General features: G+C 48.7%; 1 protein-coding gene across 1 annotated transcript; it reads left to right on the top strand.

Moving 5' to 3' along the window:
• Nucleotides 1-58,381: 58,381 nt before the first annotated feature.
• LOC144945395 (nitric oxide synthase 1-like) lies at nucleotides 58,382-118,701 on the top strand. The gene is made up of 26 exons (XM_078873912.1): nucleotides 58,382-58,682; nucleotides 60,183-60,225; nucleotides 69,032-69,151; nucleotides 69,466-69,611; nucleotides 69,753-69,915; nucleotides 70,669-70,760; nucleotides 71,414-71,555; nucleotides 71,809-71,945; nucleotides 77,179-77,353; nucleotides 77,998-78,099; nucleotides 79,438-79,632; nucleotides 79,744-79,811; nucleotides 80,245-80,389; nucleotides 83,308-83,412; nucleotides 83,631-83,710; nucleotides 84,524-84,698; nucleotides 85,377-85,515; nucleotides 85,918-85,996; nucleotides 87,168-87,361; nucleotides 92,307-92,476; nucleotides 96,931-97,141; nucleotides 100,191-100,278; nucleotides 101,922-102,043; nucleotides 102,624-102,772; nucleotides 103,124-103,318; nucleotides 118,407-118,701. The coding sequence occupies exons 1-26, from the start codon at nucleotides 58,489-58,491 to the stop codon at nucleotides 118,494-118,496; spliced, it is 3,519 nt and encodes a 1,172-aa protein (XP_078730038.1). The 5' UTR covers nucleotides 58,382-58,488; the 3' UTR covers nucleotides 118,497-118,701.
• The last annotated feature ends 25,478 nt before the right edge of the window (nucleotides 118,702-144,179 follow it).

Raw genomic sequence — 144,179 nt, 5'->3', positions numbered from 1 at the left:
GGCAAAAACGCAATTTTACGGCCTTCCGATAATTGAATGCAGTTCTCATTAATTCTAATTAGAATGGGCATTTTGGCCAGAAAATCGGTCCCTAATAAACAAGGAACCGCAAGAGACCTCGAAATTAACACAATTCCCGAGGCCGACACTCCCCCGATAGCGATTGTAGCGTACACCTGGCCCACAATGCCCATGCTACCCCCGTTCGCGGCGACGCAGGAAGCGTAAGCCGGACTCACGGCCTCTGGTGGGATGTTCAAGAGATGGAATATTACATCCGAAATAATGGTCGCGGACGCTCCGGAATCTACCAAAATCCGTACGTCCACCCCTTGTATCGACCCAGGTACGGTGGATGAACCGGTAGCGGCCGCGACGACCCGCCGAGCCAACTTACGCCACTGCGTTACCGAACGACAAGGCGCAGTCAATGGCCTCCCGTTATTAACAACACCCGGATCGCATGACAACGGTGATGAGTGAGGTGTCAAGCCTTGCCGGGTGTCTGGTGCGCACCGACTTGCCTGTGCTGGCGAATCCTTTCTTGGAGCGGCCGCTGTCGAGGCCTCCTCCTGGGGCGGACCCGGGACGCGGGCCCAGCAGTCCCTGGCATAATGGCCCTTACGCCGCAGCGGAAACAGTCGATGTTGTTGCGCCTTGCTGCGGGCGCCCCGTCCCGACGCGGCCGTGTCGGCGGCGCAGCCCGCGGCCCCGGCCATGGAGCAGCAGCAGCCGACAGCTCCTGCGGGCTCCTGTCGTCCGGCACATAAACTGCCTTCTTGGTGTCCCAACCCACGGCTCCCCCTTCGACGATGGGCCCCCCCGTCCACGCCGTAACTTGCTTCCACCGGCGCAGGTTGAACTGGGCGTCCAGACACCTAGCCGCAGCCCGGGATGTGAGCTTCTCGTGACCGCACACCGGCATGGGAATGCCGAGATCCCGGGACAACTCCAGCATCTTCCCCAGGATGAGAGGTTCCAACAGGTCAGGCTCCATCTCCGGGTATGCGGCCATTGCCAGCTCCAGTACCGCGCCCCTATACGCCACCGGAGACTCCTCGGGTGCGCGTTGTCGTTGCACAAACCGGCGATGAGCATCATCCGGCGGCTCGTAAGCGTCTGCCATTTCGTCGAACACACCACGCAATGTTTTCTTCTTCGCGGCTTTTATAGAGCGAAAGAATCGAACGGACTCGTCATCAAGGAGAGTCGGAAGAACTTCTAATGCCTCGGCGTCAGTCCACCTCGCCGAGCGTACCGCTGCCAAAAATCTGCAGGCGAACGCACTCCAATCGCCCCCGATGGAGAATTCCTTGACAGTCGTTAGGTGACGACTGCGACTCCTTGGCGCGCTCCCTCCAGCCGCTGACTCATCCGGTGGCATGTTCAACATGGCGTCGCAGCGTGGTGTCGACAAGATGGCGGCCTTCCGTCGTGGAGGGCCCAAAATGGCGGCTTCCCGCCTTTCGTCGTGCGCCACGCCCAAGATGGCGTCTTCATGCCGCGTGGCTGATGGCGTCAACATCGAAGACAACCCGGGCTCCTGCGGACCACCAACATCTCCTTCCGACGCCGCCCTCGGCGTAACGAGCTCACACAACTGTGCAAGTACGTTCTTGAGAGTTTTAAGTTGCTCCGCCATCTGACTCCTCTTAAATCCGCGTCCTTTGGTGCAGACTGGTCCGCCGACGCGGCGACATCTTGGACCCCCGGACCCGCACTCGTCCCAGCACGGATCTCCTCCTCTGCCGGAGTCGGGTCCACCGCAGGAGGAAGGTCATCGTCGTCGGAAGATGAAGCCGATGCCGGAGACGGAATATTCTTTTTTCTCAGTTGTTTAGCCATGCCGTTACACTTCTGACACCAGTGTAATAAAAGACTCGGACGCTTCTCTCTGTCCTGTGTCCTTTATTTGGGTTCGATCTCTTTTCCCTCACGGCACTCCCCTATATACTCTCTGCTCTGCAGCCCCAGGCTGCTGTCGCTCACGTAGCCCAACTCCCTCCTAGAAGATCCGCTGCTGTCTCGTCGCGCAGACCCCTGCTGCCCAACTCCTCCTTTGCAGACCCGCTACTCTCTGCAGCCTCCTCGCTGCTCCTGCTGCCCGGGGGTCGGTCACCGTTGGCCGACGGTGCCGATCCTCGTGGCCCGGGTGTGTGGCGATCTCGCCACTCTCTCTCTCTCACCCTTCGCCCTGCGTGGCCTCACACTTTCCCCAGTCTCCGATCACTCCCCACTGCTTCCGGTTACCCCCATTATAGACCTCTACCCTCTCCCCCACGTGACGTAACTCCTCCCCCCATGACGTCACTTCCGGGAGGTCGTTTACGCCCGCATTACAGGTGTATGGCCTTTATTTGAGTGGTGTGAAGTGCAAACAAGGTCATATCCACCTATCCGAAAACACACTGCCCAGTCATCTGAAATATGGATATCCTGTTTGCATAGGACATTGATATGTGTGGTGGCTAATTCACAAATCACATGACGTTTAGCCGAAGATTGTCCTTAGACATTTGAACTGAAAAATAGCAATGCTGGCCTCATGGCACAGGAGCCCAAGGCCTGGTCGAAAGGTGTAACTGTTGTCACTTGTTGGCTGGGATCACACATTCAGCCCCTAACTGCAGGTTTGGTTTCCCTGAACATGCCCGTGTTCGTGCGGGGGACACGACGAGAATGTAGCTGAAATGTCCCCCCTATGATGAACATTGCGTGTGCATTGTACTGTATGTTTAGTACGGAGAACATGCTGCACTTATTTGTGTTTATGTTGTTAAACAGCACACTCCTTAGGAACGTATGTAGCAGGCTAAAAAATGGGCAACTGATCACACATTATTTAGATACGTTGTAGTTTTTGACATTGATTTATGTGACACATTGCCTTGGGACACATTGCCTGATGATGGGATGGAATAGCTGACAGAATTATAACCTGTAAACAAATCAATAATACCATGTGGTAAGTTTCATGCCCCACCCTTTCACCCCACACTGTCTAAGAACATTTGTTTTATCAAACATTTTAGAACACTATATTTGTTATATTTCCATGGATATTTTAATACGTTTACTGGAGTGTAGACATTTTGATGGTAACATGGCATAGTGTTGGCGCATTTGCTGCTTGTTGCATGGGTTAGCGGTTCGAGAACCTCGGCCACCCTGGTCAATACTGTGGGTGTATTAACAAATGGGATGCGTCCTCTGCATAAAATGGACATAAAAAATCCCATAGCTTATACATGTGTAATGAGATAGTGACATCTACTTGATGGAAAAGGGAAGCACGGGTACAGGCACCACTGTAAACATTATCTAATCCCCAAAGGGAGAGATATGTGGGCAAAGGTGAAGGGTGGGGCCAGCCGAGAAAGACCGACTAGATAGTTCCACGAGAGGGCGTGGCCGGAGGTGGGGCCTAGCCACGCCTGTGGCAATATAAGTGGAGGTGGAGGAGGACTCAGGGACGTTGTGGGGAGTCTTGGGTCTGGACTGCGTCGCTGCTCGCTGTCATCTCTCTCCGTCGTTCGGCCACATGGCGGATCTCCTGCGGAGCACCACCGCCCTCCCCGGCACGCCGTCAGCCAGCAACGAGACCCGGAGCGGATGGGCAGAACCCACCGTGTGATTAACCGTGTGTGTAGTCAGTAGAACGTAATAGCTAAGTGTGTACTTGGAGAGTAATCCGATACCGTTGGTCTCTGCTGTGCCTATACGTGGAATAAAGAAGAATATCCTCTACACGACGTGTCACGGAAGTCGCTCATTACATTGGAGTCAGAAGTGGTTTAAAACACGGAATATAGCTGACAGAAAATGTCTAAACATCAGAAGAAGCGTAACCCACCTGTGGCGTCTTCCGACGACGATGATGAAAATGGTACCCAAGACCTGCCGGCCCCAGGAGCCGTGATCCCGGTTATGGAAACCACGGTGGGAGAGGTCGCTGCGCCGGAGACGGTCGGCATGAACGCAACGCCTCCGCACCAGTAGCCCGAAGACGGCTGGAGGAGGGTGACGGAGCAACTGGACTTATTGCGGGCAGTGGTTGTGCAGCTGGTGTCGCTCCTCACCGCTTCTACGGTGGCGGGGCGCTCAACGCACGCATCGCCGGGAGGTAGCGATCGGGAATCTGGCGGGTTCATCTACAGGTGTGACGGCCGCCATTACGCGTGCGGAGGGAAGCACACAGTCAGACGCTGCCATTTTAGGCGGCGCGGGAGAGGCACGGACGGAGTCCGCCATTTTTCAAGAGACGCGTGGTGCGCAAGATACGGTGGTCGCCGCTAAGGATGCGCAGAGCGTAACCTATCGTACTCGAAGACTTCCTCAAGTTAAAGAATTCGTTGCGGCAGGCAGCGACTGGACTGCCTTCACTTGGCGATTCTAGGCGGATTTCCGTTCAGTACATTGGACGGAGGAGGAGGCGCTGGTCGCTCTGCCGACTGTTTTGGATGACGACGCTCTTGCGGTCTTCAGAGTTATTCCTGCTGAGAAAAAGTCCATTCTTCGGGGTGCTTATGCTGATGTAATGCGAGCAAGGAATGAGGGGGCGGAGTCTGGGTCACGTGAGGAGAAGGAGGAGTCAGGGTCACGTGAGAGAGAGGATTTAGGGGGAGAACAGGAAGGGATCTGGGAGTTGAGAAGGAGTGGAAACAGGAGGAGGCCACGCTGGGCAGTGGCGAGAGGGTGGCGCGATTGCCACGTGGTGGAAGGCCACGGCACCGTCGGCCAGCGGTGTACGTGGGGCACAGCAGAGCTAGTGGAGTGTGGGAAGCCAGCCGGGCGTGAAGAGCTGGCAGAGTGTGCGGGGCACACAGAGCAGCAGTGGGGCTGCAGAGCGGAGCAGCGGTGTGGCTGCAGAGCGGAGCAGCAGTGTGGCTGCAGACGGAGCAGCGGTGTAGCTGCGGAGCGGAGCAGCAGTGTGGCTGCAGGGTGTACGGTGGAGGAGGTGCGGGTCTGAGCGAGGACACCGTAGGGGCGAGAGAGAGACGAGAACCCGAATAAAGGACAACGGAGATCTACACTGGTGAAGAGTCCTTATATTACACTGAGATGGCGGACGTCTATGAGCCACCTTCCGACATGCGACGCAAATTTTTACAACGTAGGCGAGGGCAATCCGAGATGCCTCTCGCCTATCACAGCGCGCTGTTGGCGTTAGTGGGTGCTGCTAACCCTGGCGTGAATCCGGAGGCCCTCGACTCATCATGGAAAGAATGTTGGGACTGGCTAGAGACATGGGGGTGGTCCTACCTGTGTGTGACGAAGACATCCAAACGTCCCGGTGGGCCGCCAGGTGTCTTCAGGCCCACGATAATCAACAGCATTGGTCTCAGATGGGTTCGTGGACGGGGGACCCCAGCCGAGACGGAGAACCGAAGGGATGGTCACCGAGCAAGGTGGTGGTGGTGCCGGCCGGTGATGCATCTTCGGTGGGGGTTGTCGCTGCTCCGGTTCCGTCGTGGAATCGGACACAGGGGGACGCTGTGCGCCGTCGATGAAGCTGGAGACCACGTCAACGTGGGGACTGGAGGGCACAGAGGCTGCCTTTGACCTGTTTCCGCTGCGGCCAGCCGGGGCACTTTGCGAGGGAATGCCAGAATCGCCCTCTGACACCGACTGCTGCTCCGGTGACTGCTGCCCCTCCGACGGCTCAACCTCAATCCCAACAGGTGAGTTGATACATATCAGACACCCGGCCTATTTTACAATCTCAGACATCTGATAATTCGGGGTTCACTCACACGTTGGCACCGGGCACCAGGGTTCAGTTGCGCAGGGGTGGCCTAGCTTGAGGACACAGTGGAGAAAATTGGCGCGTCGCGTGGTCGTGGTGGCTGCAGGTTCTTCGGTGGTGTCGGGTTCCGTGCAGGGAGTGGTACGTGTATTGATGGACACGGGAGCCTCGGCTACAATTATTTCGGACATTATATTTCAATTGTTGTCGATTCCGGCTCATCAAATATGACTTGTTGTTAATGCTTGTGTAGTGGCGAATGGTGGGAGCATGGGCATCATTGGTCAGGTGGATTCCCACATTGTAATTGGCGAAGTGGCCGTGCTTGGGCCTGTCCTGATCTCGAGGTCGCTAGCAGTCCCCTGCCTTTTGGGTACCGATTTCCTAGAGAGGATGCCCATCAAAATCCTCGTTGACCAGGGTTGTTTGGAAATGCTGTCGGGTCAAAAATTGCTTTTTTTTGCCATCGTCACAACAACATTCGGCAGCATGTATCAGAAATCAAGCCCTTGTTGATGTTGCGGTGGAGATCCTACCGGGATTCCGGATGCTTGTACCGCTCCGCTATCATAAGGAAATTAAAGGTGTTGATTTGACGGCTGGGGGTCTTTTTGATCCCTTCGAATACGGCGACTTGTGGACTGGCGCTAGTTTGTGCACAGACGGTCCTTTGCTCCGACCAGGCCCCGTTCTTGCAAGTGCTTAACGGGGGCCCGGATGCGGTGGTGGTTCAAGCAGGTACGGTGTTGGCTAATGCCACCACCGCGTTTTGTGAACATGATGCCGTTATGCCGCAGACTGTTGTGGGTGCTATTGATCGCGTTGGGGTCGTGGATGAGATGTGGGCTGAAGCTTTGTGTCCGGAGAATTCGCAGTTGTCTTCTGAGCAACGGAACGACTTGCGGTTGCTCTTGTGCGAATTATCTGACGTTTTCAACAAGAGTGAATTTGATAACGGTCGGACCTCCCTGTTGCATCACCGTATCGACACAGGGGAGGCCGGCCCTATTCGTCAGAACTTGTACCATTTGAGGCCTGTGGAAAAAGAACGTGTACAACGGGCGGTCGATGACATGTTGGCCGCTGATATTATTTCTTGATCTGATAGCCCTTGGGGAGTGCCCATCGTGCTTAATGCAGATGTCTTGTCCCGGTTGCCTCAATTTCCTCGTTGTCCATGTTCGTCAGGGGCAGGCCATTGTGTTGCAGCCAGCTGCCGTTATGTCAGCGGTTGCTGGTTCGGAACCTGCAGGGCCAGCTACGTCGGTTGATAGCATGTTGCAGCTTGCACTCTGCTTGGGTGCACGAGCAGCTGAATGACGATTGCTTAGGGGTCTTGCGGGGTCGCACGGAAAATGCACGGGAAACTATCGTGTCAGCTGATGGGCCCCGATTGATCCTTCATGACGTCCTTTTGCTATGCAGAGAGGATGGCGGCTTGTCGTCCCCACCACTCTCCGGGGTGACTTGGTTTGCACGCTGCACGAGGATAAGCTGTTGCAAGTCCCTCTTGACACTGCAGCGTGACTATTATTGGCCAGAGATGACAGCCGATGTTTCCAGATGGATCCAAGGATGTGTTCAATGCGCACGCAGGAAACCGCCGCAGTGGAAGTCCCATCCGCCACTACAATCCAATTCGGTTTCGCGTATCAACAAATTGAGGATACACCTGCTGCTGCTGAGCTTGCTGCTCCTGTGCCTCCTGTGCTGCAGTCCATGCCCCCGGTCGATCCGGTGGTTGGGGCACCGCCCGAGCGGGAACAGGAGGCCGTCCCCGTGGACAGACCGGCATTGCGGACTCGGTCCAAATATTTGTGGTTCCATTGATCCTTACTCTCGAATTACTCAGGAATGTCGGAGTGTCTAGGGTTGTTACGTTTGGTTCCCTTCCTCTGTCGTGCCCCTTATATATTCCCTTCTCGCCGTGTTCCCTCGTATTACGGGCTATTGTTCCACGCGTTGTCCCGCTCTTTAAGGCACACGTCACGAGTCCTCCTTTACTCCTCTTTATTGTCCATCTTATGCTGCACGTATGTGCTCTTACGTTACTTGAATATTATCCGGGACGGATACCTCTCCCCAAAGGGAGAGGTATCTGGGCCAAAAGTGAAGGGTGGGGCTGGCCGAGAAACTCCGAGGACCAGCTAGAAAGTTCCACGAAAGGGCATGGCCAGAGGCAGGGCCTAGCCGCGCCCGCGGCAATATAAGCGGAGACGGAGGAGGACTCGGGGTCGGTGTGGGGAGTCTTGGGTCCAGACTGTGTCGCTGCTCGCCGTCATCTCTCTCCGTCGTTCGGCCACGTGGCGGATCTCCTGCGGAGCTTCACCGCCCTCCCCAGCACGTCGTCAGCCAGCGGCGAGACCGGGAGCGGACAGGCAGAACCCGCCTTGTGATTAACCGTGTGTGTAGTCTGTAGAGCATAATAGCTAAGTGTGTACTTGTGGAGGAAGCCAATATTGTTGGCCTGTGCTGTGCCCATACGTGGAATAAAGAAGAGTACGCTCTACACGACGTGTCGCGGAAGTCACTCTCTACACATGTGTAGTGTAGTAATTCATGCGCAGCTGATGAGAGGCATGTGTGGTAATTGAGTGACGCACATGCAGCTGAGGATAGGCGTCTGTGTGTGGGCTGCGGGTTGGCTGTCGGGCAGATCCTGGAAGGTGGGCGGAGTCTAGCTGGGGGAATATAAGCTGGTGTGTGGGAACGCACAAGGGTCTTCTTCTTTGTCCTGAGCAGGTGTGGGCGGTATAGGAGAGAGTAGGGGTAGCTGGATTAAGGTGTACCACGCGTGGTGTTTTGCGTGAAGTGTAGTGTGCGCTCACAACTGGCGTGTATGGAGATTAATAAAGATTGCGCAGGTGTTATGTTACCTTGCCTTCGAGTGAGTTCCACACTACACATGTGTAGTGTCGTAGGTCTCTTCTTCCTTTTCGAGGCTTGTGTGTGTGCGGGTGGCGTGTGGCACACACACTCATTCGAAGACAAGGTAGTTGCAGGGGGCACCATCCTTCTTTATTATCTCTTGTTCACGCCACCAACTCCGGCCCCTTCTCTCTCTCACGACCACGCTGCCATACAACCCGGCCCAGACACGACCCTGTCCGCATTGCCCCGACGTCGTCGACCGAGACAGCCAACTATTGTCCAGGAGTGCAATGATCGGGCGAAGGCAGCAGCGACGAAGGGGGCAGCGACGACGACACGAGTCCGCTGCCAGAACCAGCAGCCCAGAGCTCTCGCTCTCCACTGCTCATATTCCCCTCAGTGCGGCTTGGCTCCGGCTGACCCGCGCCTCCATTCTCCAACCCACCAGAGGGTTACAGGGGCCTACCCACGAGGTCTGCTGTGACCCTTGCCCCAGTTCCTCTGCCCTGCCGGTACACCCGTGTATATGCTCAACGGCGTGTGTGCTAAGTGTCTACCTGTAGTTGCAGCTGCTTAGCAGCAATCAGCACTGTGTCACTACACATTAGATTTGAATGACGCGAAAAAGAAATATACTACATTATTCATCACTATTATTGATGTTTTTATGGGGCTATATAAACCTGTCAACTATTCCATCAATGTAACATTTAATAAAACAGTACTGTAGTGAAACCAGCATGAGGTCAGACAAGGATGTGGGGTCAAATAGATCAAATGTCAAGATGTGCACTCCAAAGTAACCACCTGTGTGGTCACTGCAAAAAAGTTCACACAACACCCTCCCCCTCACTTGCCTTATTTTCATCTGTCTTGGACTATATGAAAAAATGCTGTTAGTGGTTATCATTCACTGTGGTGAGATGTTAAGCTCATTGGATTCCTTCAGTATGAATGAATATTCTGATGTTGAACACCCTCGTCTGGTATGGTGGAGTACGTGGGTTTAATCCCGACTCTGATGCCTGTATATTTGGAGTTTGCATGTTCTCCCCGTGGTCGCGTGGACTCTTCTCCGGGTCCTCCGGTTTTGCCCTCCACATTTATAAGCATGCATTTAGAGTATTTGGCTTCTATACATGTAAACGTGATAAGCCACTTCATTGAGCTTTCATTTGTGGCCAGGTCTCTTCAGAAAATAGCTACTGTATATAGCTCAGTGGGTCTTTCCTGGTAAAATAAAAAAGTGTTTAAAGTTTTAGTTTATTTCTGTGGTGGCAACATTGACGATAAATGTTTGAACTTTGGACCCAACCCTAGGTAGACTTATCATTTACTGTTACAGTAAAGCCAGTACCAGGGCAGCAGAATTGAGACAACGTGGCTGTTGTGCTTATCTGTGGAGCGGTGTGTTTACACGTGTGTATTTTTCTGTGCTTACGCAATTACTGTTGTGTAAGCTTACATGTGTTATAAAAGACTCCATCAGGCACTGCTGGTCTCTGCTTGTCTTTTATTCAGGTTCTTCTCCGCACCCCGCTGGTCTCCACCACGGACCAGCGTCGTCTCGCGCGCGCCACTCGCACGCTCCCTCTCGCGTGCCACGCACGCTCCTCCGTTAGCTCCTCTACTCCCGCACTCCGCACACCGCTGGCTGACGGCATGCTGAGGTCCTTCGGCCACGTGGCCGATGGCGCGGATCTCTCTCTCACCACCCAACGTGGCTCAGACTCTTCCCCGACTGCCCCGATCTCTTCCGGGCTCCCACTTATATCCATTCCCCCCACGTGACCCTGACTCCTCCCCTTCCGGATCGTCAGATCCGGCCTTCCCATACTACCCCGCTGGCTCCGCCCCCATTCACCTCGCCTCCCATTGGAGCCGAGGTGAATGGTGGCCCCTCCCACACGCCCCGCAGACCAGGCTCCGCCCCCCAATACCCCGGGCCATGTGATTGGACCAGAACCCAGCAACAACCCTATTTACGCTCGCATTACATGACCCCCCCCCTGATGAAAAAGCCAGCCGTCCTGGCTGCAATAGGACAAAATAATGCGAGCGACAGCATCACAATCAAAAATCACCAGACACAACGAAGAGTATAACAACAACACAATTAACGAAAGGGAAGGGATTTGGAACGAGTGCGGGTCGCCGGCCCGTCCTTCACGAGAGGCGGCGCCCTCAAAGGTCACAGTCCCGACAGGGTTTTAGGAGCGGCGGAACCGGAACCATCCGCCGCTGGTGGAGGCCAGTCCGTCCCAGCACCCCGTTTCCCCAGAGAGGTCCGTAGTCGGGGCCCCCTGCAACTGCATCCATGGCGGGGTTGGAGGGGCAGCGGGGCCAAGTGTCCCCGTTGCCGTGGTAGGCCCACCCGGTGCAGGAATCCCTGTGTCCGGCAGGATCACAGCCGGCCCGTCTGACACGGTTGACTCTCCGGCGTTGACGTCGCGTCCCTGGCCGGGGACTCCGGCTGAAGAGGCGGGCGAGGGCGACTCCGACAGTCCCACGCGAAGTGTCCAAGACGCCCGCAGCGGTAACACGACGAGTCGGCCCGTCGCCCAGCTCCCCCTCCGTCTCGGCGATCCCTCAGCGGTGGCCTGGAGCGCGACTCCGCTCCCCCTCGAGGAACCCACTGGCCCACCGCCGCAGTGAGATCGCCAGGCCCCCTCTCGTCCGGCACGAAGACGGCCTTCAACGGAGTCCACCCGACGGCGTCTCCCTCCACGGTCGGGCTCCCTGTCCAGGCGGTCATCTGCTCCCAACGGCGCAAGTTGAACTGCGCGTCGAGGCACTTGGCTGCCATCCGGGAGGTCAGCTGCTCATGGCCGCACACCGGCAGCGGAAAGCCCAAGTCTTTGGACAGCTCCAACATCTTACCCAGTTTCGATTTAAAGCTTTCGTGACTGCAGGGATTCATCTTCTTGGTTATTTCGGTAAAGTCACGTAGAAGGGAAGTAATAAAATAATAAAAATAAAACATAATAAAATAAAAAAAATTATTACGTTTTATTTTTATTATTTTATTACTTCCCTTCTACGTGACTTTACCGAAAGAACCAAGAAGATCTTACCCAGTATCAAGGGCTCCAACAAGTCTGGCTCCGTCTCTGGATACGCGGCCATGGCCAGCTCAAGCACAACGCCCCAGAAAGCCACAGGCGATTCCTCCATTGCCCGTTGCCTCTGGACGAATCTGTGGTGTGCGTCGTCCGGAGGCTCGTACACTTCCGCCATTTCGTCGAACGCCCCTTTCAGCGTCGCCTTCTTCGCGGCTGCGATGGAGCGGAAGAATTTCAAAGATTTGTCATCCAGGAGCGTCGGCAGAACTTCCAAGGCCTCCGCATCCGTCCACTTGGCAGATCGGACGGCCGACTCAAAACGCCACGCAAATGCGCTCCAATCTCCTCCAACTGAGAATTATTTAATCGTCGTCAGGCGATGGCTGCGAGTCCCCGAGCTGCTGTCTTCCGATGCAGGCATCCCATGTGGCGGCGACAAGATGGCGGCTTCCCGCCGTTCGGCCGCGACCACACTCAAGATGGCAGCATCCTGCCCCGTGTCGGAGAGGGCGGGAAGCCTCGCAGAGGCCCCAATGGTGGACGGCTCGGCCCCACCCGAAGGCTCCCCACTTGAAGGCCCGCCGCGTGGCTGTCGCGGCATCGTCGCTGGCACGACCAAGGAAACTAAATCCAGCAGAACGGCCCGCAGCGAATCACGCTGGTCTGCCACATGTCGCCAGCCGTCCTCGGCACCCGTCGACGCAGACGGCCCAGCCGCCGCGATGACATCTCGTACTCCTGTCGTGTCGCTCGCCGCCACTTCACCCACGTCCTCCATGGTCAGGACTGCTACCGCCGAAGGAAGGTCCTCTTCGTCTTCTGAAGATGGTGCAGGTATATTATTTTTCTTGAGATGTTTTTACATCTTGTTCCACTTCTGACACCAGTGTAATAAAAGACTCCATCAGGCACTGCTGGTCTCCGCTTGTCTTTAATTCAGGTTCTTCTCCGCACCCCGCTGGTCTCCTCCACGGACCAGCATCGGCTTGCACGCGCCCCGCGCACCGCTGGCCGACGGCGTGCTGAGGTCCTTCGGCCACGTGGCCGATGGCGCGGATCTCTCTCTCACCACCCAACGTGGCTCAGACTCTTAACTTCCCCAACTGCCCCGATCTCTTCCGGGCTCCCACTTATATCCATTCGCCCCACGTGACCCTGACTCCTGCCCTTCCGGATCGTCAGATCCGGCCTTCCCATAATACCCCGCTGGCTCCGCCCCCATTCACCTCGCTTCCCATTGGAGCCGAGGTGAACGGTGGCCCCTCACACACGCCCGGCAGACCAGGCTCCGCCCCCCAATACCCCGGGCCGTGTGATTGGACCAGAGCCCAGCAACAACCCCATTTACGCTCGCATTACACATGTAATCTCGTCCATGATACTGCAACACTTTCTCAAATGCTCATATCTGTTTTGTTGTCCTTAATAGGTGCTCACTAATCGCACTTGTCCATGTAGTTTATAAGAACTTTGTCTTAAAGTGTGTATTCAGTAAGGAATGGTAGAGTCCTGGCTACTTAAGTACAATTCTCACTCACAGCCATCATCAGTGACATATTTGATCTGGTCCTGGCCCTCCCCTATGTCGACTCACCCTTCAATAAGTATCTGGTGCAGCACTGCAACCAGACATGGTCCTGACTATATCATCCCATCTTTCCCAATGTCACCCTTCAAAGGTTCGCGAATAACACTTGTCCCAAGCCTATACAGAGATGATTTCGTGACTGCAGAAATTCATATTCTTTGGGTCTTTCTGTGAAGTCACGTCGATAGGTTCAAAGAAAATAACAAAAAAAAGACACAAAGAATATGGCTCGAATGTATTATTGACTTGCTCACAAATACGCTTGAACACGTAAAGAAATATATCCTACGCAACCAGAGTGTGTCTCTACATGCGTGTAACTTATTTCACAAATCAATGGGAATCCAATTTTTGGAAGACTCTACCAATAAAATGACAAGTCATTCTTCTGGAAGATGTTGCCTCTCATTGGTTTGTATTGGACATAATAAAAAAAAATTCTGGGAAGAAAATGTTGTGAATTAAAAAAGCATGTTTTAGCTTGATGATTGTTTTGGTTTGATCCATGTGTAGTGGGCTACGCAGAGGCGCACACTCGAACTTGGAGGCAACACGTTAATTTCCTAACACAATGGGGTAACTATATTATCACTCGACAGATAACGATCTAGGATGGTAACCACCATGGGTAACTACATAACCACTCGACGGGATAACTATACAATCGGACTAGGTCAGCGAACACACTGCGTGGTCCACGATGCCGTGCGCGGAGCCCGAAGACCGAAGACTGAGGACCAAAGACCGAGGACCGAAGACTGAAGAGACGTAGCAACGCGGGTTGATTCCAGAAGACAGCCGCAATTGCTCTCGGGCCGAACGTGGCCTTGCTTGAAGTATCTGGAGCCAACATCACGTGTCCCTCAAGTCCCCTTTTGGGCCACCTTGCTACCCCGTGCCGGTCACGTGTCCTATCGGGTTCACCCAGACGTCAAGTCCTCACCCGACCTCTCTCCCACTGTCACCCAAACTATGCTCGCTAGGGGTCCTTCTGTTCCATACTCATTTTGGTGCTAAAGAAAGGCTCCACACATACAGTACTGCTCTTCTGTTGGTACTGGCGCTACACCACATTACCCCCCCTTTGTAAAACACAGCTGTCCCGGCTGATAGCCCCCGTAAAAAAAAAAACACGAGTGTGCCTCTAAAGAATGAAAGCATTTCAACAGTTAGAACAGACGACGACGGTGCAATAAATACGTTATACACACTATGTACAATTCCCGAGAAGGGAGAGGGCGAGGGAAGAGAGGTAAAGAAGAAAAGATAAAAAAATGTGAGCAATGTACAATGGCCGGTTTACCCTCCCACGAATAGCACAAACATACTCCCATGTGTGTGTCAGCACACGCGAGCACAAGAAGAGCCAGGATCAGCCAATGACCCATCTGACTCGCGTGTGTAACCACCAGCAGATGGCGTAGAAAGGAATGGCACGCTGTCATTTAAACTGGGCAGTCTTTGAACGAGTCCTTGTTGCCAGGCCCCCAGCTGAAGTGGGCCTGAGCTCCCTGGAGGTCCCGGGGGAAAATTGAAGATGGCCTAATGGGCGCAGCCCCTCTCGAAGATTCACAATGATGGGCGGAGAATGGGCAGGCGATGGACGCCTTGCACCCTGCAATCCGTCCGGGGTTGGCGTAACCGGCGACGTCGAGGATGTCAGGCACTTCGATCCTGTGGGCGGAATGACAGAACTCCCCTGAGGCACGACATCAGCAGACGCACGCTCCAGCTCAGCAGACACACCTGACACCCGGCCCTTGGGTAATGGAGATGAAGGGATCTCGCAAGGCGACTGGTGCACAAACCAACGCCGGCGACTGCACTGTATCTGCACACACTGTGGCCTGTTAACCTGTACCACGTTGACCGGACCCGCCAAGGTTTGTAGAGTTTGGGCGACATACCCACAGGTACCTGTGGACAGTGCAGCTAAGCCTTGTCACCTGGTGCCCATTTATTTCCTAACACCCGGAGCCCCTTAACCTTTCATTTGCCGACTGCCGCGAGATCGAATTCTGCCTGTAAGCCTCCCGTGCTTCCGACACCCGCTAGAGGGTAAGGCGCATGGGGCCAGGCATGTCAACATTTTTCCTTGTAGGCTCTGGGTTTAGTTGGACATCAATCGGAGGATCGTGTTCCCTCCAGTACATTAAAAAGAACGGCGAGCACCCGGTGGAAGCACGAGGAGTCATCCTGTAGGTTGCAAGAACCCCCAGAATGTGCAAGTCCCAGTCGGACTGGGCTTCGTTGACCTGCTGACTCAACATAGAAGTCAGGGTCCTGTGCAGCCATTCCACCATTCCATCTGTCTGGGGGCAATAGGGCGATGTACGCACTTTTTTTTTACCCAACAGGTCACACACCTCCTTCAACAATTTAGATGATTTTCTTTTGCCTTGGTCAGTAAGGAGGCGTTCCGGAACCCCCTGATCCAACACATAGCCGTGGAGGAATGCCTCAGTAATAGCTGCAGCCGACTGGTTTGGAAGCGGCCAGGCCATTGGCCAGCGAGAAAAATATTCGACACCCACCAATAAATATTTATTACCTCGCAGTGTGGTTGGAAATGGCCCGAGGATACCGAGCCCGATGAGTTCGTTTATCCGGGATATACCAATAGATTGCAAAGGCGGACAGCACATTATCGAAGGGGGTTTTCGGCGAGCGCATTGCACACACCCCTTCAGTACGTTGTACACGTCACCCGACATTCCAGGCCAGAAGAAATCGAGTCTGAGGGTTGCAAGTGTTTTCTGCACTGCCAGATGCATTAGCCGTTCGTGCACAGCCCAAATGACCCTCCTCCGTAGGACAGTGGGCACCACGACACTGTAGCATCCCATTGCATCAACAACCCCCCTATAAGGATCACTGGGACAAACCCACGTCGATCCTCCCCTCCTTTCACGTCCCCGACCCGGCGCCTTAGTTTTAACAAGGAGGCATCCTCGCCGATGGTGGTATCACATGTGTAATGCGTGTCTGACGAGGCACACACTGGGATAGGAGGCACCACACTTTATTCACTTTAACAGTAACAGCTACAACAAGGCTACTCTATACCCCAACGAGAGAGAGGGAGGATTCTTCATACCCGGAGCCTTAACACTCTCTGCTCCCGCTTCCACCAGCGTGACCATACCCCATCAGTTCCCCACACTGACTGTCCCACACTGTCCGAAGGCCCCGCATCTTCCCTTTCCCTTCCCCGAGCGTGGTCCCACCCCGCCTCTTAACACGTCACTTCCCCTGACTCTCCCGATGGCACCCGAGCCAGCGTGACAGGCCCCTCGAGCCCCCTCGGCAGGTAAGTGCAGGTAAGAGAGCGTGTCTCCTCACAACAGTCACACCTCAGGGATGCCATTTTCGTCCCTACATCACCCCCCCCTCCCCTTTGTGAAACTCAGCCGTCTCGACTGACCAACCTACATATACAGCGCTACACATAGGCCTCCAACATCAAAGCAACAACAATAACAATAATAACAATTAACCCGATCTAAGCGAAATACTTATTTACACAATATACAGAACACGGCGAACGAGAGAGCATACCGGGATCAATTGGCACCCTCCCACGGGTTATAACTATTTACAAGGCAAACCCATCTCTAAGACAACACCCCCCCCCCGCACATGTGGTGCCCCGCCCAAACACACGATGAGCCCGGATCAGCCATTGACTCATGTGGCCGCGGTTGGCACCCACGACTGCCGAGTGCAGGTGCTCCTGGACTCTAAAGGATGGTCATTTAAACCGCGCATTCTTTGTCCTCGACGCTGTTCCTTCAAGCGAGGGGCCCACAGGTCTCCTGGAAGATCCGGGAACAGCCGGAGGATGAGCTGAAGCCCCTGGCATCTCCTGAGGCGGGACCGTGTCAAGCGGCGGGTCAGGTTATGGTGTCCTCGGACTTCCCCGTTCTTCATGGACCGGAACCCCCTGCGACGTCGAGGGCGCTAGACGCATGGACCCTGTGGGCGGAATCACACAACTGTCCTGAGGCGAGACATCAGCCGACGTGCGCTCCAGCTCGTCAGGCCGATCCGACACCCAGCCCTTGGGAAGTGGAGATGACGAGTCCACATCAGGTGGGAAAAAACGTTTCAGCCGCGACGGGTACACAAACCAACGGCGACGACCCAATTGAACCTGCATGCATTGAGGACTCCTGACTTCCACCACTTCCACAGGCCCCTGCCATGGCCTGTGCAATTTGGGGGAGGTGCCCGTTGGGACCTGGGGGCAGTGGAGCCACGCTTTGTCTCCCGGTGCCCATATTGTCGAGGACAGGCTTGGTTTGAAAAGCCGTTCATTGGCCGCCGGCCTCAGGGCCGAGTTGCCCTTAGCCGCCTCCCGAGCCTCTGCCAACCGTTGCAGGGTAAGCCGCATGGGGTCAGCCATTTTAGCACATTGTTGTGTCGGTCTGAGCTGCGCGTCAATTGGTGGGTCGCGCTCCCGCCCATACATAAAAAAACGGGGAAAACCCGGTAGAGGCATCCGGAGCGGACCCGTACGCGGCGAGCACCCCTGGAACGTGCAAGTCCCAGTCGGACTGGGATTCGTTGACACATTGACATAACATTGAAGTCAAAGTTCTATGTAACCTCTCCACCATACCATCTGTCTGGGGATGATAGGGAGACGTGCGGACCTTCCGGGTACCCAATTGGCCACAGACATCTTTCAGCAGTTTGGAGGAGAAACTTTTGCCCTGGTCCGTTAAAAGACGTTCAGGAGCGCCCTTATCCAGCACGTAACCCTGAAGGAACGCATCCGTAATGACCTGCGCCAATTGGTTCTGTAGTGGCCAGGCCATTGGCCAACGGGTCAAATATTCTACACCAACCAATAAATATCTGTTCCCCTGTGGTATGGTGGGAAACGGGCCGAGGATATCCAGTGCGACGAGTTCATTCACCCGTGACACAACAATGGACTTCAGAGGCGGGCGATCTGCCCTCGAGGGAGATTTCTGGCGAGCACATTCGGTGCACCCCTGCAAAACGTTATGCACATCATCGGCCATGCCCGTCCAAAAATTTGAAACTTCAGGGTAGCCAATGTCTTACGAACCCCAAGGTGCATCAACCGTTCGTGCTGCAGCCGTATAACCTTCCCCCGTAGGACGCGTGGCACTACCAGTGCATAGCGTTGAAGGTCAGCGTCCCATTTCGTGAGAAGTCCCTCGTCCAGAACAACTGGTGAACCTCCTCGTCTGGCACCCCGATCCTCTACCTCTGAGTAGGGAGGCGTCCTCCATCTGGAGTTTCCCTCATTCATCATGAGTAAGACCGAGCGTTCAATCCCGCATTTGGACTGTACAGCCGGCAAAACGTCCGCCAACGCCACCACGGCCTGAGCCAAATCGTCTGACAGAATCCTACACCGCCCGGAACCCATGAGGCATGCACATGAGACGCGAGGCGGTAACCTTGAAAGAGCGTCCGCGTTATTATGGCAAACCCCTTTCCTGTACAAGACCGTAAAGGTATAGTTGTGCAGGACTTCCAACCACCTCGATAGTTGCCCGGACGGTTGTTCCACCCGTAGTGCATACTGAAGGGCCGCGTGATCCAACCACACCTGAAACTCCCTCCCATAGAGGTACGGACAGTATACCTGCACAAAATGTACGATGGCCAGCAATTTACGGCGCGTCACGCAATATTGTTGTTCAGCCGGTGATAACACACGACTCCCATATGCCACCACTCTTTCGATACCCTCAACGACCTGGGATAGCACAGCGCCAATCCCGGTGTCGTTGGCATCCGTGTCGAGAAGAAAGGGTCGTGAGAAATCGGGATAGTTGAGAGGGGGTGCTTTGATCAATCCCTCCCGCAAAGCTACAAATGCCGCCTCTTCTTCGGGCTGCTGCAATGAAGCTGCCGGACGCCATCTTGGGAGGGGATGCTACCACGCAGCCGCCGGACGCCATCTTTGGCGGGGCTGCTGCGATGAAGCCGCCGGACGCCATCTTGGGCGGGGTTGCTGCCACGCGGCCGCCGGACGCCATCTTGATGGAGCCGCGAAATACGCGGGAAGCGGGAATGGAGACGCTCGAGGCGTCGAACATTCACCGCGGACGTCGCCTTCCTGAAATCAAGGAATTTGTTGCAGGGGGCGATTGGAGTGCGTTCACGTGGCGGTTCGAGTCAGCCTTTCGATCCGTACGATGGACGGAGGCGGAGGCACTGGAGGTGCTGCCCACGCTGCTAGATGATGTCTCCCTGGCAGTCTTTCGATCCATCCCGGCGACCAAGAAGAAGACGCTTCGTGACGCTTTCACGGAAATGACGGAGTTTTACGAACCGCTGACGGCGGCTACCAGGAAATTTATGTCACGTCGTCGAGGAGCAGAGGAATCGCCCTTGGCCTACCGAGGGGCGCTGTTGGCGCTGGCCATGGCCACCTACCCCGACTCGTCGGCTGATCTCCTGGATCCTCTCATCCTTTCCAGAATGATTGAGCTGGCCCAGGAACTAAACATCTCGTTGCCGGTATGCGGCCACGAACCGCTTACGTCGCGATGAGTGGCGCGCTGCTTGGAGGCCAAATTCAACCTGAAACGCTGGGATCAGATGGCGGCATGGATGAGGAATCCCGAAATAGACGGTCCACCGTTGGGGTGGTCTCCACGTCGGGTCGTCCACGGCTCCGATGACTCCGGCGACGACGAGGTGATGGCTGCTGTTCCTCGCTGGGTCACGAAACGCCGGCTGCGTGACCAGCGTGATGGAGCTGGTCGACCACGTGCAGGGCCCGGGACGAGCGACCGCCGGGCGACGACGGCCACGTGTTTTGGGTGTGGCCGACGAGGCCATTTCGCCCGGGATTGCCACTGCTGACCTCAGCCTTCTCAGCTCCCATCGGGCCGGCTTCCATCTCCTCCACCGGACGCGGATCGACGGCACCCTCGGGCAAGTTGGCACAAATCGGACACCCGGCAGGTCTTGTCACATCACCCATCCACTCGCACACATGTTGACGCTTAGGACGGAAATTGTTGTACACCTGTGTCGATGCCACACTCTACGACACAATGGAAAAAATTGGCCCGTAGAGTGGTAGCTGCCGCGTCGGGCTCATCGACGGTACGAGGTACCATCGATGGGATCGATGTCCGTATTTTGGTGGACACAGGCGCGTCTGCCACCATCATTTCCGATGTCATTTTTCATCTCCTGTCCATTCCCACGTCACGGATCCGACTGGTTAATGACGCATGTGTTACTGCCAATGGGGGTAGCATGGGTATTTTCGGGGAGGTTGATGTGCGCATTGCTATCGGGAATATTACCGCGGAGCGACCAGTGTTGATTTCTCGCTCACTGGCCGTCCCATGCCTATTAGGCACCGATTTTGTTGACCAAGGTTGCTTAGAAATGCCAGGGGGCCGTAGGATGTCGTTCCTGCCTTCCCTGCTGGGCCGTTCGCCCCCGGGTAACGCAGTTAACGCGATTGTTGCTGCCACGGTAGAGGTGCCGTCGGGCTCGCAAATGCTTATTCCGCTGCGTTACCGAAAGCCTTTGGATGCTGCGGATGGTGCAACGGGTGTGCTGTTATCCCCGTCGAATTCGGTGGCTAAATCTTTTTCCCTGGTAGCGGCTCAAACTATCGTTCGGCCGGGTCAGGCCCCGTTCATACAAGTGTTGAATGGGGGCCCGAACCGGGTCGTCGTTTCGGCTGGATCGGTATTGGCTCACGCCACTACCGATTTCACCAGCTTTGAGGGTAAACCACCCACTAAAATAGCCGCTGATGGACCTTGATACGATCGTTCACAGGATCGATGGATCGCGAATTTGTGCAGGGAAAATACATCTTTGTCGACCACGCACAGGAGCGCTTTGCATTCATTATTGTTAGAGTATGCTGACGTTTTCAGTAAAAACGATTTGGATCTCGGCCATACCTCGCTCTTGTCGCACCATATTGAGACCGGTGCGGCGGGACCGATTTGTATGCACCCGCATCGCATGAGCCCTGCTGAAAGGGAACACGTGCGCGGCGCGGTGGACGATATGTTGGCGGCTGATATTATTTCGCCGTCCAACAGTCCTTGGGGCGCGCCGGTGGTGCTGGTTAAGAAAAAAGATGGTGGGACGAGGTTTTGTGTAGATTTCCGCCGATTGAATAAGATATCCGTGGCAGACGCATACCCCTTGCCACGGATGGACGACTCATTGGACGCTTTGTCAGGGGCTTTTCTCAGCCATTCATCTTTGACACGGATGCTAGCGATATCGGCATAGGAGCCGTTTTGTCGCAACGGAAAGACGGGTTCGATGGAGTGGTGGCATACGGCAGCAGGGTTCTATCCCCTGCTGAAACGCGATATTGCGTGACGCGACGGGAACTGTTAGCAATAGTACATTTTTTTCGCCAGTACCGGCCGTACCTGTATGGAAGGAAATTCCTCGTGTGCACTGACCACGCGGCCTTGCAATATTTGTTGAAATTGGACCAACCATCGGGGCAATTGGCTCGGTGGTTGGAATTGTTACAGGAATTTTCCTTCGATATCACGTACCGCAAGGGTACTCGCCATGCCAACGCGGACGCTCTCTCCAGGTTGCCACTCACTCCTCCCTGCGCTTGTCTGATGGGTATGCACCGCTGTGCAGCGCTGCCTACCTCGCCTTGTCCGGTTATGGGGGCAATGTCGTACGATGAAGGCCAGGATGTACCCGTTGGCGCCGACGATACACTGCGGTTGCCGCACTCGGTGTGGCTACGCGAACAGGAGGCCGATGCCTCTCTGGCTCCGCTGCGGAAACTGATCGGGAAACCGAGAGCTCATTTGGCGGGATCGAAATGGCAGATGTTCCGGGGCCATTGATGTGTACTGATGGATTGTCTCACCGTTCACGCCTGGTTGTGCCGATATCCCTTCGCCACGACCTGCTCCGCGCTCAAATTGATGCACCTCGGCGTGCAGAAAACGTTGGCCGCGATGCAGCAGGATTTCTTTTGGCCCGGCATGACGGCAGATGTCACTGACTTTGTCCGGTCATGCCATGATTGTGCGAAGAGGAAGCCGCCTCGGCAACATTATGTTCCGCCACTATGTTCGATTGAGGTATCTCGTATCAATGAACTAGTTGCTCTGGACATCCTGGGCCCGTTCCCTCCATCGGCCAGGGGAAACAAATACCTTTTGGTCGGGGTCGAATATTTTTCTCGATGGCCTATGGCCTGGCCTCTGCCTGACCAAACGGCAGCGTCCATCACCGAGGCTTTCTTGAATGGTTATGTCATGGATAAAGGAGCACCCGAAGGGCTGCTCACGGATCAGGGACGTAACTTCTCCAAATTGCTCAAGGATGTATGCACTGCGCTGGGCACAAAGAAAATCCGCCCTTCCCCTTACCATCCGCAAACGGATGGCATGGTGGAACGGTTTAACCGTACCCTTTCGGCCATGCTTTGTCACACGGTAAGTGAAAAACAAACCGATTGGGACTTGCACATACCGGGCGTCCTGGCGGCATACCGCATGGTTCCGCACGCGTCCACAGGATATTCGCCATTTTTCCTGATGTATGGCCGTGAGAATGTACCCCCGATTGATGTGCAACTGGGTACGGTGGGTAAACAATCGTCCCCTTCCTTGCCTGATCACGTACGGGACTCGCTTAAATGGGTTACAGAGGCGTGAGAGGCTGCCAGATGTGCGACGGCCCGTACGCAGGCAAGGAACGAGAGGTATGCGCGTAGATCACGAACTGACATGCCTTGGTCAGTGGGCGATCTGGCATGGCTCCATTGCCCTCAGGTGCCAGTGGGGAAGTCCCCTAAACTGCACAGGCCTTGGCGGGGGCCTGTGAGGCTGGTGGACATTCGGAACCCCCAGTGTTCGCATCCAGTACGGCCAACGTCGTTGGTATGTCCATTCGTCGCGACTCAAACTCTACGTTGACCCGCGTGCTGGCCCCTCATCTCCACTTGTTGACCTGCCGGGGTCTGGCGTGCCGAATGTGCCACTTGCCTTGCCCGTTGATCCCCAGCGGGGCTGTGTTGTACCCCCCGCAGATGAACAGGTTTTGAGGGACGAGACCCCGGACGTCCCTCCTCCAACGGGACCTATCCCAGATACGACCGAAACCGAACATTCTTCTTCTTCTTCTCCACGGCAAACACCTCCTGCAGATCGGGCGGCGAGGCGACCATGCCTGAAAAACAAAGAGGGTCCTGCGTCGCGTACGCGGTCGAAATCTCTTCCGTTTCGTTAGTAATGATTGCCTTGCGGTCTGTTACCCTGTTGTTACTGCGCTACAGGGGCGCCCTAATGTATGTCTGTTGTTAATGGTTGAATTCCGCGGCGCGTAGACGCCTACTCCCCCCCTTACCTTGTTAATGCGTCTCAGACGCCCTAATAATTATCTAAATTGGATTCGGCTTGTCACCCTTTTCCCAGCCGAGACGGCTGACTTTTTACACCGGGGGGGGGGGGGTGATGTAATATGAGAATATATCCGGCTCACTGACGTATCACAACTTATCATGGTGATTGGCTCTGCCGGTCCTGGTTTACAGCCAATGGAGGGAAGTCTGGGGGCATGGCCCTGACGTGATGGAAGGGTGACAGCTATGGAGATTGGTTCTGCTGGATTTGGCCTCAGCCAATGGGGAGATGAGTCAGGGGCGTGGTCCCGGGAGCTGACGAGGGAGCCTGGAAGATTCGATGCAGGCTAACGAGGATTGGCGGAAGCGTACTACGTGACCCGGGTATTAAATAGGGGTAAAGAGGAACGACACGGGGTCAGAACGGGAACAAACGGAGGAAGGGGCCACACGGGAGCGGGGCTCCAAGTTGCCACGTGGCAGTGCGTCTCTCTCGGTCTATCTGTCCCTTCACGCTGCCTATCAGCAGCGTGAAGTAGTTTTAACCTAAAGTGAATAAAAGACGGATTCCAGAAGTCGTCTGAACGAGCTTTATTACACATGTTTAGGCTTGATGCATATTTTAGCTTGATGCATGTTTTAGCTTGATGCATGTTTGGGCTTGATGCATGTTTTAGCTTGATTCTTGTTTTGGTTTGATGAGTGTTTTAGCTTGATGCATGTGTAGTGACTGACTCAGAGCCACTACGAGTAGGAGGCACTCTTTTTATTAACACGGCCTGACAGTAACACTTAGTAACTACAGTTCCCAGTCAGGACAGCTGGTAGACTGCCTGATTGGTGACGCCTAGTTGGTGAAGATGGAGACGACAATGAAGACTCCAGCAGCACGACGGAATCCCACTTCAAATGACAGCCACGAGGTCCCCTCCTGGGGCTCCTCTTATACTGTGCGTGTGGCCCAGCTCCGCCGCCCGGTCACACCCCCTTATGGAACCTCCTAGCGGGTTCTCGGTGTGCCCCTTACGTGACCCTTCCCCTGCAGATCCCCTTCCCTGCCAGCAACCAGCACAATGCTGCTACGTGACTGATTATATGTCTATCACCCCCCCCCCCTCCTCATAGCGAGGAGCTTCAAGAACAATAGAAAACCGACAGGGAGAATGAACAATTTCCGGCGACAACCCACGGTAATGAACGCATACCCCAAAGATTAAAAAGGGGCGGGTTATCGAAACATAACACTTTTGGAGCGGGTCCTCGTCACTGGGCCCCCAGGTGGGAAGAGAATTGACATCCTGGGGTCCCCTGGGACGATGCGTAAATGGCCTCACGTGCGCTGCCTTTTCCGAGAAGAAGACGACAAGATGACGGCCGTTCTGTCACCCCTGGTCCGTCTACAGGAGGCGCTGTCGGTGGGTCTGTGGATGTCAGGTGCTGGGATCCTGAGGCACAACCTCCGTGCCTGCTCGCCATGGCTCGCCGGACACATCAGACACCTGGCACTCAGATGGTGGAGATGAACTGGCATCACAATGTGGAAAATAGTGTTTCAACCTACCAACTTTGATACGCACGAACTGCGGGCTCCTGACCTCGATCACCTCAAACGGGCACCTGGGCACGTTCCCTAGCCCCACAAGCTTCTCATTTGCGGCCTGCCATTTGGCCGAATTTCCCCGAGACACCTCCCGCGTTTCTGTTGCCGCCTAATCGTAAGCTGCATGGGCATGGCCACAAATAACGTTTTTTTCGCCCTGGTCCATGCCTAACTGAGCCTTCATGGGGGGGTCACATTCTGTCCCATACATGAGGAAAAAGGGGGGTAACCCTGTTGAGGTGTGAGGGGCCATCCTATACGTGGCCAGAACACCCGGAACGTGAAAACTTGGACGTAAGAGTCCTGTGCAAGCGCTCTATCATACCATTAGTCTGGGGATGGTAAGGTGACGTCCAGATCTTTTTAGTGCCAAGGAAGTCGCACACCTCCTTAAACAATTTTTACGAAAAATTTCGACCCTGGTCTGTAAGGAGATGTTCCGGGGTCCCTTTGTCCAATACGAATCAAATCAGAAATGCGTCCGTGATGGACACGGCCGACTGATCTGGCAGAGCCCATGCCACCGGCCACTGGGACACATCCTCCACCCTGACAAGAAGGAATTTGTTTCCCCTCTGAGTGGCGGGAAACGGGCTGAGGATGTCGAGGGCAACGAGCTCATCAGACACCACGATGGATTGCAACGGTGGCTGGGCCTGCCGCGGTGGGGGCTTGTGGAAAGCGCACTCAACACAACTGTTGATCATGTGGTACACATCCTCTGACATCCCGGGCCAAAAGAAGTCATGTTTCAAGGTCAACAAAGTTTTTTGCACCCCAAGGTGCATTAACTTTACATGGACAGCCTGCAGAGCAGTTGGCACGACGATGCAATAACGTTGGAATTCTTCATCCCACCTCATCAGCAGCCCGTCATGAAGAGCTATGAGAGACATCTCGTGAGTACCTTTTTGCTACCCCTCGTTGCAACGCGATGCCGTAATTTTAACAAGGATTCATCCTCTACTTTGAGGCGGCCCCATTCAGCGTGTGTGAGACCAATCGTATTGTCACAGGGAGTGGTTGTTGCGGGTGGTGGAACATCGACCGATGTTACAACAGCGCATGGCAATCCTGCAACCGCAGGTTTACATCGGCCGGCACCCATCAAACACATGCAGCGGTCCCTTGCCGGTAACCACGACAACTTGTCCGCTTTCCAGTGATGTACACCCTTCCTGTGAGTGACCATGAAGGAGTAGACCTGCAAAATTTCTAACCAGCGGGAAAGTTGGCCGGAAGGCTGGTCAACCCGCAATGCATATTGCCTTCCGTAAAGGTACTGCTGTACAAAATACACTATGGCCAACAACTTTCGGCGCATCACACAATAATGCTGCTCTGCGGGGGAAAGTACACGGCTCCCGTAAGCCACGGCCCTCTCCACATCGTTCACGACCTGGGACAAGACAGCACCGATTCCAGTGTCGCTAGCGTCTGTATCCAATACAAAGGGCAGAAAGAAATTGGGGTACCCAAGGAGAGGTGCATTGGCGAGGCCATCACGCAGCGCGACAAACGTGGCCTCCTCCTTCTTTGCCCATCGAAATCTCTAGTCCTTAGCGGTGAGTGCGTGGAGCTGCTTAGCGGAGATTCCGGCCGAGCAGCAAGAGAGGGACATCGACCCCTTGTTGTCACTGGTCGGAGAGGGGTGGTGCGACCTCACCGGATGTCTTGCGAGCCTGCTCTCCATCGCAGCGGAGCTGGTCGTCCAGCTCGGATCTGTGACGCCTACCGGAGATGCTGCAGCACGGGGGCAGTGGGTGGGCAGCTCGACCATCGCCGCCGTGCCAGCGCAGGAAACAATGGAACTCCTGCCCACACAGGCGGCCGCCATATTGCCCGCCGTGAGCGGGGCTCAGCAAGTGACCACCTGTAGAGATTGTCGCTGCGGGGGACGGCATCTTGCGACCTGGTCGGGTGGTTGGACGAAGAGGCGCTGCGAGCTTTGCACTGGACGACAACTGGCAGCATTCGAGGCCATCCCCGCAGCGGACCGAGCAATGATGACTCAGGCATGCGCCCAGATGGCCGCTATTTTTGACCCGCCGTCCAACGCGCGTCAAAGATTCATGCTGCCAAGGCGGGGGGAGACCGAGACGCCTCTCGCCATCTGCAATGCCTTGGGCCAAGCAGCATACCTGTGGATGGAGCAGACAGTGCTGGATTCCCTGGCGCTGGAGAGACTGCTGTCGCTGGCCCAGGAGCTGGGCGTCTCTCTCCTTGTCACGGAAGAGGACGACCTGTCATCCCTGAAGGTGGCCCGCTGCATCCAGGCCCAGTTCAGCTTGCAGCGGTGGCCCGGGATGGCTGCCTGCGTGGGATTGCCGGAGGACACGGAGGAGCTGGTGCTGCAGGAGATGGAATGAGCCTGCGCATCGTTCGTCCGAAGTCCACACGGGAGGAAAAGCGAGAGGCGATGACTGGAGTCGGAACGGCGAGGTGGGACCCCCCTTCCAGTGTGGAGGTCCCCAATCACCTGTTTTAAATGCGGCCAGCTGGACCACATTGACAAGGGGTGCCGCACCGGCTGTGGATCACTCTCCTCGCCTTCGATGTCCTCCGCCCCGCCGATCTCAGCTTTCTCGGGCCTGCAGGCGAATCGCGATGCATCAGACACTCGGCTGCTAATGTCACTTCATGCATCTCCATTGTCGAGCGCGTCGGGTTCACACATCGTCATCCATCATCGGGTCATGGAGTGTGAGCGGCGGACTTCGGCGTGGAACAGGTGGCTGTGGGGCGTGGGGCAATGGACCACATTGGTGCACCGTGTCGTGGCGGTGGCGGGATCATCCGCGGTGGTCGGGTTCGTGCAGGGGGTAGATCTGAGGGTGCTGATTGATACGGGAGCATTGGCCAGTATGATTTCCAAGCTTATTTATAACTCCCTGGCGCCGAGGTCATGTTGTTTTAACCCGGTGAATAGTGCGTGTGTTGCCGCGAATGGTGGGAGTTTGGGTATTATAGGCCAAATATTGGTGAAAGTCCGCATTGGGGACATTGAGTTGACATGGCCATTGTTAGTTTCTGAGTCATTGGTTGTGCCCTGTCTTTTGGGCACCGATTTTCTTGGAAGGATGCCCCTTAAGATCCTCGTGGATCAAGGATGTATTGAATTGCTGTCGGGATGGCGGTTGGCCTTTTTGAATTCCCCGACTCGATTGAAAAGGCCCCACACCACGGTTCAGGCCCTAGTGCTCATGTTGGTGCCCTTGCGGTTGCGGAAGCAGTTTGATCGTGCAGACACCATTGAAGGGGTCCTTTTAACCCCTTCGGACAGGGCGATTCGAGGTTTCGCGTTGGTGGGGGCACAAAAGATAGCAAGGGGGGGCCAGGTGCCCTTTTTGCAAATGTTGAACGTCGGGCTGGGAGCCGTGGTGGTCCAAGCAGGTACAGTTTTGGCCCACATGATGGCCGTGTGTTGTGAGAAGGCCGGCGAGAGGGCCACAGAGGTCATTGCCGCAGTGGAGCGTCACTATTGCAGCATCTTATCGACATGGGTAACGCCGCTCCAATACGTCAAAATTCGTATAGGCTGAGTCCCAAGGAAATGGACCATATTCGCCAGGCAGTCACCGAAATTTTGGCCGCCGACATTATCTCCCCTTCCACTAGTCTGTGGGGGGCTCCCATTGTCCTGGTTAAAAAGCGGAATGGGAGTTTGCGTTTTTGTGTGGATTTTTGTAAATTAAATAAAGTCTCCGTGGCGGACGGGTACCCACTCCCACGGATAGACGACTCCTTGGATGCCTTGTTGGGTGCACGTTTTTTCTCCACCCTAAACTTGCTGTCAGGGTTTTGGCAATTGCCCTTGTGTAATAAAAGACTCGGACGCTTCTCTCTCTGTCCTGTGTCCTTTATTTGGGTTCGATCTCTTTTCCCTCACGGCACTCCCCTATATACTCTTCGCTCTGCAGCCCCAGGCTGCTGTCGCTCACGTAGCCCAACTCCCTCCTAGCAGACCCGCTGCTGTCTCGTCGCGCAGACCCCCGCTGCCCAACTCCTCCCTTGCAGACCCGCTGCTCTCTGCAGCCTCCTCGCTGCTCCTGCTGCCCCGGGGTCGGTCACCGTTGGCCGACGGTGCCGATCCTCGTGGCCCGAGTGTGTGGCGATCTCGCCACCCTCTCTCTCACCCTTCACCCTGCGTGGCCTCACACTTTCCCAGTCTCCGATCACTCCCCTACTGCTTCCGGTTTCCCCCCTTATAGACCTGAACCCTCTCCCCCACGTGACGTAACTCCTCCTCCCATGACGTCACTTCCGGGAGGTCGTTTACGCCCGCATTACACCACCCTCCCCCGTAGAGAAAATCCAGCCGACCTCGGCTGAACACAACTCCAACAAGCAATGCGAGCGAACACGACCGAATACGAAAAAGGACACAGAACACACAATAATTTACCGAAGAACAAGAACACAACACAATAATTAACGAAATGTGAGGGATTTCGAGCGGGTGCGGGTCGCCGGGCCGTCCCGGACGGTCGGTGGCCCTCCCGCCGAGCGGGAACGTGGCAGGGTTTTAAGAGCGACAGGCTGAAGTTCGTCGTCGCTATTGGATGCCTGGCAACATCCCGGTCCCCTATTCTCGAAGGCGCAGCATCAGAGGCGTCCCGCAATCGTGTCCGCGGCGGGGTTGGAAGGGCTGCGGGCCTCAAAGGTTCCGCAGCCGTGGTAGGCGCACCCCGAGCTGAGTCTTCTTTCCCCTGCCGCGTCACGGCCGGCTCGTCTGTGAAAGGCACAACAGGCGCTCTTGCAAGGTCAGCAGGCAGAGGCAAGGGCGAGTCGGCAGCAGACCCCGGCAAGGCAACCTCAGGAGATGACGCATCCGTTCGAGGGGCCACGTATGGTTTCAACCGAGATGTGTGGACGAACCAACGCCGAGAACCAAACCGAACACGCGCCGACTGTGGGTTGGGAACCTCGATGAGGCGAACCGGCCCTTGCCATGGTTTATGTAACTTAGGAGAGGTACCTGGCCGCACCTGTGGACAATGGAGCCAGGCCAGGTCCCCCGTTTCCCAGGGGCATTCCCCGATTGAAGGTCGCGCACACCGCTCGTTCCGAGCCTGGGCTTTGGCCGTAGCCATGCGGGCCCCTTCCCGCGCCTCAGTGACCCGGCGAACGGTGTCCTGAATATAATCAGGAAGAGGCTTAGCAGGTCCCCTCGCTCCGGTTCCCAACTGTTCATTAATCGGCGGTACGTTTTCACGACCGTACATTAGAAAAAACGGCGAATATCCTGTAGCCGCATGCGGCGTCATCCGGTACGCTGAAAGCACCCCAGGGATATGCAAATCCCAATCCGATTGTTTTTCACTAACCGTGTGGCACAACATGGCGGACAGGGTCCGATTAAGCCGTTCCACCATACCATCCGTTTGTGGGTGGTAGGGAGATGTCCGTATTTTTTTTGTTCCCAGAGCCGCACACACCTCCCCCAACAATTTAGACGAAAAATTCCGGCCTTGGTCTGTAAGGAGCCTCTCCGGCGCCCCTTTGTCCATAACATACCCAAATAGAAAGGCGTCTGTGATAGACGCCGCTGACTGGTCAGGCAAAGGCCAGGCCATCGGCCAGCGGGAGAGGTACTCCACCCCTACCAGCAAATATTTATTTCCCCTAGCGGATGGCGGAAAGGGTCCCAAAATATCTAACGCCACGAACTCATTAACTCGAGACACCTGAATAGATTGTATCGGCGGCACATATGGATGTTTAGGTGGCTTACGGCGGGCACAATCGGGACACGCGCGAACGTGCCCGACGACGTCCGTCGTCATGCCGTGCCAATAGTAGTCTCGCTGCAGCGTCAATAGCGTCTTCTGCACCCACAGATGTAAAAGCGTGTCACAATGCAGAGTCCTAATCAATTCGTACCGCAATGATGCCGGTACAACAAGACGCCAGCGTTCCTGCATCCCTTCCCTCCACATCAGCAAGCCATCACGGAGAGCGGTTTCTGGCACGCCTCCCGCCCAGAGTCCCCCACTCCCCTTCACAGGCCGCTTACGTAACGTTACCAAAGAATCATCCAACATTTGTTCCCGAATCCACACAGACCTCGGGAGATGTAGAATGCCATCAGCCGGTCCCCCATCAGCCGGCCCCGGCTCAAGCGGAGCTTCAGGCACTTCGACTGCCAGCGCGACAGGCTGAGGGGGGTGCTGAATCGGGCCACACCTATGCGTCCCCGACGCACACGCGCAAGAGGATCGCTGCGGCAGCCTGGAAAGTGCGTCCGCATTAGCGTGACACACTCCCTTCCGATGGTGAATTTGGAAGGAAAATTCTTGCAGCGTGTCCAACCACCGCGCCAGCTGGCCGGATGGGTGGTCCATTTTAAGAGCATACTGCAAGGCCGCATGATCCGTGCAAACAATAAACGAACGACCGTACAGATACGGTCGAAATTGGCAGAGAAAAAAAACAATAGCCAAAAGTTCGCTGCGAGTGACGCAGTAGCGGGTTTCAGTGGGAGACAAAAGCCGGCTACCATACGCCACCACGCGTTCCACACCACCTTTGGACTGAGACAACACCGCCCCAATGCCCGTGTCACTCGCGTCTGTATCCAGAATGAAGGGATGTGCAAAATCCGGATAATCCAACGTCGGTGCCGTAGCCAATAGATCGCGTAGGCCTCGAAACGCCGCATCCTCTGGCGGTCCCCAAGCAAATTTGTGTCCTTTACCCGTAAGGAGATGCAAGGGCCTCGCGATCGTAGCAAAATTTGGAACAAACCTCCGATAATATGAGGCGAACCCCAAAAACCAATGCACATCCCCCACCGTGGCAGGGGTTGGCCAGTCACGGACGCACGCAGTTTTGTCCGGATCTGTGGCCACCCCATCCGCACTGACGATGTGCCCCAAATAACGCACGGAGTGTTGCAGTAGGTGACATTTCTTAGGCTTAAATTTAAAATTATCAGAACGCATCCTGGTGAACACAGCCTCCAACCGCGATAAATGGTCGTCAAATGTGCGGCTGAAGACGATAATATCGTCTAAATATATAAGACATGTCTCCCACTGCAACCCCGTTAATACCAACTCCATCAACCTCTGAAAAGTGGCAGGGGCTGCATTCAGCCCCATCGGAAGACAGTTAAAATGGAATAACCCCTGCGGCGTACGGAAAGCAGTCTTTTCTCGCGAGGACTCGTCAAGGGGAAGCTGCCAGAAGCCCGAAGAGAGATCTAGCGTTGAAAAGAACTTCGCCCCCGACAAGGCATCGAGAGAGTCGTCCATACGCGGCAGGGGATACGCATCTGCCACCGACACTTTATTCAATTTACGAAAGTCTACACAAAATCGCAATTTGCCATCTTTCTTCTTGACCAAAACAACAGGTGCACCCCACGGGCTGTTAGACGGAGATATTATGTCCGCAGCCAACATGTCATCCACTGCCCCTCGAACATGCTCTCGCTCAGCCGGACTCATCCGATGCGAGTTCAACCGAATAGGGGCAGCGTCCCCTGTGTCAATATGATGGTCAAGCAACGAGGTGCGTCCTAAGTCCAAATCGTCGGAGCTAAACACATCAGAATAGCTCAATAATAATTTACGAATCGCACAACGTTGTTCCCCGGAAAGAGCTGAATTCTCCAAACACAATTCAGCAATCCAGCGATCATCTGCAGCTCCGGGCTCCGAAACACCTCCAAAAAACCCCGGCTGGACAGATCATCATGAGCTGTAAACGCAGTAGTGGCATGTGCCACAACGGTACCCGCCGGCACACACACGCTTTCAGCACTCGCGTTAAGCACCTGCAAAAACGGCTGCTGGTCTGGCCGGACAATAGTTTGTGCCCCAACCAGCGCGGATCCACCCGTGATGGTGGCGGACGGCGACAACAAAACCCCAATCGCTCCTTGACGACCAGGTACAGGCTTCCGATAACGCAAAGGAATGAGCATCTGTGAGCCAGGTGGAATATCAACAGACACTTCGGACAACGCCTGCACCTGGGCGACAGGAGCAGGTCGCCCCCAGGGCGACGGCAAAAACGCAATTTTACGGCCTTCGGGTAATTCAATGCAGTTCTCATTAATTCTAATTAGAATGGGCATTTTGGCCAGAAAATCGGTCCCTAATAAACAAGGAACCGCAAGAGACCTCGAAATTAACACAATTCCCGAGGCCGACACTCCCCCGATAGCGATGTTAGCGTCCACCTGGCCCACAATGCCCATGCTACCCCCGTTCGCGGCGACGCAGGAAGCGTAAGCCGGACTCATGGCCTCTGGTGGGATGTTCAAGAGATGGAATATTACATCCGAAATAATGGTCGCGGACGCTCCGGAATCTACCAAAATCCGTACGTCCACCCCTTGTATCGACCCAGGTACGGTGGACGAACCGGTAGCGGCCGCGACGACCCGCCGAGCCAACTTACGCCACTGCGTTACCGAGCGACAAGGCGCAGTCAATGGCCTCCCGTTATTAACAACACCCGGATCGCATGACAACGGTGATGAGTGAGGTGTCAAGCCTTGCCGGGTGTCTGGTGCGCACCGACTTGCCTGTGCTAGCGAATCCTTTCTTGGAGCGGCCGCTGTCGAGGCCTCCTGCTGGGGCGGACCCGGGACGCGGGCCCAGCAATCCCTGGCGTAATGGCCCTTACGCCCGCAGCGGAAACAGTCGATGTCGTTACGCCTTGCTGCGGGCGCCCCGTCCCGACGCGGCCGTGTCGGCGGCGCAGCCCGCGGCCCCGGCACACCGCGGCCCGGCCACGGAGCAGCAGCAGCCGGCAGCTCGTGCGGGCTCCTGTCGTCCGGCACATAAACTGCCTTCTTGGGGTCCCAACCCAAGGCTCCCCCTTCGATGATGGGCCCCCCCGTCCACGCCGTAACTTGCTTCCACCGGCGCAGGTTGAACTGGGCATCCAGACATTTAGCCGCAGCCCGGGATGTGAGCTTCTCATGACCGCACACCGGCATAGGAATGCCGAGATCCCGGGACAACTCCAGCATCTTCCCCAGGATGAGAGGTTCCAGCAGGTCAGGCTCCGTCTCCGGGTATGCGGCCATAGCCAGCTCCAGTACCGCGCCCCTATACGCCACCGGGGACTCCTCGGGTGCGCGTTGTCGTTGCACAAACCGGCGATGAGCATCATCCGGCGGCTCGTAAGCGTCTGCCATTTCGTCGAACACACCTCGCAATGTTTTCTTCTTCGCAGCTTTTATAGAGCGAAAGAATCTAACGGACTCGTCGTCGAGAAGAGTCGGAAGAACTTCTAATGCCTCGGCGTCAGTCCACCTCGCCGAGCGTACCGCTGCCAAAAATCTGCAGGCGAACGCACTCCAATCGCCCCCGATGGAGAATTCCTTGACAGTCGTTAGGTGACGACTGCGACTCCTTGGCACGCTCCCTCCAGCCGCTGACTCATCCGGTGGCATGTTCAACATGGCGTCGCAACGTGGTGTCGACAAGATGGCGGCCTTCCGTCGCGGAGGGCCCAAAATGGCGGCTTCCCGCCTTTCGTCGTGCGCCACGCCCAAGATGGCGTCTTCGTGCCGCGTGGCCGATGGCGTCGACAGCGAAGACAATCCGGGCTCCTGCGGACCACCAACATCTCCTTCCGACGCCGCCCTCGGCGTGACGAGCTCACACAACTGTGCAAGTACGTTCTTGAGAGTTTCAAGTTGCTCCGTCATCTGACTCCATCTTAAATCCGCGTCCTTTGGTGCAGACGGGTCCGCCGACGCGGCGACATCTTGGACCCCCGGACCCGCACTCGTCCCAGCACGGATCTCCTCCTCTGCCGGAGTCAGGTCGACCGCAGGAGGAAGGTCATCGTCGTCGGAAGATGAAGCCGATGCCGGAGACGGAATATAATTTTTTCTCACTTGTTTAGCCATGCCGTTACACTTCTGACACCAGTGTAATAAAAGACTCGGACGCTTCTCTCTCTGTCCTGTGTCCTTTTTTTGGGTTCGATCTCTTTTCCCTCACGGCACTCCCCTATATACTCTTCGCTCTGCAGCCCCAGGCTGCTGTCGCTCACGTAGCCCAACTCCCTCCTAGCAGACCCGCTGCTGTCTCGTCGCACAGACCCCCGCTGCCCAACTCCTCCCTTGCAGACCCGCTGCTCTCTGCAGCCTCCTCGCTGCTCCTGCTGCCCCGGGGTCGGTCACCGTTGGCCGACGGTGCCGATCCTCGTGGCCCGTGTGTGTGGCGATCTCGCCACCCTCTCTCTCACCCTTCGCCCTGCGTGGCCTCACACTTTCCCAGTCTCCGATCACTCCCCTACTGCTTCTGGTTTCCCCCCTTATAGACCTGAACCCTCTCCCCCACGTGACGTAACTCCTCCCCCCATGACGTCACTTCCAGGAGGTCGTTTATGCCCGCATTACACTTGGATGAAGGATACAAACCTATGTTAGGTTCATTATTGACCAAATTAGTTACGACGCTGTCTGGCAGTTGGCCGCATACGCGAGCCGGGCTGTGGCTACCGGTTGATCTGGAGTCCTTCCTGACACTCGCAGACTGTGGCACGCTGGCAGTCGTCGGACATTGTTCAATCCCTGGGGTACGGGTTCATTATTTTTGGTTCTCGCCGAAAGTTGTTAATTCTCCCTGACAGTTTTATATTTTTCATTGAAGCCCCCCGTTACGAGGGTGAATTATGTCAACCAGGATGGCTGATTTTTATTTTTATGGGGGGGGGGTGATGTAGTGACATAGAATCAGTCATGTAGTAGCATCGCGCTGGCTGCTGGCAGGGAAGGGGATCTGCGGCTTACAGCGGCCCTGACCGACAGCAGGCCAGGTGATAGACCAGGTAGGGATCTAGGGGAAAGGTCACGGAAGGGGCACACCAAAAACCCGCGAGTAGGTTCCAGAAAGAGGGCGTGGCCGGGGGCGGAGCCAGGCCATGCTGACAGTATAAAAGGGGCCCCTGTAGGGGACCTCGGGGCTGTTGCATGGAGTGGGATCCCGCCGTGCTGCTGGAGTCTTCGCCATCGTCTCCGTCTTCACCATCTCGGCGTCGCCAGTCAGGCAGTCTACCAACCAACCTGACTGGGAACCGTAATTAATTTCTAGATGAATTATGAAAGTGTTTACCTCCTCCTTTGCCAGTACCAAAATATAATAATAGGGGTTGTCCCATTTTTTCTGGCAATAAAACTGACACCTTTTTACAAGGATTCATGTCTGCATTAACCACAATACTTGCAGTCAAAATGCCAAAAAAAAACATGCTATGATAATATATGCATTGTCCTTGAAACTGATTGGTCCACACCAAAGGACGGCTTTCCCTGATTTCGAAAGTTTTTTGGTTTGGCCATGTTTGTTGTTGTAGTACGGAGTTAAACTGATGGCTTTAATCTAAGTTGTCTTGTGGTTGTTGTTGTTTGACTTGCATCCCACTGGGATTTTTGCACACAGCGTTGGTGTACGGTGCTTTTTCTGGAAGATTTTGCTGTTTTTTCCTGGATTTTTCTGTATGCGCATAGTCACTTTAACATGTTTTCTCGTTTTTTGTTGTTAAGGTTGCACCCGATTCAAGAGCCGAATGGCTCACAGGGCTATACCTAATACATGAAACTGAAACCTCTGGTGTTCTACTCATACTTTGCAAAACGTTCACCATAACCCCATGGCTCATTAATTAGCACACTCTGACTTGCTTCCTATTTCCACCTATGCCCCCAACACATCGGTTGCTACATTTGTATCCTGCCTTCTCCATTGGTTGACTCACCCCAAATTTATCAGTCGCTACATTTGCATTTGTCATGCAATGCAGAGTTAACCCTAGTGAGAAAAGGGGGCATTTGCTCCCGACCTCATCCAGCACCAACCACAAGAGCCTCCACGATACTCGTGCTCAACTCGGGGGGAGGCTGATGTGCAGTAAACACGAGTGACCACTGGCATAGACTACTTTATATGGCCCTCGCGATCAATCAACTCAAAGTTGCTCTTCTTGGCCCACCGCAGTGCGTTGTGCATGCCTCCAAAACCAGCATCACAACCGTAGTCCGTGTCTCTCTGCACCACTTTATGAGTCCACCTGAATGTACAGGTACCTCAAGGGCAATGTGTATGTTGTGATACAACACCACTTGCCTTACTCTCGAAGAAATGCATACTTCTCGCTACACAACATGAGTCTACCCGTGAGATAATGCACGTGCAGGGACCAGAACACCGAGGGATTTGATCAAAATCCACTTGAATATTCCCATAATGCAATGCGCCTATCAAAATAACAACACTACAGGCATGTATTGCTTAATGAGCGAGATACGTTCTGCGAAAGTTGCTCAGTAAGCGAAAACTCATTAAACGATCATTGTTTTGCTATTGATTCAGCCCCAAAATGTCCACTCTTGAACGACTTTTTAATGTAATAAATACAAAATATAACTTTAAAATAATGTAATAAAAAGAACCACAGTGCAAGATCCCCTGTATAGTCTTTACAGATGTTTGGGCCAAGTGCTGTTAGCAAGCACCTATGAAAGCTGGTATGGCACACGAGGGGTGGGTGGCTAAGCACCACGCCCAGCCGCCTTAGTCTCCAGTGGCGATGTTTAGACATTGCACCAGGTACTCATTTGAGGCTGAGTCGACCATTTGTGGAAGGTACATGCACATCTGCCATGTTGCGTTCGAGTACAGTTTAGCAAGGTCCACAGTTTTCATGAGAGAGAGAAGCCCGGTGCTTCCACAGCCGGGTCCTCAATCAGGTGTTTATTTGCCACATGTGTAGTGGCATAACGCGTGGGGTTTCCAAACAGTGGGTGCATTTAAGGGCGAGCAGGTGCAAGCGTCAAGACAGGGAGTAGCCTCCAGAGAGGCCAGAAATTAGGAAGATAAGCAGTAATTAATCGGGTGCATTTGGGGACAGGCAGGTGCGAGCGTGGAAACACGGGCCAGATGTCGGAGAAGTGGGAGATGGAGATGATAAGAGAGAGCACGTGCAGTAGGCGCCACTGAGACACCAGCTAAATGGGGGGTAACTGAGGACCCTTAATGAGGAGGGGGATATAAGGGTGTGTGCGGAGCAACACGGGGTTGTTGGTTGGAGCTGAAAGGAAGAAGAGGACAAGAGTCGAGAAGAAGCCTGGGACCACGCCCTCCACACCTCATCCTCCCCAGCGGTGTTGGCTGATCCCCTGCCGGGGGCAAGGTCGAGGGTGGAGGTGTGAGGGAAGAGTGACAGGCTAGCGGAGTATAGGGTGACAGGCTAGTGGAGTATAGAGTGACAGGCTATTGGAGTATAGAGTGACAGGCTAACAGAGTATAGAGAGAGGGAATTCAGAGCAAGGGTGCTTTGTGTTAGTTGTGAGGAGCATCCATATGGGATGCGAGGTAATCAAGTGACACAGGAGAAAAGCTAAAAGTGTCCGTGTGAATACACCACTACACATGTGTAATGCGAGCGTAAATGGGGTTCGCTGCTAGGCCCAATCATACGGCCCGGGGTATTGGAGGGCGGAGCCCAGTATGGGGGCATATGTGAGGGCCCGCCGTTCACCTCGGGTCCAATCGGAAGCGAGGTGAATGGGGGTGGAGCCAGCAGGGCGTTATGGGAAGGCCGGATCTGATGGGCCAGAAAGGTAGGAGACAGGATCATGTAGTAAAGGGGATATAGGTGGGAGCCCAGAAGGGCTCCGGGTCAGTTGTTGGAATGAAGAAGCTGGACCACGTTGGGTGGCCGGAGGGGATCCGCGCCATCAGCCACGTGGCTGGAGGAGCTTCGGCACACCGTCGGCCAGCGGTGTGCGGAGTGGGGGAGTGGAAGGACTGACGAGGGAGCGCGTGCGGGGATGCGCGCGAGGAGACGCTGGTCCGCTGTCGGGACCAGCGGGGTGCGAGCAAGAAGCTAAATAAAGAGCAACGGAGACCAGCAGTGTGTGACGAAGTCCTTTATCACACATGTATAGCCTCCCATGATCCTATCCAGTGAGTGCCGATGTATTTATTTTCGGCTACTAGAGCGCTGTAACATGATATAATGAATCCGCGACAGAATAAAAGGAAGACGATGGTCGTCAATGGGTGGGCTAATGGACAAAAATTGCACCAGAGGGCTTTTATAATCCACAAATAGTGACAGGAATCACCGTACCGATAAAAAAACGCTACTGATAAAAAATCACCTCTGCTTGATCACTTTTCATGCCATAGCTCGATCGCTGTGAGATTAATCACAATACTTATGGTCAGAATGCAAACAAAAATAAAGGCGATCGGTATTACCTTGGTGTCGCGGCATCTCTTCTGAGAAAAGTATTATTTTGTATTATTTTTCTATCTACGTGACTCTACCGAAAGACCAAAAGAAGATGAATTCCTGCAGTCACGAAAGCTTTAAGTCAAGATGTAACCGCCTCTATAGGGAGGTTTCCACACAACCATTAGATCTTTTAACAGACTCCGAGACAAAAAGGCTCATCTGATCGAGTCTCTCACTTCTCTGAAGAGATGCTGTGATACCAAGGTAATACCGATCGCCTTTATTTTTATTTTCATTCTGACCACAAGTATTGTGATTAATGCAGACATAATTAGCCGAGGTATTCTTAGCTCTGCGATCTTACATTTACTTGCAAATTCCATCTCTAGCTCCACCCACTTCAAACATGTGTAATGCGGGCGTAAACGGCTTCGCGGATATGACGTCATGGGGGGAGGAGTTAGGTCACGTGGGTGAGAGGGGTGAGGTCTTAAGGGAGAGATACCGGAAGAGACGGGAGAGTGTGGGAGACTGAGTTAGAGTGAGGCCACGCAGGGCGGAGGTCGAGGAGTGGCGAGATCGCCACACACACGGGGGAGTAAGACTTGGCACCGTCGGCCAGCGGTGACCAAGCGCGGAGGAACGACGGGCAGCAGTGGAGCTGCAGTAGGAGCAGCGATGGAGCTGCAGTGAGCGCAGCCGGAGGACTGCACAAGGGGTCTGCAGCGGAGCTGCAGAGGTGTGGAGGCTATGGGAGCAAGGGCAGCTACGGAGCCGCCAAGGGGAGAGCTCTGAGCGAGGGCCGTGCGGGAAAAGTGTAAGAACCCGAATAAAGGACGACGGAGACAGAACCAGGATCGAGTCCCTTATTACACTGGTGTCAGAAGTGAAACGGCATGTCAAAACAGCTCAGAAGAAAGAATATTCCTGCGCCATCGTCTGCTACAACATCCGACGACGACGACCTTCCTCGGGCGGTCGACCTACCTGCGATGGAGGAGGAGATCCGTGCGGGAACAAGTGCGGGTCCGGGAGTCGAAGACGTCGCCGCGTCGGTGGAACCGTCTGCACCTGTGGACGCGGATTGGCGATGGAGGCAGATGGCGGCGCAGCTGGAGACGCTGAAAATCGTGCTCGCGCAATTGTGCGAGCTCGTCACGCTGAGGACGGCGTTGGGGGGAGCCGATGGAGGTCCGCAGGTCGCTGCCTTGCCTCCGCTGTCGGCGCCATTGACCACGCGGCAAGAAGACGCCATCTTGGGCGTGGCAGGAGAAGAACGGCGGGAAGCCGCCATCTTGCGCTCTCCGCGGCGAGAGGCCGCCATCTTGAACACGCGGCGATGCGACGCCATTTTGAATATGCCGCCTGGTGAGTCATCGGAGGAGGATGGTGCAACAAGGAGTCGCAGTCGTCATCTCACGACCGTCAAAGAATTCTCCATCGGGGGCGATTGGAGTGCTTTCGCCTGCCGATTTCTGGCGGCGGTACGCTCTGCGAGGTGGACGGACGCTGAGGCGTTGGAGGTTTTACCGACTCTTCTCGATGACGAGTCGGTGAGATTCTTCCACTCCATCAAGGCGGAGAAGAAGAAAACATTGAGAGGAGTTTTCGACGAGATGGCAGATGCATATGAGCCACCAGATGATGCTCATCGCCGGTTTGTTCAACGTCAGCGAGCACCCGAGGAGTCGCCGGTGGCATACAGGGGTGCGGTATTGGAGTTGGCCATGGCTGCATACCCGGAGACGGAGCCTGACCTGCTCGAACCTCTCATCTTGGGTAAGATGCTCGAGCTGTCCCGGGATTTGGGGATTCCTATGCCCATGTGTGGCCACGAAAAGCTTACGTCCCGGGCGGCCGCTAAATGTCTTGATGCCCAGTTCAACCTGCGCCGTTGGAAGCAAGTCACGGCGTGGACGGGGGTACCCATCGTCGAGGGAGGTGCCGCGGGTTGGGATCCTAAGAAGGCGGTGTACGTTCCTGACGGGGGGGGCCCGCAGGAGCTGACAGCCGCCTCTGCTCAGTGGTCGGCCCGCAGTAAGCCGGGGCCGCGATCTGCGCCACCGCCACGGGAGCGTCGGGACGGGGTGCCTGCGGCGCGGCGTAATAACATCGACTGCTTCCGCTGCGGCCGTAAAGGCCATTACGCCAGGGACTGCTGGGCCCGCGTCCCGGGTCCGCCCCAGCAGGAGGCCTCGTCAGCGGACGTGCCACGTAAGGATCCTCCAGGACAGGCAAGTCGGTGCGCACCAGACACCCGGCAAGGCTTGACACCTCACTCATCACCGTTGTCGTGCGATCCGGGTGTTGTTAATAACGGGGGGAGGCCGTCGACTGGGCCACGTCGCTCGGTAACGCAGTGGCGTAAATTGGCACGTCGGGTCGTCGCGGCCGCTACTGGCTCGTCCACCATACCTGGTTCTATACAAGGGGTGGACGTACGTGTGTTAGTGGATTCCGGGGCGTCCGCGACCATTATATCGGATGTCATTTTCCATCTGTTGAACATCCCACCGGAGGCCGTGCGTCCGGTATACGATTCTTGCGTCGCTGCCAACGGGGTAGCTTGGGCATTGTGGGCCAGGTGGACGCTACAATATCTATCGGGGGAGTGTCGGCCTCGGGAATGGTGTTAATTTCGAGGTCCCCGCGGTTCCTTGCTTATTGGTAACTGACTTCCTGGCCAAGATGCCCATTCTAATTCGAATTAATCAAAACTGCATTGAATTACCGGGTGGCCGTAAAATTACGTTTCTACCGTCGCCCTGGGGGCGACCTGCTCCGGTCGCTCAGGTGCAGGCGTTGTCCGAGGTATCTGTTGATATTCCACCTGGCTCACAGATGCTTATCCCCTTGCGATATCGGAAGCCTGTACCTGGTCGTCAGGGTGCAATTGGGATTTTGTTGTCGCCGTCCGCCACTATAACGGGCGGAGCGGCGCTCGTGGGGGCGCAAACTATTGTCCGGCATGACCAGCAGCCGTTTCTGCAGGTTCTTAATGCGAGTTCTGAGAATGTGTGTGTGCCGGCTGGTACGGTTGTGGCGCATGCCACTACGGCGTTTACGGCACAAAATCATCTGGGCAGCCAGATCGTGGTTGGTGGTGTTTCAGGTCCTGGTGCCGCTGATAATCGCTGGATCGCCGAGTTGTGTGGGGAAAATTCTTCCCTTTCCGGGGAACAACCTTGTGCGCTTCGTAAATTATTATTGAGTTATTCTGATGTGTTTAGCTCCGACGATTTGGACTTGGGACGCACCTCGTTGCTTTACCATCACATTGACACAGGGGACACTGCCCCTATTCGGTTGAACTCGCATCGGATGAGTCCGGCGGAGCGAGATCAGGTTCGAGGGGCAGTGGATGACATGTTGGCTGCGGACATAATATCTCCATCTAACAGCCCGTGGGGTGCACCTGTTGTTTTGGTTAAAAAGAAGGATGGCAAATTGCGCTTTTGTGTCGACTTTCGTAAATTGAATAAAGTGTCTGTGGCAGATGCGTACCCCCTGCCGCGTATGGATGACTCCCTCGATGCCTTGTCGGGGGCGAAGTTCTTTTCAACGCTAGATCTCTCTTCGGGATTCTGGCAGCTTCCCCTTGACGAACCCTCGCGGGAGAAGACTGCTTTCCGTACGCCGCAGGGGTTATTCCAATTTAACTGCCTCCCGATGGGGCTGAATGCTGCCCCTGCCACATTTCAAAGGTTGATGGAGTTGGTATTAACGGGGTTGCAGTGGGAGACGTGTCTGATATATTTGGATGATATTATCGTCTTCAGCCGCACATTTGATGAGCATTTACTGCGGTTGGAGGCGGTGTTCGCCAGGATGCGATCCGCAAATTTGAAATTTAAGCCTAAGAAATGTCACCTACTGCAACGGTCCGTGCGCTATTTGGGGAATATCGTAAGTGCGGACGGGGTGGCCACGGATCCGGACAAGACAGCATGCGTCCGTGACTGGCCGACCCCGGCCACGGTGGGGGATGTACGTCGCTTTTTGGGCTTTGCCTCATACTATCGGAGGTTTGTTCCTGATTTCGCGACGATCACGAGGCCCTTGCACCTCCTTATGGGTAAAGGAAGGAAATTTGCTTGGGGACCGCCGGAAGAGGCGGCGTTTCAGAGCCTACGCGATCGACTGGCTACGGCACCGACGTTAGATTATCCTGATTTCGATCACCCCTTCATTCTGGATACGGATGCGAGTGACACGGGCATTGGGGCTGTGTTGTCTCAATCAAAAGGTGGTGTGGAACGCGTGGTGGTGTATGGTAGCCGGGTTTTGTCTCCCGCAGAAACTCGCTACTGCGTCACACGCAGGGAACTTTTGGCTATTGGTTTTTTTTCCGCCAATTTCGACCGTATCTCTACGGTCGTTCGTTTATTGTTCGCACGGATCATGCGGCCTTGCAGTATGCTCTTAAGATGGACCAACCATCCGGCCAGTTGGCACGGTGGCTGGACACGCTGCAAGAATTTTCCTTCCAAATTCACCATCGGAAGGGGGTGCGTCACGCGAATGCGGACGCGCTTTCTAGGTTGCCGCAGCCATCCCCTTGCGCGTGCGCGTCGGGGACGCATAGATGTGCGCCGATTCAGCAACCCCCTCAGCCTGTTGCGTTGGCGGTCGATGTGCCTGAAGCTCCGAAGGAGCCGGGACTGGCTGATGGGATTTTGAATCTTCCAAGGGCTGTGTGGATTCGGGAACAAATGTTGGATGGTTCATTGGTCTCGTTACGGAATCGGACTGCGACGAAGAGTGGGGGACTGGGTACGGGTAGTATGCCGGAAACCGCTCTCCGCGATGGTCCCCTAATGTGGAGGGAAGGGTTACAGGAACGCTGGCGTCTGGTTTTACCGGCATCCTTGCGGTACGAGTTGGTTAGGACTCTGCATGGGGACACGCTTTTACATCTGGGGGGCAGAAGACCCTATTGACGCTGCAGCGAGACTATTTTTGGCACGGCATGACAACGGATGTCGTCGGTCACGTTCGCGCGTGTCCCGATTGTGCCCGGCGGAAACCACCTAAACAACCATATGTGCCGCCCATACAGTCTATTCAGGTGTCTAGAGTTAACGAATTGGTGGCGTTGGACATTTTGGGACCCTTCCCGCCATCCGCTAAGGGAAATAAATACTTGTTAGTTGGGGTAGAGTACCTCTCCCACTGGCCGATGGCCTGGCCTTTGCCTGACCAGTCAGCGGCGTCTATCACAGACGCCTTTCTATTCGGGTACGTTATGGACAAGGGGGCGCCGGAGAGGCTCCTCACAGACCAAGGCCGTAATTTTTCTTCTAAATTGTTGGGGGAGGTGTGCGCGGCTCTTGGGACTAAAAAGATACGGACATCTCCCTACCATCCGCAAACGGATGGTATGGTCGAACGGCTAAATCGGACATTGTCCGCCATGTTGTGTCACACCGTGAGTGAAAAACAATCGGATTGGGATTTGCATATCCCTGGGGTACTGTCGGCATACCGAATGACGCCGCATGCGGCTACAGGATATTCGCCGTTTTTCCTTATGTATGGTCGCGAGAACGTGCCGCCAATGGATGTGCAGTTGGGAACTTGGAGTGAGGGGACCTGCTAAGCCTCTTCCTGATTACATTCGGGATACTGTTCGCCGGGTTACTGAGGCACGGGAGGGGGCCCGCATGGCTACTGCCAAAGCCCAGGCCCAGAACGAGCGGTGTGCTCGACGCTCGAGGGGGGAGTGCCCCTGGAAGGTGGGGGACATAGCCTGGCTCCATTGCCCGCAGGTGCGGCCAGGTACCTCGCCTAAATTACACAAACCATGGCAAGGGCCGGTCCGCTTCATCGAGGTTCCCAACCCACAGTCTGCGCGTGTTCGGTTTGGATCTCGGCGTTGGTTCGTTCACATGTCACGCTTGAAACCATACGTGGCCCCTCGAGACGATGCGTCATCTCCCGATGTTGCCTTGCCGGGGTCTGTGGCTGCCGACTCATCCTTGCCTGTGCCTGTTGACCTTGCAAGAGCGCCTGTCGTGCCTTTTACAGACAAGCCGGCCGTGACATTGCCGGAGACAGGAGACTCTGCTCGGGGTGTGCCTGCCACGGCTGCGGGGACTCTGAGCCCCGCCGCCCCTCCGACCCCGGCGCAGACACGATCGCGACGCACCCCCGACGCTGGGCCTTCAGGGACACGGGACCGGGACGTTGACGGGCCTCCAATAGCGACAGGAGGACTTCATCCTGTCGCTCCTAAAACCCCGTCACGTTCCCGGTCTGCAGGAGGGCCGCCGCCCGTCCGGGACGGACCGGTGACCCGAACGCTCTCAAAGTCCCTTACATTTCGTTAAATTTTACTGTTGTGTTGTTGTTGTTATATTTATTGTATGCTTCGTTGTCCTTGAATGTGTGATGGTTGTGTTCGCTCGCATTACTGTTCTCGTTATTGTTTAGCCGAGGTCGGCTGGATTTTCTCTACGGGGGAGGGTGGTGTAATGCGGGCGTAAACGGCTTCGCGGATATGACGTCATGGGGGGAGGAGTTAGGTCACGTGGGTGAGAGGGGTGAGGTCTTAAGGGAGAGATACCGGAAGAGACGGGAGAGTGTGGGAGACTGAGTTAGAGTGAGGCCACGCAGGGCGGAGGTCGAGGAGTGGCGAGATCGCCACACACACGGGGGAGTAAGATTTGGCACCGTCGGCCAGCGGTGACCAAGCGCGGAGGAACGACGGGCAGCAGTGGAGCTGCAGTAGGAGCAGCGATGGAGCTGCAGTGAGCGCAGCCGGAGGACTGCACAAGGGGTCTGCAGCGGAGCTGCAGAGGTGTGGAGGCTACGGGAGCGAGGGCAGCTACGGAGCCGCCAAGGGGAGAGCTCTGAGCGAGGGCTGTGCGGGAAAAGTGTAAGAACCCGAATAAAGGACGACGGAGACAGAACCAGGATCGAGTCCCTTATTACACATATATAACCTTTGGCTGCATTAACTCTGTCGCTATATTTCTTCCTGCCTCAGCAGTCCGCCTGCTGTATTTTTTCACCTGAGTTTTTTTATCATTTTATTATTTTTCTATCTACGTGGCTTTACCGAAAGACACAAAGAATATGAATTCCTGCAGTCACGATAGCTTGAAGTCAAGATTTGAATAATGAAGAAAAAACGTAATTCTTTTTTTTAGGAAATGTTATTTCACGCATACACAAATGTTGCACACAGATACACACATTAAACTAAACTGCCATTTTTTCAGTCAATCGCTGAAGCTACATTTGACTAAATCATACCTGCCCTATAGGAAATTGCCAAAAATTGGAGAATTTCCCTTCAAAACGTAAGAAAAATGTGAAGGTTTTCATCCGAGGGTAAAGTGGAAGATAAGTGGAAGAAAATCTGAAGGTCCACACAAGGCATACAAACACATGTAAAATGCACAAAAGTGCACCTCCAATTAGCATGGTCGGTTATGTATGGTGAAAAAGATGTTCAACATACATATGTAATGACAGAGTGACACCTGTTGGCCTGGAATGGTAATAACGGGTATGGGCAAGGTTATGTAACAACCAATCAGAAGGGGAGCGTATCTGGGGTAAAGGTAAGATGTGGGGTTAGTCGGGACGCTCCGCGAACCTGCTCGAAGGTTCTGGAAAGGGGCGTGGCCAGAGGCGGGGCCTGACCACGCCAAGAGGTATATAAGGGAGATGGAACCGAGGGTTCAGGGTTGTTGCGGGGTCCCGGGTCCTGGCTGTGTCGCTGCTCGCCGTCATCTCTCTCTGTCGTCTGGACGCATTGAAGATCCTCTGCTTGGCTCCCATCGCCGTCATCGTCACACTAGTCAGCCGTGTGATTGTATGTAGGCGATGGGACGATGTAGAGAGGTCGGCTGTGCGTAGCTAAAGTAGAGACGTATATATATCACCCAGTGTTGTGCCCAGTGGGAGGTGACCTATATATGTATTGGCCTGTGTTGTGCCCAGTGTGAGAATAAATAAGAAAAAGCCCTCAACACGAAGTGTCTCGGAAGCCGCTCATTACACATCTATGAATTGGCGTTTTTCTCAGACCAGTTTGTCAATTCCCCCTCACCTTAGGAAACCCATTGCAAGGTGACATGCTAGGCTACCAGGCCAAAAACCTCGGTGATGGGATATATGATGTAAGTGTTGATACACTGGGTTAGTCCTGGATGTGCACATCTGCTGTCCCACCATCCACGTGCCACTATTACTCTGTTGTGGCTACAGGAATGTCGCTCCGCTGCAGGGACGCAGGTCAGAGGTCGCAAACGGGTTTTGATTCCTTACCCGTTCCCGTACCTGGCCGCACCAGAGTCGCAAACGGGTACCCGTACCCGGCCGGGTACGGGTACCCGTACGCTACCCGAACCCTACCAGAAATGAGTGACAAACGGTGACTCACCGGTGACTCACGGCCTACCCGTACCCGTACCCGGCCGCACCAGGGTATCGGGTAGGGTACGGGTATCGGGTACCCGGTTGCGACCTCTGACGCAGGTGCTACGCGTCAGGGGCACAAACAGGGGGGCAGCTTTCAAGGCTGCGGCGTTGCACATTTATGTTGTCAACAAATGTGCAAGTGTGCAAAGACAAACAGCATTGGGCTTGTACTGATCACTTTCCCACTACTGCACACAGTCAATAGTGCCGTCTGCAAGGCAGTGCATCACTTGTCTTGAAGGTCACCAATAATGTCTAGGTTTCTATCTCCATGTCTGTGTATGTCAGTCTCTATCTTTGTCTCCGTCTCTCTGTACGGCTGCCTTTCCCGGTGTAAATATGCGTGTATCCGTCTCACCTTTTTGTCTTTTTCGTCTATGTCTGTATATCTCTATCCATGACTCCGTGTCTTTCTCTGTCTTTCTCAAACCATGTCCCTATTCGTGCCTGTTTCTGTCTCTCTTCAAGTATCCCGAGGGTCCCTCTCACCTCCTCAGCACTGATCCTCACCCACCCCCACCCACCACCGTCGTCTACAATGAACGTTGCAACATCTGTCAGTCATTAATGTGCTTGAGGAAGGTCACAGAAAGGAAGTTAGTAGTGCTGCTATAAATAACATGATGTAAAAGCTGTTTGGCCTGACATGCAAAATCACTGACGTCCTGTTTAATGTCTTCTCTGGGTTTAATGCTTTGAAAAGTTGTGTGTGTGTGGCGGGGGGGGGTTTCGTCCGACTGAAACAACATCATCTTCTTCCGCTTTTCATGCAAATACCTATTCATACATTGCATAGTCCAGCCATGCAGGTTATGACTTGCATGATGCCGGTACGATGTATTTTTCACCCCAAATGTATCCCAATTGTGTTTGTGGCATCATGTTATGAGACTAAGAATCCATTCGGTAGTCTCTCCAAGCAGGACAACCTTCCATGGTAAAGAATGGCCTGCAAAAGCGGGCATCATCAAGCTAACTGAGAATCATTCAAGTGACATCACTTTCCACGCCCAGAATAAAGTTTATTGCATGACAGCCAACCTAATATTTCTAGATTTGAATCTTTCGTGACTGCAATGATTCATACTCTTTGGTTTTTTCGGTAAATTCACGTAGGTAAAAAACAAACTAAATTAAATCACGACGTTTCGGAGGCAACACAAGCTTCCGTCTTCAGGTGAAAACCATCACAGCAAAATTGCTGTATCAAGCAAAATGCTGTGACGGTTTCCACCTGAAGACGGAAGCTTGTGTTGCCTCCGAAACGTCGTGATTTAATAAAGTTTATATTTTTTTTTACCTACGTGACTTTACCGAAAAAACTAAAGAGTATGAACCTAATATTTATTTAATTCTCAGCTGGAATATGACGAAATTAAGTGCAAACCCAACATTCACGTGTTGTATGTTATGCAGTTATTGGTGACTGGGATGAGACTATTAACTCGCTACACTGAGCTGGTGCCAGCTCAGCGATCTGGCCCTCTGACCTATGAGTCACCCTCGCTAAGAAAAGACTTATGCAAATTGATCCCCCGAGTTATTGGTGGAAATTCCCCATTGTTATGGACGCAATATTCTTTCGATATGATGACCATGTTCACTTCCCAAAACATCTAATGTATTTTTACAAGTCTTTCACATAATACGATATCAACTTTCATGAAATGACCATTATCGCGATAACAGTTTATCTTAACTTTGAATTGTACGTATTCTGCAATCTTATTGTATTTGTGTTGTGCTGTAATTATAATACGAATGCAGTTTTTCAAATAAAACTGTATAACGGACAGTCATTTAATGATTTAATTGAATGATGGCTTCGTAATATCTATCCCATCAATTATCATTTTGCTGACATGGTTATTTGGCTTGACCACCTTAATGTGAAATTGTAGTTGTTGCTCTGCATCTACATCAGCCAAACCAAAGAAAAAGAAGATTATTCTGCTCGTTTACCCCGGAAAGCCTCACTGAGTTTCAACTTTTTTTAGGAGGGTCCTGCCAAGTTTTTTTTGCAGTAGGTGGCAATGTTTCCGTTGTGTAATCCCAACGGAGTAATTTTCAGGTAATTATTCAGGATTGGGAGGTTTGGTCAATGCCAGTTACATTATTGTGGGTTTTTACCTTTGTTCGAAAACTATTTTTGAAGCAATTATTAATGTAGAATTCTTTATTTCAAAACTTCATTGAATTTGTCATATCATACCTATTTTGTCAGGAAATAAAATATGAAAAATAGTACCAATAAAAATAATGATATTTTGCAAAACTGACGATGCCATTACCGTGGACCTTTATTCATACGATATAGTATCACAATGTGGTGGCTACCCTCGCACAGCCAATATGGGGGTTTCCATTTGCACCCATAGATAGTGTGTGTAAAATAGGTTTGTTTGTGTGGCCTTTCCTCGTGAGGTCTGTGTGTAGTAAAGCTTGGGTCACTCACGTGAATGGAGAGTGGAATTTGGGAAATGACATGCCAACACCACCATTGAGTAAACTCGCTCTCATCATTTCAGTTTGCTTTGTTGGGTTTTAAGTAAATTCTGGGAAATTGTGGAATTTATGCATTACTATGGTGGGGCCACTATTTTTCTTTATATGTATGTAGGTGTTTGTGTATGTCAATCTTGATTTGAAGCTTTCGTGACTGCAGGAATCCATACTCTTTGGTTCTTTCGGTAAAGTCCTTCATAGGTGCTTGCTAACGGCTCTTTGCACCACATTCTGTTTAAGGCTTTATAGGAGATATTTGTTCTCATTTTTGCTTAATTTGCATTTACGGACATCACGATGGTCTGTAAGCGTCACCCCATATCTCGTTTGCTTCCGTGTCGAGCATTCCCAGGCCAAGTACAATAACTGATATACTTTACCTAAACTCGACACTCTGATGTAACTAGCCATTGTAGACTGAAAAAAACATTCCACTCAGGAGAAATCCAAGCTCTAAAAAACCGAGACCGACACAACACATTGAGAAATATTTGCTTACATGAACGGAACATAACACTGAGATTATACGAACATGGACCAACAATACATATACAGTCGGGGGTCCCACAAGGTGACACGTTTTCACTAAAGTTATACACATTAGAACATTTTTCTTCAATTGAATTGAGAAACAACCGCGTAAATAGTTAATTTGCTGACAACATAGTCATCGCATCTTCCAATGCGAATGGATTGCGGGAAATGTTTTTAAAATTTTTTTAATAAAGCTGCAAAGTAGAGGTGAGGATAAGTATAAAAACAAAACGACAACAAATATCCACAAACTCGCCAGTACAACCTGCGGAACACCCTCCCACAACTTTATGACAGTGATCTTTTCATGGGACCTCCTTTGCCAGTACCAAAATATGATAATAGGTTTTCCCCTTTTTTCTGGCAACAAAACAGGTGTTAAGATGTTAAAACACCAAACATCTTAACACTTGTTTTGTTGCCAGAAAAAAGGGTAAACCCTATTCTTTTGATCTTTTCCCTTCTATACTACGCAGCCAGATCTTGCGCACGAGTGTGAAGCCACTCTAACCTTCCATAAGGTGAGATTTAATTTTCGTAACTGATGCGTGGTGATATTTTTAGAGTGGTGTCAAAAAAAAGGGAAGTGCCTCTGCATATCATTGATTTTACTGCAGATTTTGACTACTACTCCCACACTTTCGGAATTAGGTCACATAATTTGCTTAAAAGAAAAACATACTAAAAATAATATTAAATTGGACGAGCATTGCGTGCCTTACAACAATAGTGTGTGGGTATTAGAGTGCGCTTAGCGGGTGCGTCTATGTTTTCATGGGTCTCTGCACGTCTGGGTCTCTATATTGGCCTGTGAATATCTGTGTAGGTATGTTAGTTTACTGCTCAATGAAGTCCTGCCCATGTTGTATCGATCATAACTTATGTTGTTTGATCATAACTTATGTTGGTGAGTGCGGTTGATGAATGGGATAAAGCAGGTATAGTTCCCATATCACTTGCCACCGATGCGAGCCGTGGCTGGCTATTACACTCAGGTGATGACAGGGTTCATCATGCAATGCACTAAGCACGACGTACTGATCTTATCTAACTTGCGTATAGCGTTTAACTTCCAGATCTTAAGCGTCATTCCAAGCGTTCTCTTAAATCATGGAAATGTAATCTAAGGTTTCTTTAAGGGAAGGAAGCAGCAATGATTTCACAACACAGATAAAAAGAGATAAGCAACGGCTACATTTCACACCTCAGTCATATAATATAATGGTTTTGGTCAGCTTTTTTAAGGTGAATACGTCATCACTCGTCATTGACAGGGTAAATCGCCGAGGTAATGTACTGATGTGTTTGAGCCATTAACTCAAGATGCGACAATTTGTCTTCTTCAAAAAACTAAATCTATTCACATGTGGACTAAACTGTTAGCGGAGGAATTCCACTTGTGTTTTGTGTTATAGCCATGAATATAAGATCTGTTTTAAATATAGCGTGAAGTATGGTTTAAAAACTCCCACGACTAACACGGTGTCGGTAGGCCTTCATTCAGCAGTAGATTCATAAAGAGCTGTAAAATATAATTTCTATATTTGTATTTATTTAAAACGAGGGAGCGGTGTTGTTGGTTTGGGCACCGTGCTATGAACCCAGCTCCAGAGATCCATTCTCAGCTAAGACTAACATCAGTGGTGATATTTAAAAAGACGCTTGCCTACATTTACCAGCATGAAGCATGTTGAAATAAACACACGTCAGAGATGTGGCGTAAAGAAACCTTTATCCAGCTGTGAATTTAAAAAGCGCGGTACATTCTTCATATTATCAATTAAAATGTGTTCTCCATAACGACGCTGATTATTTGGAGAAATTGTATTTTCCGTCGAACAAGGACCCATGTCTTAAAAATATGGACCTTGCCTTTAACATATGGCAATTCACCAGCATTGCACAAGTAAACTTTACTACTGATTAGACACTGGTCCAGTTTTGATTGTACTGAATCAATGTTGCTGAAATTCTTACTTTCCAGAACGCTGTGGGGTCGATGGACTGTGTGCGATTTTTATATTTTACGTGGAGATATGGATACAGGAGGGAAACATAGTCAACTGACTTATTCTGATATTCATATTTTATATCACGATGTGCGTGATTATTTGTAATTCAAATGCAGGAACGTGGACAGTTTTCACTCAATGTAAGCCGGCCACGTGGTTGGTTGGATTGCAGGTTGGATGGCTCCCCTCACAATCAAGGCCCAATTAAACAATACCACTTCATGGAAAACCAACAGTTTTCATCCTCTGCATGGGCAGACTAACCTCCCCGGCAGTGTGGAATGATCACCACTGGCCCAGGGCTTCCAATGGAACTGTGAACGCTCGTAAATGGGAATGAGAGCAGAATGTACGCCAAACAATCATGGATCGTATCTCTACTCGGAATACTAACCGTGGTGTAACGAGAATTACAATGGACCTGTAATCCAGAGGTCGCCGGTTCGACTCAATCTCCCGGGGCGGTATTTGAATACAGATACCCAATGTCTTAATCCCCTTGGCTCTGTTCACCACATCACAGTGAGTCAATTTGGCAGGTCGCGGTGTGGTGGGGTACAGTGTGGGTAACTCCCACATCTTCCAATACAATAGGTCATCATGGAAGAGTAATTGCTCTCTAGAGCTGCCTGCAGTGGAGGCTCTTCAGCCAACACCAGCGTGAGCGAGCATGACTTGGCTTGTATATTTATTTTATTATGTTTTATTTTTATTATTTTATTACTTCTCTTCTACGTGACTTTACCGAAAGAACCAAGAAGATGAATCCCTGCAGTCACGAAAGCTTTAAATCGAAATTGTATATTTACAATTTACTCAGATATTTTGTGTACGGTATAACATTGGTTTGAAGTTCAACATTATCATGTGCCCCCCCCCCCACTCTTTGTTCAATAAACTGCGAGATTCGGGCCTCTCCACTACATGCGGCGTTGTGTGTAAGAGTTGCGTAAACATGAAGGCTGCTGCTGCACAAGAGTTGCTGTGAATATTTACCTTTTGGCTTTGGGGTTATTGTAACGTTGCGCAGAGTATTTTTGATGAAAGAGCCGGGATTTGCCCACAACCATGCGCAATCACCTTAAATGCGCCCTGACCTCATGATACCCAAAGCGAAGCGGTGTTTATTTAGCCTGGTTATTAACTTTGGCGTGGAGGCCGCGAGGTGTTTACCAAGGATTGGGTGTGTTAAACACGATTACGCGGGTTTCCCCCGGGTTTATTTGTTTCCTCCGATACGCAGCCAAACGCTTCTCCATTGAATTGGCCAAACATTCCAGTGCAGCAACACCCTCCACAGAGAGTGTTCAGACTCGGCGAGGCTTTCCACGATAAATATTTGTTTTACTACTATTACAGTATATTAACTTTAGGTATCTTCGAGAGCCATTTTAATGAATAGGCTCATACATTTGTATGTACTGTATGTCGAACTTCTTTGGCACCATACGTAGCCAACCGTGCGAATCGGATAAACGTTGATCGACGTTCACAAGATGAACATATTTCTAGATTTGAAGTTTTCGTGACTGCAAGGATTCATACTCGTAGGTTTTTTGGGTAAAGTCACGTTGGTAAGAAATTAAAATAAATTCAATCACGACGTTTCGGAGGCAACACAAGCTTCCGTCTTCAGGTGGAACCGTCACAGCAAAATTAATGTATCAAGTGATACAGTAATCACTTGATACAGCAATCACTTGATACATTAATCTCTTGATACAGTAATTTTGCTGTGACGGTTCCACCTGAAGACGGAAGATGTGTGTTGCTTCCGAAACGTCGTGATTTAATTTATTTAAAAAAATTACCTACGTGACTTTACCGAAAAAACCAAAGAGTAAGATGAACATACCTCGATTCCGTTTCGATAGTTTTTAATTGGTTAAACAGTCAACGCAAAAGGAGATTTCAAACAAGACAGGGAACTGTCGTCGGTTCCATGGCTCTGTGCGCAATGGACCGTGCGGACAAAACTCTTCTAGACGGCGCCACGTGGCTCGCGAGCGCCCACTGTCGCTCAACCTCTGCTTTGCGTAACACATCAGCTGTGGTCTATCCACTGCTGAATGAAGGCCGCCCCTAATCCACTCACCTGCTTAGACACACTCTTAATACATAATACGCAGCGGTGGCGCAGTCGTGCGCGCAGTGCGCTATGAACCTAGACAGGCAGACAGAAAATCTTGCGGGAAGTCAAGAAGGTACGTGGTAGGCATGTAGATTTTTAAAACAGGCAATGAAGTATGCTGTTAAAGGAGCGCAAGACACTTAATGTAAAACAACAACAATTACGACTTCACGTTGGTACTGTATTGCTCTCTGTTTTCTGGTTGCATTGAGTTTTGTTCGGAATGATGTTCGACGTTTTGTTCCACGTTATTTGTCAGGAAAAAAATCGGCTTCAGGAATATTTAGTCCCTGAGAAGGCTCTCAGCACGTGGAGCGAAACGATGGACACACCGGATATCACGCCGTACAACCAGTGCTGGATGAAGCTAGTGCGGGGCCTATAGCATACGTTATAAAGGGGCCCTAAATTAAAAAAAACATACATTTTCTACTTGCATAGTAAAGTAATTGTTTTTTTCATTTGCTATACAGCGAGATAATACGACAAATCGCTAACCTTAAACACCCAGTCGTTCATAAAAGTTGAAGGCAGTATAGTACTCGAGTCATCGAGCAAGTGCATAATCACTGAACCAGAATTGATAGCTTGAAAGCATTCAGCGCGAGGCCCTTGAAAGTGTGGGCCCGTAGCATATGCTACTTTTGCTCCTAGGATAATCCGGCACTGGGTACAACTCGAAAACACTTTAAAACTTTTCTACAAAACTATGAACTAAAGGGCTCCAAACTATACCTCCAAAAGAATAGCCCTGCACGAACAAGAATGAGAAAACAATGTACATGCCACGCATACATGAAGGAATGGTCCACTCCCTAATCGATGTCTCTACGCATGCAATTGAGCGGGCACAACATGCCCCCGCGGTAGTGACGAACACGAGCGCTATTTTGAAAGTAGTGTTGGTTACAGATAAATACTGGCATCACTGACCGCTGCTCTCAGGTGATGGACTTCAACACAACATTTGCGCAGGCATTTGTAAATACAGCAGGACCAAATTCCCGTGCAATCTCATTTGTAAATTTGGGCTGGGTCCAAAAAACAAATGTGTACGCTTAATTGCTTAGGGGCCGTCCATAATGACGTAACGCACCTGGGGGGGGGGGGGGTCAGACATTTGTGACGATGTGTGACGAGGGGGGGGGGTGAGAAATGTGACGTCACATTAAAATGCGCAACTTTAAATAAATATAAACACGTTCTACTTAATTAAATACACTTTTTAATAAATGTTTTTTCCTACAACATCAAAGTGCAGCGTCACATTAAATAAGCACTACAATGACAATAGTTTAAAGCGATTTGAAGCATGTTTTATTTTAATTTTACTCTTATCACATTTGTAATTTCTCCACACAGACCGGCCCACTGGCCTTCGGAACGGACTTGCCTACCGGGCGCTTGCTCGGATTGCTGCCCCGATGGCCAGTCCGGGCCTGTGCTGGTGCATTTTTTGTGGGGTAGATGGCGGGTGTTATTAAGTGGATGGGGTGTCGGGTACGGTAAGGATGTGATGTGTGGGGTGGGTCCGATAAAATACGGTAAATGCGGGGGGTAGTGGATGGTGTGATATATAAGATGGCGCGTGGTGTGATTTAGATGGTACTGTATGTGCTGAAGTGTGCGAGGTCGGTGGATGATGTGCGATATGTGGTAGGTAGGTGGTGTGATGTGAGTCGGGTAAAGTGAGGTGAGTACTATGCGTGTGGTAGTTGGTATGTTGGGTATGCCATGTGGTAATTGCTAGATGGTATAGGCCTACCGGTTCTTGGCAGGGGAAACTGATGGGAGCAATAATAACCCTGAACTGGACACTTGGGTTTAACTACTTGGAGTCAGTGTCCTCGGGGCGAAAGAAAGAGGCTGCTCCACAGGGTCTGCGTCCCACGGATGAAGCGCACACACACAGACTCGCCACTTCGACCACTTTACGAGGACTGTACAGCGAGCGAGAAGGATCGAGTATGCGTTGTGTGCAGTAGAGGGTAATACGGTACAAAACGGCCACCTTCATACTTCACCAAAGACCAGCAAGGCGTGGGGGGCGGGGGGCTTCCGACCAGCATTGGATTGACAACCATTGGCCGTTGCAGCTAATGGAAATAATATAATCAAATGTCGGCCCTTTTACATCTTCGTTTGTGGTATAAATGATACATTCCGTTGGCGGGGAACAGTTAAGAAGAATACATTTATGAGCCATTGGGCTGAGCTGAGCCCCGACGGGGATTTGAACTTGGAAAGTTTGATATTTAGCGGCGATCTCTCAGACTGATAATTTTCATAGACTACCATCGTAAGCCATGATCCATCCACCGTTGGATGAAGGTTTCCCCAAGCTCTCGCCATATATCTTGGTTTTGCGATGCTTGACTAATCTTTATTGCATTTTTTAAGTCGACTAATTATTGGAACAAAAGTACTGGATCTACTCACTCAAATTTTTGACAGAAATGAAATGCATCAGATGTGAAAACATTCATCGATCGTTTTTATACAGAATTCCAAGCTGGAGATATAACTGATTCAAATTACTCATGAGCCTCATATCGCAAGTAAGTATTCAGGGTTTAGGAAAAGATGAATATCAAAACCATTGTGCCTTGCCTTTGTAGGCAATGAATACGCATTTGACTCACTAGAAATTTATGTAGTAATCCCAGCTTTCAGAAACCGAAGCATAAATATGTTTTTATAAATTACTCGTAAAAAAGAGTTATGTAAGTGGGCTTTGGCAATAAACGCCGCTAAGAAGAGATGACGGCCGATGGTCAAGAATAACGACGGAGTGGCAGGCAATGAATGGAACATGTTCACGATTGACTGAGGAGATGAAGCGATGAAATCAATGTATGTGTAGGAGCTCGATAGATTCTTACATCATATGGTCATGAGAGGTGGCGGCGGCAGCTGAGAGAGGTCTTTATTCAGCAGTGAATTGACCATGGCTGATGAAAGATTACTTGCAAGAACGGGACAACTGCATTGATATTACATGAAGGAACAAAAACAACTCTGCAAGGCTTCGCTTATCTCGGACCTAAATTAATTTATTGTGCTCATTACAAGCATCAGCAATGGGAAACAAAGGCGGCTGGGTGTGGTGTTATCCACCCCACCGACACTGTTCCACAACCACAGCCGGCACATGTCGTACATTATCCACCACCCACCTTTGAGCGCCCCACCCTTCCTCCACCAGTCTCATCAATACGCACCCCTCCCATCCCCTCCCCACACCGGCACGTGGCGGGGTAGAAAGCGCACAGGTATCGCTGCAAGATCTCCTATAAATAGGGTCCACATGCAGGTGTCTTTGCAGACAAGGAGACACGAAGCTGTCTACGCGCGGTGGTGTAACGCGAGTGACGAGGCAGCAGCAATAGGAGTAAGGAGGTAGTGGATAACGAGCTATAGAGCAAAGATAATCACTGCCTAAAAGTGATGGGTCAAACATCAAGCAAACAAGGAGGCTTCTACCATTCCAAATCTTCATCCCTCCACAAGTCATCCGATGAAGTGAAGAAGATCAGGGCCCTGGTGTACTTGGGCCCAGAGGGAAAGAATCACGAAGCCTGGAAAGTGCACTCCGAGATAGCAATCGACCGGCCATATGACGGCGACCTTCACACAAGCGCGTGAGTCCACGTGTGTGAATGAATGGGTGTTTGTGTGCGGAATTAACCGTTCCTCGCTGAGTGTATCGGTCCCTGCTTTGGTTCGCGCCCCGGGCTATAAACAGAGGACCCGGCGATTCTACTGCTGAAAATTATTTACAACGTTCATGAGAAGTGCTATGAACCTGGCCCGAGCCTCCGATAGGTCGACTCAACTATAACGAGTACCTGGCTCGGTAAATAAACATCAGTATCATAGAGAAAAAGGCGACCATGAGAGGTGGATCAGATCATTAAGTCTCCTATTACGCTGTTTCGGCCATATTATAGGTTCTTGCTAACAGTAATTGACTATACGAGGGATATATGTGTGTGTGTGCATCACACATTAAACAATTGATGCACGGGGAAAATATTAAACGGCTGCTAGAACTAATTTGTGACAAAAACTGGGTTTGTCGTACATTTGGATACATTCTAATTTCTCGATGGTCGAAGCAAAAAAAAAGTCAGTTTTTGGCCCTATAACTCTCCGACTTATTATGGCTGCGATGAAAACATGTGTTAATCGTCAATATTGTAGGGATGAAAACTGGCTAACAGATGACCCGCATTTTTATTCTAGTGAAGTTGATTGCCAAGAACCTACGAGTCCGGAGTCGCATGCGGCTCTTTAAGGACTGCTTTGTGACGTTATTTATTAAGGACCGTCCCGTTTTCACATACATTGCGCCTCTTAAAATATATATATATATTTACTGAATTCGAAAAATACGTCTCTTTTTGTTATTGTTGCCGACCCCTGGCCAAGACCACCATGACGTGTGAAGGCGTTCAGCAGCGTTAACGGAGACGTGACCACACATTTAGGTGAATGTTTTGAAGCTGGAAGTGAGAGAAAAAATATATATATGCAAACAATTCGGGTAATTTTTCAGCATTGAGACGTTAGGCCAATACCAGTTACATTGTTATTAGTTATAGGAGGTTGCTGGAGAACGGAGGAAGCTAATGAAAATTCCACACCGAGAGGCGTCTGAGTCGGGAATCGAACCCAGGATATTTGCTGTGAGGCGCAAGCGTTACCACGGCCGCCCTGTGGCTTTAAAAGTCGACGATCTCTGCGTTTTTGTTTCCGTATGTTTAGATTCACACAACTGCATGCGTTGATGTACCCGGTATTTATTAGCGTGTGCTTGTGTGTGTTTACGCATCGGGCACCTTGGGGAATGGTGGCGCAGTGGTTGGCACACTGCACTACGAACCGGGAAAACTGAGTTTGATTCCTGGCCACGTCTGATATCTGTGGCAAGTGATATCTGTACCGGTTTTAGGTCTCCCCCCAACGTCAACTCATCCTTAATGAGTACCTGGTGCGGCGTTTTAACATCAGCACTTGGGATACAATGGCGGCCGGACGTGGATCTAGCTACACCACCCCCAAGTGTGTTGTGTGCTAGGGGATTCTTTGTTTACATGTGTGTGTTGACACGTATGTTTGTGTCACATGTGTGTTCATAGGCATTGCACGCTGACAAAGTCCGTACTCCAAGAGCCCTCAAAGGTAATGCAATACACCCTGGCTGGGATGTGAACTTATGTGCTCACAATCATGAGCCGATAATTTTAAACCAATGCATTACACTATGACATCTCCCATTTTCCAGTAAAAATGTAAAAAGAACGATTACTCGCAGTTTCTCTATGTGCGGCAAACCTTCCTCGTTCGCCGCTCGAAGCCCTGCCTCTTTCTGCTTAGGCCCCACCCATTACTGTTTAGGCTCCACCCATTACTGCTTAGGCTCCACCCATTACTGTTTAGGCTCCACCCCTTTCTACTTCGGCTCCACTCCTTGACGGACATGGGCTTGGTTTTTAATGGAGACTGCATCTGGGCGAAATTCAAAAGTCGATATGAGGGGGTGGGTGACCAGCACCCCGCCCGGCCGCCTTTGTCTTCCAAGTGGTGACATTTACAAATCGCACCGGGTACTAATTTAAAGCTGAGTCGACCTAGGGGAGGCCCATCACCGGTTCAGATAATTGTCACTGGTGTTGGTCGTGGGGCAGGGATCAAACTCGGGTGGCCGTGTTCGTAGCGAAGTGCGCGAACCATCGCACTACCACTCACCACTTGCAGACAAACGCACACACATCATCACTATTCAGTATATACTAATTTATTTAGGTATGTTTTCTATGTGAAGCTTTTACATATTTATTTCAATCATTTAGTTTTTAGCTTATTTGGCATACAGTACAGTGCTTATTTAAGTTGTGACGTGTCTATTTGTAGTATTGCATATCGCGGTTTTGGCTTTCGCTGAACTTTCCAAGAACGTAACCTCCGTGTTAGTCAAAGGTATCCTGTATTCTAAGAAGATGAATTGGAATAGGTGACAAAGCCGTTGCCGTACCAACGTTTTGGAACAACCTTGTTTCCTCCCTTCACATCGTACATCTTCCAAAAATATTCAGAATCTCAAGATTAGTATTGGACACAACCACATTTGCAAATTTGATGTGTAACTTTGATGTTTAACGAACTAACTTAGATTGTGAATTAATGATAGTTCAATTGTAATGTGCCATTTTATTAAGGGATTGTGTTGTCTTGGTGTGTCTGGGACTTTTTGCTGTTGTTTTGCTGCCTTTCGCAAGCTTGGGAATTGATGTACTTATACAATATGAACTTTATTAGTATTTTTTTACGTGGGTTCGATCTCGACCCTGACGCCTGTATATTTAGAGTTTGCATGTTCTCCTTGTGGTCATGTGGATTTTTTTCCTCCAGGACCTCCGGTTTTCCCCTCCATGTTGAGATTGTTTAGATTATTTGGCTTCTATAAATTTCCACATGATAAGCCACTTCGTTGAGCTATCATTTGTGGCCAGGCGTGTTTCGATTAACGTGCGTTCTTTGTACGAGAATTCGCTATCACAAGAAATTTGAATTTAGACAAATTTGTTCGCAAAACGAGCAAATGTTTGCGTAACCAGTGACGACCAATCGATCAAATGCCTCCCGTGGCCGCAGGGGGCGCACCACGGCCCTCAGCTGCTTGGGGGCCATCCATTTAGGCCGCTGTCGGTAGCCTAAAAGAGGCCTAGAAATAGGGTTTCCTTCCACCAAGTGGGGCACTACCTACTTTTTTTAATATTTAACATCAGAAATATATAGAGATTCCGTAGGAAAAAGTTCTCCGCACACAACCTTGCAGTTATTGAGAAAAATGATGCTAAAGGTGCCCATTTTGAAAAAAGGGAAACCATAGGGAAGTTTGCACTTTTAAACCTGTTTATCATATAAACCCAAAAATGCAGAATTACCACTTGAAGTACAAAATAAACCAGTTTGAAATGTGTGATATACCTGAAGTTGCTATCTATGCACAGTAAACATGATAAGATTATCAAGAAAACTTCTGCTGTAGCATTAACATCCCAATTACTTCTCATTATGTTGTTCCAATTGAAAGGTAATATTTGAGGTAAAATCTGAATAACAAATAGAATTAAGCCAAAATATTATATATAAAAAAAGCACTTTTCAAAATAACACATTTAATGGTGAATTGTCAATTCTCATACATGAGCAGCAACTGCACTACATGTACATATTCACAGCAATGATTATTGTAAACAAGATTTAATTTTGATTGATTTATATTAAATATATATGTCCTATATTAATTTTATTATCATATACATATCACTAAATATCAAGATCACTGTCTTCACTATCAGATTCACATGAAACAATATCCTCAGTTAATCTCATATTGTCACAATGAACACATTTACATAGGTCAATGCAGGCCAGGTCAGCCTTGTGGCATGAGCACCTTCCACCTGTACAAGTACCAGACTTACACCCACAGTGGAGTGACCCCAAAATCTGTTGAGAAGCATTAGTCATCCATGATATGATGAGATCACCATCCTTGACAATCCATCCAAAGCCGTCTGGACTGGGAGCATTTGTAAAAGGATCCAATGCTCTCCTGTGGATTGCAGCTTGGTAGTTAGCACGCTTGAAGTGCTCTGTAAGTGCATATTTAGTTGGAGGTAATGCCTGTTCGGAAGAGGCCTGGACACAGAACCTATTGTATCTGGCCAAATTAACATCTGATACCTTTTCTCCATACAGCTCACACACAAAACGTTCTATGGTCACAAATGTGGTGCTGTCCACTTCAAATTGCCTCCCAAGAGCAACAAATGCACTGATGTACTCTGCATTTCCAGACACTATATTTAGTGGTTTCTCTTTTCCTTTCCCATAAAAGGAACTAGTTGAGTCACAGTCAGTGAATGTGTGTAGTCCTATCAGTGCCTCTGTTAGTGAAGGACCCAAAGCAGAACCAATAGCCTGGAGATCTAACATTCTTTGCCTGTCTTTAGTTCCTGTCAGAAAGTACATGTTTGCTGAGGGAAGCTTAGCCATTATTGAAAGTGAAATGATAGCAACATCAATGTCACGACTCTGGATGATTATCTTATTATAAAGTTCACTCCAGGCATGTTTTGCATGAAGTAGGAGCCTCATGTCAGCTTCTTCATGGTCATAAGTCAAAGATTCTACCTCTTTGACAGACATAATGCCATCTTTAAGAGTGAGTTGATGACATACATTTCTGTGTGCCACAAACATAGCTATGTCTTTTCCAGCTGCTTGTAAAGGCACAGTTCTCCATGTCTCAAAGAGAAAGTCTGTCAAGGCTTCTTTATTTTCACCACTGGCTAGAAACTTGGTCCACTGACTTGGAGTCTTCTGCTTGATGCTGTATATTTGCAGTAATTGTTGTCCAGCAACAGCATGTCTTGATCGTTCAGCATTTTTGATGCTCACTGCCGGGTAGCGATCAATGACAAAATCGACCCTTGGACAACTGAATTTTCTACCCATCTTAATCATAAGTTCAAGAAGATCATCAGCAAGCTCACTGAATGTGTCTGGTATATTCTTGAGACTCCTGATCAATGCCATGCCATCTATCAGTAGGGCACCATTATCACCAACAGTCTTGTTCACATGACAGTCCTTGTTCTTTGATTCTAAACAAGCTAGAAAAGCAGCCTTATTTGTTTTGGCTAATGAACCATCAGTGCTTGCTAGCGGGGATGAGATATTGCCAAGTGAATATGTCAGAATCTCTTTCAAGTTTTACAGACAGGGATTGACTTATCACTAACAGTCGTGCAAAGAGTCTCCTGTCATTTTTTAGAATGACTTGATTTCCATCTTTTGTCTTGGATGATTTCTTCATTTGATCCCCAAACGTAGTGAGCTTCGAGGACTTTATTGGAGAGAAGAAGTCTGTTTTTGATGACTGGACTCGATCTTGGATGAAAATTTTCAGAGCTGTTTCACCTTTATCACAAGCACTTTGTATGCCATCTCTGACAGTCTTTGTAGCAACAACATCAGAGCTAATACATACAAGATCTTCACGAGGCAGCAAGGGGTTGATCATAGACTCAACCGCTGAAACCAAAGATATAACAGCAGCATTGTCTTTTGCAATTCTTGTTGCATCCAACTCTGTATGACCCCTCTCTTCATGTTGCATTCCAGCCATCATTTCACACTGCCTTGTGATTGCAGAACGTTCAGGATGAGACAGTATCCATTTCTGGACGGCACCTCTGTTCAATGTTATCACAGTTATGCCGCCTTTGGTCTTTGAATCACGGTTGCAGGTTTGTTCTATTGCTTGGTCACAAGCTATGGATGAGAACCTGTTAGCATCCTTACGCTGTACTGTCCAGTTTCCTTTGCAGTAACTTCTTCATAGCAGTGTGGATGAGTCTTTGGAAGATTGATCATCTCGACCCAATATGCTGATAGGTACCTTGCATAATTTTGGCGGTCATATGCAAAATACCATGCCAGCACACGTCTCACTGTTGCTAAGTGAAGGCTCCAGTCAGAGCATTAGATAGGACATGTATATTTAAAGCCCTACCTTCTATAGAGAAATAATTTGATTATGGAATTACAATGCATTCACAGGCAATATGTAAATGTAATTGGAGTGACCCCACAGATTTGTGAACAAACATTTTTTTGTACCTACCTATATGTTTTTTCAGTTTTGCCAAGAAATCTTGTGTAATCTCGATAGCAGGATTTGTGGTATCGGACCTCGATTGCAATGCAGTCTTTCCCACGAATGTGTGTCAGAATGCTCTCATCTGATTTCATTTGAGCTGCCTCACGAAGAAGTCCTATATTAAAGATATGAAGAATAAATTATAAACCCATTTGGCAATATATTAGCTTGCATAACATTCAATTCAAGTGAGTAAACATACCTGTGTTAATCGAGCTTGATCGCCGCTATCAGATGAAGCTGCGCTGCTTAAGTCCTCCATGTTTACATGTGCGTAGTGATATTGGCTTGATTTTGGCTCTGACATACTTACATTTTCGATGCTGATTGGTTGAAAATCGAGCTCAACAGTTTTATATGTCTCAATACGCAGTCAATATAGTGCGCCAATAAATTACACTTTTCTCATTAACTGCAGGATAATGCGTGGAGAACTTTTTGCTTGGATACCTTTTATTAACGTTGAACATATTGAGAAAAAGTAGTGCCCCGTTTGTCGGAACGAAACTGAACGATACAGCTCACGTACAGCGGCCTAATTTAGTACGTCGCAAAAATCTGGCAAAACTTGAATCCTCCCCCCCCTCCCTGTACTCACGCGGACTTTTTACCCCCCCCCCCCACCTGCGTACGTACGTTGCGTAGGTACGCTTGACGCACCCCCCCGCCCCCCGAATCCTATAGAACGGCTGATATTTAATCCACGCAGAAACGATCAAGGATTAATAATGTTAACGTGTTTAAGCAAACAGGCAGTCCACCGCCGGACTGTCTAAATAATTTTGAAGGCCAATGTAGACAAATTATTATCGAGGCTTCACCCTTTCCTATGCGTACGTACATTGTCAGTAGACCCCCATACGCAAGCGTACGCATTTGGGTTAACCCCCCTTCCCCCCTCCATGCGTACGTATTCAATGGATGGCCCCTTAATTGGCAGCTGGGCTGTGTTGCGTGAACCGCGGGGAGGGGTGAGTGGTGGGTGGGGGCCTGGAGGTGGCACTGTAATGGGTGGGTGTGGGAGAGCAACAGTTAGCACGCGGCCCTACGAACCCGGCGACCAGTGACGAGTATCTGGACCGGTCCTTGTCCTCGCCGAGGAAGATTCAGACTCAAATGAGTACCTGGTGCGGTGTGTAAACATCGCCACCGGGAAGACAAAGTCGGCTGGGCGTGGTACTAGCCACCCCCCTCGTGTGCCGTACCGGCCTTCATAGGTGTTCGCTAATAATAACACCTTGCCCAACAGTCTGGTAAGGCTATACGAGGGATCTTTGTCTATGGCGGGAGGCTGGAGGATAGGAAGAGAGCGAGAGAGCACGTGTGACTGAGTCGAGAGTATCTGTGAGACTTTCAAATATTTGGCTGTAAGTAGGTGATATCATAGGCTTGCACTGTGGCTCATGTGTGGTGTTACCTTTGATGTTTTATTACTTTATTTTAAAAAAACAGTAATTTGTATTGTCATGTTAAGAAAGTTTTTCAAGAGTGGAATATTTTGGGGCTTAAACATATCTCAGATTTTAACATGGGAGTCTGGAAAAATGATGATGGTTTCATGAGTGTTAGCTGAACGAGCGATTTTCATGGAACCTATCAATCGTTAAGCGAGAGATGCCTACGGTTTAGTTTCAGAATATTTATTTTTTTGTGATTTGCTTACCTTTTCTATACTTTGCACTAATTGTGTTTTTGTATTGTTGTAACTTTTTGACCCACCCCTAATCGACATCTGTGAAAAAGAACTTCATAGCTCGTCAGATTTATCCAGGATAAATAAAGATTCTGATTCTGAAATTAAATAACAATACTAACCTCAGGGTTATTAGTTTTTCCACAGTTTCTCATAAAACGGCTGTGAGTAAACACAACTATTGGTGCTGACCCTTGCATAAGACCTGGACCATCTTCACCATCATCAGCTGCCAGTGAGACACTGCAATAAATAGGGCCGGGTTAATTATCTTCAAGTATACAAAACACGTCAGAATCTATTGCATGACCGTGAGACACTCAATTGTGAAAACCCGAGTCTAAAGGGTACATTTTTAGACTTGACATGTAGAGGTGGGTGTTGTGGAGCTGTGTGTGTGCGTGCAGCGCGAGGTAGTAGTGGGTGGGCCCAGTGTGGGTGGTTGTGCTTCACAACGGCCACAATCCGCTTCGAACAGCAATATGATTACGGTATATAACATGCTAGCAATCGCCAGATAACCCTGCCTGCTTTATATTGGCTTCAGCGTCGCATTCACTGGAAGGCACATGACTTGGTTCACAGATGATGGGATGGTATGTCTGTTTGCATGTGCTTTGCATGATACTTGAAGCAATGTACAACTTTACTCTGGCTCTGCGCTATGAGTTAAATATATCGGCCCTTCTAGAACATCATTAGGATTTACATTTCTTCCATCAGTAGCGACCTGACTTTAAATAAGTGCATGGTACCAGGGGCGGTTTCTTCATTAGGGCGAATGGGCGACGCACCACCAATGTCATTCAACCACAGAGTCACGCTAGCCGTCACTGTGCATCTGGATATAGTCCAATCAGCGTCATGCTACGTTCTGTGGAGTACCGCCTCTTTTTGGGCGATTTCCCTCCGACTGAGAATCGCCCCGAGTGGTCCCATAGACTTACATTCAAAGATGTTTTTTTTCGAACGGGGGGCGCTGCAATGCATTCTCTATGGCTTCCGGGAGGGCTCGCACTAACGTGCTTACGTCATCATACGTAAGCACGTTTCATCCAACAAAATTATTTGTCGCCACCTAGTGGAATCTTTAATAAAAGAAACATGAGTGGATTGTATTAATAGTGAGTATAGAAACAAACAAGATGTATTGTAAGAGTCACTTTATTTTTCATTAATATTAAAGAAGTGAAGTTGCCTTTACATGCTTAAGCTGTTAATTTATCCTTTGCATGGGTGGACCTTATCCTTATCAATCATCCAGACATTTGCCCCCCCTGAGAGATTTTGCAGGAGCCGCCACTGCATGGTACAGAGACAATGTCGGCTTTGTACGGTCGTGGCCACACCGGCTTAACAGCTGCTCACTATCTGAATCAGAATCTTTAGTGAGACTGGAGAAATCCAATGAGATATGAAGCCTTTTCACAGATGTCCAGTATGAGCGGGTCAGCAAGTTACAGCAACAAACAATACTAAAACATGATAGGAGTGCAAAATAGAGAGAGTCGTAAGCAATTCACTAAATAAAAATTACAAATTAATTCATTATATAAGTCAAGATTTATCAAGATTGGGCAAGGCAGCAAACACAACAAAACAATCCCAGACTACAAGATAATACCACATAGCAGTAGTTCCTCAATACAGTGGCACATTAACATTTAACTATCGATACACAGGTAAGGATAAAAGTTACAATTACATTTGTAAATGTGACTGTTTTCAGCACGAATCTTCTGCTTCAGGATATTTTGCCACAACAGTATATACGGGCTCATCTTCTTGGTTCTTTCGGTAAAGTCACGTAGAAGGGAAGTAATTAAATAATAAAAATAAAACATAATAAAATAATTCTCACGACGTTTCGGCCACAACGCAAGCAGCCGTCCTCAGGTGAAGAACATGTCTGTCGATAAGACAGAGTCTAAATGACACGTCTTAGGCTTGGAGTGTCTATTTAAGCTGTGAGGGAGGAGGAAGAGAGCCTTGACAAAAGAATTTGCATTTGAAGAGGAATTTAGCATATTTATGGGAAATGCAGGAATGCGAATAGTGCTAATTGTGAAATGCGTGGGAGTTGGGCGGGGGGTTTTTCAAAGTCATATTATGCCCATGCATTATGCAGGATTAGCAGCATCAAAGGGAGGGGGCAGGGGCAGGGGCAGCACCAACAAAGGGAAGGAATGTGAATAGTATGCAGCTGCAGCAACCAAACAACCACGTAAAAAACTAAAGTATAAACTTCATAGTATCATCAGTATACTAAATATACTCTCCAATAAGCTGAGCTCCCTCACAGCTTAAATAGACACTCCAAGCCTAAGAAGTGTCATTTAGACTCTGTCTTATCGACAGACATGTTCTTCACCTCAGGACGGCTGCTTGCGTTGTGGCCGAAACGTCGTGAGAATTATTTTATTATGTTTTATTTTTATTATTTTATTACTTCCCTTCTACGTGACTTTACCGAAAGAACCAAGAAGATGAATCCCTGCAGTCACGAAAGCTTTAAATCGAAATATATACGGGCTATGATGGGATATTTTTGTCTTGTGCAGGGAGTAGTGCCCAGGTCGTGCCCTTTAAGAACCACATCCTGCAGGGCGCGCTTCACGAAGATCCGAAACATAGAGACAGGACACGAGTTCCGAGACACCCTGCACCTGCAGAGCAACAAGGTACCTTGCACCCCCGTACACCCCAGATACCCCGCACACCCTGCATCCCCCACAAACCCCACATATCCCGTACATAGCAGACGCCCTGCCTCCCCAGCAAACCCTGTACATCCCATACATCCTTCATACCATGCAACCGCAAACTAACAAGGTGTAGCACCATAGGAACATGGAATTTGCACCACTGCTTCACGGTTTTGAACAGAGATGAGCAGAGGGACACGATGAATGATGACACATTGTTCATCACCATCTCTATCCGTTCCCTCCCCAATCATCTCTATATTTCTCCCTTGTCACCTGGACTGGTTCAGTCCGGGATGTGTCCTGGAATCTGCAAGGGCTCCATCATGTCCCCTGAGGAGCTCATGTGCCCCAGCAGAGACTCCCCCAAACCACGTGCGGAGCTTCTGAATGCGGCGCAGAAATTCATCACTCAGTACTACGCCTCCAGAAAGGGGTATGGCTCGGATTGGTGGAAGGCACAGAGGGATGCACTATCACTTTGCACGATATGCCCAGCCTGACTCTAACCCTTTCTTTGACTATAACCTTGTCTCTGACATCCCTGACTCTAATCCATAACTCTGAACTCGCACAGGCTGGAGTCGGCCGAGTATGTGGAGCGGCTGATGGAGGTGGCACAGGAGGTGGAGAAGAGAGGCACGTACGACCTCACACGGGATGAGCTCATTTACGGGGCCAAGACTGCGTGGCGCAACGCGGCCCGCTGCATTGGCCGCATCCAGTGGTCAAAGCTGCAGGTGAGCAATCGGTGCTGTCAATTCACGGGTTAACACCTGAGTCAATCATTCATTAAGTGAGTGATTTGACCAGTGAGTCAGTAAATGGATTAATCAGCAACACAGCTGGTAGTTTGTGTGCTTATCCATCAACCTAAAATCAGTCATTGAGTTAGAAATTCTGTGAAAGGGTCAAGGTCAATTCTTCTTGCAATTAGCCAACTAGTCCGTGAATCATGCAATGTTTTCAAGAATCATTGAGCTAATGAGCTGTTCAATAACTCACTTATTCAAGGGTTAGCTACAAAGAAGGTTATTGCCCGACATGTCCCCTTTTTATACATATTCTTTTAAGGCCAGAGTGTTATTGACGAATGGGAGTTTATTTTAATTGGTTGTACTCAAATTAAGTGGTCAGTGATTCTGTCATTAAGTCAACAAATTGGTTATTATGGCAGTTAGGTTGCCAGCTAGTAATTTAGAAACTCTGTGATGCATTCAACGTGTTAATTTATTAAATCAGTCAATGAGCCAATCACTCATTTAGTAATTTGTGAAGGCCTTCTCACAGTGTCAGGGGTTGTTTGTCCATATTTAACTTGCTGGTCAATCTGGGTTGGTAATGGGCAGAAGTCAAGATTGGTTCAGATATTGATGTCAACAATTTAATACAAATCCCTTCACCCTTCCCTCTCCCGTTGTCTATTCGCTTTCTGTCGACTACTCCTGCCTACCCCTCACTTCCCATCACACCACCATTATCGGATTAATCAGCTGTTTGACGCCAGAAACTGCACCACGCCGAGCGAGATGTTCACCTGCATCTGCGACCACGTGAAATTTGCGAGCAATGGCGGCAACATACGGTAAACAGTTTTCCGCAGCTCATATGCTCAATTCCTCACCCGTTTTCTGTAGCGTAGCTATAGAGTACGCAGGCGGTGCAATTTCACCAGGGTGCACTGAACGGAGGGGTCTAGGTGCTTTGAAGGGGGGTGGAGGAAATTGGATGGTTGAGCCTATGTTTTTCTTTGCCCCAGAGCCTATGTTAACTAGGGTTGTCACATCCCATGGTACAAAAACACTAAGACACATAACTACGCAACTGAAAATATATTGGACTCTCAGTACCGCTTCCTCAACAAGAGGATATCCTGGGGAAAAAAATTAAAGGAGGGGTGGCATCCCTATCTATAATGCAAGTAAAATTAATGAGCACAGATGTAAAAGTCAGGCACCTCATGATTTCAAATAAGCGTTGGCTTGTCCAGTTATCTTCTCAGGTCGCACTCTTGCAACATTAGTTTGGGTAGTTTTAAAAATGATGCAACCACAGTCAACATTTGAAAACTAGTATAATTATCCATAAAGGTGGCACGAAACAAACATTCGCTGCTCTGTGTGAGCATCAACACTGTTCATGTGTGGTACTGGCCCCACCCACTGCGTAAAAAGTATGCCATGCTAGCCTAACACCTTAACAGGTGCTCGCTAACAGCACATTTGTTTTCACCACCAGCTCTACCATCACGGTGTTTCGGCAGCGCATGGACGGGCAGCACGATTTACGTGTGTGGAACTCGCAGCTAATCAGCTACGCGGGTTACAGGCAGCCCGACGGTTCCATCCTGGGGGACCCAGCTTACGTGGAGTTCACAGAGGTGGGGGAACGGGAGGGTGCAGGGGGGGCTGTGTCCCCGTGTCGTATGTATGTTACTGTGTCACAGTGCCCCTGTGTTCCCATGTCCTCGTGTCTCCGTGTTTCTCTGCCCACATGTTCCCATTCCCGTGCACCCCCGCATCCCATCGTTCCTTTATCTTCGTGCCTCGTGTCCCCATTTCCTCGGTCCACGTGTCCCTGTGTGACTGTGCCTCCGTGCCATCCTGTGTGCACGCATTTGTGCTATCCTTCAGCTGTGTGTGGAGCTGGGCTGGCAGCCCCCTCGTACGCGCTTCGACGTGCTGCCTATCGTGCTGCAGGGGAACGGGGAGCCTGAGCTCTTTGTGCTGCCACCTGAGCTCGTGCTGGAGGTGCCCATCCGACACCCCAAGTGAGGATAACACAGATATAGATACACACACACACAAATATTCTCCATATAGCATTACCAGATTGTTGGGGAAAAAGTTGTTAGCAAGCATCTATGAAGGCCGGCACAGCACATGAGGGGGTACTCATTTGAGGCTGAGTCGACCTAGAGGAGGCCGAGGACAATTTCAGATAATCGTCAGTGGTGCTGGCCATGAGCGGGAATTGAACCCAGTTCGTCAGAATTGTAGCGCGATGCGCTAACCACTACACTACTGCTCCCCTATAAAGATACAAACAAAGTCAAAGAGAGAGATACATACACAGATTCACACGCAAATACACATGCAGATACACATATACACATGCAGATACACATATACACACAGATACATACAGAGATACACAGTTACATATACACGTGGCTAGATGCAGATGTGGATACATATTGAGTGACACCCGACACGGTAGTCTTCAATAATTATATCATAGGAGTCTTTATTTATTCCAGCATGAGACACGTTATTTAAAGATTCCCTTCACTCCAAGCGTCCCGAGCTCTTGTGTTTCTCCATTTATATTCCACAAGCCCCTTTCTCGAAGGTGCCTTGACCCACTTTCTCTCCAGCCAATCACCTTCCACTTTCTCTAACAGAACCAAACCATCCACTCTGTCAGTTATCCTCCGTTACCGACCCTTTCTGTTTGTATATTTTTTCCAATCCCTTTGCCCTGCCTCTCAACAATCCTCTTTCAGTCCTGTTAAGTACCAATCAGGTAAGTATCGTTGGTAGTGATACATTCTCTCTACACATATGTAACGGGTTCCGGAGACACTTGTAGAGGTAAATCCTTTATTACAATACAACACTCCAACAGTCCTGATACTCTGTTACAGCCGAGGTACACAGCCTAGGTACACAGCCTAGATACTCTACTCTGGCTACGCTCTGGAACTCGCCCTCACAAGGTCGCCGAGTCTGGAGTTCCAGAGTCCCACCACTGGCTCTCACAGCGTCCCAGGATCCTCCGATGGCTGGTCTTGGGTCTTGGGTCTTGAGCTACAACTGGCCCCGATCGTCCAGGGAGCTCCGCTTTTATGCCCAGTCCCCAACGAGGGGTGGGGCCGTGTGCGCCCCCAGATATCCCACAGAGCACACACAGCCCCCCCTTTGGCGGCGCCAAGGGGATTAAGCGCCTGGGAACTCAACGCCTGACGCCAAGAGGCTTAAGCGTCTGACCCGCCTGAGAACCCACGCCTGGCGCCAAGGGGATTAAGCGCCTGGCCCTCCCAGGGACCCAGAGCCCCCAGCAGCCCCTCCCTTCTTATGTCACTACACATACGCGTAGATTTATACACACAGATACATACACTTATATTTGTACATACAGATGCATACAGACCTACAGACATGAGAAGAGATTTCATAATGAAGTGTTTTGGGTTGGATTGCATAAATATAAATGTACTAGGGGTTCGGGGGCGCCTGCGGCGCCCCTCACAACCATTTACGCCTTTAGCCAGGAAAGTCACAAAAAAATTGCACACGAATGACACATTCACGCAAGCACCCGATGCTCCGTTTTTAAGTGTTAAAGTGAAACATCTTTGAATTGTATTATGTTTTGAATTAGATCATTGTATTTCTTCATTAAAAGCTTATATCATTTTACATCTGGAAGACTTCATTGAAAACGACATTTTGTGTGAATTTTCTCTCGTAGTTAAGTAGGTGGCCTTGCTGGGGGTTCGGTTTGATGCGGACTTTCACCTGTTTGGGATTGCGGGATCGAGATAAGGCGACATAGAGCTGGCCATGCGAGAAGACCGCCGTCTACAGATCGATTCCAATGTAATCGAACATCTGTCCCTGCGCCTCCGTCGTTCATGCAGGGGGCGTATAGGTTTGCAGCGTCCCCTGCATGAAAACGACGGAAAGTGCAGCGTTCATCACAGATAAAGTTGTGCGCTTATATAAGAGTATTGTAAACTCACCTCCACCCAACAGCCAATTAATGAGGTTTGTCAAGTGAGCAAAACCAGCCAATTACTATTTCAGCACACTGGGTCCAGGTGTCGTGGCTGTAGGTTAGGATCGGGATGAATATTAACTGATAGACCGAGAGCTTTGCTTGAAGGCTTTGATCGCGTCTTGAGACCACAGACCGGTTCATCGCCCGCATCACTTTGGGAGTTGCTCCGATCTGGGCTTCGATCTCCTATTCCCTTCTTCCATCCATCGAGAAATATACCCCGAGATCCTGGAAGTCTTTGACTTCTTCCTCTACTTCACCATTGATGAAGAGGGACTCTGCCACTCTGGTCCACGCCACAGCCATGGTCTTGGTTTTGGAGGTGCTGATGTTCATGTTGACACTCTCACGTTTCGCCACAAAGCTGTTCAGCGCATTCTGGAGGTTGGTGTGCATTGAGGCTCGGAGGACGATGTCATCTGCATACAGCTTGGCTGACACTGCCCTTCCACCAATGTTGATGCCCTTTCCCACCTTGCACTGTCTCATCAGTCGATCCATGAACAGGATAAACAATGATGGTGATAGCACACAGCCTTGACGAAGTCTGACCTGGACTGGGAAGGGGTCTGTTAGATGTTCTGCGTGCTGGACCCAACTCTCGCTTTGCTTGTACAGCAACCGACCTGATCGTGCGTAGCAATGAGTCAGGAATGCTATGTTCACGCATCACCTGCCACATCAACTCATGAGGTACTCGGTTGTAAGCCTTCTCCAGGTTTAGAAAGCACATGTGGACAGGTTGGGCATACTCACATGACTTGTCGAGGAGTTGCTGCAGGGTAAAGAGTTGATCCACAGTCCCCTGCCCCGGGCGGATACCTCCTTGTTCTTCTGTCACTCTTGCCTCGACCACTTTCTGGAGCTTTTTGTTCAGCACTGCAGCATAGACCTTCCCAGGTAGGCTGAGGAGGCTGATGCTCCAGTAGTTGGAACACTTCCACCTGTCAACTTTCTTGATTATGGGTATGATGACCCCATTTTGCCAGTCCCTCGGTGCTGTTCCGGTCCGCCATGCCTTGTTGCATAGCTTAGTTAGCCATGCAACACCCACAGGGTCCAGTGCCTTGATCATCTCGGGGCGAATCTCATCGATCCCAGCCACCTTGCCATTCCGCAGTTGTTTGACCGCGTCTGTGACTTTGGCAGCCGAGATGTCACCACCAAATTCTGTGAGCGACTCAACTGGTACCACAATCACCACTGTAGATGCGCCGGGCGGTCCAGAAGCTCCTGGAAGTGTTCCTTCCATCTTTTGGTTACCATCATTGCTGATGTGGGCGTTGAAATCTCCCAACAGGATTAAGGAGCCGCTGCACAGTATTTTAACAAGCACTACGCCAAGGGTCTCTAAGAAACCTGGGTCGTCAGTGGGCAGATTCGGGGTGTAAGCCCAAATCAGTGAGAGTACACGTCCTTCCATCAGTCGTAGTTGTATCTAGGCTATCCTTTCGTCCACCGGGTTGAACTCCAGCAGAAAGGCCACGAGCCTGGGTTCAAGCATGAATGCAACCCCAGTATTTAGTCGTTGTCCCAGTGCCACTCCAGAATAAGCAATGCTCCATCTATTGTCAAGGGTCCTTGTGCCAGGTGGAGGTCAGCCTGGTTACATCCAGTCTATAGCGCTCTGCTTCCCGCACCAGCTCTGGCTCCTTTCCAGCCAGCTTGGTCACCGCCATTAACTTCCAAAAGGGCGACAAGTTTGCATTGGTTTCCTCATGTCCGAAAGGCACTGCACCGGTCGCTTGACCTTCATCTCATATTCATATAAATTATAATGAATTATTATATTTGAAATTATGCAGAACATGTTAACGGTTGGTTGAATTGCAGTTAATCAACACATCGCCAACACCACTCGCATATGCCGCTTCCATCTTTTCAATATCAGGAAAATTCGTCTCCTCATCACCATTACCGCTGCCAAATGTCTTGTGCACTCCCTAGTCTTCACTCGTCTAGGTTATTGCAACTCATTCCTGGTCGGTCTCCCTGCCTACGCCCAATTCAAAAGTCGTTTGCACGCACCACTGTCTTTCGCCTCCAATTCACCACCTATTGCTCCCCTCTCCTTCAACAACTTCACTGGCTTCCTATTACCGTTGCCTCTTTAAATTGCTCACCTTAGTTTTCACAAGCTGCCTATCTTATTGCTGTCCCACCTCGACCCTTGCGCCCAGCCTCGCTTTCGCTCATTCTCACTGCTTGCCCCCTTACACTGGAATAAGCTTCCTCTCCGCATCCCACTCTCCTCCTCACTTTCCTCTTTTCGCACTACCCTCAGGCTCTATCCTTTTTCTCTTGCCTTTTCACTTCCTCTTCCGCTACCCCTACCAGCACCATCTAACACCCTTAATTCCTCCACAGCCGCAGGCACCACCTCACTCCCTCCACCCTAGTCACTACCCGATCCCCATCCCTTATTTAGCCATTTTGTACTGTAGTCAGCAAGCATTTTTAAGTACCTTAGTGAAAGGCGTGTTATAAATGCAAAATAGAATAGAATAGGCATGTTGTGTACAGACTACAAGCATGCATTATACAGAGATACATACTATACATACACACATACAGAGGCACAAAGATACATACACATAAACATATATGAATATACATGACAGTTACACATTCAGTAGACTTGAGAGGGGGAGGGGGTGCCAGATTTTCAAAAATTACGGATAATCACATCATAATTTAAAATAGCTTATTTTGCACATCCTTATATTACATGTTTTAGGTGTTGTTATATTTTTTTTAGTGTTTCAAATTTGTTTACGTTGTGAAATTGGCATAAATAAACATACAAATAGAAAATCATATTCTGTAAAAAGTTATTGTATTTACTGTATCGTACTTACTAATCCAATCTCGAAGACTCGGCATGGGGTGATGTATATGCTGCAGTATTTTCATTGTTACGTTGTATGTAGTGTACAGTATAAAGCACTGTATATAATATTTAACTTTGAAATCAAGCATACCTACTTTATTTTGTCACGTACATGGTGCCGATCCCCAGACTAGTACAGCATTTGGAGCAGTTTTGCTGGTTTTGACGGATTGGCTGCCGGATAATGTTGGATCCCAGATAATTGTATGCCGGATAATCGATGATCAACTGTACATGCATTTAAAAGAAAGACGAAAATACCCCTGTGATATCCCATGACTTCCTCGTGACCTCCTCAACCCCCTCTTGACCTCTCCATGCCTCCCTACAGGTACGACTGGTTTGTGGATATGGGTCTGCGCTGGTATGCGGTGCCAGCCGTGGCCAACATGGCCCTGGAGGTCGGCGGACTGGAGTTCACCGCGTGTCCCTTTAACGGCTGGTACATGGGCACCGAGATCGGGCTAAGGGACTTCTGCGATGCCGCCCGATTCAACATCATTGAGGTGATTGGACTTCCCTACCCACGTAGAATGACTCTCCTTTAATAAATGGTGCGCTAAATTGGTTTTATTTTCAGCAGTGGCTTATGGTGACTAAAGGAGATGAGCAAAAGCTAGTCAGGGGTTTGACTTTGTGACCTGGTGCGATGTTGGTGGTACTGGAGAGACAAAGCGGGCCGGTGTGCGTGGTCCTAGTTACAGTATCCATGCCACACCATTCTTAATAGCTGCTTGCTAATGGATGTTTTCAAAAGCAATTTTAAAACAAGTCATCTTTGTCATCTGTCATGGATAATTTAATATTTACCTTATGATGATTATTGTATTGTGTCCCACTTGCTGGTCCTAATCCCAGTATGGAGTTGGCCAAAATTATTAAGCAGTTAAAGTTGTCAGCTGTAACCTCCCACTGCTGGCAAAGGCCTCCCCCATTTTATTTTATTTCTTCCTTTTCCGAGTTCCTGTCTAGCAATGGCCTCCAAACTATTTGATATTGTTTCTTTATTTCTTCTGCTGAAAATGTTATCGTGAGCCACTTAAGTTTTCACGGATCAATTAAGTATGTATTTATTATCATCGTGGGTTTTCTTGCCATTTTTCTATTGGTCCTCCCATGACTCCTGACTCTCTACTCTGCCTCCCTCCAGGATGTGGGCAAGAGGCTTGGTTTGGACACGGGGAACGTGACGTCGCTGTGGAAGGACCAGGCGGCCGTGGAGATCAACATCGCCGTGCTGCACAGTTACCAGGTGTCACACTCCCACCTGGTGTTACTTCTCAGGAGGTGTCACTTTTAACTGGTGTCACAGCACACTAGGTGTCATACTCTTACCTGGTGTCAGAATTGGGCAGCAGATTAAACTGTTTTTGGAGACTGAAATAAAAATAGTAAGACATTCGAAAATTGGTGATTAACCTGCTTAATGATTTTTTTATTTGCTAAATCAACAAAGGGCAAAGTTGTTATGAGCAGTGCCTGTGGTGATTTGACGCATTCAAGTGTATGGGTTTACCGACTGCAACAGTTCACCACGTGCTCTGCTTGTGGTGACCATGCATTCTCTCACTGAGTCTAACTTTTATAGGTTTTACCATATTGGCTGCATTTGAATGCAAGCTGGTAAATAGGTTTGAGGGGTTTTAGCTTTGTTAGCCGTAGCCACCCACCACCTATGGTCAGAACTTACCAGATAACACGACTCCCTAGCTGTCACCCTCTAGGTGTCTCATATCTTGTTTGGTGTCGAATTTCACCTCGAACCAGCTATGGCACTTACCTGGAGCCAAGTGTCACATTTCCCCAGGTGTGACCTCTTGTCAGGTGTCAATTATACAGGTCCCATGTGTCGCAGCTTTCCAAAGTGACAGGCATCATCTCCCTCTGAAATACAATAAAATCAATAACTCCCGTTAGAACCTGGTGAGGTCCCATGAAGACAAGTAATTTTTTGACAAGAACATCTACAGGAATACCTTGCACTTTCGTCTGGTTAGGGACCAGAGCATGGACGAATGTCAAAAATGGACGAATGTCAAAGCAGAGCCTTTATTTAGCTTGCAATGTTTATTTTAGCCGGCAAAAAGCGTATATGCAAATAACTACAGTAACTGTATAACACATGCGTGCGAAAACTAAATAAACAGAAATAAAAGAAAAATAAACATAAGAATAAATAAACAAAACGAAATAAATAAATAAACAATTTGCTACCTTCAAATATTTTTATTCTTGCGTAAGTAAACATTGTAGTATTATACTGTTATCACAAAAATAACAATGAATTGTTTACAGTATAATCACAGAAATAAGTACAGTATTAATAATACATGAATGAACACAAATATAAGAGATTCTCACTGAACAACTTATATTCAAAGACTGAACGAAAAAGATGGTGCGTGGCACGAACGTTGTGGAAGGTTGGATGAAATTGGACGAAAGAAGAAAGCACGTGGACGAAATTTTAAATGTGGTTATAATTGAAAACGGCCAAAAGAGCGAAGAGACGAAAGTCCAGTGGATGAAAGTCAAGGCATCGCTGTATTCCGGTATCATGTGTGTGTGCACGTGTGTGTGCTCCATCCAGAGCGACAAGGTGACCATTGTGGACCATCACACGGCCGCGGAGTCGTTCCTCAAGCACATGGAGAATGAGTACCAGGCGCGCGGGGGTTGCCCGGCCGACTGGGTGTGGATCGTGCCGCCCATGTCCAGCTCGCTCACGCCGGCCTTCCACCAGGAGATGCTCAACTACACGCTCTCCCCATCCTTCCTCTACCAGGTGAGACACCTCCACCCTTTACCTGAGATTCCTCTACCAGATGAGAAACCTCCACTGTGCACCTAGCCTTCTTCTATGTAATAATGATACATTTACATTTTTTTCTCACAGCAACCCGCATGGAGAAGATGGAAATCTGCGAACAAACAGCAGGCGATCGGACTCAAGCCACTGTCGATGTATGCGTCGCGTGACAAACAAGGAAACACGTGGCTCCACCATTTAATTATCACCACATTTACAATATCAGCATGTGGCAAGCACGATACTACTTTTACCACATGCAGCCACATGACACACAAGACCATGTGGAAAACACACCAGCACATGTCTAGTATGGTATCATGTGTCAAACCGGACATCATGTAGAAACACTGGCAACCAATGTGCAGTGTGCATTCTGCACAACAGAAAATTCAGCACCGTGGACAGTGCCACATGCTTTAACAAAAAAAATACAAACACAACCACGTACTTAATTAATAATGTCGTTATCATGCTTTGCCTTGGGTATGGTGGTGTTGAAGATGGAGTGTAGGTAATTGCTGTTGATGTGGGAATGCATTGTTGTTTATGCGTTGATATTTCTGTTGTTGATGTTTGATCATTCAGAGCTGTGCATTTCGTCGCCACGTTGATGAGCCGTGTGATGTCTCGACGCATCAAGGCCACGGTTCTCTTTGCCAGCGAGACTGGGAAATCTCGTGCATTCGCCAAGACGCTGTGCGACATCATGATGCATGCCTTCAATGCCCGGGTGAGATATTGGCCACTGCTGTATGTGTAATAAAGGACTCGATCCTGGGTCTGTCTCCGTTGTCCTTTATCGGGTTCTTACACTTGTCCCACACGGCCCTCGCTCAGAGTCTCCCCCGCTTGGCAGCTCCACAGCTGCCTTCGCTCCCGTAGCCTTCCGCGCTCCTGCAGCTCCGCTGCAGGTCCCTGCTGCAGCTCTCTGGCTGGTCTCACAGCAGCTCCACCGCTGCTCCCCGTTCCTCCGTGCTCGGTCACCGCTGGCTGGCGGTGCCGAGTCTTACCGTGTGTGGCGATCTCGCCACTCTCCAACCTCAGCCCTGCGTGGCCTCTGTGGCGATCTCGCCACTCTCTAACGTCCGCCCTGCGTGGCCTCTGTGGCGATCTCGCCACTCTCCAACCTCAGCCCTGCGTGGCCTCTGTGGCGATCTCGCCACTCTCTGTCTCTATCCCCAACTCTCTCTTCCACCCCGCTGGCTGGCGCCGTCATGAGCCCCTCAGCCACCAGGCTGAGGCACGGCGACCACCCAACGTGGTCTCCACTCTTCACTCCCCCGACTGACCCAGATGTCTTCCTGTCTCCCCGCTATAACATCTCCCCCCACGTGACCCTGACTCCTCCCTCTCGGATCGTCACATCCGACCCGCCCATTTATGCCCGCATTACATATGTAAAGAATACTCGATCTGAAGATTGATTTTTTATTATTGCATTCAACGCCCAATTAAAATCCCACCCACTGCTGCAGTGAGGTCCCCAGGGCCAGTTTAACAGCAATTCAGTTGGTACAACTAGAAGCGCATTTGTATGAATGCATATAGAAGCGAAATGCTGAGGAATGGTGGCGTTTGTGCACAGACTATCCTATATTTCATCATAATAACAGTCTGAACCACTGGACAGGTTCCGCAGGGTTGGAAGGATGCCCTGGTGGCCCCCCTCTTTAAGAAGGGGGGACCGCACAGACTGTAACAACTACAGAGGCATCTCCCTCCTCAGTGTGCCTGGAAAGCTCCTGGCAAGGATTATTCAACATCGCCTTGCCAGGCACGCTGAGGAGAGGCAGAGCCCCAGTGTGGTTTCAGGCCAGGGCGGTGCTGCACAGATGCCATATTTTCTGTCATGTCTGCTACAGCAAAGGTGTAGGGAATTCCAACAGGTCCTACATCTTTGCTTTATTGACCTGGTCAGGGCCTATGATACCATCAATAGGCCTGGGCTCTGGGTTGATTTTATGCTTTCGGAGTCCCTGACTGCCCACAATCATTAAGGACCTTCATGATGATGGGCAGGCCCAGGTAAAACTATGTGGCTGGGAGTCAGAGCCATTCCCTGTTCACCTTGGGGTGCGACAGGGATGTCCTCTCGCTCGCACATTATTTAACATCTTTTTCAACCACGTAGTTTGTGAAACCTTCAATGGCTGTACAGGAGGAATCTCCATCTGGTACAGATACAATGGGAGGCTGATCGATGTCCGGGTGTGGTGAGGAGATGGCTCCCTATTGGTCAACCATGTTATATATCCTGATGATCTGGTGATTGCTGCTCACTCAGAGGAGGAGTTGGAGGCTGCTGAACCTTTAGCGTGCCACTTAGAGGTGGGGCCTTACTATCAGCCTCACCAAAACTAAGCATCTGCCTGGGTATTTTGTGTCATCAAACACTTCACCCCCTCAACTCCCTATTGGTGATAGGGCAGTTGTGGAGGCAGTGGAGAGTTTCCATACCTGAGCAGTGTGCTCATAACCGGCTCCAGTTTAATAGCAGAAATCTCACTCCGAATCATTCGAGCGGCATCATTTTTTCATCTGCTCCTTATCGCTGTGTGGAAGCTGCCTGGTCTGTCGCTCCGCATGAAGCTTCGGGTCTTCTCGACCACGGTCGTTCCCTCCATTCTCTATGCTTGTGAAACGTGGACTCCCCTAATGGAACATCTTCGCCGGTTAGAAACATTTAGGCTGGCCTGCATACGATCCATCCTGGGTTTAACCAGACTGGATTGTGTGAAAATCTCACAAATCCTTGATAGATCTGGACAAAGTCCCATCGGTGAGCTCCTCCGGCAGGAAAGGCTGCATTGGTTGAGTCATGTAGCCCGCATGGCTGAGTCATGTAGCCCACATGCCCAGCCACCACATACCTAAACAGCTTTTGTTTGGCCGGATATAGGGGTATAAACGGGCACAGCATGGGCTAGAGAAGAGATGGAGTGATGTGGTACAATAGGATGTGGAGCTGAGTGGACTTGCCAATGACGGCCTCTGTGCAAGAGGCTCGTAAAGGACGCTACTAGGCAGTTGGAGGCAGTCACCCTCCAGCAACAATGGAGGGGAGAGGAACGATGCTCACAACAACTAGCGGAGCACCGGGTGGATAAAACTCAGCAAGGTGGCACAGTAGGGGGCACAGGTGGTGCATCGGCCAGTTATCTCAGTCAGCCAACCCATGGCACCTGGGTCTGTCTCGTGACTTGCTGCCAGTAGGTGTTCGACACTTCAAGTGGCCTTAACATGCACATCGCCTGGCACAAGCACCGTGGTGATGTCACCGCCACTTCGTGGCGAACAGCGGTTGTTGTTGTTGTTGTGTACAGGTTATGTGGAAGCGGTAATGTAGCAGTTAGCACGCTGTGCTACGACCCAAGTTCGTTTCCGGCTCACAGCCAACACCAGTGCCGCTTATCTGAACTGGTCTTGGGCCTCCCCGAGGTCGACTCTGCCTCAAATGAGTACTTGGTGTGATGTGTTAAGGCTATAAGGGGGGCCTTGTCTTTGTACACGTTGTGAACATATATATAGTAAGTCTGGAAAAATATGGACAGGTTGTGTGCGTGTATATATGTATGTAAATGTGTACATGAACACATGTTTTGCATATATATCTACAGTATGTGTGTATAAATGTGTGTGTGTGTACAGGTGGTGTGCATGCAAGACTACAACATGGTAGACCTGGAGCACGAGGCGCTCGTTCTGGTCGTCACCAGCACCTTCGGCAACGGAGACCCCCCCGAGAATGGGGAGGTGAGGTCGAGTAATAGTGAGGAGATTGGGTTCGAGTTAAGATTCAGGGTCAGGGTTATATGATGAAGGTGGATTTGATGGAGGATCAGATTTTACTAGGATTGAGGCCAATAAAGGACCTACAGACCTCCCAGAGGTATTGTATTGTTGATGTTCATGATGTTATTCATGTTGTTATTTACTTGTTGTTGTGGTTTGTTGTTGTGTTCATGGCGCAGACATTCTTCAAAAACCTCACAACCTTGCTTCACCAGTGCTCATCAGCAGAGCAGAAAGTCGGATCCCTCAAGAATGTCAGGTGACAGAATGCTCAAATCCTATTTATTCATACTTGCTCGTCCACTCTACTGTTCACACTCACTATATCACATGTTTAGCCTTGTAGGGTCTAGGGTTAAATTGTGTTAGTAAGCATCTATCAAGGCCAGTGTGGCACACAGTATGGGTACTCTGGCCCCTTTTGTCTTCGCAGTACCAGCAGACACTAATTTAGGCTGAGTTGACCTGACCCTGAAGCCTGTATATTTCTAGTTTGCATGTTTTCCCTGTGGTCACGTAGATTTTTTCTGGGTTCTCCAATTTTTCCTTCCACATTTAGAAACATGCGTTTATAGTATTTGGCTGTTATAAATTTCCACGTGATAAGCCACTTCGTTGAGCTATCATTTATTTTAGCCAGGTCACTTCTAAAAAAGAGCTACATAGCTCAGTGGGCTTTACCTGGCAAAATAAAAATAGTTTAGGTTAGAGGGGAGTTCAAGGAGAGATACAAATTCTCACAATATGCATCATAATTAGGTTTCGAAGCCGGATCGCAAGTATCGCAATGCACTGCTCGATGACACTGCACCACCAGTGCAAACACACCCAAAAACAAGGGATGGTGTACTCATGGTCTTTCTATAGTAACACCATAGAGATACATTTTGTCCAGGAAATATTGTGCATATTATTAATTGAATTGTTAGTATGACGATATGTCCTGTACAATATAAATTGGTTTGTATCCTCATGCTTATAACTATGGTATTTGATGCATGGTAGCATCACAGTATGTCTTTGGTATGTTCACGAGATTTTTATGGCGTCTCTATGGGCCGGTGTCCTTCAGGTTCTCGGTGTTCGGGCTGGGCTCCCGTGCCTACCCTCACTTTGCGGCGTTTGGCCACGCAGTGGACGCGCTGCTGGGAGACGTGGGCGCGGAGAGGATCCTGCGAATCGGGGAGGGGGACGAGCTGGGGGGCCAGGAGGAAGCGTTCCGCACCTGGGCGCACTGCGCCTTCCAGGTGACGACGGGCATAACTCATAAGTCTACTCGAAGCTCAGCCTAAATCCAACTATAGTTATGAATTGAAATAAAACCATAAACCTTACTCTTATGCACCTGAGTGGACAACGTCTTTAAGGTGACAATAACTCTAACCCTAAGCATAACATCTAAGCCAAACACTAACCAAGTAATAACTCACAATTCTGAACCCAAGCCCTAAACTCTGAATTTATTTCGAAAATCCAAATTTAACTGTAAATAAACCCCGACCATAAACATTATCATAAACCGCGCTCGAAGCATAAACCTAACACTATCCATAAACTGTACTCAAACTGTGTATGAGTGTGTATTAAATGTGTATATATGTATAAAGACACAGACTTACCACTCACAACCCGAGTGGTTTGTCTGTGTGCGTTAGTGGTAAGCGGCTTGGGCTCGCTAACAGCACTTACCTCTAAGCTCTGGAATGCTGAACTCGTTATCTTTGTCTTGGTGATGTCGTTTGGAGGAAGAGACACACATGCAGGATGATGTTAAGATTTGACATACAGTTAAGAGCTTCTTCGAGATGAGATACTTCCACGGAATGAGTATAGGTGTAAAGTTGTTCAATAGATGTTCTATTGTCTGAGGTCATTCAGCACATTCGCACCGTGAAGTGTCCTTAATTCTGTGTTTGTACACACAGGCTGCGTGCGAGGTGTTTCACGTGGGCGGGGGAGTGAGCATGGACAAGGTGGCGACCTCCCTGGCGCGGAGTGAGCGGACGTGGCGGCCTGACCGCTGCCTCTTAGTGCCGGCCAGTGAATCCCCTGACCTCCTGTCAGGTGCTGAACACATCTTCCAGCCACCACCTCAACTATATGTACCTACTAAATTGGTTAACTACACACCAAATAAACTGCTTAACCACTCATCTGATCACTTGTACAATCATTGGAATTGCCGTCCAACTTACTTGTGTAACACCCACCTAGCCTCTCACCAAATCCACCCATCTGCTTAATCATCCATTCAAACATCTATCTACGTAACACATCAACTCAACCTTGAGCGGTGCGAAAGTTGTTCAACATACAATTAAGCATACAATTAAGCATAAACGCAATAACTTACCCACCGACCTATGTGCCTGCCTACATGTGTATTATGCTAATCATTGTTCCTGTGTTTGACTCTATGACTAAGACCTCATATCCCTGATCCCTCGCCCTCTCCCCATCACACAGCTCTCTCCACGATCCACAAGCGAAAGATTTCCTCAGCCTCCCTTCTCTCCTGCGAAAATCTGCAGAGCAGCAAGTCCAGGTTAGCAACTGTGTGCTCTGGCTCAGATTAATACCACAGCTCCATAACTTGCTGTTAGTGTTTATGCTGCTGTTATTTTAGCATAGTTGCTGTTGATTATCAATGTGCTATTGTTATATTTAGCCATTCTGTCTTAGTGCTTCTTTAACATGTTTAAGACAGAATGGCTACAATAATGCTCAAATTAACAGAGCACTAAATGCCAAATCACGATCGCAAAGCAACACTGCTGAAAGCGATCAGATTATCAAAACAATAAAAATACCATTTATCTCAGGAGTAACTGACAAATTAGCCCGTGTTTTGCAAAAGGAAAACATTACAGTAAGATTTGGTACAGTACACAAAATTCAACAACTAGTAACGTGCACTAAAGACGAATTACCTAAATTATCAACAGACGGTGTATATCGGATTAATTGTGTATGTGGCAGATGCTATATTGGACAGACAGGGCGTAACGTTAGTGTAAGACTAAAAGAACACCAGAGAAATATTAAACTATCGCAAACACAACTGTCGGCAGTGGCAGAACATGCATGCCAACAGGGACACTCAATTGATTTTGACAACGTTGAAGTATTGTGTAAAACTAGTTACTACTGGCAAAGACTAATTAGAGAATCCATTGAAATTGAGAGAAACAGAAATAAATTTAATCGCTCAGACAGCTACAGGCTTAGTGCGGCCTGGAAGCGTATTATTAAATAAGATACATTACAATTCCTTATAAGGGAAACAAACACTAACTGATTACTAATGTAACATAATCACAATAAAACACATGCCAAATGATTACTAATCTACAACTCGCATCGTAACAATAGCCTGATTACTAATCTAGTATATAATTATAATAACCCCCCCTCAAATCTTTGCACCTGACGAGTTAATGAGTTAATGATGACGTCACCCTGCTGCTACTCTATATAAGAACGGGAGACAACACACCGGTGGGCTAAAGCAGTGAACTATTTGTCTTTTGTCAACATGACACTTTTTTACTGATTGGCCGTGTCGGGTGGTGGAGGGTTACGACACATTTATAAATAACGCGATCTAAACCCAAAAACGTTGATTATGAATAATATTGGTCGCGAATGCCTACGTGTTATGTTGATGTTGACGTTGATGTTGACGTTGATGTCTGTGCCCTTGGATGCCGGTGAAGCCGCTCCACGGTGCTGGTTCGCCTGGATGTGCACGGTCGCCCGGAGCTGAGCTACGAACCGGGCGACCACCTGGGTGTGTTCCCGTCCAACCGGGACGAGCTGGTGCACGAGCTGCTGGCGCGACTCCAGGACACATCACCTGCCACACAGATCATGCTCCTGCAGGTCTCCCGGGAGCTCGACACTCCCTTCGGTGAGTGCAGCTCTCCTGAGTTCTCAAGCTCAAGGAAGCAGCTGCTGTCTGGGGTTCTGAATCTGATGCAAGTGTTGTGCTGTCTCGGGTTCTGAATTTAATGTTGCCACCAAGCGGATATCCCTGGGCATTGTAAAGAGCTATGATGGAACTTGATCAGTTATATCCTATGTCCATCCGATATTGCTGCTGTGTCTTCTAACTTACTTCCCATACTTTTTGCTGATGATATTAGCTCTATTTTATCACGCAAGAATTTAAATTCACTAATCAATGAATTCAATACAGGCATAGTAAACTTTTCCGAATGGTTCCAGAAAAACAAATTATCTTAAAATGTTAAAAAATCCAACTTTATGATATTCACTGGTAAGAATAATAAATATTGTAAAAAAAAAGAACCAGAATCTTTATATTTTTGGTTCTTTCGGTAAAGTCACATAGAAGGGAAATAATAAAATAATATTAATATTGTTTTTTATTGTTTTATATTTATATTATTTTATTACTTCCCTCTACGTGACTTTACCAAAACAACCAAGAATATGAATCCCTGTAGTCACGAAAGCTTTAAATCAAAACCAGAATCTCTATTACTGGGAATTAAATGGGTCAGGTTTCATCCACTAGATTGCTTGGAATATTAGTTGATGGAAAATTGTGTTGAAAAGATCAAATTCACTTTGTCTGCAGTAAAGTGATGACGTCCATTGGTATCATCAGAAAGATGGGTGGTCTGGGTCATCAGGCCTGCTTCATAAATCTATACTACAGCTTAATTTACCTATATCTCATCTATTGCAATATTGTCTGTGTCAATGCATATGCTTCCTACCTACATAAGTTACATATCTCGATTTAAAGCTTTCGTGACTGCAGGGATTCATCTTCTTGGTTCTTTCGGTAAAGTCATTTAGAAGGGAAGTAATAAAATAATAAAAATAAAATAATTCTCACGACGTTTCGGCCACAACGCAAGCAGCCGTCCTCAGGTGAAAACCAGGTCTGTCGAGACGACAGAGTCTGAATGAAACAGCACACGAGCTTGGAGCATATATATAAGCTGGGCGCCTTGACAAAGGAATTTGCATATCAAGAGGAATTTAGCATATTTATGGGAAATGCAGGAATGTGATTAGTACTACATATGCATGTGCATTATGCAGGCCACAGTTGCTGCTGCTGTCGCAGTTGCTGCTGCTGCCGCAGTTGCTGCTGCTGCCGCAGTTGCTGCTGCTGCCGCAGTTGCTGCTGCTGCTGCCGCAGTTGCTGCTGCTGCCGCAGTTGCTGCTGCTGCTGCCGCAGTTGCTGCTGCTGCTGCCGCAGTTGCTGCTGCTGCTGCCGCAGTTGCTGCTGCTGCTGCCGCAGTTGCTGCTGCTGCTGCCGCAGTTGCTGCTGCTGCTGCCGCAGTTGCTGCTGCTGCTGCCGCAGTTGCTGCTGCTGCTGCCGCAGTTGCTGCTGCTGCTGCCGCAGTTGCTGCTGCTGCTGCCGCAGTTGCTGCTGCTGCTGCCGCAGTTGCTGCTGCTGCTGCCGCAGTTGCTGCTGCTGCTGCCGCAGTTGCTGCTGCTGCTGCCGCAGTTGCTGCTGCTGCTGCCGCAGTTGCTGCTGCTGCTGCCGCAGTTGCTGCTGCTGCTGCCGCAGTTGCTGCTGCTGCTGCCGCAGTTGCTGCTGCTGCTGCCGCAGTTGCTGCTGCTGCTGCCGCAGTTGCTGCTGCTGCCGCAGTTGCTGCTGCTGCTGCCGCAGTTGCTGCTGCTGCTGCCGCAGTTGCTGCTGCTGCTGCCGCAGTTGCTGCTGCTGCTGCCGCAGTTGCTGCTGCTGCTGCCGCAGTTGCTGCTGCTGCTGCCGCAGTTGCTGCTGCTGCTGCCGCAGTTGCTGCTGCTGCTGCCGCAGTTGCTGCTGCTGCTGCCGCAGTTGCTGCTGCTGCTGCCGCAGTTGCTGCCTTATACATTTTAATATAACACTATGTATTATTCTACCCACCCTAATGTGTATCACCAAGCATACAAATGCCACAACATCTGCCACTATACCCTGTACCATTGACCGTCGTGTCAATGGGTGAGTGGTGAGGGGAAAATTGCAGCGGAGCAAAGAATCCATTCCCTGCGGAGAATACAATGCCAGTGAGTGGAACGCGGTCTGAAAGTCACCGTAAACGTGAACACAATCAGTTAAGATCCGAAATGGTTTATTACGTCCTTCGAATGATTGCTAAGCCAGAATCCATCTTCTCGGTTGAAATTGTCTCTGTGTTTGTATATGTGGATCGCCTCATGAACGAATCTCTCATGATAGCCAGATGGCTTGCAGAGAACCTCTGTCTTGGAGAAGTCAATGTCATGTGAGCCCACTGAATTGTACCATCAGAGTATGAGAGCTCGGGGCAAGCATCTACACTATGGGAACCTCATTTGCCAGTAAAAATATGATAATTGGTTTTTTACCCTTCTATCTGGCAACAAAACTGTCTTTGAGTTGTGCGCCTTTTGGTGTCATCTGGTCCAACCCATTAGAGACTAGGCTCTAAGGAAAGCTGTCTCGGGTGTGGACCAATCAACTTCATGGACAGTGCACATTATCAGAGTTATGTTCTTTTGTTTGTATTATGACTGCAGGTATTGCGGTCTATGCAAACATGACTCCTTGTAAAAAGGTGTCAGTTTTGTTGCCAGATAGAAGGGTAAAAAACAATTATCAACCAAGAAGAAGTTACACATCATCCAAAATAAATTTGCAAGACTGGCCACCTCCTCAAAGTACTTGGCTCCATCTGCCCCGATATTTAAGAAACTCAATTTAATGTCCATCTACAACATTAATATACTCCAAATATGCATCTTTATCTATAAATGCACGTACCTCCGTGACATCTTACCGAAACCCTTCAAAGTATTCTTCCAGGTTAATTCCCAAATCCATGCATACAACATGAGACACTCCGATCACCTTCACCCTCCCCACTGCCGTACCACCCATAGTCAATTCTCTATCAGATATAGAGGTTCTGTACTCTGGAATTCCTATCTTCACATTGACAAACTATCATAAACATGCTCACCAGCTTAAAAACCAGGCTACAGTCTACATTATAGACTGCCAGTACACTCACCAAGGTTAAGAACCAGGCGACAGACTACATTATAGAATACCAGTATGCTCACAGATGTTAAGAACCAGGCTACAGTCCACATTTGTATTTTTTTGTTTTTATTCTTTTATTTTTTATTATTTTTATTCTAATTTCCTATCTACGTGACATTACCGAAAGAAGCAAAGAATATAAAAATATCATCATCCCTCAATAACTTCAAGCATAGACTACAGGTCAGCCTAAAGATCCAAACTACCCAGTAGTCCCTCCATGTAGTCTAACTCTTACATACACATATGCACACATGCACGCACAAAGACACGTTTTTTTGAACACTGAGTTTAACATGTTTATTTGTAATTAGTATGCTTTGTTTAATTGATTGGTGAATACGTTTTGTATATACATTGTTCTTTTTTTTGGTGTGGTTTTCATATAAGCCCTCTTGGGTTTCCAACTTCAACTGCACATGTTTTTTTTACCTTCTTTATTTGCACTGTTTGTTTTTGCCTTATTTTTTTTTGTGCGAATAAGCAATAAAATACAATTTATGTTAGGAATATGTTGATGGGTAGAGGCCTGCGTCTCTGTTCTCTAAAGACAAGATTTACCAAAAAGGAACAACTTTCAATTCCTGACCATGCATAACATCGGTGACAAGTGCTATGTGAACTTGGCCTGGACCTCATTTAAGTTGTCTCAACCTTACAGTGGCATGAGGTTTCGTGATTAATACTGCAGGTTTGTTAATCATAAAAATACACATTGTCTGCATCATCGTGAAAGTTAAAGATCTAGTGATGTCATTTGTAAGAGTAGGTCATTGCATGCTGCATCATGGTCCAATATTGCCAAATTAGAAAAATGCCCCACAATTTACTAAATTAAAATATACATCGAAATCCTCGCTCCTTACTGTAAGGACCCTCCTAAAAATAGTTATGAGACTCAGTGAGGCTTTCCTGGGTAAACAAGATAAATAATCAAGTATTTGTGATCATCAGCAAATTGCAAACAAAGGCAGCCACTCTTCATAACTTCACGGTGGTGAGATGTTAACTATCTCGCCTGATATGCAGGAGGTCGTGGGTTCGATCCCGACCCTGACGCCTGCTATATATTTGGTTTGTATGTCTCTCTCTCCATGGTCGCATGGATTTTTCTCTAGGTCCTCTGGTTTTTATCTCCAGATTTAGAAACATATTTTTAACGTATTTGGCTTTTATAAATTTCCACATGATAAACCAATTCGTTGAGATATTCTTATTTGTGGCCAGATCGCTTCTGAAAAAGAGCTATTAGCTCAGTGGGCTTTACCTAGTAAAATAAAAGGAATTTTTGGTAAAAAAAAGCATTGTTTATTTTAATAGGTGCTCACTAACAATCAGAATCTTCATACTGGAGGGATTTGAGAAGCTATGAAGCTCTTTTTCACAGATGTTCAGTAGTTTTCACAGATGTCCAATAGATTGTTGGGACAATATTTGCGACTAGATTCAATACTTGCCCCAACAATCTGGTAATCCCTTTTCCACTGTAAAATCCGAGTTGAGATTGCATGGTGTTCATGGACTATTTGCCATATTGAGCTGGAACCAAACAATGATGCGCAGACCTCCCAATACGTCTGAATCTGGTAGGTCAGTCAGTAAACTCTGAGGAAGCATCACTACCATGTCGTCTACATATGACTAGATTCAAGCATTGTTTATGACGTCAGCAGGACAGCTGGTCCTACAGTGGAAAATCAGTCCAGTGCCTCCTGAACCATTCCAAGCTCATGCGCGGCACGTCCCTAGCATGGCTTGGCTGTACAGTGGAAAAATTGGTATTATTCTTGCTTGTGTGGTGCAGGCACGGTGAGCGAGTGGCAGGCTGAGGGGCGGCTGCCCCCTTGCTCGCTGGCGCAGGCTTTCTCACACTTCCTGGACATCACGACGCCCCCGTCTCCACAGCTGCTGCTCCACTTTGCGGGGCTAACCGACGACGAGGATGAGCGAAAGCGCCTGCACCTCCTTGCCAAGGTGAGACGGTGGGGGACACATGGAGAGCATTGTACTGCGAGTCAGGACCAGTGTTGTATTAAGGGTAAGAGACATGGGGTAGGATTCAAGAGGTAGGATTCAATGTTGTGATTAGGTCAGGGCTAGTATTTCATTCTTCAGATCATAAGACACACTTTTTGCCCTTTGTTGTTCTAGCACATATCTGTCATTTATTTAAATATTTGATTAGTCTAGGGTATTATTGATTTTCTTGGTTCTTTCGGTAAAAGGCACGTAGAAGGGAAATAATAAAATAATAAACAGAAAACATAATAAAATACAATTGTCAACTTTTATTTTTATTATTTTATTATTTCCCTTCTACGTGACTTTACCGAAAGAACCAAGAAGATGAATCCCTGCAGTCACGAAAGCTTTAAATCGAAAAATATTATTGATTTGTTATACACAATGATAGAAGACAACCTTATTGTTCAGATTCTTAGGTATCTCCCATGTAAGGGATGCATTTGATACATTTGTAGTGAGTCCAACTGAGTCGCAGACGTTATCTTAGGAGCAACACTATTTATTTACACAACAGTACGTAACATAACACAATCTACACTTGGGTCTCGAATGCCCATCTAACCACGCTACGGCAGAACTAGACACGATTCGCTATCCCAGTCCGGACCACAAGCTGGGTCCCAGACCGCGTGACTCGAGACTTCTTCTCCCCGACGTGGATCTTCATAACACCTCGAGCACACGAAGAACCCCGAGCTCCTCACGGGGTCCTTGTTATATGCCCCCGGGCTGGGGCTGGCTCCTCCCTTCGCCACGCCCACCTTTCAGGTCTCTCGAGCTCCTTCTCGAAGGTTCCCGAGAGCTCTTTTGGACCACGTGACCACCCCGTGGCCCCCGTCCACTGGTAGCCCCCCTACAATATCATCCAGTCACATGTCAGCAGGTCAACCAGCGTATCATGCCCCACGGTAAACCTGGCTGGCTGACGCTCCCTCTCGCTCCCTCACTGGGAGCTCGCACCGCATTCAGCTCGCGGTGCCTCCGCGCTGACCAGCGCTCACCCAGGCTGGTACTACATCCTGTAACCCAGACTGCACATAATGACAACACATTACCCGCCGTGGCTTCTTAAGCCCAGGCACCATACAATGACAAGCACAGTCACTACACATTGTTCAACCACACACATGAGAGTCATTAAATAGGCAACTGACACTCAGTCCAAAAAATACTTGATACTGTTATACAAATAAAAGTAAAAATAAATTAATCAATGGCTTCATTCAGAATGCAGGTTAATAAGGCATCACCTAGTACACAATATGAGGTTTATTATAAGGCAAACAACGCAACAAAGGTAATCTTTCAGTTTGTAGCAGATCGTCTCTCGCACTAGTATTGAGGTGACAACGACAAGCGTGGAGGAATTTTCTGTGCTAGCGAACGTTAACGCGTTGTACACCATCTCGCAAACAGTGCAGACAGCAGGTTGATGAGTGATGACACAGCAGCAGCCTAGTGGTTGATGCAGCAGCTGGCGACTTGCCAGGTTTGGTCGGGTCTTGACGACGTGTAGAACGATGATGTTCGTCTTTATTTAACATCCACTGTATAGATGTATTCACCATGATAAATATGCCAGGGCTTGGTGGTTTACAATACCTTTTTCTTTAGCTCGTGTCACCCATGATATGTGACCTTGTGGCACAGTTCGATGCATAGCCTTTCCTTCTCCAGTAGGAAAATGTGGATTATCTTTTTCCTCCAACATTTCTTCTGTAACACTCACCTAAAGTATCCCTAATTTCGCTTGCCGTATATATTGACTTTATATTATTTGACAACTGCAAATACTACAATTACAGTGAGGGAAAAAGTATTTGATCCCCTGCTGATTTTGTACGTTTGCCCACTGACAAAGAAATGATCAGTCTATAATTTTAATGGTAGGTTTATTTGAACAGTGAGACAGAATAACAACAACAAAATCCAGAAAAACGCATGTCAAAAATGTTATAAATTGATTTGCATTTTAATGAGGGAAATACGTATTTGACCCCCTCTCAATCAGAAAGATTTCTGGCTCCCAGGTGTCTTTTATACAGGTAGCGAGCTGAGATTAGGAGCACACTCTTAAATGGAGTGCTCCTAATCTCAGCTTGTTACCTGTATAAAAGACACCTGTTCACAGAAGCAATCAATCAGATTCCAAACTCTCCACCATGGCCAAGACCAAAGAGCTCTCCAAGGATGTCAGGGACAAGATTGCAGACCTACACACAAGGCTGGAATGGGCTACAAGACCATCGCCAAGCACTTTGGTGAGAAGGTGACAACAGTTGGTGCGATTATTCGCAAATGGAAGAAACACAAAAGAACGTCAATCTCCCTCGGCCTGGGGCTCCATGCAAGATCTCACCTCGTGGAGTTGCAATGATCATGAGAACGGTGAGGAATCAGCCCAGAACTACACGGGAGGATCTTGTCAACGATCTCAAGGCAGCTGGGACCATAGTCACCAAGAAAACAGTTGGTAACACACTACGCCGTGAAGGATTGAAATCCTGCAGCGCCCGCGAGGTCCCCCTGCCCATCTGAAGTTTGCCAATGAACATCTGAATGATTCAGAGGACAACTGGGTGAAAGTGTTGTGGTCAGATGAGACCAAAATGGATCTCTTTGGCATCAACTCAACTCGCCGTGATTGGAGGAGGAGGAATGCTGCCTATGACCCCAAGAACACCATCCCTACCGTCAAACATGGAGGTGGAAACATTATGCTTTGGGTTGTTTTTCTGCTAAGGGGACAGGACAACTTCATCGCATCAAAGGGACGATGGACAGAGCCATGTACCGTCAAATATTGGGTGAGAACCTCCTTCCCTCAGCCAGCGCATTGAAAATGGGTCGTGGATGGGTATTCCAGCATGACAATGACCCAAAACACACGGCCAAGGCAACAAAGGAGTGGCTCAAGAAGAAGCACATTAAGGTCCTGGAGTGGCCTAGCCAGTCTCCAGACCTTAATCCTATAGGAAATCTATGGAGGGAGCTGAAGGTTCGAGTTGCCAAACGTCAGCCTCGAAACCTTAATGACTTGGATAAGATGTGCAAAGAGAAGTGGAACAAAATCCCTCCTGAGATGTGTGCAAACCTGGTGGCCAACTACAAGAAACGTCTGACCTCTGATTGCCAACAAGGGTTTTGCCACCAAGTACTAAGTCATGTTTTGCAGAGGGGTCAAATACTTATTTCCCTCATTAAAATGCAAATCAATTTATAACATTTTTGACATTCGTTTTTCTGAATTTTTCTTGTTGTTATTCTGTCTCTCACTGTTCAAATAAACCTACCATTAAAATTATAGACTGATCATTTCTTTGTCAGTGGGCAAACGTACAAAATCAGCAGGGGATCAAATGCTTTTTTCCCTCACTGTAGATTTAGCATCTCCACTGGTTTAACACAATACCTCCTGCACTGCTTTACCACTATACCTCTCAGTTATTATTCGGCATTTAGGCCATTCTCCTGCAATGCACGACTTCTATCGAGAGCAGCTCCACATGCAAAGGAGTGTACGCTACCTGGCCGACATGAAAATCAGGGGGCTGGCCCCTCTGTGTGCTCTCTGCACTCCGGCGCCTCAGACCTTCTCATATCTTCTCTTCCCTCTTCTGTTGCTTCTCCTCTCACATAGCCCACTGACATACTCGCTGTATGAATGGGCCAGTGTGTAAGATTTAATCATTTGTTTCTTATTTATGTTTCTCTCTTGTGAGACAATGGAGACCTTAAACATTTACCAGACTTCCACAGCTTGGCCCTCACTCCATCCTCCTTTTTCAGAGATAAGGGTAGTATTTGCTTATTTTTTGGCATTGAGTCCCGTGCCTGGTATGGTAACAGCTGGATCATCAATCTACTTTCCTTTCTCCGAGGTACCGGGAGTTTTATGTTTGTTTGGCCTCAACTTATGTGTCTCGTGTGGCCACAGCTTGTCAGTAGAAAGTAGTGCTCTGGAGTAGGGGAGCCTCCGGCGTGCTTTGAGCCAAACTTCATACCTTGTTAGATAGCTCTCAAGTCAACTTAGATTATATATACTCAAACAACCATGAACTAATCAATTACAATTTTCCTCTTCATCGTTGTGATTATCATTATTATTATGACAAGACATTATATGATCGAGACTTATGTAATCCTTCTTAACACTCTTTTTTTATAAGGGTATATTCACAACACCACGGTTTTTTAAGCTAAAGCTAGGGATGCATCTTTTATAGTCTGGTAGGTGGGTGTTGGTGACCAGATCGGTGTAACTTTACTGACACCTGCCATGAGTTTGGGGTGCATCTCCTTATTTTCTGGAGCATCGTATAATGCAGAGAATGTGGAACATCACAAAGAGCTGAGTGCCAGGTTGGCGCTTCACTGAGCCGCCACCACTGCACTGCCCCCAGGGTCAGCAGGCCTACGAGGAGTGGAAGTGGAGGGGCAACCCCTCGGTGCTGGAGGCGCTGTGCGAGTTCCCCGGCGTGCGCGTCCCCGCCTCGCTGCTCGTATCTCAGCTGCCGCTGCTGCAGCCACGCTACTACTCCATCAGCTCGTCCCCGCGGGCGCAGCCCGGACAGATCCATGCCACCGTCGCTGTGGTCTCCTATCGCAAGCACGGTGAGACGTGTGCCCAGCGCAGAACTTGGGGTGCCTTGCACAGGGCACCGATGGATGGAAGGTGACAGCAGGGGTGTCGTGTGGTTGATACAGGCCCTGGTTCAAGGAATGAAATGGGCTCTCCTCTGCCCATTTTCCCCTCTCTTCATCGCTTGGTAACTGGGCCCCTTCGTCCAGTGGACTCTGATGCAGTTGCATAACCTGCATACTTAATAGATACACCACTCTTATTATAATTATATACACAGGAAAGCCTCACTGAGTCTCATGACTTTTTTCAGGAGGGTCCTGCCAAGTTTTTGCAGTTAGGGGAATGATAGCTATGCAGATACATGTATTTATTTTAAATTGCCAAATTGAGACCATGATACTGGCACACAATGACCTAATCTTGCAAATGATGTCACAGGATCATGAACATCCACTATGAAGCAGCCGGCACGTAATTTTTTTTAACTAATACACACCACAGTATTAACTAGGGCAGCAACTGGATTTGAACTCTGAACTTCTGCAACAAGCGACGAACGCGCTATCGCTAGGCCATGTCGCCACTATCTTCATGTGTGTGTGCTTGTAAATATGTGTGTGTGCTTTTTTGCTGTATACATAACTATGTTATTTATGCTGATGATCTATGTATGCTGATGATCTGGTAACTTCTGCTCACTCTGAGGAGTTGGAGACTCTGCTACTGAGCCTGGTACATGCCACAAAGAGGTGGGGCCTTACCATCATCCTCACAAAAACACAACATCTGCCTTGGTATTTTGTGCCATCAAACACACCGCAATTTAAACTCCTCATAATTAATGGGGCAGTTGTGAAGAGAGCGGAGGAGTTTCCAAACCTGGGCAGTGTGCTTATGATCAGTTCCAGTTTGGCAGCAGAGGTCTCACTTCACTGTGTGGAAGCTACCTGGTCTGTAGCTCCACACAAAGCTCCAGGTCTTCTCAGCCACACTTATTCCCTTCTTTCTTTATGCTTGCAAAACCTGGACCCCTCTGAAGGAACATTTGGACCAATATGAAACATTAAGGCTGGCCTACCTAATATTCATCCTTTGTTTAACTAGGTTGGATTATGTGAGGAAATCACAGATTTTTCAAAGATCTGGACACTGTCCCATCGGTGAGTACCTCCAGCAAGCGAGGCTGCTTTGGCTGGGGTACGTGGCCCGCATGTCTAGCCATGGAATTGCCAAGCAGCTACTGTTTGGCCAGATAGAGGGGCTAAACGAGCATGGCATGGACTACAGAATATATTAACTGATATAGAATTGGAGGATATGGAGCTGAGTGGATATGCCGATGGCTGGTACCAGCAGTATTAAGATCAGCTCCTATGGAGGAGGCTAGTGAAATATGTGACTGGCCAGTTGGAGGCAGTCGCCCTCTAATAACAGCGATGGGCAGAACGAAGTGCCGAGCGGCTAAAACGCAGCAAGTTGGCACAGTAGGGAGCACAGGTGTAGCCCGCATGCCCAGCCACCGCATACCTAAACAGCTTTTGTTCGGCCGGATCGAGGAGGCTAAACGGGTGCGGCATGGGCTAGAAAAGAGATGGAGTGATGTGGTACAAGAGGATGTGGAGCTGAGTGGACTTGCCGATGACTGGTACCAGCGGTGTCAAGATCGGCCTCTATGGATGAGGCTCGTGAAGGACGCTAGTGGGCATTTTGAGGCAGTCGCCCTCCAACAACAACGGAGGGGGGAGGAGCGACGCTCACAACAACGAGCGGAGCGCCGGGTGGCTAAAGCACAGCAAGTTGGCACAGTAGGGGGCACAGGTGGTGCATCAGCCAGTCATCTCAGTCAGTCGACCCGTGGCACCTTGGTCTGCCCCGTGACCTGCCAGCGGGCATTCGACACATCACGTGGCCTCAACGTGCACATAGCCTGGCTGGCACAAGCGTTGTGGTGACGTCACAGCCACTTAGTGGCGAATGGCGGTTGTTGTCAGTAAACAGTGGTGTAGCAGTGGTTGGCATTGGCCTTGTTTTATTTTTAGTCATTATTGACCAGGCACAGACCACCAGCTTGCTACACTTGAGAACCCTGTTTAATTACAGGCGGCTGCAACCCCGATTTGAACCCAAATTCTTAAAGGTTGGGAGCTGAGTGTGTTCTTGCACGGTAATAGCCCTCTACCCACTTTAAGTGCAGAATTTTAATAAGTTATAATTTGCACTGTAAGATGCACTCAGTGGAAAACTGTAAATGTCACTGATAATGATGATGGATGTTGCTACTCTTGAAGGTGATTGTCTTGGTGATAATAATGAATGCTATTATTGCTGCTGCTGATGATAATGAATGTTCATGGCGTAATAACTCAAGTCACTCAATGCTCATGTCAGTAAGGCACAATAGATGTGTGAGTAATTATGAAATGATAACGATCAGCGTGCATATAAGCAGCACAATGAACCCAGATTGCTAACTTTCAGCGCACCTCACCTATGTGTGCCAAGCCATCTGCTGTTTACATCGTTGGAATTCTGCCTGCGTCTTTGAACACTTGGCAAATTCCTGAGTTCATATCTTAAAGGGGGTGGGGGCAGCGGTGGTCACAGTGGTTATTCGCTCACCACACTATGAAACCGGTAACGCAAGTTATTCATAGCCATGGCTAATATTAATGGCGAGTAGTCTCTGAACTGGTTTTGGGCTGTCCCCATCTTCACCAACCCGCACTGACCAGCGTGGTGAATAATGGTTAAAAACGACCCCCATGAAACTGATACGGTGTAGGAAGGCCTTCATCAAGCAGTGGATTGACAAAGGGCTGTGCATAATTTTTATCACGTGTTAAGTACACATGCTATTGTCTTACAGTTGCATTGCCGCGTCTCACACCTGCGCATAATGTGTGACTCCACGCCAAGTAATTACAATGGATTCATACAGAAGCTGTTGCTGTTATTGCTGTTGTTTCTGCTGATGCAGGTGTGCGAGTGTGCGATACTATCGGTCTGATTGTGATGCGTTGACAATGATGGCTGCCCCCTCCCTCTCCCCGTTCCGTGACCCCTATGTTCTCTGAGCAGGGGGACATGGGCCCCTGCACCATGGCGTCTGCTCGTCCTGGCTCAGCCACATCGAGCCCGGGCACAGTGTGCCCTGCTTCGTGCGCCCGTGAGCTGCCACACAAACACTTGGTGACACGGACACAGACACACATTTGGTGACATGGACACACACACATTGAGATCGATGTTCGGTTGCCATGTTGAAGGCATGCATAGTGATTTAGCACTTAACAGAGTGGGCCTTGTGAAGGCATCTTCCACTCCACATGAACCCTATACCATAATTTAAAGACCCCCCGTATATCCGTAACAGACTGATGGTGAAAGTGTTGTGAGCAAGCAACTAATAAAGGCTGTGGTCAGCTACACACATGGCTCCCCTTTTCTAGCCAATATTGATGTATACACATTGCACCAAGTACTAAGTTTGAAGGCTGAGTCGACCTTGGGAATGCACCTGAGAAGTTCTAATTCCACTTGCCACTTATTTTGAGTGGGAATAGTAACCAGGTTGTCGGTCATAGTGTAATGTAGTAACGTACAAACGAATAGCACAATGACGCACACCCTGAAACACCGGGACATCTTAAATACACACATACCTCTATCTCGACACATGCACACACACAGACAACTGAATTGTACACCAGAACAGATTCACATGCCAGAGAGCATCTCAAATGCATCGAGGAGCACAGCAAGTTTCCTCTGTATATGCAGTAACAGTGCCACTCACCCACCAGGTCAATGCCTCTTTTGAAATTCTGCAACCTTTGATATATTTCTCACATGCATAGTTTTGCCAAAATGGATACATTGGTCCTTTTTAATATTTATATATATGTCCATTATTTTTAAGTCTTTGAGGTTGTGCAATGGTTTGGGTTTAATATGAAGAGGTCTTGGAGTTAATTAACTCTGTCACAGTGCCCGGCGATGCACACAGGCGGGACTGTCGCACACGTGAGCTGGCCAGACATCAACGCAATTAATTAAACACAATGTGTTGAATAACGCGAGTCCTTCATCTCTCCAGGACAACTAGCCTTCGTCTCAAGACTCCTCTTCAGGGCAAACCTACTTAAGATATTTGCTCATTTTCATAAGTTTTTTGACAGCCGTCTTGTCAATAAACTGTTGGGTAAAGGCCTCCCCATGCCATATCGATCATGGGGATGTGTTTGACATGACTTTATCACACTACTCAGGATGGGCTAGCGAAGTCAGGGAGCATAGATGTGGGAGCATAGATGTAGAGAACAACAGTGGATATTGCTGCACTATCCTTTGCTGCCCACCTCAAACCCCTGCAACCTATAACACATAAGGCATTATTGTTATAAATCCAAGCACTATTCATGCTCGCTACTGATTAGTTTTTGAGATTAGAATAAATGTAGAGCATATTGGTATTATTTGATCATCAGTAAGTATCTTTAATTTAGCCAAGCTGTTAAATAAACCCATGGATTAAGGGTTGTGTTTTAGCTTGAATGAATTGGAAACTGATGGCTCTAACTGACTCATCAGTAGCCCTCATTATTCGTGACAATTGCCTGGAATGTTGGCTGATTGCACGTTGTTGTGCCAGTTATGATTTAGAAAGCTGCCCAAGGCTATGAAACTGCACTGTGAGACGTGTGTTACTTTCTGGGCGCAATATAAATGCGCGTTGTTGTGATAGAGTGTTGTCAATCATTGCAGTTATTTAGTATATGATGATTGTGGTGGCGGTTTTTGTCATGGCAGGGCCCCGGGGTTCCGTCTGCCCTCTAACCCCAGCCTGCCCTGCATCCTGATTGGTCCCGGCACGGGCATCGCTCCGTTCCGCGGGTTCTGGCAGGAACGGCTCCATGACATCGAGCACCGAGGTGCTGTCACACGCAACCACAACTACGGTCCAACCACAACCACAATGCAACCACAATGCAACCACAACCACAATGCAACCACAACTACAGTTCAACCACAACCACACCACAACTACGGTTCAAGCACAACTCAACTACTACTCAACCATGACTACGGTTCAACCACTAGTCAGCCACAACTACGGTTCAACCACAACCACTACTCAACCACGACTCAACCATTACTCAAGCACAGCGAAAGTTCAACCACAACTCAACCACAACTATAGTTCAACCGCAACCACAAGGTTCGACCACAAAAAACTTTACCACTACTCAACTACAACTACTGCTCAACCACAACCCCACCACTACTCAACTATAACCTTAACCATTATTCAACCACAACTAAAGTTCAACCGCAATCACTACTCAAGCACAACTACAGTTTCACTACTACTCAGCCACAATTATTATCAAACAAGCACTGTTCGACCACAACAAAAGTTCAACTAAAACCACTACTCAACCACAACCACCACTTAGCCATGACTTAACCCTAGCCACCGCTAATCCACGTATGTGTGTTTGTGTGGTACAGGTGTGCATCCGTGCGGGATGATGCTGCTCTTTGGTTGCCGGGAGAGATATGTGGATGACATCTACCGTGATGAGATGGAGCTCGCACGCAGCAAGGGCATCTTCTCTGAGGTGCACACGGCATACTCACGGGAGCCCAGCACCCCCAAGGTGAGCACCATCACCATTACCACCATCACCACCATCACCAGCATCACTACCATCACTCACGCGAGCCCAGCACCCCCAAGGTGAGCACCATCACCATTACCACCATCATCACCATCACCAGCATCACCACGATCACTCACGCGAGTCCATCACGCCAACGTGAGCACCACCATCATCACCACCACCATCATCACTCATGCGAGCCTAGCACCTGCTAGGTGAGCACCATTATCCTCACCACCATCACCATCATCACTCATCTGCCTTAGATGAGGTTAGGCGTGTCTGATGTCTCATGTTTGGGCTGCATCTGTGCCCCCCACACTGCCCCCGCCCCCCCCCTCCCCCCAGATGTACGTGCAGGACCTCCTGCGCGAGTGCTTGGACGCGCAGGTGTTCTCGGTGCTGCAGGAGAGGGGCGGGCACCTGTACGTGTGCGGCGATGTCACCATGGCGGGCGACGTCCTCAAGACGTTGCAGCAGGTGCTGAGCCGGCATGGAGACATCTCGCTCGAGAAGGCCGGGCAGATCGTGAGCCGCCTGCGGGTACGTGAGCGCCAGCGGCTTGAGCGGCAAGGACACGGGGAACGCACGGTGGGGGGGGGGGATGTGTGAATGTTTGAGGCGTGTGCGTTGTTTGAAGTGGTTTCAGAAAGATGCCAGTATTCCCAATGAAAAGCAGAATACATAATAGTTATTTTATCACATTTAATGTGTAACTTATATTTTTGAAAAAAAAATTGTGATGAAAGTGTTAAGAAACTCTTGGTTTATGTTAACATGGGAAAAGGGGCTCAAAACACTGCACCCGATTGAATCTGGTGAAGAATGGGTTCCAGCCCAATTGGTAGGGGAAGGGGGATTGGCAGGCAATGGTGCGACCTTGGCACAATAATGCCGGCGATATGGCATGGGTTGAGGGGTTTTGGTGACCATGTAGTGGAATGGCTACTTTGCAGGTGGCCGCTGGCATGAGCACATACCTGCTATGAGTGTCAGAAAGTCGGCATGTGAGGGGCTGCCGTGTGTCTGGGTTGAGAGGCCACTTGTGGGTGAGTTTTAATGGCTCTGGGGCCAGGTTGATTGAGTGGAGTGTGGGTAATAATGAGTTTGCCCTACTTGCCACTAATATTGTGTTAACCTTTTGCTCACACCACAGGATTGGTGTGGTAACCGAACCACCACTTGTGCTTCCACATGTTCCCTCGATCCGTGAGCGTTCCGCACACCATAGCACTTGAGCCTACAACATGGCAGTGCGTTACAAACACCACATAGCTGGTGTTGTAACTGCCCCTTACGTTTCTCCTGTGCTTTCCAGAATGTTCCCTTGCTTTCTGAGCATTCCTCACATGATAGCGTCTGAGCCCACAGGATGTGCTGAAGAAAACTGAGTGGCTTGCATGAAGAAAATTTAACATATCGAAAGGAAACCACCCACTTTTATTCAGCACATCAAATGTGATTAATTTTGGGGTCAAAATGATTTATTTTCAACTTTTGCGTGCAAATAAAATTGTGTGCATTGAAAAACTAAAACAAATGTTTTGCCATGAAAACTACTAAACTAGTATTTTATTTTATCAGGTAACACCCACTTGAGCTATCTAGCTCTTTTTCAGAAGCTACCTGTCTACAAATGATAGCCCAATGTCCGGTCTCAGGATTCAGATATTGCCGCATGATACAGTTCTTACAATTAAGATACGTATGCATGAACTTAGGAAGAAACCACTCAGACTATTTCTGTGTTAAGCGAATTTAATATTTTTCGATTTAAAGCTTTCGTGACTACAGGGATTCATCTTCTTGGTTCTTTCGGTAAAGTCACGTAGAAGGGAAGTAATAAAATAATAAAAATAAAACATAATAAAACAATTCTCACGACGTTTCGGCCACAACGCAAGCAGCCGTCCTCAGGCGAAGAATGAGAACATTATCAAGCTAGGAGCTTATATAGGTGTAGCGAGGAGGAGCGCCTTAACAAAAGAATGTGCATATGAAGAGGAATTTAGCATACCAATGGGCAATGCATAGGAGGTGGGCGGAGGGGTTTCAAAGTCGCATTATGCCCATGCATTATGCAGGATCAACAGCACCACGGGGGGGCGCAAGGAACAGCGTTAATAAAGGAAAGGAATGTTAGTGATATGTAGCTGCATTTGCCAAACAACCACGTAGAAAACCAAAGTGAAAACTACATAAAAAAAAAAACTAAAATATAAACTGATACTTACTATACTCTACAATAAGCTGAGTTACTAACAACAAATAATAAATTACAATTCTACGTCGTAAGAAGTATATAATATACTTCCATCTAAACTTTATTCTCTTAGCATATACAGTACTATATACTGCCATAGATAAACCCAACATTAAATTATATACTGTATTGCTGTAAACCACCCTATACTTTATACATTTTAATATAACACTATGTATTATTTAACTCACCCTAATGTGTATCGAAATGGTTTATTACGTCCTTCCAATGATTGCTAAGCCTGAATCCATCTTCTCGGTTAAAATTGTCTCTGTGTTTGTATATGTGGATCGCCTCATGAACGAATCTCTCATGATAGCCAGATGGCTTGCAGAGAACCTCCGTCTTGGAGAAGTCAATGTCATGTGAGCCCACTGAGTTGTAACAGTGGTCTGCCACGGCTGAGGTGTTTGTCCTACCGTGTTTTAGATCAGCTTTATGTTCACGAATGCGGTCTGAGACGTGTCGTTTGGTTTCCCCAATGTAACTGCTACCACAGAGGCAACTTAGTTTGTAGACGCCAGGGTACTGTATGTCTGGAATCACATCTTTTACAGACGGTACCAGATCACGGATTTTATGTACTGTGTTGAATCGGACCTGGATCTTGTGTTTAATCAGGATTTTGGAGATCTTTTTTGTGACCCCAGCAATGTAGGGTAAGGTGATGGTCTTGAAAGGCTCCTCAACAGGATCTTTCTTGATGGTTGGAGTGATGGCTTTGCGGATTGTGTAGTCGGAGTAACCATTAGCTTTAAGAGCTTGGCGTACGTGTTTGAGTTCACTGGAAATGTGTTCATGGTCGGAGATGCATTGGGCTCTATGATATAGAGTCTTGATGAGGGAATTCTTCTGGGATGGATGGTGGTGGGAATCCGGTTTTAGATAAGCATCCGTGTGGGTGGCTTTCCTGTAGACAGAGTGGCTCATTGAACCATTAGGTCTCCTTTTGATTAGGACATCCAAAAAGGGTAGCTTGCCATCATTTTCGACTTCCATGGTGAATCTGATGGCTGGGTGTATGGAATTGATGTGGTCGAGAAATTGGTCTAGAGCAGGCCGGCCATGTGGCCAGATGACAAAAGTGTCGTCTACGTATCTCTTCCATAAGGTCGGGCGTAGAGTGGCAGTCTGGATGGCGTCCGTCTCAAATTTCTCCATGAAGATGTTGGCTACAACCGGAGATAGGGGGGAGCCCATTGGGGTGCCCTCAATTTGCTTGTAGAAGGTTCCATTCCAGGTGAAGTATGTATTGGTTAAGCAGTGTCTCACCAGGGGGGGTACCCCAGCATTTAGTCCTTGATGAACCAAGTCTTCAATGATTGCGATGGTGTCAGGCACAGGCACCTTGGTGAACAAGGAAACCACATCAAAACTGACAAGCAGGTCGTCTGGGGACAGGGCAATCCCCTTGATTGTCGATACCAGGTCAGTAGAGTTTAGTACTGCAGAGGTGGTTTTTCCAGTGAAAGGCCGTAGGATTTCGGACAAAAAACGAGCCAGTTTGTAAGTGGGGGAGTTGATAGTAGAGACAATGGGACGAAGAGGTGTATCTTCTTTATGTATCTTTGGCAAGCCGTACAATCTTGGTGGCCTGGCTGCAGAAGGTTTCAACGAGAACTGTTTGGTCTGATCAATTAATGCGGTTGAAGCAGAGATGATGTTGTTGGTTTTGGAGACGAGGCTGTTGGTGGGGTCTCTTTTTATTTTTGTATAGCTGCCATCGTTGAGTAGTTCTTGAATTTTGTTGTTGTATTCTATTTTGTCCATGATGACAGTGGCATTGCCTTTGTCGGCTGAGAGGATGACAATGTCATCCCTCTTTTTTAATTGAGCTAATTCAAAACGCTCATCTTTGCTGATGTTGCTACATCATTGGAAGGACGTAATAAACCATTTCGATACACATTAGGGTGAGTTAAATAATACATAGTGTTATATTAAAATGTATAAAGTATAGGGTGGTTTACAGCAATACAGTATATAATTTAATGTTGGGTTTATCTATGGCAGTATATAGTACTGTATATGCTAAGAGAATAAAGTTTAGATGGAAGTATATTATATACTTCTTACGACGTAGAATTGTAATTTATTATTTGTTGTTAGTAACTCAGCTTATTGTAGAGTATAGTAAGTATCAGTTTATATTTTAGTTTTTTTTTTTATGTAGTTTTCACTTTGGTTTTCTACGTGGTTGTTTGGCAAATGCAGCTACATATCACTAACATTCCTTTCCTTTATTAACGCTGTTCCTTGCGCCCCCCCGTGGTGCTGTTGATCCTGCATAATGCATGGGCATAATGCGACTTTGAAACCCCTCCGCCCACCTCCTATGCATTGCCCATTGGTATGCTAAATTCCTCTTCATATGCACATTCTTTTGTTAAGGCGCTCCTCCTCGCTACACCTATATAAGCTCCTAGCTTGATAATGTTCTCATTCTTCGCCTGAGGACGGCTGCTTGCGTTGTGGCCGAAACGTCGTGAGAATTGTTTTATTATGTTTTATTTTTATTATTTTATTACTTCCCTTCTACGTGACTTTACCGAAAGAACCAAGAAGACGAATTTAATATCTAAAAAACTCTAATATGCGAACAGTCTTATCATCAGAATTACCACAACAGTATTCATGCAAATATCATACTCCTCGATTCGTACAAATACAAACATAAATGGTCAAGTCTTATGGTTGCGTTGTTGAATAGGGCAATAGAACGATGGGCTAACTTATCATGGCAAAATTCATTCAGAAACATGCTAAAGAAATGTGTGCCCGATGGCAAAACATATTCACTGGTAAGATTATGCGATTAAAAGCAATATCTCAAAACAATCGTATTCATGCAAGTGTATAGATTCAGAAAATTGATGCTTATCAATTGACTAGTAGGACATCAATGAATTCATTGGTAGGATTATGCGATTAAAAGAAACAAACAATTAAATACTTCTAACGACCGTATTGATGCAAGTTAAGGGACAGAACAATGCTTCTCAATGTCCGGTTAATACTTAACACACCAGCTTCGAATGGCAACCCTATGTGAAACAAAACACTGCGGAACAACATTATTCATACCGATTTGCACGTCGTGTGTGTATGTGTTGGAGGGGCAGTCACCACGAGGTCCAATCATTATACTGGTAGCAACGAAGTGGACCAGACCACCAATAGATTAATGTGTCCGTCCATCCGTCCGCGTTTGTCCGTCCGTCCATCCGTCCGCGTTTGTCCGTCCGTCCGTCCGTCCGTCCGTCCGCGTTTGTCCGTCCGTCCGTCCGCGTTTGTCCGTCTGTCCGTCCGTCCGCGTTTGTCCGTCCGTCCGTCCGTGTATCAACATCGCCCCCTACTGCAAACACTTGGCATGACCCTGTCCGACAAGATGGCCGCCCGCTCCCCCTGGATATGTGAATTAAACAAGATGGCCGTCGCTTCCGGCGCATCACGGCAAAACTTTAAACTTCGCTTCAAAATTACTTTACTGAAACGCAGCACGTTTATTTAAAAAATTACGTTACTGAAACGCTGCACGCTTTTTTAACACAGAGACAAGAAACATTTATTAACACAGAGACGAGATACATTTAATCGCCTTATTTGTGCACGAAAAGCACGGCACGAGGCCTAGTGCGGCAGGCTTCGTGAGGCCTAGTGCGGCAGGCTTATTAACACAGAGATGAAACGCAGCACGTTTATTTAAAAAAAATTACTTTACTGAAACGCAGCACGTTTTTTTAACACAGAGACAAGAAACATTTATTAACACAGACGAGATACATTTAATCGCCTTATTTGTGCACGAAAAGCACGGCACGAGGCCTAGTGCGGCAGGCTTCGTGAGGCCTAGTGCGGCAGGCTTATTAACACAGAGATGAAACGCAGCACGTTTATTTAAAAACAATTATTTTACTGAAACGCAGCACGTTTTTATAACAGAGACAAGAAACATTTATTAACACAGAGACGAGATACATTTAATCGCCTTATTTGTGCACGAAAAGCACGGCACGAGGCCTAGTGCGGCAGGCTTCGTGAGGCCTAGTGCGGCAGGCTTATTAACACAGAGATGAAACGCAGCACGTTTATTTAAAAACAATTATTTTACTGAAACGCAGCACGTTTTTTTTAACACAGAGACAAGAAACAATTATTAACACAGAGACGAGATACATTTAATCGCCTTATTTGTGCACGAAAAGCACGGCACGAGGCCTAGTGTGGCAGGCTTCGTGAGGCCTAGTGCGGCAGGCTTATTAACACAGAGATGAAACGCAGCACGTTTATTTAAAAACAATTATTTTACTGAAACGCAGCACGTTTTTATAACACAGAGACAAGAAACATTTATTAACACAGAGACGAGATACATTTAATCGCCTTATTTGTGCACGAAAAGCACGGCACGAGGCCTAGTGCGGCAGGCTTCGTGAGGCCTAGTGCGGCAGGCTTATTAACACAGAGATGAAACGCAGCACGTTTATTTAAAAACAATTATTTTACTGAAACGCAGCACGTTTTTTTTAACACAGAGACAAGAAACAATTATTAACACAGAGACGAGATACATTTAATCGCCTTATTTGTGCACGAAAAGCACGGCACGAGGCCTAGTGTGGCAGGCTTCGTGAGGCCTAGTGCGGCAGGCTTATTAACACAGAGATGAAACGCAGCACGTTTATTTAAAAACAATTATTTTACTGAAACGCAGCACGTTTTTATAACACAGAGACAAGAAACATTTATTAACACAGAGACGAGATACATTTAATCGCCTTATTTGTGCACGAAAAGCACGGCACGAGGCCTAGTGCGGCAGGCTTCGTGAGGCCTAGTGCAGCAGGCTTATTAACACAGAGATGAAACGCAGCACGTTTATTGTTGTTGTTGTGCATATTGGCAGTGGTACCTGACTCGGCTGAATCTGCAGCCCGGCAGCGGCAGAGCAGAGGCAGCGAGAGGCCTCGTCGCTGCTGCTATTCACTCGCTTATAGTTCTACCGTGTTCACTACATCTGTCGTGTTCACTACATCTGCTGTGTTCACTACATCTCTGCCGTGTTCACTATCATCTCTACATCTCTGTCATGTTCACTATCATCTCTACATCTCTGTCGTGTTCACTATATCTCTGTCGTGTTCACTATTATCTCTACATCTCTGTCGTGTTCACTACATCTCTGCCGTGTTCACTATCATCTCTACATCTCTGTCGTGTTCACTATATCTCTGTCGTGTTCACTATTATCTCTACATCTCTGTCGTGTTCACCACATCTCTGCCGTGTTCACCACATCTCTGCCGTGTTCACCACATCTCTGCCGTGTTCACCACATCTCTGTCGTGTTCACTACATCGTATTCACACGCAAGTATTTCTACTTGTGATGCAATCTTTGATTATTTAGCTGCTGGCTGCATGTTTGGTGGCGATGCTACCGTTATAGCAGCACCAACTGCGGTTGGTTCTGGGTCCATGGAAACGACGCTTTTCACTGCGAGTTTGTAAAGGGTTCCAGCAGCAAATGCGGTCTCTGTTTCAGCAAGCATCTTTTCAACGTGGGCGTCCAGACAACCATTGGGGTCTTCAAAGTCGTGGTTGTTTTCGGTATCCATGTCGTGCGCGCGAATTAAAACTCGAAGTGCCAAACAAACACTGCTCAATGTAGTACTGTTATATGAATATGCCAAACGCCCGTTTATTCAACTCTATGTAGACGACATAAAATGCACCAAGGTGCCGTTTATTCCCTCTATTTTATTTCACCTTTATACTAGTAAATGCATTCGAGTTTCCCCATCTAAGGTCAATAAATCTCAGATGTGATCGTTTGGAAATGAAAGACTACGAGTCTTTAAATCTCACAGCGTTTCTTGTCAAAACAAACACTTTTAATTAACGTTACACTAGAATACAGTAATTTTTTCTTTAACTCCTCTATACCTGGTCGATATCCCTGTACCGGTACTAAGTATTATTCCTACCAGCCCACCCCGCAGGGTCCTGTTATCGGGTAGTATGGTTTGAGTTTGTCCACGTACGATCTCTGCACATGGATCACGTTACCAACTGTGGCTCTGGGCTCGAGAGAGCAGTGGGCGGCTTGTGTCGCGTGTTCCCTTGTACCGAAAATACCTCAGGTCCCCAGCAGGGGGCGTTGGGTCGACGGGTGTGTGTCGGCACACGGCGTGTGACCACTCGGGCTGCGCGCCCGTTCGATTCCGTCCACAGTTGGAGTGACTGTCGAGTCGGCACGCTGGCGGCTCACCGCTGGCTGCGGCGCCCGTGCTGGCAGGGGTCGATGGGCCAGGCTCATTCTGCAGCGGTGTGCATGGTGGCCACGTCGCCAGATAGCGCTCGCAGATCGTCCGCCGGGCGGCAGCGCGTCACCCCCTTAGCACCAGGCACGGTTGACCCTTGCAGACTGAGGAGCGGCTGGGAAAGACAGCGCCCATCGTGTCTTCCCCCCTCTTCTCGAGAGTTCTCCGGCAGTTGCCTGCATTAATTGTAGATTTTAAGCTTTCATGACTGCAAGGATTCATACTCTTTGGTTTTGGATATGAATATGAAAATAAATATAAACTGGCTGTCTAGCAGTAAACTGCACGGCAGCTAAAGTTTAACTTGGTTAATTACATCCTTCAATATCCCCAGTCTTCTACTCCCAGCTTTACACACTACCATCACCATTTTCACACGTTATTTCGAGCGTGCAAGTTTAGCTTGCGCCTTTCTAATTTTCCAGATGTACAAACATAGACATAACTTCAACTGAGATGAGGGATTCAAATTGAGCAATCATTTGAAGGATGTAATTAACCAAGTTAAACTTTAGCTGCCATGCAGTTTACTGCTAGACAGCCAGTTTAGATTTATTTTCATTATCATATCCTTATTCCCAGTCTGTTACCCCCAGCTTCACACACTACCATCACCATTACCACACGTTAGTGTTCATCTTTCGCATTTCTACTCCCCCCCCCCCCGCAGCATAACAAAAGGCTGCTTAATCTTAGCTTTCTTATCTAGTAGTAGGTTTTTACCCTTTTAAACTGGTACAAAACTGACACCTTTATTCAAGGCATCATGTTTGCAATAACCACAACACAAGTAGTCTTTCTTATCTACTTCCGCCCCCTGCATCACAAGGCTTCAGTTTGAGCTCCATGCGTTGCCTCCCAACGCCCTTCCCATTCTTGGAAGGATGTAATTAACCAAGTTAAACTTTAGCTGCCGTGCAGTTGCCTGCATATCTCATACTCTGCTCAGTGAACACGCTCCAGATCCGGTTCTCTAGTTCCGCGTCAGTCTCTGATCCGACCCTCAACTGTCCTTCGCCTGTGGTTTGGCGAGGTACTGGGCACACTCATGAATGGTGGTTGCTTCAGGTCTCCTCTCGGAGAGGTTGACTTTTATCGGAGCACTAGCAGTAAGTACCTGGTGTTGCCTGGGCGAAAAAGACAGACACACACATGGACTTACACACAGACATCAACCCACACACATAGAAACACATGGACTTACACGCACACACACATACACATATGGACTCACACACACAGACATCGACTTTAGACACACACATGTAGTTACACACACAAATCGACTTACACACACACATATAGACTTACTCACACATACATACATAGACTGAACAACAACAACCGCCATTTGCCACTAAGTGGCGGTGACGTCATCACAACGCTTGCGGCAGGCTATGTGCACATTGACACTACGTAAAGTGTCGAACGCCCGCTGGCAGGAGGTGACGGGGCAGACCCAGATGGCACAGGTTGACTGACTGAGACGACTGGCTGATGCACTACCTGTGCCCCCTACTGTGGCAACTTGCTGTGCTTTAGCCACCTGGCGCTCCCCTCGTTGTGAGCGTCACTCCTCCGCCCTCCGTTGTTGTTGGAGGGCGACTGCCTCCAACTGCCCAGTAGCGTCCTTCACGAGCCTCCTCCACAGAGGCCGATCTTGACACGGCTGGTACCAGTCATCGGCAAGTCCACTCAGCTCCACGTCCTCCTGTACCACATCACTCCATCTCTTCTCTAGGTCCGTGCCGTGCCCATTTAGCCCCCTCGATCCGGCCAAACAAAAGCTGTTTGGGCATGCGGTGGCTGGGCATGCGGGCTACATGACTCAGCCTTGCCTGCCGGAGGAGCTCACCGATGGGACTTTGTCCACATCTTTCAAGGATTTGTGAGCTCCTCATACAATCCAGCCTGGTTAAACCCAGGATGGATCGTAGGTAGGCCATCCAAAATGGTTCTAACCGGCGAAGATGTTCCATTATGGGGGTCAAAGTTTTGCAAGCGTAGAGAAGGGAGGGAATGGCCGTGGCCGAGAAGACCTAAAGCTTCGTGCGGAGTGATAGACCAGGTAGTTTCCACACAGCGTTACGCAACCGATGAAAGATAATGCGGCTCGACTGATTTGGAGTGAGACCTCTGCTGTTAAACCGGAGCTGGTCATTAGCACACTGCCAAGGTATGGGAAACTCTCCACTCTCTCCACAACTGCCCCATCACCAATTGGAAGTTGTGGGGGTGGAGTGTCCGATGGTACATAGACTCACACACACATTGAGCTACACAAACACACTTATGGACTTATAAAGACACACATATAAACTTACACACACATATCGATGCACACACACACTCTCACACACATTGCCGTACACACATCGACTGACACACATAGACTCCCAGACAAACATCCATGGACTAACACAACAACCGCCATTCGTCACTAAGTGGTGGTGACGACGCTTGTGCCAGGCCATGTGCGCCTTGAGGCCACGTGAAGTGTCGAACGCCCACTGGCAGGAGGTCACGGGGCAGACCCAGGTGCCACGGGTCGACTGACTCACACATGCACAGAGCCACACACGGCATGGACTGACACACACACGTAGAATTACGCACACACATACCCATGGACTCACACGCACACATGGACCAAAACACACACACAGAAATAAATGGACTTACACTGACTGACATGGAGCGACACACACACAGCGACTAACACACACGCACACCGATTGACACAAACACACAGACATATCGACTCACACACACAAACACATCGACTCTGATACACAGACAAATGGACTCACACACATTGACTCACACACAGACACATCGACTTACACACACACATCGCCGCAGACACGCACATCGACCCACACGCACACATGGACTTAGACGCAGCCATTATTATTGTGAAAATAATTAACTTCATTTAAAAATAGTAGTTGTCTACACACGCACAGCATGCACACACATTGACTAACACACACACATCGACTTACGCACACACACATCGACGGTATGCACTATCACTACAGCAGTGCATACCGACTGTGGTGGTACCTGCTTTCACTACAGCAGTGTACACGGACTGTGGTGGTACCTGGTATCACTACAGCAGTACCTAGTGACTGCGTTGTAGCCTGCTATCACAAAGGCAGTACATACTGACAGTGGAGGTGCCTGGTATCACCAGAGCAGTGCATACTGACTGTGGTGGTACATGCTTTCACTTCAGCAGTGCATACATAAGTGGATGGTACCTGCTATTAATACAGCAGTGCATATTGTGGTGGTACCTGCTTTAGCTACAGCAGTGCATACTGAATGTGGTGGTACCTGCTATCAGTACAGCAGTGCATACTGACTGTGGTGGTACCTGTTATGATAACAACAGTGCATACTGTGGTGGTACCTGCTTTAGCTACAGCAGTGCATACTGAATGTGGTGGTATCTGCTATTATTACAGCAGTGCATACTGTGGTGCAACCTGCTCTCAGTACAACTGTGCATACTGACTGTGGTGGTATCTGCTCTGATAACACCAGTGCATACTGTGGTGGTACATGGTTTAACAACAGCAGTGCATACTGAATGTGGTGGTACCTGCTATGATTACAGCAGTGCATATTGTGGTGGTACCTGCTATGATTACAGCAGTGCATACAGTGGTGGTACCTGCTTTAACTACTGCAGTGCATACATACTTTGGTACCTGCTATCACTGCAGCAGTGCATACCGACGTTGGTGGTACCTGCTTTCACTACAGCAGTGCATACTGTGGTTGTAGCTGCTATGATTACAGCAGAGCATCGTGCGTGCGTTGCTAGGGGCAACCCATGTGAGCAGTGCAAAGTGTAATAAGATAAATGCGTATAAGACTAATTTGTGCGACTTACATCTCATATAAATGCATATAATACAAAAGTGTGCGACTTACCTTGGGCGATGGCGCGTGTGGATTGGTAGGAGGTAACGTAGTGGGCATTGTGCACAAGTGCAGCTGGCTGCGTTGTCACCCAGCGCGAGGCGAAGGGAAATAAATAAAAAATGGGTAAACTAATAAAAGATCATAAAACAATCGCCAAAAAACGCTAATTTAATGAATTTAAAGTTGACGGACATGAAAAAGCACCGCAGGGCTTAGGGCGTGCTGACTGGCAATTTTTTTTCGTCGTCAACCCCACCGTTTGAGAGCCAAATCCCTCGCAAGCGCGCGCGGAGACTTTTAAATATAAAAAAAGAAAAGAAAGAAGAAGAAGACAATAGGAGCGATCTTTGCACAATGATTTTGTGTGAAGGCTGTATCAAGCAACCTCGCCACCGGGGAGCAATCTCGTTCACAGTACTCTCCACCACGTATTGTATCGCAATGCCACAAGCGCAAGCCTTAGCTTTGCAGTGACTCCCCCAATGACACGTATAAAATAGAAGGGAAAAAACCTTCCCGTGATGCGTAGAGTATGTCAAAGCAGAGCTCCCTACTATTGCCAGTTACGAGGGTAAGTCTCGGAGTGTGCCTGGAGCAGATCTAGTTTGTGTGGTTTGGCTTCCTCACATTCGATATTTTTCCTGCCTCTTGCTTCCTTCTCACAAAGGCTCGGATGTTCCTTTGATTTAGCTCCTTGGCTCGTCATTGGTCAGTTGCTGTCCTTTTGATTTCCTCTCACAAAAGTGCCGCTGTTCCCTTGAGGTCGTGAACATTCTGTTTCCCGGGTGTGTACGTGTCTGTGTCTTAACCACCGCCATATTTGGTGCACGTTGTGAGCAGCGTTCGCAGCACTCACGTCGCGGTTAGAACTCTCGCACAGCACTTGATAAATCAGAGGGAGGCGCCGCCCGCATAACAAAATTTCCGGCTCCCACATGCTATGATAGCTACTGGGAAGACAAAGGCGGTCGGTTAGACCCCTGGGATAAATATTATTTTGGTCGTAGAGAGTTGGCATAATTCGTATTATGTATTTTCCTGAGTGATCTTTGGTCTAATACTTACATTATTGTTATTTGGTTTATGGTTAACCAAGATTTGTGGCGTACAGTAATTCTTACCAAGGATATTCTGAGGGTCCTATTAACCTTTTGTTCCCCATCTGTATCGCCAAAGACGCGCACTTCTTATTCTCAAGTTATCTTTTAATATTATGATCTTGAGAGTATGGCTATGCTTGTGACTCGACTGGTAAACTTTTAAACTTTCCCAAAACTGGGCTTGTAATGATTAACCACCCTTATCCGGATCCTGTTGTCTGGTGGAGGCCTCTTTCTCCCTGTGGTTCTGTAATTATTCCTCTACGAGCTTTGTCCCACCCTTACTCTTTTGACTGGTTGTCCCTGCTGTGTGTAATTTCCATCTATTGTCTGCCATGTGTTGTCTACTTTACTGCTGTTTTCCCTGAGAAGGGAATTCCAGAGCTTTCTCAGGACTCTCATCAGTCCACATTCTGTAGGCTTGGCACTTTAAGTCTCACTGTTTGTCCTTTCATTGTTCCTTAACTCTCGGAACGCGTTGAGAAAAGACAGGAAAAAACCTACCTATTACATTGAAACAGGCAAATATCACTCTTAATATATATATTTTGGAAAAGGCATGTATACAGCAACAGGCAATCCATGACATACGCGATAGATGCGTTCCTGGAAAAACACGTATATCTAAAAATCGTGTATGTCAAAACCAATTTTCCCATAAGAAATCATGGAAAAGGAGTGGGTTAGGGGATTTCACTCACACTCGCAGGCATAATCGCCGACATTATCCTAGCATATATAGGTATATTGCCAGTGACGTTCCCCTTTTATATCTCCCTCTCAGTCTTAATTATTCTGGTATTCTCTTGCTACAGTATCCTCTCATCAATTATCCCTTCACCACCTGTGCCCCTTCCTCTCTGGATATTAGACATCCAGCCGCCTGTGTTCTTAATTATACCTTCACAACTTGTTTGCTTTCTAATTCCTCTCAGCGCCTGTGTTCTTTCTATTTTATACATCTTTAATAGTTCTGTGTAACGTTTCTTCATTTAGTCCATTACACTTGTAACTATGCTGGAGTTGCATTGTGGAGACAGGGAAGAGCGCCGGTAGTAAACACGCAGCGAGATTCTTACAGTGTAGCACTCTAGTTATTGTACCGGACTGGCTGCTGGCAACGCCATTGAGTGCCAGGCTAGGGTGGCGTATGTCACGTTGCGGATGACGTTATTCTGTAAATTACCTCGTATGTGTCAATAAAAGGTCTAAATACAAAGCGCACTATTCCAAAATGGCGTACCACAAAAGCATGTAAACTGAGGATTGCCTGTATTTAATATTTTTATTATACAGAGTACTCAGCCGGTGGTGGGAAGTGTGATCATGTGTATGCCCATTTAAGCACCACATCATCAGCAGGCACTACATATACACGTGTGAAGCTAGGGGTGCGGGAGTGTATTTTAATCCATAATATAGCCAATTACTAAGGTTTGTCATGTAAACAGAACATGCCAATTCGTTACTAGTACAGCACACCAGTGTGTTTGAGAGAAAATCCACAACATTTACAATCTGAGTACGACGTTTCGCTAATATTATGGATGATATTGATCACGAAAGCCTACATGTTAACACAGGGTATTTTCAACGCTATATCAATTACAATACATAATTTTCCCTATGCATATTCTTTGGGTCTTTCGGTAAAGCCACGTAGATAGAAAAAAAGAAGAAAAATAATTATTATTTTCCCTCCTAGATGCTTTGTTTCTGTGACTGATACTGTTCGTTTTTATCTTACCGGTGCATACCGCCTCTCTTGAACTACTGGTCATGTGTGCTTAGGGTACATGAATTAGCACTATGTGCACTCAAAGATGACACCTGTAATGCTTTCCTGCCAGTGTATTCCAAACTTACAAGTTGTTACCCTATCCTGTCATGCATTTCCTAGAATCCTCTGCATGTACTTGTATATAAGGGCCAGAATCTCTCCTGATTTTTGTGTCCCATCCATCCTCTCCTGACCCCATCCGCCCTTTTCTGACCCCACTGACCCTGTAGAAGGAAGGTCGCCTGCACGAGGACATATTCGGAGCGAACCAGCGATGGCGCGGTGTGGACTCACGACCAAGTTCTACCCCACAGGGGTAGGGGCAATACCATGGGCAAGCTACACTTGTCCTTCACGAGGCAGTCAGTCTGGAGTCCTCAGGCAATGCTGTGCTCCTTTCCGGTGGCAGTTTGTGGCTCAAGTCGTCGGTGGGCAGTGCCAGTTCCACAGCAGTTTGATGATGGTGGTGGGGGAGGATCATACAGCTTTCTCTTGGCACATGACCTTCGAACGGTGGCTTGTCATCTTCCAGAGGTGGAATTATTTGTGCTCATTTTGCTTTGGTGTTTTTCAGTGTAGGAAGGGTTTTGATCAGCCAATGACATGTCTAATCATGGTTATCATTGGGGAAACAAACCAGGCACCCAATATATAGATTCTATTTTAATTGATTCGATCCGAGTTGATCCAAAATGCCAAAAAAAAAGTTACTTGAATTATCCATTTATCTAAATATTTGGAAAGAAACTTTTATTTTAAAGTAATGTATATTCAAAACATCTAAGCAACTTGTTTTTAATATTGTAAAACACCTCCAATAATATCCTTGTGGATGGGGTGATGAGTTTCTTCCTGCATGATGTTTCGATGTGACAGCTCAGCCCAGAGGCCGAACAGTGCATTCTGAATGCTGTCTCTAATTATCACTAGATCTGGCTAGATGGAGTGAGGCTTCCTTGAGTACATTTAATTACCAGTGTTATTTTTGTCACAGTAATTCTAATAAAGCGTTATTGTGTCTTTCTGAACTAAGTGAGCGCCGGGCAGTGCTCATCTCCATTTGAGGCCATAAGCTGGCAGTAGATCTTATTGATTCCCATAATAATTTACATGTATAAGGCACCACGGTTTTTTGCCATTTCTCTCTGTTGTTGAGCACCACTTTGTAGGAAGTCAAGAGTGGTTATCCGATAAACATGCTGGCCCTGGGCCCCATCATGGGAATAGGAAATTTCCAAAATTGTCTTGGAGGTGATTTTTTTGTTAATGGGCAGATGTAGATTATTTCACTTTTAAAAACAATTGTGTAGATATGCAGGTGTATAAACCAAGAAAAAATGTACGACGGCATATGTTATTTTTGAAATTATATGATACGCAACTTAAAAATGCTTTATTTTTTATTGTACATAGTATTATTACTATTAAGGATATTTCATTCCAATGTATATTTCTTAATTGTATATAGCGTCATAATATTACGTATTTTTTACACTGTAGTTATGGTAGGATTGAAAACAAGGTTTGTGTATCGATGAGCAGATGTGAAATTAAAACACTATATAGAAAACTGCAAGAGCTTGGATTTTTGACCCGTGTGAAATATTGCTATTTGGTAAAAATGGCACAACCAGACATTTTGCATTAGGTTCACTGGCCACGAATATGAAAATACTAAACCTTTTTTCCACTGCAACCGAGCCACGTCGGGATTGAGCAAAGCCAGACCAGCACCGTTTAAGAGGTGCTATGTTGTTTCTCTGTTTCACTCGCCGAAAGTGCTGCTGATGGTCCGCTCAATGCTCGTGTTGAGTGACATGTAGATGAAGCAGTGACACTGGTGCACCCCACACTGTACTAACTGATATCACATGCAATGAATGTGAAATTAGCCCGCCCCTAGTCTGAGCCAGATTCACGTCTTGTTTGGGCAGCGCATAATGATTTGGTTTTGGTTGGCACAATACCCAGTGGAAAACAATCTGTACCATGAGGGCCGTGTGCTTGCTCAGCTAGGATGTGCCAGTGGAAATGGAGTACAGTATAATTGACTGGGTATATGGAAAAAAAACTTGATGAACGCACAAAAAATTATCATCTAGAAAACAATGTTTTGCTGATATAGGAAGTTAGTAGCAGGTAAAAGTTGTCTAAATCTGCCATTCATATGCATGATTATGATGTGTTTATAATACAGGTCTTTTTGGGTTAGATCGCATCAATATAAATGTGTATTTAAACCCGCCACCATCCGAGAAAGCCAATTAGCAAATGCTTTGTTGGTCAGACAGGACGAATGATCAGCACGAGATTAAAAGAACACCAAAGGAATATGAAATACTATCAAATACATCTGTCGGCAGTAGCAGAACACGTATGCCAACAAGGACACTCAATTGATTTTGATAATGTTGAAGTTCTGTGAAAAACTAGTTACTCCTGGCAAAGACTAATTAGAGCATCTACCAAAATTGAGAGAAATAAAAATAAATGTAATCGTTTGGATAGCTACAGGCTTAGCGCTGCTTGGAAGGGAATCATCAAGTAATACACTGTTTAACTGCATGTCTATACAGGTCACCATATGTCGACAATAACAGGTGCACACAAACGAGGTGATGTACAAAAACAGCAACGCGCATGCATAATGTACGTTGATTACCATATGAATAACCCAACCGATATTGGATACCTATTGTAATTTATATGTATTACTTAACCCCCCCCCCCCCACCTCTAGCCTTCGCACGTGAGGGGTTCACAAGTGACAACTTCACATCTGTCCATCTATTTAAGAACGAAGCAGTAGGAATTCTCCACAAATCTGGCTGTCACTTGATGATGCTCGTTGTAATTACTGGCGAAACCTCGTACTCAGATTGTAAATGTTGTGGCTTTACTCTCCAACACACCCATGTGCTGTCCTAGTAACGAATTGGGATGTTCTGTTTACGTGGCAATCTTTACTAATTGGCTGTGTCGGGTGGTGGCAGGTTTAACGACACATATACGCGATCTAACCCAAATAACATTATGGATAATATTTGTCCCGAAAGTCTACGTGTTAAACTGTCATGTGTTTGTTGGAGGCGGATGTGTGGTGGATGGGTTGTGGCTGTGAGGATCCTAGGCTTGAATCCGGGTTTCCGTTGCGCACGATTAAACCAGGTTTTCGAGTGCAGCAAGTCCATTGTAACTTATCCCAGTTGCCAAATGCTGAATAAAACCTTTATTTTACATTTTATCACTTCATTATATTAAATTCATGAGAATTAAAAGTGTTAGACTGCCATCTGACGGACACATTTTTCAGGGCATATAAAAAGGTATTTTACCAGAAACATGTACATTGAGGGAAAAAAGTATTTGATCCCCTGCTGATTTTGTACGTTTGCCCACTGACAAAGAAATGATCAGTCTATAATTTTAATGGTATGTTTATTTGAACAGTGAGAGACAGAATAACAACAACAAAATCCAGAAAAACGCATGTCAAAAATGTTATAAATTGATTTGCATTTTAATGAGGGAAATAAGTATTTGATCCCTCTGCAAAACATGACTTAGTACTTGGTGGTACAACCCTTGTTGGCAATTACAGAGGTCAGACGTTTCTTGTAGTTGGCCACCAGGTTTGCACACATCTCAGGAGGGATTTTGTCCCGCTCCTCTTTTCAGATCTTCTCCAAGTCATTAAGGTTTCGAGGCTGACGTTTGGCAACTCGAACCTTCAGCTCCCTCCACAGATTTTCTATGGGACTAAGGTCTGGAGACTGGCTAGGCCACTCCAGGACCTTACTGTGCTTCTTCTTGAGCCACTCCTTTGTTGCCTTGGCCGTGTGTTTTGAGTCATTGTCATGCTGGAATACCCATCCACGACCCATTTTCAATGCCCTGGCTGAGGGAAGGAGGTTCTCACCCAAGATTTGACGGTACATTGCCCTGTCCATCGTCCCTTTGATGCGGTGAAGTTTGTCCCCTTAGCAGAAAAACACCCCCAAAGCATAATGTTTCCACCTCCATGATTGACGGTGGGGATGGTGTTCTTGGGGTCATAGGCAGCATTCCTCCTCCTCCAAACACGGCGAGTTGAGTTGATGCCAAAGAGCTCCATTTTTGTCTCATCTGACCACAACACTTTCACCCAGTTGTCCTCTGAATCATTCAGATGTTCATTGGCAAACTTCAGACGGGCATGTATATGTGCTTTCTTGAGCAGGGGGACCTTGCGGGCGCTGCAGGATTTGAGTCCTTCACGGCGTAATGTGTTACCAACTGTTTTCTTGGTGACTATGGTCCCAGCTGCCTTGAGATCATTGACAAGATCCTCCCGTGTAGTTCTGGGCTGATTCCTCACCGTTCTCATGATCATTGCAACTCCACGAGGTGAGATCTTGCATGGAGCCCCAGGCCGAGGGAGATTGACAGTTCTTTTGTGTTTCTTCCATTTGCGAATAATCGCACCAACTGTTGTCACCTTCTCACCAAGCTGCTTGGCGATGGTCTTGTAGCCCATTCCAGCCTTGTGTAGGTCTACAATCTTGTCCCTGACATCCTTGGAGAGCTCTTTGGTCTTGGCCATTGTGGAGAGTTTGGAATCTGATTGATTGATTGCTTCTGTGAACAGGTGTCTTTTATACAGGTAACACGCTGAGATTAGGAGCACTCCCTTTAAGAGTGTGCTCCTAATCTCAGCTCGTTACCTGTATAAAAGACACCTGGGAGCCAGAAATCTTTCTGATTGAGAGGGGGTCAAATACTTATTTCCCTCATTAAAATGCAAATCAATTTATAACATTTTTGACATGCGTTTTTCTGGATTTTGTTGTTATTCTGTCTCTCACTGTTCAAATAAACCTAACATTAAAATTATAGACTGATCATTTCTTTGTCAGTGGGCAAACGTACAAAATCAGCAGGGGATAAAATACTTTTTTCCCTCACTGTAAATGGTTTGAAGCATCAACGACCGTATCACAAGATTATGCGATTCAAAGAAAAACAAACAGGTTAGTACCTCAAAACAACAGTATTCAAGCAAGCATAATTATTCATGTTTACCAAATGGTTAGGAAAGCATCAACAATCGAATTGCAAGATTACCACTTCTCAAAAAAACGTATCTAGATCATTCTGTCCCTGCACACTATCACGCCATTTCCTTGCTTTCTTATTTCTCCAAACTCCTTTAAAGTTTAGTGCTCTCCCGCCTCTCATCCTACATCTCTTCCCACTCACTGTATCCCCTCCACAAGGCTGGGTTCCGCCCTCTCCATTCCATTTAAACCACCCTCCTTCACATCCACAACCACCTGGCCAACTCGCATCACTCCGGTCTATCCTCTGTCCTTATCTCTCTCGACCTGTCTTCTGCCTTCGACACCCTCGACCACTGCATCCTCCTATCCACTCTCTCCAAACTCGGCATCTCTGAAACCCTTTTTTCTTGGATCAGTTCCTGCCTAACTTCCCGTTCATCGACTGTCTCTTTCAACCACTGCTCTTCCTCAACCACCCCCCTCCCGGTTGGTGTTCCCTAGGGCTCGGTACTTGGTCTCCTTCTGTTCTCCGTAAACACATCTCCCCGAGAGTATATTTCTTCCTTCGATATCTCCTATCACCTCTTTGCCGATGACACTAACATTTTCTTCTCCTTCAAATCATTCATCCCCGATGTTTCCCTCCACATCTCATCCTGCCTGGATGACCGAAAATGTCCTTTCCCTAAATCCTTCCAAATCCTCGGTGCTTTTTTTTCCATCCTCTCGTTCACCCCCACCTGCACCCTCCATGTCTTTCCCCCACCTTAGCCTCTTCCCAAACTCTACCACACTAACTCTTGGTATTACCTTCGATTCCACTCTCTCCGCTTCCGACATTGCCATTACCACTCGCACATGCCGTTACCATCTGTACATCAGGAAAATCCGCCCACTCATCACTACCACTGCTGCAAAACTCCTCGTACACTCCCTTGTCTTCACTCGCCTGGATTACTGTAACTCACTCCTGGTTGGTTTCCCTGCTTATGTCTTTATCCCTCTCCAACACATCCAAAACGCAGCTACACGGACTGTACTCAACCTTCCATACACATCTCACTGCTTTCCTGTCCTTCAACAACTTCACTGGCCTCCTATATATCTCCACTGTCTCTTTTAATTCCTCACCCTAGTATTCAAAGCTTTGCATAGTCTTGCCCTGCTCTACCTCTCTTCTCTCATTTCTTTACACGTTCTTTCATGCTCCCTTCGATCCTAATAATCCTGTTTTCTCACTTCCATCAAATCCTTGCGCCCAGTCTCGCTTTCCACCTTTAGCTCGGCCCTAAAGTCCTTTCTTTTATTTATTGATTTTTCTCTTCCACTGTCTCCACCCCTCCCGGTTCCTTCGCCCGCCTCTCACCTACTCCCACCCCCCCCCAGTCAGCTTCCTCCGACGACCCTAAATCCTGACCCAGCTCTAATGTCTGGCTTTTAATGTGCACCTAACCACATCTCTCCCATAGTCCTTCACTGTGCTCCTCCATCAGCTCAACTCACCGGCCACCAGACCTCTCCCCCTACCACCTTTTACCTACCCTAATCCACTTCACGCATGTGCCCCATACCCCACTGCCTCTCATCAATGTGGCTTGGTTTGCGAGCACCCCTGGTTGCTCACTCTCGAAGGTCTCACGCTGTGTAACAGCCTATACGTGACAATGCTCACACGCTCCCGGCCTCTTCACACATAATACAATGTCAGGTTGACTTGACAACAAACTGCACTTTTCCAGTCGAGGGCTTGGATAATTTCTCCTTACACACTCGATATTGGTGTGTAACTCAAATCTCCACTTAGGGAATTTGCGTTATGGACGTTTTGCCAACAATTCCCTGACACCTCTTAGCTTAGCACAGTATTCTATTAATATTAATTCACGCAACAATATCTTGAGGAAGAGCTGTATAAGGCTACCCTGCCACCAGGTGCTCTTATCAACAATTTTCCTGGACCACGTAACTTCTCAAACCTCTTAGCTTATCACAACACAACTTCTCGAAGTCCTTGCATCTGCAAGAAACACAAAATGTAACACAAAATATGAACAAAACTTGGATACTTTCAGGTACACTTGAAGTCTGCCTCAGCAAGAACTCAAACTCTTAGCGACTCAGAACCTTTGCCTCTGCAAAGCTCAAATTTACGACTGATGATGAGTGCCAACCCTGGAGTTTTCTTCTGCAAGAGTGATTTGTATAATTTTGCATGCTGTTTATATAGGAATTTCTTGTCTTTTTCATTAATTACCTTGGTCACATCATACGTCCAAAGCTCCACACACTGTACTACCCCTCGAGCATTCATCCGGTCAGTCTTAGTTAAGTTTTTTCGGTCAAGTCACGTAGGTAAAAAAATAAAATTAATAAAAGTAAAATAAAAATAAAATAAAATTCACGACGTTTCGGAGGCAACACAAGCTTCCGTCTTCAGGTGGAACCGTCACAGCACGATAGCTCTATTAAGTGAGAGAAATACCAAGAAAACAGTATTTGTATATATACTGGATGAGGGTGGGAGGAGCCAAGGTAGGCCTGAATATTATTTTTGTGAGGTTCGGTGCGGCTGAAGCACGCTATTAGGAATGAGCCTTTGTTGTGTAAACTAGGTGCGGATGATGTAAAGGTGCGTGTAAAAGGGACTGAGCCTTTTTATTATGTAGAGATGATGCGGCTGAAATCACTGCCAGGAAATTAGTCTTTGTTGTGTAGAATGGTTGACTGAGCCTATTATTATGTAGAGGTGGTGCGGCTTAAATCGCCGCCAGGAAATGAGTCTTTGTTGTGTAGAATGGTTGACTGAGCCTATTGTTATGTAGAGGTGGTGCGGCTGAAATCGCTGCCTGGAATGCTCCAAATATGTGTAGTTAAATCTTTTTTGCATGGTTAATGACATCTTTCCAATGATTACTAAGTTTGTACCCATCATCACGGTTGAAATTATGTCTGTGTTTGTTTATTTGGATGGCCTCGTGTACAAACCTTTGATGGTAGCCAGGAGGCTTGCAGAGCACCTTAGTCTTGGAAAAAACAATTTCATGAGAGCCCACAGCGTTGTAGCAATAATCAGCAACGGCAGAAGAATCAGTTTTGCCGTGTTTCAGATCTGACTTGTGCTCGCGGACACGATCAGAGATATGACGTTTCGTTTCTCCAATGTAGCAATCACCACAACTGGCCTACCTTGGCTCCTCCCACCCTCAATCAGTATATATGTAATAAAGGATTCTTGCACTGGGTCTGTCTCCGTTGTCCTTTATTGTGGTTCGTACAACTTTGCCCGCACAGCGTCTCGCTCAGAGTCTCCTCCGTCTCCCGCTCGGCAGCCCCACTGCTGCCGTCGCTCCTGCAGACTTGCTGCTGGCTCACTATGCAGCCCCGCTGCTGGCTCTTCCCTCAGCCTCTCTGTCCCCGACCTGCAGCCCCACGGCTGCTCTCTATGCAGCCCTGCTGCTGGCTCTCCGCCTCCTCCGTGCCCGGACACCGCTGGCCAACGGTGCCGAGTCCCGACCTGTGGCGATCACGCCACTTCCACCTCCTGCCCTGCGTGGCCTCCTCCTGTCTATATTCCCACACTCTTCTCCAGCCCTTCCGGTTCCTGCCCTTAAAAGCTCTCCTCTCTCCCCACGTGACCCAACTCCTCCCCCCTGTTACATCATATCCGCGAGGCTGTTTACGCTCGCATTACACCACCCTCCCCCGTAGAGAAAATTCCAGCCGTCCTCGGCTGAAACAGCACAAGTAATGCGAGCGACCACCAACCATCAGCCGTGAACGGACAACCGAGAATACAAGGAATATAACAATAACAACAAGAACGAGAACAACAATAATCAACGAAAAGAAAGGGACTTCGAACGCGTGCGGGTCGCCGGCCCGTCCCGGACGAGCGCCGGCCCCCCTGCAGACCGAGAACGCGACGGGGTTTTAGGAGCGACAGGATCAAAACCGCCTGTCGCTATTGGAGGCCCGCCAACGCCAAGGTCCCGTTTCCCCAAAGGACCAGAGTCCGGGGCGTCCCGCAACCGTGTCTGTGGTGGGGTTGGAGGGGCGGCGGGGCCAGGTGTCCCCGCAGCCGTGGTAGGTTCACCCAGAGCAGAGTCCTCTGCCTCCTGCAGTGTCACGGCCGGTTTGTCTGTAGAAGGCACGACAGGCGCTCTTGCAGGGTCAACAGGCACAGGCAAGGGTGCGTCGGCAGCAACAGACACCGGCAAGGCAACATCAGGAGATGACGCATCCGTTCGAGGGGCCACGTATGGTTTCAAGCGAGACGTATGGACGTACCAGCGCCGAGATCCGAACCAAACGCGCGCGGACTGCGGGTTAGGAACCTCAATGAGCCTGACAGGCCCCTGCCATGGTTTATGTAACTTAGGGGAGGTCCCTGCTCGCACCTGCGGGCAATGCAGCCAAGCCATGTCCCCCACCTTCCAGGGGCACTTCCCCTTTGAGCGTCGAGCGCAACGTTCGTTTCGGGCCTGGGTTTTGGCAGTAGCCATTCGGGCCCCCTCCCGCACCCCAGCGACGCGGCGAACGGCGTCCTGAATATAATCAGGGAGAGGCTTGGTAGATCCTCTCACTCCTGTTCCCAACTGCACATCCATTGGCGGCACGTTTTCGCGACCGTACATGAGAAAAAACTGAGAATATCCTGTGGACGCGTGAGGCGTCATCCGGTATGCCGAGAGTACCCCAGGGATGTGCAAATCCCAGTCAGCTTGCTTCTCATTAACCGTGTGACACAGCATGGCGGACAGAGTCCGATTTAGTCGTTCCACCATGCCATCCGTCTGCGGGTGGTAGGGAGATGTCCGGATCTTTTTAGTCCCCAGAGCCGCGCACACCTCCCCCAACAATTTAGAAGAAAAATTCCGGCCCTGATCCGTGAGCAGCCTCTCCGGCGCCCCCTTGTCCATGACATATCCAAATAGAAAGGCGTCCATTATGGACGTCGCCGACTGGTCGGGCAAGGGCCAGGCCATCGGCCAGCGGGAGAGATACTCCACCCCAACTAGCACGTATTTATTACCCTTAGCGGATGGCGGGAAGGGTCCCAAAATATCCAACGCCACCAACTCGTTAACTCGAGACACTTGAATAGACTGTATCGGCGGCACATATGGGTGTTTAGGCGGCTTCCGCCGGGCACATTCGGAACACGTGCGAACGTGCCTGACGATATCCATCGTCATGCCGTGCCAGAAGTAGTCTCGCTGCAACGTCAACAAGGTCTTCTGCACCCCCAGGTGTAATAGCGTGTCGCGATGCAGAGTCCTAATCAATTCGTACCGTAATGACGACGGTACAACAAGACGCCAGCGATCCTGTAACCCCTCCCTCCACATCAGCAGTCCGTCGCGGAGAGCGGCCCCCGGCGTCCCCCCGGAAACCAGTCCCCCCCCTCCCTTTGCAGCCCGACTCCGCAGGGTCCCCAACGAGTCGTCAAGCATTTGTTCACGAATCCACACAGCCCGTGGAAGGTTCAAAACCCCATCGGCCGGTCCCGGGCACACTGGAGCCTCAGGCATCTCGACCGCCAATGCAATAGGCCGAGGGGGCTGCTGGATCGTCGTACACCTATGCGTTCCCGACGCGCAAGCGCAAGGGGATCCTTGTGGTAACCTGGAGAGCGCGTCCGCATTCACGTGACGCGCCCCCTTCCGATGTTGAATTTGGAAGGAAAACTCCTGCAGAGTGTCCAACCATCGTGCCAGCTGGCCAGATGGTTGGTCTACCTTCAGAGCATATTGTAAAGCCGCATGATCCGTGCGCACAATAAACGAACGGCTGTAGAGATACGGCCGAAATTGGCGGAGAAAATAGACGATAGCCAAAAGTTCACGGCGAGTGACGCAGTAGCGGGTCTCGGCGGGGGACAAAACGCGGCTACCGTACGCCACCACGCGTTCCACACTGCCTTTGGACTGTGACAGCACGGCCCCAATGCCCGTGTCACTCGCGTCCGTGTCCAGAATGAAAGGGTGATCAAAATCGGGATAGTCCAATGTCGGCGCCATTGCCAAACGATAGCGCAGGCCCTTAAACGCGGTCCCCAACTGAATTTCCGTCCTTTACCCGTAAGGAGGTGCAGAGGCATCGCGATCGTTGCGAAATTGGGAACGAACCTACGGTAATATGAGGCAAACCCCAAAAAGCGACGCACATCCCCCACCGTGGCCGGGGTTGGCCAGTCACGGACGCACGCCGTCTTTTCCGGATCCATGGCAACCCCGTCGGCACTGACTATATGTCCCAAATAGCGCACAGACCGTTGCAGTAGGTGACATTTCTTAGGTTTAAATTTCAGATTGGCGGAGCGCATCCTGGCGAACACCGTCTCCAGTCTCAGTAGGTGTTCGTCAAATGTGCGGCTGAAGACGATAATATCGTCTAAATATATCAGACATGTATCCCACTGCAACCCCGTTAATACCAGTTCCATCAACCTCTGAAATGTGGCAGGGGCAGCATTCAACCCCATCGGAAGACAATTAAATTGAAATAGACCCTGCGCGTACGGAAAGCAGTCTTTTCCCGCGAGGACTCATCGAGGGGAAGCTGCCAGAATCCCGAAGAGAGATCCAGCGTCGAAAAGAACATCGCCCCCGACAAGGCATCGAGGGAATCATCCATACGGGGCAGGGGGTACGCATCCGCCACGGACACTTTGTTTAATTTGCGAAAATCGACGCAAAATCGCAATTTCCCGTCTTTCTTTTTGACCAAGACTACAGGCGCGCCCCATGGGCTGTTAGACGGAGATATTATGTCCGCAGCCAGCATGTCATCCACTGCTTCACGAACATGGTCTCGCTCCGCCGGGCTCATCCAATGCGAGTTCAACCGAATCGGAGCAGCGTCCCCCATGTCAATATGATGGGAAAGCAGGGAGGTGCGTCCCAAGTCCAAATCGTCGGAGCTAAACACATCGGAATAACTCAACAATGCGGGCGAAGTGCGGATCGCTGTTCCCCAGTCAGGGAAGAATTTTCGCCGCACAATTCGGCGATCCAGCGATCATCTGGGGCCGCAGGGCCCGAAACTCCGGCAACCATATCCCGGCAGCCCAGATGGTCCTGGGCCGTGAACGCCGTTGTGGCATGGGCCACGACCATTCCGGCCGGCACGCAAACATTTTCCGTACTCCCATTAAGCACCTGCAAAAATGGCTGCTGGTCCGGCCGGATTATAGTTTGCGCCCCGACCAGCGCCGATCCGCCCGTTATGGTTGCGGACGGCGATAACAAAACTCCAGGCGATCCTTCCCGACCAGGCACCGGTTTCCGATATCGCAAGGGGATAAGCATCTGTGAGCCAGGTGGAATGTCAACAGATACCTCGGACAGCGCCTACACCTGGCAGACCGGAGCAGGTCGCCCCCAGGGCGATGGCAAAAATGTAATTTTTCGACCCCCCGGTAATTCAATGCAATTTTGATTAACTCTTATTAGAATGGGCATTTTGGCCAGAAAATCAGTTCCCAACAAACACGGAACCGCAAGGGACCTCGAAATCAACACAGTCCCCGAGGCCGACACCCCCCCGATGGATATATTGGCGTCCACCTGGCCCACAATGCCCATACTTCCCCCGTTCGCTGCTACGCAGGAATCGTAAACCAGGCGCACTGCGCCCGGTGGGATGTCCAACAGATGGAAAATGACATCAGATACAATCGTGGCGGACGCACCGGAGTCCACTAAAATGCGCACGTCCACCCCTTGTATAGAACCTGGCACAGTGGACGAACCAGTAGTGGCCGCAACAACCCGCTGCGCCAATTTACGCCACTGCGTTACCGAGCGACATGGGCCAGTCGGTGGCCTCCCGTTATTAACGACACCCGGATCGCGCGGCAACGATGATGAATGAGGTGCCAAGCCTTGCCGGGTGTCTGGTGCGCACCGACTTGCCTGTCCAGGAGGGTCCTTCCGCGGCACGTCCGTGGTCGAGGCCTCCTGCTGGGGCGTCCCCGGGATACGGGCCCAGCAATCCCTGGCGTAGTGGCCTTTGCGACCGCAGCGGAAGCAATCGACGTCATTACGACGCACAGCACTCCCCCCCTCACGACGCTCCCGCGTCGGCGGCGCAGATCGCGGCCCCGGTCCTCCGCGGGCAGGCCACTGCGCAGAGGCGGCCGTCAATTCCTGTGGGCCCCCCCCCGTCAGGAACGTACACCGCCTTCTTGGGATCCCAACCCGCGGCACCCCCTTCCACGATGGGCCCCCCCGTCCACGCTGTCCGTATTGTGACTTCCGGCACATTTCCTAGTCTGGCCATTCGTATGGGATTCAATGCTGTTGTAGTTTTTGTTCCACCTTCACTTGAGATTTTCTTTTCCTCAAGGGTTTTTTCTGGATTCTTCTTGTGACTCTTGTATTTCACCATCCATATCTTCAGAAATTGTTGATGGTGGCAGTGTTTGACTTGTTCCCGTGCTGTCTTTCTCTTTCTGCTGTATTGTTTCAATGAAAGACAGCAGGTTTTTAACGTATGCACAGGCCTCATCATCTTCTTCTTGGTCTTCAACTTCATCAAGTACTCTTTCTGCCATACGAATCAAAGCCCGTCTGCTTTTATCTTCACCAGTCTCATCATCATTAAAACACTTCAAATATCTGCATGTTTCCATGAGCTGGGCTTTCTGCAGCTGATTCAAAGCAGCACTGGCCTTGTCCTGCAGCTGTTCCAGTGCCATGATGTGAAGACCGTTAAGATCTTTGCACGAATGTCTTTATATAGGCTGCCTTTATAATTGCTTGGTCCGTCTCATTGGCAGAGTTGATCCCCATCAGTGAACTCAGGGAAACTCTCCTGCCAGGCTCGCCAAAATATGTTGCACACTCGAAATGAAGGACGTGGGCAGGTGCTCCAAATCGAGGGCAAGCACATTTATTTATTGTAGTTAATATTCATCTTGTGAAGAACCGCACCGTCACTCTGTAAAATGCAACAGCGAGTGTTACACGCAGAAATTCTTCCGAGACGCCATTAACCATGTGGCTGGTTTACACGTGCGGTTATTCATTAACCCTGCCAACCACCTACAGGCCCGACTCAGTCATCACATGCTGCTGTACACACATGCATTGATGCACTGCACAGCACATCAGGACCTTCACAGAACCACACTTTACTCCCTTGCTGCACAAGGATATAATTAAAAGAGTGATCCATTCCTAATGTGCCACAGACTTATGAAGGAAATTGCGGATGAAATGAATTGGACCCCAGTGACGTAATCAGAACTGGTAAATCCCGCGAGACCCCTTCCCACTCAATAGCGAATTAAAGAGCTCGGGCCCACAGTGAGCGGAATCCAGGAAGAGGGAGGCATAGAGAACTAAGGTGATTCTGGGGCATATGGAGCTGTCGAGAGGACGCGTGTTGGTTGGTGAGGATCAAACCGTTTTGTTCCATGTGTAATAAATGACTCTTTAGGCGATGTAGGTCTCTGTTTGTCCTTTATTGGGTTCCTGTCTCGCACCCCGCGATGTCCGCGTTCTGGACCCGCGCCTCTTCTGTCGTGCGCCCCGCGCACCCGTCGTGTGCTCCGCACACCCCGCAGCCACACCATTGCTCCGTGTGCCCCGCACACTCTGCAGTGCCTGTCAGATAAGATGGTCCAAAAATGTGTAATTAAGTCTTTTTTGCATGGTTGATAACATCTTTCCAATGATTACTAAGTTTGTACCCATCATCACCGTTGAAATTATGTCTGTGTTTGTGTAATAAACCTTCTTGAGACGGCTTCCGGAATCAGTCCTTTTTATTATCAACTTCCACAGTTACACTTTACACACTCCCCGTTGCTGACAGACAACGGAGAGAGGGCAGACTTCTCGCCAAGTCCCCACCGCGCACGTGGCACCCAGAGCCCCCATACGCGCGTGACTCCTGCTCTGCTCGTTCCCAAGTCTGCTCACGACCGCTCTCCCTCCCTCTCTCTTTATCCTTCCATCACGTGGTACCCCCCAGCCAATCCTCTCTAGACAGCGTTGACCGTTCCCGATGGTTCCCTGTCACTCCCGGGACCACGCCTCTGATCCAGCTTCCCATTAGCTGAGGCCCCGATTGGCCAGGCCAATCACCCCTGCTGACATGCCGTGATCACGCCGAGGCCATGCTCCCTGGATCATCCCTTATTGGCTACAAAGCTGGACCGGCAAGCCAATCCCCACGTGAACCCTCTATGGCTGTTATTACATTTGTATATCTGAATGGCTTCGTGTACAAACCTTTGATGATAGCCAGAGGGCTTGCAGAGCACCTTAGTCTCGCAGAAAACAATCTCATGAGAGCCCACCGCGTTGTAGCAATGATCGGCAACGGCGGAAGACTCAATTTTGCCGTGTTTCAAATCTGACTTGTGCTCGCGAACACGATCAGAGACATGACGTTTCGTTTCCCCAATGTTTACAGTCACCACAGCTGCAACTCAGTTTATAGACTCCAGGATATTGCAAGTCAGGGATGATATCCTTCACAGATGGAACCAGATCACGGATTCTATGTACTGTACTGAATCGGACCTGGATCTTATGTTTGCCCAGAATTTTGGAGATTTTTTTGGTCACGCCTGCTATGTATGGTAACGTGATAGTTTTGATCGGAGTTTCAAGTGGCTGTTTCTGTATGGTGGGAGAAACAGCTTGGCGGATGGTGCGTTCAGAGTATCCGTTCATCCTGAGGGCCCGATGTACATGTCTCAATTCAATGGCCAGATGGTGTTGGTCAGAAATGCCATGAGCTCTGTGGTATAACGTTTTGATGAGAGAATTCTTTTGAGATGGGTGGTGGTGGGAATCTGGTTTCAAGTAGGAATCTGTGTGGGTGGCTTTCCTGTAGACAGAATGTCCCAAGGATCCATCACGTCTCCTCTCCAACAGAATATCTAAGAATGGTCGTTTGCCATCTTTCTCCACTTCCATGGTCAATCTGATGGATGGATGTCTGGAGTTGATGTGGTCCAAGAAGTGGTTCAATGCTGGAAGGCCGTGTGGCCAAATGACGAAAGTGTCATCCACATACCTCTTCCACAGGGAAGGACGCAGGGTGGATGTCTGGATGGCGTCTGATTCAAACTTTTCCATGAACATGTTGGCTATCACTGGTGACAAGGGGGAGCCCATAGGGGTACCCTCATTCTGTTTGTAGAAGGTGCCATTCCAGGTAAAATAAGTGTTGGTGAGGCAATGCCTAACCAGCACAGGTACATCCGAATTCAATCCATGTTGGACCAAGTCCTCAATTATTGTTAGGGTGTCAGGCACTGGAACTTTGGTAAACAGAGATACCACATCAAAACTGATGAGGATATCATCAGGAGATAATACCATGTCCTTGACCAAAGAGACTAGTTGGGTTGAGTTGAGTACTGCCGAAGAGGTCTTGCCTGTGAAGGGAAGTAGAGTATCTGTTATAAAATGGGCTAGTTTGTAGGTAGTGGAGTTAATCGTTGACACGATGGGTCGTAGCGGGGTGCCTTCTTTGTGGATCTTGGGAAGACCATAGAGTCTGGGAGGTCTAGCAGCCGAGGGTTTTAGAGAGGGACGTTTAGTTGGTTCGATTAGGGAAGTCGAACTAGTGATGATACTGTTGGTTTTTGTCGTTAGGCTGTTAGTAGGATCGCTTTTAATTTTGGAGTAACTACCATCATTAAGTAGGTCCAGGATTTTGTTGTTGTATGATTCTTTATCCATGATGACCGTGGCATTGCCCTTGTCTGCCGAGAGGATGACTATATCATCTCTCTTTTTTAAGTTCGCAAGTTCAGAGCGTTCGTTTTTGCTGATGTTACTAGTGGGTTTCTTAGCATTCTTAAGAATCGTGGCTATTTCAGCTCTTGCTACATCCGCATGGATGTGTCCTATGCCTCTGAGGGCAACATCAACCTGAGAAATGACATCATCTACTGGTATATATTTAGGGGTGACAGCGAAATTTAGTCACCCACACAGATTCCTACTTGAAACCAGATTCCCACCACCACCCATCTCAAAAGAATTCTCTCATCAAAACGCTATACCACAGAGCTCATGGCATTTCTGACCAACACCACCTGGCCAGTGAATTGAGACATGTACATCGGGCCCTCAGGATGAACGGATACTCTGAACGCACCATCCGCCAAGCTGTTTCTCCCACCATACAGAAACAGCCACTTGAAACTCCGATCAAAACTGTCACGTTACCATACATAGCAGGCGTGACCAAAAAGATCTCCAAAATTCTGGGCAAACATAAGATCCAGGTCCGATTCAGTACAGTACATAGAATCCGTGATCTGATTCTATCTGTGAAGGATGTCATCCCTGACTTGCAATACCCTGGAGTCTATAAACTGAGTTGCAGCTGTGGTGACTGTTACATTGGGGAAACGAAACGTCATGTCTCTGATTGTGTCCGCGAGTACAAATCAGATTTGAAACACGGCAAAATTGAGTCTTCCGCCGTTGCCGATCATTGCTACAACGCGGTGGGCTCTCATGAGATTGTTTTCTCCGAGACTAAGGTGCTCTGCAATCCCTCTGGCTACCATCAAAGGTTTGTACAAGAAGCCATTCAGATATACAAACACAGACATAATTTCAACCGTGATGATGGGTACAAACTTAGTAATCATTGGAAAGATGTTATCAACCATGCAAAAAAGACTTAATTACACATTTTTGGACCATCTTATCTGACAGGCACTATTTTACTTTACTTTACCGAGTGTTAACATCCCCAGTGTTTAACAGTACTCTCTTTATTGTTCAGCCAGCACTGGTATAAACATGGGCTTTTTCGTTCTTTTCTATCATGTGTATCAACAGGTGCTTGTACATACACATGTCCACGTACACTTGCACCCCACACTCTCTTTTGGCCCCCTCTCCTCCTCTCCATCCAATACGTTAGCATGTGCAACAATAGTTACTTGCGCACAACCACTTCCACGTCGCCGACTCTCGCGTACCACTTCGTGCATCCTTTTGGCCCCGCCCCCCTCCCCCTCCCGCTACGTTCTACGTAGCACTTCGTGCCTTCTTTTAGCCCCGCCCCCCTCCCTCCCGATACGTTCCATTCATTGGCTACCACATTCTGATGAGCTCCCCCCCCCCTCTCCTCCCCCCTCAACTTGCTTTTAAGGGCTCACATCTTGAATCCTTGCCTCACTTGATGCAGCAAATCTGGCTGTGACGGTCCCACCTGATGACGGAGATTGTTTTATTTTTATTAATTTAAATTTTTTACCTATGTGACTTTACCGAAAGAACTAAGAGTATGAATCCTTGCAGTCACGAAAGCTTCAAATCTAGAAACAGTACGTCATCCTTTACAATGCACAGTGCTAAAACCCCTCCAATTGAATATATCACAAACTAACATGTAAAAGCCAAGCTTGAAGTCTAGAACAAGTCTAGAGCAAGTCTAGAACATGTATATAACGATCAAAAACAACCTTTGGGTCCTTTACCTGTAAAATGCAACAGCGCGTGTTCCGAGACGCCATTAACCATGTGGCTGGTTTACACGTGCGGTTATTCATTATCCCTGCCAGCCACCTACAGGCCCGACTCAGTCATCACATGCTGCTGTACACACATGCATTGATGCACTGCACAGCACATCAGGACCTTCACAGAACCACACTTTACTCCCTTGCTGCACAAGGATATAATTAAAAGAGTGATCCATTCCAATTGTGCCACACTCTCCCCCACAGAATGAGTGTCGTCTCGACACTCCATCTTTCTCCTTGCAAACATTTTGCAGTCTTTTTCCTTAAACTGGTCATGAAAAGAGTTTATTAAATCGTGAACACAATTTCTCTAGGGACCATATCCCTTCCAAGATAGTGCCACTCCAGAAGCTCTCTATTTTGGGGTGAGCTCCAACTCTTTGTGCACGAAGAGATAGGAGCCCAAGCATTGTATTATGCTTTTGGAATTACCAGACAATCTGGTATTATTAAACCATGCTTCACATTTTACTGACCAGAAATGGTTAGGATTCTTTTCCCAGTATCTGTCAAGATAAAATCCCTTACAGCTTGTCAATGCCATGTGGAATTTACCTCTTAGGTACTTACTTATCGGCCTACCAACATACTTGAAACCTTTTCCTCACCATTTTTTTTCTCATCTTAGGCAATGACCCCTTCTTAACCTATTAAACACAACACTAACAAACAAAAACAACTTAAACAACTAACAACTATATGACAACAATTTACTGTTTGTCTTGATCACCCATCTTGTAGTCAAAAGTTCCTTGTTTCACCATGGTCTCCAGTAGCAACCAACAGTTATCCCTTGTGCTCTCGGGCTCCTTCTCACGATGGTCGGTTCACCTAACTTGTCATAGGTGAGTGTTTTGGCTGTCTCCTCTCTCTTTGAGGGTGGAGTCTCCTGTCGTGATGACTACTCTCATCCTCTTCATCACTCTGTTCCAGGTCCCTTGCAGATTCACCTGCTGGACTCAACTGCTCTCATTTATTAGTTATAGCCAAATCGGTCTCACTATATTCTGATCCCTTCGGCAACAACCGTCCCTCAGTTGCTTCAGTTAACTGATATTCACTCTCTGAATCTGTCTCCCTGCTCTCCGTACCAGTTGGTGATAAATGTTCCTCGGCTGCTGCCGATAACTGTTGTTCACCTTCTGTGTTGTGCGGGTGGAATTCTTCAGCTTCTGGGTTCAATGGTGACTCCGTGTCTTGTATTACTGTAGCTTGCTGAACAGTTTTTGGCCAACTGAAGTACCCTCTGTCAAATCCATCCTCTGCTTCCAACTCACTGTCTGTTGGTTCCTTCATGTCTTTCCATGGGCCTCTCGTCCTTGTTTGGTGAGTTTTCTTTGTTGCTTTCTTACTCCGTTGGTTTTGTGATAGCTGCTCAGTTGGGAGGAAGTCACAAGGTAGCAGCAAATTCCGATGAATCACTTTGGTTCTCCCTTCACCGCTCTCAGGTTTCACCTCGTAAACTGGGCTGTCATTACTTTTTCTTCCAATGACAACATACACCTTGTCCTCCCGGTACGAGCGAATTTTGCCTGATCCTCCTTTCTCATTCATATTTCTCACTAGGACACGATTGCCTTGTTGTAGCTCTGCCCCATGAATTTTCTTGTCATACTGGTCCTTCCCTTTAGTGGCTTCTTTTGTTGCACAGTCAGATGCTAATCTGTAGGCTTCCACCATTCGCTGTCTCCACTTCTACACATATTGCGTATAGGATCCTTCCTCTCCCTGGTGTTCGAAACCAAAAATAAGATCCACTGGTAGTTTTGGAGACCTCCTTAACAGGAGATAAAAAGGCGAGAATCCTGTGGCTTCACTACGAGTACAGTTGTAGGCATGCACTACCTTGGCCAAGGAGTTCTTCCAATCTGTCTTCTGCTCTTCAGTCAGAGTCCTTAGCATTGACAGCAGGGTCCTGTTGAATCGCTCTACCTGTCCGTTACCCTGTGGGTGGTATGGGGTAGTGTGGGAGCCTCTTATTCCACAATTTTTCTTTAATTGGGCCATCAGCTGATTCTCAAATTCTCTTCCTTGATCATGGTGTATTTTTGTGGGGAAACAAAATTTAAGGGCATAGTCATTGAATAGCTTGTCAGCCACTTTGTTTGCTGTTTTGTTGGTTGTAGCATACGCTTGAGCAAACCGTGTAAAATGAGCCATTACAACCAGGATATATTCATATCCCTGCTTACATGTTTCAAGGTGCAGGAAATCAATGGAAACCATCTCAAAAGGGTATGTGGTTTTGATGTTAGCCAAAGGTGCCCATGTTGGTATGTTTGGCTTTCTTTTCTTTAGGCAGTCACATACCTTTGTGACAAAATGCTCGACGTCGTTCTGCATCCCGGGCCAATAAAATCGATCTCTGATCAAGTTCAATGTCCTTTCCACGCCAACATGGCCCATTTCCTGATGAATTTCTTTATAGACCAATGGGTGATACAGTTTAGGCAATACCAGCTGGGACCTGGTATTGGTTTTCCGGTACAGAATTCCCTCCTTACTGATGTGAAGCTTTGCCCATTCTCTTAATAATGCCCTCACATCACGGTTTTCTGTCTGGCTGGCTTTTACCGTGGGCCTTCGATTTTTGCATTTGTACTCCAATACTTTGCCAATGACTGGGTGTCTTTTTGCTGGGCTTGTCTGAGTTCACCCCTTGGGATTGGCTGAATCGAGCAAGCTAGTGAGTCACAATCCCCCTGTATTTCAATGGCATGGAGTGGTATCAATCTGGACCAGGCTGTTGATTCCTCATGCTGAATGGTGACTCCCTGCATTGTAGCACTAATCACCTCTGGGCTGACTTTTTCAGTGCACTGAGCTATGAATCCATTAATGTCCAGGGGCATCCTTGACAGTCCATCCGCATCTGCATTGGTCCTACCCGGGCGGTACTTGATTGTGAAATCAAAGTCGACCAATTTGGCAACCCATCTTTGTCCAGTTGCATTGAGTTTGGCAGTGGTGAGGACATATGTGAGGGGATTATTGTCTGTGTATACCACACACGAAGGGGCATGATACAGATAATCCCGGAAACGTTCACAAATTGCCCATTTCAGTGCCAGAAATTCCAGTTTGCCTGAGTGAAGTTGGTCATTTTTCTCTGGTGGAGTGAGAGTTCTGGACCCATAGGCTATGACTCTCATTATTCCATCTTGCCTCTGGTAAAGGATAGCTCCCAGGCCTTCTTGTGAGGCATCGCAATGTAAGACGAATGGTTGATCAAAGTTTGGGTATGCCAATATCGGTGGACTGGATAGGTGATCAACCAATTGAATCAAAACTCTTTGGTGGGAATCTGTCCATGTTATTGGTGTTCTGCTCAGCAGTTGGCCTGATGTTGTTCCCTGTACTATTTTGTTCTTTTGAAATTGCCTAGGTGTTGTTAAAAGCAAGTCATACAGTGGCCTGGCAATACTTTAAACGTTCGATATATACGACCTGTAGTAAGAGATGAATCCCAGCATCTTCCTGAGCTCTCCCACTGTTTTAGGCTTCCTTGCTTTAAGTGCTTGAACTGGGGCAGTCTCTGCTGGGTCCATAGTATAGCCATCTTTCGATACGATTTTGCCTAAGTATCGCACCTTGCTCTGGAACAACTCACATTTCTTTGCTGTCAGTTTGACACCATGTTGTTGATACCGACGCAATACCATTTGTACATGCCGCACATGATCTTCAAAGGACTTGCTATGAACAAGGTTGTCATCCAGGTAAGGCTGACGAATTTCATGCCGAAGGCCAGACAGGCAGTCCTCCATGCTCCTCTAGAATTCTGCTGGTGCTGAACTCAAACCAAAGGGAATACGCACCCACTCATATAATCCCCATGGTGTGATAAAAGCTGTGAGGGGGCGACTTTCTTCATCGAGGAAGCCTTGATGGTAGGCTTTCCCTTGGTCTAAAACCGAAAACCAAGAACTCCCACTCAAACTGTCAAGCATGTCTTGGATCCTTGGGATGGGATGCCTGTCAGGAACCGACTTCCGGTTCAGCTCTCGGTAATCACAACATAGTCTCAGGTTTCCGTCTTTCTTCCTTACGCAGACTATGGGTGAAGAATATGATTATCTCGATTTTATTTCGATTTAATTTTCGATTTAAAGCTTTCATGACTGCAGGGATTCATCTTCTTGGTTCTTTCGGTAAAGTCACGTAGAAGGGAAGTAATAAAATAATAAAAATAAAACATAATAAAACAATTCTCACGACGTTTCGGCCACAACGCAAGCAGCCGTCCTCAGGCGAAGAATGAGAACATTATCAAGCTAGGAGCTTATATAGGTGTTGCGAGGAGGAGCGCCTTAACAAAAGAATGTGCATATGAAGAGGAATTTAGCATACCAATGGACAATGCGTAGGAGGTGGGCGGAGGGGTTTCAAAGTCCCATTATGCCCATGCATTAAGCAGGATCAACAGCACCACGGGGGGGGGCGCAAGGAACAGCGTTAATAAAGGAAAGGAATGTTAGTGATATGTAGCTGCATTTACCAAACAACCACGTAGAAAACCAAAGTAAAAACTACATAAAAAACTAAAATATAAACTGAAACTTACTATACTCTACAATAAGCTGAGTTACTAACAACAAATAATAAATTACAATTCTACGTCGTAAGAAGTATATAATATACTTCCATCTAAACTTTATTCTCTTAGCATATACAGTACTATATACTGCCATAGATAAACCCAACATTAAATTATATACTGTATTGCTGTAAACCATCCTATACTTTATACATTTTAATATAACACTATGTATTATTCAACTCACCCTAATGTGTATCGAAATGGTTTATTACGTCCTTCCAATGATTGCTAAGCCTGAATCCATCTTCTCGGTTAAAATTGTCTCTGTGTTTGTATATGTGAATCGCCTCATGAACGAATCTCTCATGATAGCCAGATGGCTTGCAGAGAACCTCCGTCTTGGAGAAGTCAATGTCATGTGAGCCCACTGAGTTGTAACAGTGGTCTGCCACGGCTGAGGTGTTTGTCCTACCGTGTTTTAGATCAGCTTTATGTTCACGAATGCGGTCTGAGACGTGTCGTTTGGTTTCCCCAATGTAACTGCTTCCACAGAGGCAACTTAGTTTGTAGACGCCAGGGTACTGTATGTCTGGAATCACATCTTTTACAGATGGTACCAGATCACGGACTTTATGTACTGTGTTGAATCGGACCTGGATCTTGTGTTTAATCAGGATTTTGGAGATCTTTTTTGTGACCCCAGCAATGTAGGGTAAGGTGATGGTCTTGAAAGGCTCCTCAACAGGATCTTTCTTGATGGTTGGAGTGATGGCTTTGCGGATTGTGTAGTCGGAGTAACCATTAGCCTTAAGAGCTTGGCGTACGTGTTTGAGTTCACTGGAAATGTGTTCATGGTCGGAGATGCATTGGGCTCTATGATATAGAGTCTTGATGAGGGAATTCTTCTGGGATGGTAAATGCAGCTACATATCACTAACATTCCTTTCCTTTATTAACGCTGTTCCTTGCGCCCCCCCCGTGGTGCTGTTGATCCTGCTTAATGCATGGGCATAATGGGACTTTGAAACCCCTCCGCCCACCTCCTACGCATTGTCCATTGGTATGCTAAATTCCTCTTCATATGCACATTCTTTTGTTAAGGCGCTCCTCCTCGCAACACCTATATAAGCTCCTAGCTTGATAATGTTCTCATTCTTCGCCTGAGGACGGCTGCTTGCGTTGTGGCCGAAACGTCGTGAGAATTGTTTTATTATGTTTTATTTTTATTATTTTATTACTTCCCTTCTACGTGACTTTACCGAAAGAACCAAGAAGATATCTCGATTTTGTCACCCAGCCTCGATTGATCAAGTCTTGCAGATACTGCTTCACTTCATTATGCAATGGTTTTGGGACTGAAATGTACGTCTTTTGCACTGGAGTCCTATCCTTGAGGGCGATATGCATTTTCAATGAAGGTATGCTCCCAACATCATTGTCATCCCTTGAAAAAGAATGGCATTCCTCTCTGAGCATTATCTTGGCTGCCATTTGCTGCTCCTTTGTTAGGTGGTCCAGGTTTACCACTCTCTGTTTGCCTGTCTTGACTGCCCCACCATCACTGTCCCAGTTGCCAGAAGACAACAGGTGGATGAGGACGTTTGTGTCTCCTGGAGTGATGGAGAAAGCCTCACCCACAACCCCCACTTTAATGTGGTCCGCAATTGTCTCTCCTCCTTCCACCAGCCCATTGATGACCTCCTCGATGACATTAAAACCAATAATGGGATCTTCTGCAACCCTGGGGTCACTGGATACCAGCATTGGAATGAGAAAGCACTGACTGGTCCCCATATTACTGTTCAATCTGAATACCACCTCTATCCAACCTGTGAATGGTATTTCTGTTTGGTTAACTGCCATTCCAGTAATTGTACCCGTCCCCAAGAGCTCTTCAACTGGTCTCACTCTTGACTTAGGTAGATGCTTATTTCGCCATGCTTCATTTATAACACTGGCTTGAGCTCCTGTGTCCCAGAGGGCAGAGGTTGATAAGTGATCCAGTAAACACTTCACCATGCATCTTTTCTCAATTAACTTTAACAGTCTGTTGTTGCATTTAGGCCTGAGAAAGCTAACCTTGCCCATATTTGGTTTCCTCCACTCTGGTGTCTTTTGACATTCTGTTTTCTTCTGTAATGTGTTGATTGCTCTGCAGAGTACATTGTGTTCTTGCCAGTGTTGTTTTTGGCAGGTATTCGAGCAGTACTGTACTGCGTGACAACCCTGGCACTTCTGCAGTCTTACAACATCATTCTCTTCACGGAAACAGTAATGACACCCTTGGGACCCTGATTTGTAAGTTACTACTGGTCCCCCTGCAGCAACCCTAGCCAGTTTCCCTGCTTCTGTCGAGAGGCTCGACATCCACGGGCCAGGTGTCCCGGCTGGCCACATTTGAAACAATGGTTACATGTACCACCTGCTCCAGCCTCTTGGCACATCCTACAGCCTCTTGGTCGTATTGCTCTGTCTTGGGCTGGTTGTTTCCAGTGTCCTCGCTTGGTGTCTGTGGTGACATCATCCTGCCACCTCTTCCTGATCTCTGCAACTTCAGCCCTTAACTCGCTTACCATCTTTTCAATTCAATCTCGAGATGGCCTTTCAGTTGCTGTGTCGATCTGGTGCATCAAATTTGTGTAAGATAACTTATCTTTCTGCCCTCTTTCACCAATCTGCCCGCAGATCCTGAATTCTCTCCATATTGTGACTTCCGGCACATTTCCTAGTCTGGCCATTCGTATGGGATTCAATGCTGTTGTAGTTTTTGTTCCACCTTCACTTGAGATTTTCTTTTCCTCAAGGGTTTTTCTGGATTCTTCTTGTGACTCTTGTATTTCACCATCCATATCTTCAAAAAGTGTTGATGGTGGCAGTGTTTGACTTGTTCCCGTGCTGTCTTTCTCTTTCTGCT

Source organism: Lampetra fluviatilis, chromosome 37, assembly GCF_964198595.1.
Source record: "Lampetra fluviatilis chromosome 37, kcLamFluv1.1, whole genome shotgun sequence".
Classification (NCBI taxonomy): Eukaryota; Metazoa; Chordata; class Hyperoartia; order Petromyzontiformes; family Petromyzontidae; genus Lampetra; species Lampetra fluviatilis.
Note: the sequence above shows the minus strand (reverse complement) of the source record. Positions and strands in the feature narration are given on the sequence as shown.

Coding starts and splice junctions, on each gene's coding strand:
- LOC144945395 (XM_078873912.1), top strand. CDS start 58,489: ATGGGTCAAACATCAAGCAAACAAGGAGGCTTCTACCATTCCAAATCT. Junction 69,612..69,752: donor TACTACGCCTCCAGAAAGGG/GTATGGCTCGGA, acceptor GAACTCGCACAG/GCTGGAGTCGGCCGAGTATG. Junction 97,142..100,190: donor GGTCTCCTATCGCAAGCACG/GTGAGACGTGTG, acceptor TTCTCTGAGCAG/GGGGACATGGGCCCCTGCAC.